This window comes from Canis lupus, chromosome 5 (assembly GCF_003254725.2).
Source record: "Canis lupus dingo isolate Sandy chromosome 5, ASM325472v2, whole genome shotgun sequence".
NCBI lineage: Eukaryota > Metazoa > Chordata > Mammalia > Carnivora > Canidae > Canis > Canis lupus.
In genome coordinates, this window is record NC_064247.1 from 30,691,567 (window position 1) to 30,799,745 (window position 108,179).

The 108,179-nt window shown below is 56.8% G+C and overlaps 4 protein-coding genes and 2 long non-coding RNA genes across 24 annotated transcripts; 4 read left to right on the forward strand and 2 right to left on the reverse strand.

Moving 5' to 3' along the window:
* The first annotated feature begins 15,481 nt into the window (after positions 1 to 15,481).
* On the forward strand, positions 15,482 to 29,590 carry TEKT1 (tektin 1). 4 transcript variants are annotated; one of them, XM_049110074.1, is made up of 8 exons: positions 15,482 to 15,595; positions 17,529 to 17,735; positions 20,569 to 20,734; positions 21,622 to 21,819; positions 22,129 to 22,272; positions 23,158 to 23,380; positions 28,825 to 29,021; positions 29,343 to 29,590. In XM_049110074.1, exons 2-8 carry the CDS (start codon positions 17,546 to 17,548, stop codon positions 29,548 to 29,550), a joined length of 1,326 nt encoding a protein of 441 aa, XP_048966031.1. In that variant the 5' UTR covers positions 15,482 to 15,595; positions 17,529 to 17,545; the 3' UTR covers positions 29,551 to 29,590. The 4 variants fall into 4 exon arrangements, with proteins under 4 accessions (XP_048966031.1, XP_048966030.1, XP_048966028.1 ...); XM_049110073.1 differs by lacking the exon at positions 15,482 to 15,595 and adding an exon at positions 15,857 to 16,042; XM_049110071.1 differs by lacking the exon at positions 15,482 to 15,595 and adding an exon at positions 15,888 to 15,909.
* A 3,934-nt stretch (positions 29,591 to 33,524) lies between these two features.
* FBXO39 (F-box protein 39) lies at positions 33,525 to 39,809 on the reverse strand. Of its 2 annotated transcripts, none has more exons than XM_025461981.3 (4): positions 39,684 to 39,809; positions 36,149 to 37,253; positions 35,184 to 35,360; positions 33,525 to 34,981 (listed from the first exon to the last, which is right to left on the reverse strand). In XM_025461981.3, exons 2-4 carry the CDS (start codon positions 37,172 to 37,174, stop codon positions 34,853 to 34,855), a joined length of 1,332 nt encoding a protein of 443 aa, XP_025317766.1. In that variant the 5' UTR covers positions 37,175 to 37,253; positions 39,684 to 39,809; the 3' UTR covers positions 33,525 to 34,852. The 2 variants fall into 2 exon arrangements, with proteins under 2 accessions (XP_025317766.1, XP_048966032.1); XM_049110075.1 differs by lacking the exon at positions 39,684 to 39,809 and adding an exon at positions 38,880 to 39,303.
* Positions 39,810 to 39,818: 9 nt separating this feature from the next.
* LOC112669122 (uncharacterized) lies at positions 39,819 to 44,768 on the forward strand. Of its 4 annotated transcripts, XR_007410711.1 has the most exons (5): positions 39,844 to 39,923; positions 40,781 to 41,151; positions 41,353 to 41,695; positions 42,113 to 43,156; positions 44,406 to 44,768. It is a non-coding gene; the product is annotated as an uncharacterized LOC112669122 (long non-coding RNA). The 4 variants fall into 4 exon arrangements; XR_007410712.1 differs by lacking the exon at positions 40,781 to 41,151 and having other exon boundaries at positions 39,819 to 39,923; XR_007410710.1 differs by lacking the exon at positions 39,844 to 39,923 and having other exon boundaries at positions 40,574 to 41,151; positions 42,105 to 43,156.
* XAF1 (XIAP associated factor 1) lies at positions 41,543 to 51,646 on the reverse strand. 6 transcript variants are annotated; one of them, XM_025461985.3, is made up of 6 exons: positions 51,512 to 51,646; positions 50,903 to 51,040; positions 49,879 to 50,053; positions 48,987 to 49,072; positions 42,794 to 43,144; positions 41,544 to 41,683 (listed from the first exon to the last, which is right to left on the reverse strand). In XM_025461985.3, the coding sequence occupies exons 2-6, from the start codon at positions 50,927 to 50,929 to the stop codon at positions 41,627 to 41,629; spliced, it is 696 nt and encodes a 231-aa protein (XP_025317770.3). In that variant the 5' UTR covers positions 50,930 to 51,040; positions 51,512 to 51,646; the 3' UTR covers positions 41,544 to 41,626. The 6 variants fall into 6 exon arrangements, with proteins under 6 accessions (XP_025317771.1, XP_025317770.3, XP_048966033.1 ...); XM_049110076.1 differs by having other exon boundaries at positions 51,519 to 51,604; XM_035716278.2 differs by having other exon boundaries at positions 41,546 to 41,683; positions 42,996 to 43,144.
* Positions 50,395 to 60,056, forward strand: LOC112669123 (uncharacterized). 3 transcript variants are annotated; one of them, XR_004815801.1, is made up of 6 exons: positions 50,395 to 50,577; positions 51,180 to 51,227; positions 51,462 to 51,587; positions 52,464 to 52,612; positions 57,552 to 57,762; positions 59,791 to 60,056. It is a non-coding gene; the product is annotated as an uncharacterized LOC112669123 (long non-coding RNA). The 3 variants fall into 3 exon arrangements; XR_007410713.1 differs by lacking the exon at positions 57,552 to 57,762 and having other exon boundaries at positions 51,462 to 52,121; XR_003142080.2 differs by lacking the exon at positions 57,552 to 57,762.
* A 10,019-nt stretch (positions 60,057 to 70,075) lies between these two features.
* SLC13A5 (solute carrier family 13 member 5) lies at positions 70,076 to 103,735 on the forward strand. 5 transcript variants are annotated; one of them, XM_025461989.3, is made up of 13 exons: positions 70,076 to 70,226; positions 70,669 to 70,774; positions 75,784 to 75,912; positions 76,093 to 76,229; positions 77,773 to 77,960; positions 78,522 to 78,690; positions 79,678 to 79,800; positions 80,716 to 80,931; positions 81,545 to 81,645; positions 82,647 to 82,765; positions 85,066 to 85,227; positions 87,498 to 87,635; positions 88,365 to 92,379. In XM_025461989.3, exons 2-13 carry the CDS (start codon positions 70,673 to 70,675, stop codon positions 88,494 to 88,496), a joined length of 1,716 nt encoding a protein of 571 aa, XP_025317774.1. In that variant the 5' UTR covers positions 70,076 to 70,226; positions 70,669 to 70,672; the 3' UTR covers positions 88,497 to 92,379. The 5 variants fall into 5 exon arrangements, 4 of the variants coding, with proteins under 4 accessions (XP_025317774.1, XP_025317773.1, XP_048966035.1 ...); XR_003142081.3 differs by lacking the exon at positions 88,365 to 92,379 and adding an exon at positions 85,875 to 86,041 and having other exon boundaries at positions 75,784 to 76,229; positions 87,498 to 87,632; XM_025461988.3 differs by having other exon boundaries at positions 75,784 to 76,229.
* The last annotated feature ends 4,444 nt before the right edge of the window (positions 103,736 to 108,179 follow it).

Below are 108,179 nucleotides of genomic sequence, written 5' to 3' on the forward strand. Positions count from 1 at the left end.
AATGCCCAGAAGGGAAGGAGTGAGGATACTGGGCTCTCCCAGCCACCGCCCCCCACCCCCCCACCCCCCCCCCACCCCGCCTCAGCAGCCTTGCGGGGAGGAGGATGTGGGATCAGGTGCAAGAAAGAGCTAGAAAGCGGCCCCCAACCTGTGGGGCAGGTGGTGGTCCTGGAGGTAGGCAGAGAGATGCCCTCTGGCCCTTGGGTCACCCCCCACCCCTCGCGGACCCGGTGTTCACACACTGGCTGGGGTACAGGCTTGTTTTCACAAAACCCATGTTTTAATCACGCACCAACGCCCTCAGCACCTTTGGTGTCTCGGTGGTGCCAGCGGTGCTGGCGTCCAGCAGGACCCCCACCCCCCTGGCTGTTTCGGTCCCTGGCTTGGTCTCCTTTCCTGGATCCGCCCCCTGCGTCAGGGGTTCAGGACACGGGGCTGGTGTGGACTTCAGGAGGCCAGGGTGGTCCGTTGGGACAGGGTGCTTCACCTCCGCAGCCTCCTCCGCGATGAGCTCCTTTTCCAGTGTTTGCGACCTCAGCAGATGCAGTGAGATCTTCGTGTGTGGCCCACCCAGGACATCGGGAAGTCTTGCCGCACCTGGGCAGGTGGCCAGGCGACCAGAGCGGCCCACAGGCTTCCTACCATGCGTGCATGTGGGCCAGTGTGGGCGCGGAACCGTGCTGGCAGAGGCTGGAATCCCCTTCTACACAGTGTCCCGCAGCATCAGAGCTACCCTGTGGTTCCACTTAGGAAAGTCTCCAGTTTGGAGAAGGGTTGGAGGAGGATGTCCAGGGACACACGTCTTCCCTCATGTGTTGCCAACGCGCTGCCACGTGCACATTCCCCTTACTCCGGTTTGCTGAGGACTCAGTGAAAAGTGCAGAGGTCACAACACCCAGCCCTGAATCCTTAGACGCCTGCAACAGTGTCAACCTGGTCCCCCGCTCGTGGCCTGTTAGTGTGGGGGCAGACGTACCTTCATCCACGTGCAGGCTGTGGCCAAGTTTCTCTAACTGTCCCCATGGGGTTCCAAGGCTGCTTAAAACATTCAGAGACCCAGAGGCTCCCATCAGAGTGCTCGCATTAGGTGGGGTTGCTGTGTCTCTTCCAGGTCTTCATCAAGAACCCCCCCTCCACCCACTCCACTTTTCATTTAGTGTCTATTTTCTCTTTGATTCTTCGGAGGAGCCCAGGCAGGTGCCCCCAGGCCGTGCCCCTTCCTGACTAGACCCAGGGGAGGCCAGGTTGGTGCAGGGGTGCCCCATGCGGGAGGGCCGGTTGCACCAAACACCTGCGGGATCATGGATGGATGACTTTTGCCTGAATCTGTAATTATATGGGGCGTTGAAAATGGTGATTGCCATATTCCCTCGAACTCATGGATTCTAGGTGGTTTTCTCTGTCTTGTAACGGTGTTGTAGCCTTCGATGCCATGCCGGCATCATCCTAGGTCTGCCCACTGGCTCTGGGGTCCTCCTGCCCCTGTGTCCCACCAGTCCTGGGGGGGGGAGGCGCCACCTACCCTGCTCTGGAATCAAAACGGCTTCTGGGCTAACCTTTGACCCAAACGTAGAATCAGCATCACCCAGGGATTTCCAGCGTCTCCAGTGGGTGCTTGTACTCATCCATGGAGGATCAGGTGCGGGTGCTCTACTCTGAGGCCCCCTAGGTGCTTGTGGCTAAGATGGGCCGAGGTGCCTCCAATCCAGGTCCTAGAGCATGGAGCTCATCTGCATCTTGCATCTTGCACTTACGTTCCCCGTTCTGCTCTGGGCCCCGATGGTTCCCAGTAGGCCCATGTCCCTCCTACCAGACACAGGGTCACAGTCTGATGCCACTGCCACGGCCAGTGGGGCAGGTGGCCTCAGCGTGGCCTCTACTGCACTAGTCTCATGAGTGAACATGGCGTGTGCCTTTGTCCAAGGCCCCTGGTGCATCTTGTCCCATGATCTCCCTCCTCTCATGTCGTCTTGGTCCGTTTTTCTTTTGTTCCTCCTGATTTTTAAGCCCTTCACATGTGGGGAGGGTCCTGTGCTCTGCATCCCTGTCTCCCCATCCTCTCTGCCCTGGAAGCACGTCTAGCTCCTCTTGTGTCTCATTTGGGTTACAGGCATCACCTCCTGAACCTGGCCTCCCACCCTGACGCCTGGCCAGCCGTGCCCTGTGCAGCCCGCGGGACATGTCCCCACGTCACCTGCCCTGAATGGATGCCCATGACTGTGCACAGTGATTCCTTGCCAGGGCACTGACAGCCACTGTGAGTCCAGCCTCAACTTGCCCCTGTGCCCCGTCCTCCCTGTCCACCTGAGTCTCAGTGTACACACCACGTGCCTGGGGAGGCCTTCACGGGCGGACGCCCAGAGCTCCACGAGCTGGCTCGGCCCTGTCACGCAGGTGCCACTTCTTTGGTCTGAAGCCCGTGAGCCGTGCCTGGTTCCCCTGGGGTCTCTGTGGCCTGAAAATGCCTGGCATGTGGGTGGATCCTCTGCTGGTTGCTCAGGGCCAGGACAGTTCAGGAGCAAGTGGCTACAGTGGCTCAGGCCCACGTTTCTGAACGTGGCCTTTCCTTGTAGGGGGACATCCTCAAGATTGCTTCAGTGCCGGCCTGCAGAGACTCCCGAACGGCCAGGTCACAGGGCTCCGCGGTCATGGCTGTGCTCCAGTTGCTCTACATCTATGGATTCAGCAGGTGCTAATACATGAAGCCAAAGTAACAAGCTGTGACTTAGCCTCTGCGGGCGCTACTGGGGCATCCGTGGGGGAAAGGGCTCTTGTTTCAGCCCCCAGAGCGCCCACCAGTTACCACCTTGGAGAAAGGAAGAGTTGGCTGTGTCCCAGGGTGACCAAGGTGTCCTCCCCTTGGCTCATCGCCTGAGACTGGAAAGTGAGAAAATTGAGTCGGGTGGAGCAGAGACCCCACTGCTGAGGGGACAGCAGACCCAGGCCCTCCACCCACCCTGGCACCCACAGGATGGTCCCTGGTGGGAGCATGGCCCCTGCAGAGTGCGTGGTCGGACCCTGTCCTGGTGGCATTGGCCTCTGGTCATCCTCCTTGCATGCTGCTGCCATTGTGGGAGGCAGAGGCTTCCAGAACCATGGAGGGGGAGGAGGCATCCACGGGGCACAAACCTGGGCCCAGAGCAGGTGGCATGAGCCCTCTGACCTGGTCTGCTCACTTGTGGATGCTGCTCCACCCTCACGGCCACCACTGCCCTGCCTGCTGGTGAACTTGATGGCACCCTGTGCCACGTTACCACCTTAGTAAAGGCTTTGGCAAAACACCAGAGCAGGTTCTTCCAGAACTAAGTACGGATCGGGGGTCGTTGGTTGTGGTCTGCAGAGGGTTCATGACGGGCAGTGACCTTGTCTCACCGCTGCCAGGCAGGGCTGAGCTCTAGGTGCCACCCCCCCCCACCATCCCCCAGGGACTGATGCTCCAGAGACAACCCCAGGGTCCTGCCCCATGCGTGCCCCCTGTCCCGCTGTAGGTTTCCTTCCGGCCAAGGAATTTCAGTCCAGGGCGGATCTGTGTGTTGCTTTGTTACTCTATCCAGAGGCTTCTCCAGCCCTGAGCACAGTGACTCAGGGGGAATGGGGTATTTTCAGCCAGGGGCCATCGCAGCTGCTGTATCAAGTGTCCCTGGGCCAGTGGACTTCGTGACAGGTGTGTCTTTATTCAAGAAAAATAATGCACTTAATTTAGAGGAAGGACTTCCCCCTCCAAGTAACTCGAGGTGAGGGTGACCACCATGTTCCCCCGGGGCAGAGGCGCCCATTAAGCAGAGCTCCTGCGGCTGTTCCCACCTCCCAAGTGGGTCCCGGGGTTGCCCTGTGAGCCTGGAGGGCTGGGGGCTCAGTGAGGCTGCCCTGGATGGATGCTGGGGTCCTCGTGGGACTTAGGCATGAGCACAGACCACCGTGGACACGGCTGTGCCACGTGGATTTTTTTTCCTACACGCTTTTAAAATCGATTTTACTGGGGCACCCTGGGGGCTCCGTCAGCTGAGTGTCTGCCCTCAGCTCAGGGTGTGATCCCGGGGTCCTGGGGTTGAGTCCCACGTCGGGCTCCCTGCTCCACAGCGAGTCCTCTTGTCCCTCTCTGTCTGCCGCTCCCCCTGCTTGCTCTCTGTCTCTCGAACAAAGACAATCTTTTTAAAAAGCAAAAAAAAAAAAAAAAAAAAAAAAGGCAGCTTTGGTGGCTCAGCGGTTTAGTGCCACCTTCAGCCCAGGGCGTGATCCTGGAGACCCAGGATCGAGTCCCACGTCAGGCTCCCTGCATGGGGCCTGCTTCTCCCTCTGCCTGTGTCTCTGCCTCTCTCTCCCTCTTTCTCTGTGTCTCTCATGAATAAATAAAATCTTAAAAAAAAAAAAGCAAAATAAAGTCAAATTTATGGAGACAAAATCAACACCCTCTTAAAAACTAATTATTTTGGGGACATGATACATGTGCACAGAGTAAAAGGTGAGATGTGCTGCAGGTTGCATCCCCCACCCCGCCCAGGAGACTCCCGCCTGGCCCTCCCTCTGCGGAGTGTTTCCCCGTAGTCCTGGTTGGTTGACGCTGTTTTACTCCTCATTCTTGGTTGTCCCTGTGGATCTGTGGATATGTCGGCGGATTTCCCACCACGGGGGTGGGGGTGGGGGGTGGGAGCTGGGCTGCAGGCATCCAGTTACTGTTGGGTCTGCTTTATTTCGGCTCTGGAGAGAAATGTTCCCGGCTGGACTCCTCTCCTTCCCAGACCTGCTGTGGCTTCAAGACAGGGTCACTAACTGCGATTCTGGTTCCATTGGGAGGGGAAACCGATCCCCACCCTACTGGGACACGGCGGCTCGATTGTAGGGGATGGTCCTGTGGGAGCTGGGTCACCCCTGGCTTCCTCTCCCACCACAGCCGTCAAGGCTCCCAAGCTGGGGAGACAACACACAGGTACTGGGGGAGGGTCCAAGACCCCCGTCCTGGAATCCTCTGGGGACCCCAGCCCCAACCAGCATGTGAGGTACATGGCACTGGGCACTGTCAACTGCTATAACTACAAGAACCAATAACAATAACAACAATGATAGTAATAATAACAATAATCATAATAATAGGGATCCCTGGGTGGTGCAGCAGTTTGGCGCCTGCCTTTGGCCCAGGGCGCGATCCTGGAGACCCGGGATCGAATCCCACGTCGGACTCCCAGTGCATGGGGCCTGCTTCTCCCTCTGCCTGTGTCTCTACCTCTCTCTCTCTCTCTGTGACTATCATAAAAAAAAAAAATCATAATAATAGTGTGCTATTTTGTGTGCTACGTCCAGGTCAGTTCCTCAGTAGTTACTGGGAGCGTCCCTGCGTCCCCCCGGCCATTGAGGACATCCTTCCGTTGCTCAGACCCAGGCCTGGGAGCCGTTTCTGACTCCTTCTTATGTCACAGCCTGTGCGTTAGAGACACATTGGCTTGGTCTTCAGAGTCCACGTGAACCCACCTTGCAGGGCCTCTGGGGCTGCCTGGGTCTAAGCCCTGCGGTGTGCTGCCCTGGGGCACAGCGGCAGCCTCGCCCTCCTGCGTTATCGCCCAAGGGTAAGTCGGGACACGCCACCCTCCACACAAGCCCCTGCAGCGCCCTGGCCCCTCAGACCCTCTGGACGAGCTCTTATCGGTGTGCGGGAACCCATCAGCACTGTGCCGCGTCCCTGCTCACTGAGGGCGTGGGCGGAGGCATCTGGGCCCTTTCCACCGGCGCTCAGAGCCCCGCAGCCACCCCAGTCCCCCCTGCACCTGTCCCCACCACGCGCCGCACTCGGGCTGCCCGCGACCTTGCAAGGATGGATCTCGGCAGGAGTCTTTCTCGGGTGTGGGGCCAAGCGGATCCTTCCAGCCCGGAGCCGCCAGAGCTGGGAGCCCTCCCCGCAGGGCGGCTGAGCCCCAGCCCCCGGCGCAGGCGGTGGGGCAGCAGGCCTGGGGCGGCCCGCACGCGGTCAGGAGCCCGGAGGGGGGCAGCCCCGCGCCTGCGCCGTGGACCTGGGTTGGAGACCTGGACCCACGCGCGCCGCCCCTCCGCCTGCCCGCCCGGCCGCCGCGGCTCCGGGACCCTGCCACTCGCTCTTCCCTGCGGGCGCAGCGGCTGCTGGACTCGGGGGCAGCCTCGGCGTGGCTGGAGCAGAGCGCGGCTGAGGCCAGTGGCCATGTGTGGCCCGGCCCTCTCGTCCCCTGTGGCCACGGCGCCCCTGCGGAGGTGCGAGGTGCGAGGCCGCAGGACAAGGCCGGTGCGTCTTGGAGCCTGTGTCCCACGGATGAGGATCAGTGAGGGGTGCCCTGGACACCGGGCCCCCAGGCGGGAGGCAGGCTTCCGGGGCTTCTGCTAGGACGTGTGCCCGTCGTGGGGCTTGGGCTCGGGACTGGGAGGCGGGGGTGTCCCTCGGGCCTCGGCGACTGTGGCACCGCATACCCCTGGTGCATGCAGGGCACCCAGCTCAGCCTGGAGCGTTCTCTCTCCCTGGCACGTGCCCGTCCCTGCGGGTGGGCATTCTGTGCCCCCGTCGGCCCCGTTCTAGAGTTTTCTTCTGTCCATTCCTGCTCATGCACTTGTTTTTTAACACTGAAGTCTGGACCTAGACCCGGCAAGTCCAGGTGTGAACCCCAGCCCTGCGCAGTCTGACCACGTCTCCCGGGCAGGTGCTCAGCCCCCACAGGCCTGCCCACCCCCTCTGTCGCCCGCAGACACACCTCGGCGCCTCACTCGGGCTGCCGTGGGGCCGGGACAGGTGGCGGTGGGCCGGACCCGCCAGGCTGGCCTTTGCCGACCCCCAGCTGCCACCTGGGCCGTCCTCCCCACTGCAAACCATCAGGCAGACCCGGTTCCCCAGCCACACGCGCAGGGGAGACCGCCCAGGCGGGAGGCTGTTGAAAGGGCTGAGGCAGAGGAAATGCGATCCTGCTGACTTTGTTTGTCGCTTCCCGGCCTCCTAGCAACCGGCATCACCACTGGGCCTGGCCACGAGTGACAGTGGCAGCCAGTCACATTTCAAACAGTGTCACTCAGGCTTGAAACGCCCTAGGGTTCCAGTTCTGTGGTTCGCACGCCCCATGGGGACCATGGTCTCTGCTCTGGCCTGTACTCCTGGCGGGTCCCCTGCCTCCCCACCCGTGCCTGGGAGCTCACAGCCCCCGCCACCGCATGTCCCCACGGTGCCCTCTTGCGGAGCTTCGGCGTCCTGCCCATAGGGCGTCCTTGTTTATGGCTCCCTTCCCCTGGGGATACAGCTTCTCCCCGTATTTCGTAAGACACTACAAATAATGACTCATTGTTTCATTTCCAGTCCTCCGAACCATTAGTTCCGTTTTCACCCTAAGGTTTCTCCCCGCTGGCTCCTGCCTACAGTACCTCAGAGTTCAGAGGGCCTCTCTCGGGGGCAGCAGCTAGGACACCAGCCCGTGTCCACCTGCCCCCAGCCGGGTGCACTGACCATGCCAGTGGTGATCAGGAAATGGCACCAAGGTTTGCCACTTTAGCATAAGGATTATTATTTTTTTTTTTTGAAGATTTTACTTACTTATTCATGAGAGACAGAGATAGGCAGAGCCACAGGCAGAGGGAGAAGCAGGCTCCCTGCAGGGAACCCGATGTGGGAATTGATCCCAGGACCCCGAGGTCATGCCCTGAGCTGAAGGCAGATGCTCAACCACTGAACCTTCCAGGTGCCCCAGGACCTGTTATTTATAAGCTCTGTGAAATGTAAAATTTATGTGTGCAAAAAAAGCGCTTCAAGAAATAAAAAAAAAAAAAAGCCCCCAGACTTTACTTTTCCTGGAAGATTCTGGCTTTATCATTCAAAAATACTATCGGGTAGCATCGTATATTTTGTAATGTTTTGGGAACTCATTTATTTAAGCAAGAAGATCACTGAGTGGTTATTTTCTTCAAGAGGCTCTTTCTTCTCAGGATTAGCTAAACTTCATCTTGAAAGCAATTTGCAGTGAGCATGATACACGCTGATTATGCATCACGTCTTTCCTGTGACCACAGCCTGAGATGAAATAACATCACAGAGGACGATTGTCTTGGGCGTCATGTTGGCAGAAGTCCTGCTTCCTTCTCCCCCGTGCTTTCCGCCAACTCAGAGAGCAGAAGGTTTTATCCCCGCCGCTGGGCGCGGGCAGGGCATTGTTTCCACGACCCCAGGACCAGTGGCACAAGGGTCTTCCCATCATGGGCACTGCCTGTGATGGTTCTGGGACTCCTGGGAGGTCCTGGTCTGCAGGTTCCTTAATGAGGCACCGGGAAGGGATTTTTTTTTTTAAACATCCGATAAAATAATATGCAACGGTCAGCGTGTTTTGGTGTATTTGCACCAGATAGCTTAGTGGACTACATTGCTGTTTTCATTTACATTACATGCTTGCTCCAGTTTTTAAGTGAAATACTTTTTTTAGTAAAGACTGAGATGCAAAACTGCTTGCAAGACGAATAAAAGGATTTTAAGAGATTCTAGTAACTTTTTTCTCCTGTGACAATCCCTGGGTCTGATTCTTCAGTCTCTAGAGAAACAGGGAATTTGAGAATTCAGTAGAAGTGGGAACAGTTTTAGGGTGTGCGTGTGGTTAAGGGGAAATAGTTCATGGGGTGAGGGCTGAATCATAATGAATGAACAAATAGGAAATTCCACCAGAGAAATGGAAATTGTTTAAAAAAATAAACAAGTGATTGAGTCCTTATTTATTTATTTGAAAGAAAGAGAAGTAGAGCGAGCACGAGTGGGGGCAGAAAGAGAGGGAGAAGCAACTGGGGACTTGATCCTGTTGTGGGACTTGATCCCAGGACCCGGAGATCATGACCCGAGCTGAAGGCAGACCCTTCACTGACAGAGCTCCCCTCTGCCCCAGGTGCCCGAAGTGATCAAATCCTGGTATTCGAAATATAAAGACTGATACTGGAAATATAAAGTCACTGGATGGGCTTGTAGCAGAATGGAAATGACAAAAGGAGGACAGAAGAGTCTGGGCAAACACAAGACGTGCCTTTAGGGAAATGAACTCCTGTGTGAGGGGTCCCGGGCGAGTGGTGGTGGGAGGAGGCTCTGCTGCTCAGCACACACCGTTCTGGGGCCACTTAGGTATATTTTGTTTAAAGTTAATAACTGGAAGCTTGAAAGTCTCGGCTGTGCAGAAGGTTTTGGTCATACCCACGCATCTTGTTTAAGCAGGAACAAGTGCGTGGCACTTGTCAACCCCAGCTCTGCCCCCGGTTCTGGCAGAGCAGGCCCAGGATGAGCATGTAGAAAGGGTTTTGGGTGGAGGCTGATTCGAACCACTGCTACCAGATGCTGCCTGGCCAATGATGTTCCTCTGATCCCAAGCACTCCACACAAAAGGACTGAAGGTACTTCTTGACCATCTACCCCATGGAGCCCCTCGCATACATTTCCTTTTGTGCATACATTGCCATACGAGGTGGATGTCATCGTGTCCGTTGTTCACAAACGAGCTCTGTGCAGAGAAGCAGGTGTCCAGGGTCAACCGGCTGCTGTGAGCCTGACCTGGATTTCTCTTTTTTAAGATTTTATTTATTTATTTATGAGAGACACAGAGAGAGGGGCAGAGACACAGGCAGAGGGAGGAGCAGACTTTCTGCAGGGAGTCCAATGTGGAACTCGATCCCAGGACCCTGGGATCCTGACCTGAGCCGAAGGCAGACACTCAACCACTGAGCCCCCAGGCATCCTGGGTATTTGTCTTTCTTTGTCTTACTTTGTTTAGCATAATACTCTTACAATCCTTCCATGTTGTCACAAATGGCACATCTCATCCTTTTTTATGGCTACATGATATCCCGCGTGCATGTGCACACTCATGTCATCTTCCTTATCTGCTCCTCCATCCATGGACACTTGGACTGCATCCGTATCTCGGCTATTGGAGGCAATGCAATAAACATGGGGGTGCACATATCTTTTTGAATTAGTGTTTTTGTTTTCTTTGGGTAATACTCAGAAGTGGAATTACTGGATTGAATGGTCATTCTACTTCTAATTTTAACAAAATATTTATTAGAGAGAGGGAGAGAACATGAGTGAGTCGGGGGGAGGGATGGATGGAGGGGGAGATGCAGGCTCCCTACAGAGCACCAAGCCTAAGGTGGGGCTTGACCCCATGACCCTGACCTGAGCCGAAACCAAGAGTCAGAGGCTCACCCACCTGAGCCGCCCAGGCACTTCACTATTTTTAATTTTTTAAAAAATATTTTATTTTATTTACTCATGAGAGATACAGAGCGAGAGAGAAAGAGGCAGAGACACACGGAGAGGGAGAAGCAGGCTGCATACAGGGAACCTGACATAGGCCTCGATCCCGGGTCTCCAGGATCACGCCCTGGGCTGCAGGTGGCGCTAAACGGCTGAGCCACCGGAGCTGCTCTATTTTTAATTTTTTGAGGAGCCTCCATACTGTTCTCCACAGTGGCTGCACCTGTTTGTGTCCCCACCAGCCACGGGTGAGGGTTCCTTTCTCTCCGTGTCCTCGCCAATGCTGGTTACCTCTTGTTTTTTTTTATGTTAGCCATTCTGACAGGTGCGAGGAGCGATCTCATGGTGGGTTTGACTGACATTACCCCAATGATTAGAGGTTGAACTGGATTCAAACTCGGATCCGATTGGCATCACTGACCCTGCGTGGCCCATCTGGAAGTGCCTCGAATAGCGCTACGCAGCCAGCCGAGTGCAAAAAGGGATTTGTTACATGGGAATAACGTAAAAATTTTTCGGAAACAGAGGCAGGTCACTACTTTTTTTTTAATAAATTTATTTTTTATTGGTGTTCAATTTGTCAACATACAGAATAACACCCAGTGCTCATCCCGTCAAGGGCCCCTTCAGTGCCCGCCACCCAGTCACCCCCACCCCCCGTCCTCCTCCCCTTCCACCACTCCTAGTTCGCTTGGCAGGTCACTACTAATTAGATATTTGGGGAAGCTACAAAACTTCTATCCATCATTATGCCAGGGTCACTTCTGGGACTGAGTAACAACAATAAAAAAGAAAAAAAGCAATTATTAGGAACTGAAATTTTTAAAAAAGATTATTTATTGATTTATTCATGAGAGACCCAGAGAGAGAGGCAGAGACACAGGCAGAGGGAGAAGCAGGCTCCCTGCAGGGAACCCAATGTGGGACTCGATCCCAGGACCCCGGGGTCACGACCTGAGCAAAGGCAGACACTCTACGGCTGAGCCATCCCGGCATCCTGGAACTGGAATTCCAAGGGAAAGCATACAACTGCAGGTTATGTAATGGCTTCCTCAAAGTGGAGATTTTTTATTTCCACTCTCTTCACAGTAAATGACCAAATGCAGTGACTCTTCTTACTGGGTTGGTCCTGGCTGGTTTGTCATCGATCCTCATAACCCACATCTCTGGTTCCTAGTCCCATGGGTTCTGGGATTATCAGCCTCGCTCCTACTGTTTTACGGTCAGCTTGATTAAAAAATTTAATTATTTTTGCAAAGGCAATAGGCCCACATGGTTCAAACTCTAAAAAAACCAAAAAGGGTATCGCGTGAAGGGTCTCCCTTCAACAGCGCACACAGCGCTTACTGTCACTAGCAGCTCGCGCATCCTGTGGGGGTGGCCATGCACGCACATGGGGGAAGCACACAGATGTTTCTGTTTTAGGAGAAGAGCAGTCTTTCCCCCTGTGGGTCTGTCTCTCTCTCACCTGACTACCAGTAGGGCCTTCCCCACGGCAAACAATTCCGCAGCACCAACTCCGTGCCTTTGATTTAACCTGGTTCCGAGCCTGTCTCCCCAGTGACAGCCCCCGATCCCACAGGGAAGGGGTGCACCCCACAGGTCTGCCTCACTTCACATACCCATCGAGGTCGCCTGCTGACAAGCTCCTGTCTGACCTGGCTAAAAGCCAGAGGTTCCCGTGACCTCTTTTTCCCCTTGGATACGATGATTTGTGGGAAAAGCTCACAGAACGCAGGGAAACGCTTGCTCACATTCAGCAGCTCATGAGAGGACACGATGAAGGCCACAGGTGGGCAGCAGAGGAGATGCACAGGGCAAGGCTTGGGAGGGTCCCGAGCACAGGGGCTTCTGTCCCCATGGGGTTGGGGTGCATCACCCCCGACCCCCCACCCCACCCTGGGGTGGATGTGTCCACCAGCCCTCAGAACCTTGACTATTGTGGTTTCACGGAGGCGACCCCACATGGGCGTGATGGATTATTAACTGTCCCCAGCCCCCTCCCCTCTCTGAGAGACAGGGGTTCAGGGCTGGAAACTCTAAGCCTCCAGTCCTGGCTCCGTCTTTCTGCCGCTCGGACCCCAGCCAGGAGCCAGGCCAGGAGCCCACCCGGAGTCACCCCCCAGAGTCACTTTGAGGGGATGGAGGAGGCTCCCAGGAGTTCACGAGGGTTTCAGGAGCTCCATGTGCTGGGAATGGGGATGAAAACTAAATGTAACTTTCTTACTATAAATCACAAGATCGCAGCACCCTCCTCCCTCTTTTGTACATGATAGCATTTGATGCCAGCATTCCTGCACATTGATCCTGTCGTGGCTTGTTTACTCGTTGAACATTAACCCTCACGGACGATTTCCTTTGCTTACAGAAGGACCCTCCCCGTTCTTTCATAGCTTCAATTTTATATGACATAAGGATGTCCCACATTTTTTTTTTTTTTTTTAATGAGTGCGCTCTAGATCATCGGATGTCGTGTGGTCTTCCTGGTCTTTTACTATTGTTACTATAAGGCTCAGGGGTGGAGTGTCTGCCCTTGGCTCAGGGCGTGACCCCGGGGTCCTGGGATCAAGTCCCATATCGGGCTCCCCACATGGAGCCTGCTTCTCCCTCTGCCTGTGTCTCTGCCTCTCTCTGTGTCTCTCATGAATAAATAAATAAAATCTAAAAAAAAAAAAAAAAGGCCAGGCCATAGTTATTTTGATGACCTCTGGCCTTATTTTTGGAGCATCTGGTGGAGCCCAGAATATTTAACACATTTCACCTTTGGTCAGGAGCAGGTGTTCTGACTCTGATCAAACAGACACACGTACTCTGTCTCAAAAAAAAAAAAAAAAAATCCCTTAAAGACCAGAAACAAGAGACGTTTCACAAAAGTCAATCCAGAAGTTTTGGAGATGAGAGACCACTTGTCAGCATCAAAGTCCAACTGCCCAAGCACCACCGAGATTCGGCTGTGACCCAGGAGGCCAGGCAGCCTGCCTGGACGTGGTGGCTGCTGGAAACTGCTTACAGGACGGCTCCCCAAATGGATGGGGGCTCTCATGGGGTCACTCACATAGCCCGCTCTTCTTTAAGGAGGCCAGGACAGCGCATGGTGAAGGACTTCATACGCCCACCCAGCTCAGGTTCCAGAAGGCAAATGTGGGCTAGATGTCTCACCAGGTTCAGAAAAGGTCTGTCAAGCTCCTGGCATTCTACTTTGAGCAGGCCACCGGGCTCCGCTCGAGCATGTGAGTGAGTGCAGGGCTCAGACAGTGGGCTTGGTGGCCAGGGTTACAGGTGCCAGCACCATGTCCTTAAAAAAAATCCCAGTGTTGGGTCAGGTTGGCTCAGCTAATAAGAAGTGGTGCTGGGACTACAGTCACAGAACTGCGCCAGCCTCAAGATCTATTACTTCTCTTTTATGTAACACATTTAGCTGCATAATGACAAGAAAATCCTGCAGGTCAGTTGTAGCAAATGATGTTTATTTTCCAGACTTAACGCACTCCACGTATTCTCCAGCCAAAGACTAATTCTAAAGCTTGTTAGAGGAAATGTTTGGTTTCAGGAATAGATGTACTTACAATATCTTGCGTTCCTTTTTTTGGGGGGGGGGAAGATTTTCTTTATTCATGAAAGACACAGAGGCAGAGACACAGGCAGAAGGAGAAGCAGGCTCCCTGTGGGGAGCCCGATGTGGGGACTCCATCCCAGGACCAGGGGTCACGCTCTGAGCCAAAGGCAGACACTCAATCACTGAGCCCCCCAGGCCTCCTTGTGTTCCTTGTCATACTTGTGAATGCCTGGCAGATAACACCATGCAGGTGATCTGTTCCAGAGCTAGAGTCGGCTGTGCTGTGATGGCAGGACGTGTGCAGGGCGTGAGCTGCATCACAGCAATGGGATGCCCCCAGCAGGTGGCCTGAGCCCCGGTCTGGCACTGAGTGACTATGTCTCACTAGGTCAGTTTGATATGAATAGACACACCCCAGCCTGGGTTTTATTTTATTTTTTTAAAGATTATTTATTTGTTCATGAGAGACACAAAGAGAGAAAGAGGCAGAGACATAGGCAGAGGGGGCCCATATGCAGGGAGTCTGATGTGGGACTCAATACCGGGACTCCAGGATCACAACTTGGGCTGAAGGCAGGCGCTAAACCACTGAGCCACCCAGGCATCCCCCAGCCTGGGTTTTAAAAAGCTCTGCTCAATGAACACTTCTTAATGAAAGACTATTTTAGACGTAGTTCTGGGCTTCTGGGGTCCCAGGGTGCCCTCCTTCTCAGGTTAAAAATGAGGACAGTGGCCAGAGAGGGGAAGTGACATGTTTGAGGGTCACCGGCAGAACCAGGAGGAGAGGTGGTGGGATGGACGCTTAGGAATGCGTCCTGAAGAAGGGTTGAAGGAGCCTGGAGGGTCAGCCTGGAGAAAAAGAAAGATGTTTTGGGCATCCCAAGTGGCTCAGCAGTTTGGTGCCACCTTCAGCCCAGGGCGTGATCCCAGAGTCCCGGGATCGAGTCCCAGGTCGGGCTCTCTGCATGGAGCCTGCTTCTCCCTCTGCCTGTGTCTCTGTGCCTCTCTCTCTCTCTCTCTCTATCTCTGTGTCTCTCATGAATAAATAAATAAAATCTTAAAAAAAGAAAGATGTTTTATTTTATTTTTTATTTTTTTTAAGAAAGATGTTTTAAAATAAGTAAAGGTAGCTCATGCAAAGAAAAAACAAACAAACAAACAAACAGATTTATTCTGTATGGCCCAGGACGTAAAGCAGTATTCACATATGGAAACTACCGAAGGGCTTTTCCAGCACAGCAGCCCCCAGAGAGGCTGCCTTGGGAGGGGATGAGCTCCCCGTCCCTGGGCGTGTTCAAGCACTGGGCAACCATTTGGCATGGATGCTGCAGAGGATATTCCTATCAGACTGGACCAGATGCTCCTTCAAGTTTCTTGCAATTCCAGGAATCAGATCCTCTTCAAAGGTGTCTCAAAAATGCCAGTCAACCCATAGATTAAAAAAAAACCACAGTTGTCGCTGCGTCGGGGTGCAGCGGTAAGCCTCCCCCACTCCTGAGTGGATCCCTGGGACCACTGTGGTTCTGGGGGCGGGGTTATGAAAATAAGCCACCATCTCCCCTGCACGCCATTGGACAGGCGGTTGCTTAATATTCATGAGGCTCCGCGGGATTCCGGTTGTTCCAAGGCCTCGCGAAACGTAGGGGGCGGGCCTCACGGGGCCAGGCGTCCTCTGATTGGCTGTCCTTACAGAGAGGTGGCCTTCGATTGCCTGGTGTAGAGGCGACGCAGACGTCACCGGGGCGGGACATTTGAAGGCCCATTCTCTAGGTTTCGGGTCGTGAGGACCGGGCCGGCGCGCACTCGTCCCCCGCGGGGTCAGTCCGTGACTTTTTCCCTGTTAGTGCGTCACCAGCACTACAGCCTTAGAGCACCCGTCCCGAGCGCTGTCCTGTCATGGCAGAGCCGGGCTCGTTACTCCCGACCCCCGCCCGCAGGCTGGGGCTGTGGCCGCTGTGCCCGCCCGAGGTCCAGCGCGGGCGCTGGGGGTGGGGACCGCAGGGAGCCCTCAGGTCTGCGCCTGCGCAGAGCCGTCCGGCCGCGGCCCGCCCCCTTCGCCGGGGTGACGCGTCCCCGGTTGCCACGGAGACGCGCGGTTTACCCGCCGGGTCTGCGGGGGCCGCAGCTGCAGGTGGGGTGCGAACCTGTGTTCAGCGGTTCCCGAAGGCGCCACGGCTAGTGCAGGCGGCCCACTCTCTGACCCCCTGCCTGGAACCCCGGCCAGCCCCCGCCGGCCTCCTCTCCACCTCCCCTGGGCTGCTCGGGTGCGTTTTGAGTCCGCACCCGGACGGACTCGGGGAGCCATGGGATGCTGGGAGGCCCGGGTCCTGAGGGGCGTGGGCGGGAAGCTATGTGTGTGTGGGGAAGGAGTGGTGCTGTGTGCGGAGCAGGTGCGGAGGTGGTGGGAGCAGGTGCGGAGGTGGTGGGAGCAGGTGCGGAGGTGGTGCGGAGCAGGTGCGGAGGTGGTGGGAGCAGGTGCGGAGGTGGTGGGAGCAGGTGCGGAGGTGGTGCGGAGCAGGTGCGGAGGTGGTGGGGAGCAGGTGCGGAGGTGGTGGGGAGCAGGTGCGGAGGTGGTGGGAGCAGGTGCGGAGGTGGTGGGAGCAGGTGCGGAGGTGGTGAGAGCAGGTGCGGAGGTGGTGGGAGCAGGTGCGGAGGTGGTGCGGAGCAGGTGCGGAGGTGGTGGGAGCAGGTGCGGAGGTGGTGGGAGCAGGTGCGGAGGTGGTGCGGAGCAGGTGCGGAGGTGGTGCGGAGCAGGTGCGGAGGTGGTGAGAGCAGGTGCGGAGGTGGTGAGAGCAGGTGCGGAGGTGGTGGGAGCAGGTGCGGAGGTGGTGGGGAGCAGGTGCGGAGGTGGTGGGAGCAGGTGCGGAGGTGGTGGGAGCAGGTGCGGAGGTGGTGGGGAGCAGGTGCGGAGGTGGTGAGAGCAGGTGAGGAGGTGGTGGGGAGCAGGTGCGGTGGTCGGGAGAGGAGGTGTGGCGGTGGTCAGGAGCAGGTGCGGAGCAAGGTGCCGGGATGGGAGCAGGTGCGGTGGTGGGGAGAGCAGGTGTTCTCCCCCACTTGCGGCCACCTTCTGGCTTTCCTTTGTCCTGCGGAGGGTTCAGAGGTTTTGTATCACCTGCTGAGTAGGCTCCACACCCAGCTCTCGGTGTACAGATGGCCGTAGGTATTCATTTGTTCAGGAAACATCGCTGGGTTCCTCAGTCCACAGAATCTCCTAAAAGTGAACACTGCCTAGGACCCAGCCATTCCGATGAATGGGTGCCTGTGGTCAGCGAAAGACGTGTGAGAACATCCTAGCATTCTCACAACAGCCCCATGCTGGAACCCCCTATACTCATACACAGTAGGAGAGACAGGTGGGTGTGGTGTACTGGCGGCGTACTGCCCAGGAGCAGAACCCACAGGCTACATACAGCTCTGTGGACAACGGGATGAATCTTACCACCGTAATGTCAGGTGAGGGAGGTCAGATATAAGAGTACACGCTGGGTGATTCCATTTACGTGAAAACCCAAACACCAAAACTAATTTCTAGTGTTAAGAATGGGAACAGTGGTCACATTGTGGGGACGTGGGTGGAGGGTGGTGACCAGGAGGGAGCTGACGTGCTGGCTGCCCCAATGTGTTCATTGTGTGTACAGATGATGATGATGTATGCACTTCTTTGGTACGTATATCACACTTGAACAAACACATAAAAAAAGGACATACTGCTCTGGGTGAAACTAAATGAATGTCTGCCTTTGTGACCAGGACTTTGGAAAGCAGAAATGGCCAAACTCCTCCAACCTCCACCCAAGTTCTTGCCTGAAGAGTGGCACATCGCTAACAAGAACCAGTACCACAGAGCAGAGGCCCAAAGGTCCCGGTCCGAACGCCTGGTGGCAGAAAGCCAGAGGCTTGTGGATGAGATTGAAAAGACCACAAGAAAGTCTCAGAGCGATGTAAACAAGAAACTAGGTAAGACCCACGCCTGGATGTGATGGTGAGGCGGAGCTGTGCCGACGTTTGCAGTCCATGTTCGGGCGTGGCAATGTAGTGGCATACAGGGGGGACACGTGTGTATTGCTCAGGTTCTGTGTTTAACTTCACTGCCTTGAGACAGATGCGTCGTAACCCATCCTGCTTTCCAGCCCTCCATCATTCCTTTTTTTATGGATAAAAAAAAGGTTTTATTTACTTATTTGACAAAGAAGAGAGAGAGAGAGAATAAGCAGGAGGAGTAGCAGGCAGAGGGAGGGGGAGAAGCAGACCTCCCACTGAGCAGGGAGCACAGTATGCGACTCGATCCCAGGATGGGGACACATTTCTGGAGCTAGAAAGCAGAAGGCCTGGTGGCTACACACGTAGGGACTGCAGAGATCCTGCGTGGGTGGGGACCAGAGATGCTGGCCACTGCCTGCCACACATTCACACTGCAGACACCTGGAGATGCTCAAAATCAGAAGCATCAGGTTACCTCTGAAGCTGGAAGCTGAGGGAAGGGACTGGAGACCAGACTGGCTGGAAGCCTATGAAGAGCCCACTCCTGGCCCCTCCTCCCCCCAGTGGAAGGCTCAAGGCCAAGGATGTGATGAACCTCCTCACTTTGCACTAATTCCTCTGCCCCCTGCTTCCTGGGACACTGGTAGCTGGGCTTCTGTGCTCGGTTGGGAGATTGGCAGATGTGTTTGTGGGGAAACCACGAGGGGGTCTATGTACCATAATCCCCTGGGGATTATTCAATGAGACACTCAGGCTGACTGGTTACTCTGGACATCCAAGTGCTGTGGCATGCAAGCCCTGACCCTGCATAGAGAGGTTCCAGTTAGCACGCTAGCATCGTCATCTCAAGTACACTCAGGTAGGGTTAGAGACACTGAGGAGAGCCTCTAGCAGGACACTCAGACACAGCAGAAGAAAAAATATGCCATAAAATATTCAGGAAATTTGGAGAAGGCATTGCATCCATGAAACAAGAGAGTCTTAACAAAGAACGTTCAGGGAATAAGAACGCATCCTTGGGAATTAAAAATACGAGAGCACATTTGTGAAAATCAGAAGAGGGTTTGAAAGAGAAAGTTAGGGATCCCTGGGTGGCGCAGCGGTTTGGCGCCTGCCTTTGGCCCAGGGCGCGATCCTGGAGACCCGGGATCGAGTCCCACATCAGGCTCCCGGTGCATGGAGCCTGCTTCTCCCTCTGCCTGTGTCTCTGCCTCTCTCTCTCTCTCTGTGACTATCATAAGTAAATAAAAAAAAAATTAAAAAAAAAAGAAAGAGAAAGTTGAAGAATCTCCAGGAAATAAGGGAAAAAAGGACAAAGGGATGGATGGATGGATAATAGAGAGGAAGGGTGAGAATCGGGACCCACAGGGAGGCTCCTTATCCAACAGAGATTCCAGAATGGGCGCAGAGAGGAGGAAGAGAGGAAACTGTCTGCAGAGGAATCCTAGGAAACCCCCTAGAGCTGGGGGTCTGTTTCTGGCATCTGGCTTCATGATGGAGTAAGGCTGACACCAGGAAAATAGAGAGGAGACCCCTGGAAGGCTTGCAGGTCGCATGCAGAGGATCAGGACTCAGAACGGCATCAGCCCTCTCCGCAGGAGCTCTGGAGACGAGGAAATGAAGCCCCGTCATCAAAATTCTTGGTGAAAATCACCTTTATCCTGGGAATCCACACATAGTCAAAGCCAAACGATGAAGGTGGAATGAAGGCATTTTCAGGCCAGCATGCTTTCAAAAATTTCTGAGGAGGGCGTCCTTCGGCGGGTGGATGGGGCATGAGCAGGAGCAGATGACAGCTGGGCAGGGGACGGCGGCAGGTGCGAGGCTGAGAATGTTCTAGAACAGGCAGCCAGTGGGCTGCGTGGGCAGGAGGAGAAAGTGCTCCTGGGCAGAGGTCCTGGGAGGAAGCAAAGCCGGTGGGTTTCTTGGTGGGCTGGAGTGTTGTAATGAGCATCTGGAGAATGAAACAAAAAGCACAGCTTCCAGCCCCTCCAAACACAAACAGAAAATTGTGCGGGAGATGATGTGGATGGTAGCACAGTGTGTGGCTCGGGTGTGAATAGCAGTTACGTGTTTGCTGTGTATAAACAGTGTGAAGCTCTTCTGTAACAGGATGTGCAAGGCAGCCGCACCAGGAGCCTGTGGCTCAAGAGCAAATGCTGGTCTTTCAGTCACAGGAGATTGGTGGACGCCACTAAAACTGATCAGAATAAATAGTGCTGTGAGCAAATGCCCGAAGGAATTCCGAAAGCATTTTCTTAAGCTTCTTAGCGATTGCTCCTGGGACGCCTGGGAGCAGGTGCAGTTAGCTAATCGCCTGAGTCTTGATCTCAGCTTAGGTCATGATCTCAGGTCCCGGGATGGAGCCTGGGCCACGTGCTCAGCCGAGAGTTTGCTGGAGATCCGCTCTCTCCCTCCACCCCTCCAACCCTTGCCTCTAAAATCATCAATCAGTCTTTAAAAAAAATGCAGTTGCTCCCAGAAAGTGGGAGTTGGGGGTGGACAGGTCCAAGAGCTGTGACACTCTCACTGTTCCTACGACTCAGACGACGTACATCTGTATCTTTGACAAAATCAAGTTCTTCAAAATAGCCGGCATTGAAGAATTAGAGTCATGTGCGTGGATGATGTTTGCATTAAATTAGATGCTGACTTGGTACAGCAGGGGCCCCTCCCTCCCTCTGCCGCCCCCACCCCACACACCCCTAACCAGCACTCCCTGGACAGGGGCCCCTGCGTGGTTTGAGGATGGCCCTGTGGTGTCTCACCCTGGAGCTGGTGGCACCCTATGCTTCTTTGTGTGCCACAGAACAGAGACTCGAGGAAGTCAGGTTCTGGAAGAAGGAGCTGGATGACAAGCTGGAGCAGCTAGTGTGCACCACAGAGGACCTGCTCACTTATCAGACTAGGCTGCAGAACGCCCTGGAGAGCCTGAAGGAGCCCCTGCACATCACCCAGATGTGCCTGGAATACAGGTGGGGGGTCCTCCAGAGTCACTGCCTGGGGTGGGGGATAGGGGGCCACGGGGACAGGTGTGGCGGGGGGTGTGGTGGATGGTGCGGAATCCATGCCTGGCAGCTGAAAGAGCTCTTCACTACCTTAACTTAAATATAAGGTTTGGCTGCAGGGACTCAGGGGACTGAAGTAACACTGAATTTAAATCAGGCAGTTCGTCCTCTCTCAGAGTTAGGGGGCCTGGAGGTGGTCGCTGCAGGGCTGGCACAGTGCTAGGGTTCCAGGCCTCTGGGTCTCACTACTCCGCCACATGGGTTCACTTCCCGTGTGACCTCGTGACTCCAGACGGCTGCCAGAGCTCTAGCCGTTCCTTCCCATGTCCAGCAAGGAGGAATAATTAGGTATTCCCTGTGTGCCTCCCGTTGACGGGAGGTTGGTCACCAGGCCACACCAGCAGAACCTGGGAGCCTGATGTCTTTATTCTGGATAGGCAGAGTGGGTGGGTTCCTGGAGGACGAGTTTGGTCTCATCCGCAGAGCTGCAGGCCCTATACTCCAAGGGGAAGTTAGGATATTTGCATGAAACGGCCACAGGGCGTTGGGGACGTGCAGTGAACACCCTGGGTGGGCGTGGGCATCGCAGTCCTGTTGCCAGCACAGGGCGCCTTTCTGGGCTCAGATTCTCAGAACCGTGAGGACCGGGTCTTGTTTCCAGGAAGGGGGCACATGTCTGGCGATTTGAGGTCACAGGAGCCTTTTCTGATGAGCGGGTTAGAAGGAGGAGTCTGGGGAGTGGACCTAGTGTAGTTGTGACCGGGGTCGCTGACCCACAGACGCTGCTCCCGCTCCAGAGGGTGAGGGGGATGTCACAGATGCCGACTCGCGTCCGGGTCCTCCTCCGTCCCAAGGTTGGGACAGCGTCACGTGGACAGGCCCCCCGCGCACCTGGCTGCTGACCGGCCCCCTCCTCTGGGCAGGGACAAGCGCATTGGCATCGACCTGGTGCATGATGAGGTGGAACAGGAGCTGCTGAAGGAGGCTGAGGTCATCCACGGGGTCATGGCCCTGCTGACCCGCACCTTGGATGAGGTGACTGAGCAGATCAGGTGCGGCTGTGAGGCCCCAGTGTGGGGGTGGCTGGGCTCACCCCGTGGCACCCCAGGGGCCGTTTCCTGCCCTGGCTCTGGCCCCTCCCATCAGCACCGGGCAGCGAGCTCTCGGCTGGCAGAGGAACATTAAGATCCGGGCTGGGTTCTTGAACTGGGGCCCCGGGGTCGGGATGGGGGGACCCGGCAGAGGGGAGCAGGGATTGCGCCTATGCCAGACTGGCTTCGGCCGGCTTCCCAGTCTCCCATCCCTGCCCCTGGATCCTGTGGGCACTGCGGAGGGAGACGCACCTCTGCCCTCCTCCCCAGGCTGAACCGCTCCGCCAAGTACAACCTAGAGAAGGATTTGAAGGACAAGTTTGTGGCCTTGACCATCGACGATGTTTGCTTCTCCCTCAACAACAACTCCCCAGGCATCTACTACTCGGACAGTGTTGTGAGAGTTGAGCCACAGTGAGTGGGTCCCGTTCCTGTCCCTGTGTCCCGTCCCCGCACACCCCCCAGCAGGTCCGCTCAGCCAGGCTGCAGGCCATCTGAGGCTCCTGGACCCGCGACCATGCGGATTCCTCGTGAGGCAGCCTTGCCAGAGCCTCTCCTCCAGCACAGTGGGTGCTGGCGTTGGCCTGGGGTGGCAAGTGCATGGTGCGCCCAGGCCCTGTTCATGGATCCCAGCCGTGGCCTTGCTGGCGTGTGTGGGCCAAGTGCAGCGGGTAGGTAGGCGGCCCACGGTCCCCAGAGCCCAGCACAGGAGCCATCCACACAGGCTGACCTCTGGGCTGGTTCTGCCCCGACAGCTGCTGCCTGCCCTCCGTGTCCTCCTCCCCTGACCTTATGCTGAGACTCTCCTGTTGCTGCAGAAGCGATTCCTGGTCAAACTAGCCATTTACTCATTCACTCATTCATTCACTCACTCACTCGTTCTGTCAGGAAAGATAGGATCCCATTCCAGTCACTGGGCCGTAATCCATGGTCGTTAGTGTTGGGCCGTCACGTTGTCCCTACCCGTGCTCCCTGCCCAGGTGATGCAGGCTTCCAGTCTCAGTTTCCCTCCTCTGTGACATGGGGGCCATAGGGCGGCTTGCGAAGTCTCGTGGGGATGAGGGGCGATGCTGTGTGTGCAGGGTGGGCCCAGAGCCTGACCCCAGGCAGGGTGGTTTCCCCAGAGTGATGGCCACTATGGGCTGTGCCTAGAGACGGAGACACGTTCTGGGTGCTCCCGGCCATGGCGGGGGGATGGGGGTGCAGGCTGAGCCCCTGTGCATTTTGGCCCTGTGTCCTCTGCATGCAGTCTTCTGCCACCCAGATGCGCCCTGAGGGAACATGTGGGTCCCCTTTCAGCTCCGTGAGTCTGGAGGACTGGCTGGACTTCTCCAACACCAATGTGGAGAAGGCGAACAGGCAGAGAAACAACTCCCTGGCGCTGAAGGCCCTGGTGGACCGGATCCTGTCCCAGACAGCTGACGACCTGCGCAGGCAGTGTGACATGGTGGACACGGCATTCCAGATGGGGCTGAAGGAGACCAAGGCCGCCAGGGACCAGCTGGCTGCCCACCTGGCCAAGGTGAGCTCCCCACACAGCCAGGCCAGGTGTGTGCTCCCGGGTCCCTGGGGCGTGGGGCTTGTCGACATGTCTGCCTCTTAATGACAGGGCTTGGGCCTTGGGGGATGGAGGGGCCTTTGCCCCACCTTGGACCTCAGGTCGTCCCATGTGAGATGTCTCCCTGGGCTGTACAGGGCTGACACCTGATGTTCCCTGAGCACAGTGACTGCGAACCCCACCGCGGGGCCGGGATTCTGGCTCCTCCTGTTCCTCCCCGGGTGTGCCACTGGATGGGCTTCAGAACCAAGTCCTGATGTTTAGCATGTGTGGACTGCTGTGTAAATGCTTCCACCAGGCTCAGTTTCAAGCTGCCTATTGAGCAGTGAGTGGGCAGGCTTCCTGGGTATTCGGCGATAGGGCCATGGGGCCAGCACCGGGGCTCCTCTCACCCGATGCAGAGCATAGGTGGTGGGTTTGGAAGAAAGTACAGGGGCGCAGATCCAGGCATGGGGAAGGCTCTTGGCCTCCTGCCTCGCCAGGGACTCGGAGATGGAAGTAGCTACCTGGCGTGGGTCTCGTAGGCCCCCTGCATTCTACTAACTGGGAGGGGATCAGGGTGGCAGGTGACAACCGGTGGCCTCAGTAGTTCCTGGAGCCTGCCTGAGTGGTAAAGAAGGCAGAGGAGTTGTGCCCTCAGAGCCCTGGACAGTCAGCCTGCCCTCATGGTCAGCCCGCTGGGCCCATGGATGGTGCCAAGCTCTGACTGGCCCAGGGACAGGCAGGCTCTTGCGCCTGGCAGTATTTCTATGGTGTCAAAATGTCATAATATACAGGAAATTAGAAATATATGCGATACATTTAAGCTCCATTCTCTATTTACCTCATTGGCGAAGTAGGGGCAGCAGTACTCACCAGTTGGGGTGGGTTGGAGTTAAATCAGACTGCTCGGGTCACAAATCCAGAATCACGCAGTCACATATGAACGGCACACAGATTCGCACACACATGTGTGTGATTCACGTGATCTGTCGTCAGTACAAATCAGCAGCCAGTGATGATGATGATGATGATAATGTCCACAGAAGAGCTACAGGGCTTGCCAGTGGGGTAGGAACGTGTCTGGGCCTTGAGGGGCAAGTCTGAGGCTGGAAGGCAAGCAGAGGCCAGTCCTGGGTCCCACAGATTCCAGGACCTGCAGGGCTGAGGGTGCGCAAGGAACCCACTGGGTGGTCGGGACAGGCCGTGGCGATGCCCTGGGTCATGCTGGGTGGGATGAACCAGACAGGAGTGGTCCATGCTGTGGCCTCGTGTGTGGGAGGGACGGGCAGGACGACTGGGTAGCCCTGCCCCAGAAGAGGACTCAGATGCAGTCCTGTGTGCCATTCGCCTCACAAATTGTGGAAGGAAACAGGTTTGTCTGACCCAACACATGGAAAATACCACTTCAGTGTGTTAGCAGCGTACACGATTAACGATGTATTTTACAGTCTTTTCTGTAAAGTGATGTCTTTGAAAGCAGACGCGTGTCTTGCACTTCAGCCGGTCTGGTTGGGGTGAGGTTTGTGGGTGCTGGCGCAGCCCTGGGGATGGGACGCCCTCCCCCAAAGCCCACAAGTCACATGCAGTCACACTGACACTCAGAGGAGTCGTGGCCCAAGGGATAAAGGCAGGATCCCAAGGCGAAGGCAGGGGATGTACCACGGGGTCGCCGATCGCTGCCCCAGTGGGTGAGTGGCCTTGCTCCATGAGCGGCAGGGTCAGGGACCCAGTTCTATATCCCCCGGTTAACCTGCAGCCAGAAGACATAGGCCGAGAAGACCGTCCCCTGAGGGGACAGTGGGCTGACCTTGTTTTGTGCCTGGAGACACATCTGTTTCCTCACTGGGTGTACTTTAGCCTCAGCGAGATGGAGAAGTAGGAAAAAGAACGTTGACTATAACCCAGGGTTAAGTCATCTCGAGGGGATGGCAAACCACCTCTGTGAAGGGTCAGAGAAAAGCCTTCCTAGGCTTGGTGGGTGGAGAGGTGACAATCAGGGAATTCTGTAGGGATTTATAATGTGAGAAAGAAAACAGATGTCTACATATGGTCGTTGCCAACACCGATGATCAAGCAGTAACGCTTGAGTCTGGGTTTTCGGAGTACAGGTTAACAGACCACAGGTGGTAGTTCTCTAGAGTTAGTGTTTTCTGTCGTAATCTGGAGGCTGGTCCATCAGGACGCTCACTCGTAACAAGACTTTTACACCTTTCATCCTTGAAAATGTCTTTTTGTCGGGATCGGCTCTTGCCCCAGAAGAGCAACCTGTGGGTGTGGGTTCTTCACGGAGCCTCTTTCCCTTGTTTTGGGAAACAGATGTGCTGCACACTACTGTGGGAGTGGAGATCTAGCTCCTTGTTTTAATTTCCCACAGCACGGGGTGCAAAAAGCTGTGAGACCCACACTGCTCGGGATTCCAACCTGGGAAGTTGCTGAAATGGCTTTACACAAGTGCAAGCTTTGCACGTGATTATAGGCTGGATTCATTAAGGAATAATCCTAGGGATGCCTGGGTGACTGCTCGGGTAAGGACCTGCCTTCAGCTCAGGGCGTGACCCTTGGGTCCCGGGATCAAGTCCCACATCGGGGTCCCCGCAGGGAGCCTGCTTCTCCCTCTGCCTGTGTCTCTGCTTCTCTCTCTGGGTCTCTCATGAATAAATAAAATCTTAAAAAAATATTTCATTAAGAAATACTAAGCTGCAGCAAAAGCTGATTTCGACAGCCATTCCATGTTTGATGGTAGTGGTTGAGGATGGTTCTTGGTCAGAAGCACTTCCGTCTCGGCCCCGAGTGGGAGTAAATCAGAGGGAAACCTCATCTCTGCGAAAACCCTCAGGTGCTGAGTCATTGGGGAGGATGGGTTCCACCCCTGACCACAAGGCACCCGTGCATGGTAGGCGAACCCAGGAGCTCAGGATGAGGACACTGGCACCCCTGGTTCAGTGGCACCCGACCCCGCAAGTGTTGCCTGCAAAGTGCTCTATGACGGTTAACACGGCAGACGTGCCCCGCAGGCTCTGTTCACACCAGTTCCTGCTCAGCGCTTCCGGTCATACTGAGTCCGTGTTGTCTCATGTTCGGGAAAACACCTCCACTTGTGGCTTTCGCTCGGCTACTCACGGAGGCTGTGCCTGTCACTGCTGCAAGCAGTGTGGACGCCGCGCACCCACCACAATCGAGGGCATCAGGGCGCCTGGCCGTGCGTGGAGAGCCCGGGAGGACCATCCGAAGTCATGTACCTCGATTCTTGTGGACTGCCGACGCAGGTTCACGCCCTCAGCTCCTCCGAGCGGCTGTCGCCCTGCATACCCCCCTCCCGCCCCATCCTCAGCCGCCGCGGTCAAAGGCGAGGTGCTGAGCTCATGGGCAGCAGGTGGCCATCCTGCGTGGTGGGCGGATGGTCTTACTAGGGTGGCGCCTTGTTTCCATGTTTTGTGAAGGGATCCTGCCGGGAGGGGATATCTGTGTTAAACGTCCCCCGTTTCCGGTCACCACCTTCCATGCACTTGGGGAATCTGGTGAAAGGTGGCTGGTGTGGGGCAGCTGGGGTGCTGCGCTCTCAGCCCCGCGGTGCCATTGTGTGAGAGACGTGAGGCTTTGCAGTGTCACTGGTTAACAAGGCCGCCCCTCCCTGTGTCTCAGCCCGCTCTTCCTGCCTCGGCCTAATGAACGCGCTGTCCCCATGTGGCGGCAGGGCCAGCCCTGGGTAGCCATCGAGTTGTGACCGGGTCTGTGGGGATGCCTCAAACTCTCAGGGTGTCACTGTACCACCAGCCCTGCGCTGGGCGCACCTGCTGTGACAAACACTCTGCACCAACCCCGAGTGTTGGTAACAGTCAAACTGCATTTGGGACTCGATCCCAGGACCGCGGGGTCATGTCCTGAGCTGAAGGCAGATGCTCAACCACTGAGTCACCCAGGTGTCCAAGTGTGAAGGAGTTTAACTAAATTGGAAGCGGGAGCATCTGGACGCTGAGCTTAGGGCAGGGGTGCCTGAGTGTCTGCGTCGGTTGAGTGTCTGACTCTTGACTCTGGCTCAGGTTGTGATCTCGGAGTCCTGGGTTCGAGGCCTGCATCCCGCCTGGGGCTCAACGGGGACTCTGCTTCTCCCTCTGCCCCTCCCCCTGCCCATGCTCTCTCAAATAAATCTTAAAAAAAAATAAAAGGAGGGGGACCCCTGAGTGTGGCTCAGCAGTTTAGCACCTGCCTTCGGCCCAGGGCATGATCCTGGAGTCCCAGGATCGAGTCCCACATTGGGCTCCCTGGATGGAGCCTGCTTCTCCCTCTGCCTATGTTTCTGCCTCTCTCTCTGTCTCTCATGAATAATTAAATCTTTAAAAAAATAAAATAAAAGGAAAGCATAGGAAAAGTTCAGAAAACCAAATGCAACATGTAGGTCTCATTTGGGTTCTAATTCGAACAAACCAACTCTTAAAATATGGGACAATGAGAGAAACTTGAATACCGTATGTATTACATGATACTAAAAAATTTTGGGGGGCATAATAAAGATATTGTCGTTTTGCTAAAGGAAAAAAGAGAACCTTACATTTTAAAGACACGTGCTCAACAATTCAAGACTAACGTGACATAATGCCTGGGCTTTGTTAACGATGACTGAGCTGATGGGCAGGGTTGGGACGGGAGAGAATGGCTGTGTGTTGGTTGTCACCGACGCTGATGACGGGCTCGTGAGGTCATTATCCTGTCAACTGCGTGTGTCTTGGAATCTCCAGGATGCAAAGTGAAAAATTAAAAAATGCTTAAAGAAGAAATAAATTTTGGGGGCACCCGGCGGTGCTCAGTGGTTGATCATCTCCCTTTGGCCCAGGGTGTGACCCCGGGGTCCTGGGATCGAGTCCCATGTTGGGCTCCCCGCAGGGAGCCTGCTTCTCCCTCTGCCTGTGTCTCTGCCTCTCTCTGTGTCTCTTGTGAATAAATAAATAAAATCTTTAAAAAATAAGATTTTAAACTAGTTAAACATTAATCTAAATACCCAAGTAATTTCTGAGCAGTGTCTTCCTGTGCACAAAGCCACCAGAAAGAATAGCGGGAACCAGTTGTGTGGGGAGCCACCCAGGCCTCCAGAGGGACCGCGTGCCAACGTGCAGATGTGCAGGGAAGTGGGCTCAGGTCCACCGGCAGCTTCCCAGTCCTTCCCCGTCCCCCCCACCCCCCACCCAGGGGGGATGAGGCAACAATGGCCGGTCATGTCCATTCCGTCCCCGGGGTTCCGAGGGCGGGCGAGGCCCCTGGCCACCAGCAGTCACTGCTGCGTGGAGGGGTGGTCAGGCGCATTGCAGGGCCCAGCTGGGCGCATCTCAGGTCCCCTGTCACTGTCTGACGTGACCACACAGCCCTCAGCGTGTCTGCTGCGGCGTCTGAGAAGCACGGCCCACCTTCACGTCCTCGTGCCCTTCCGTCAGGTCATGGAAGAGATCGCATGCCAGGAGAAGAACATGACGGTTCTGGAGAAGGCCATCCTTGATCAAGAGGGGCCTGCCAAGGTGGCTCACACGCGCCTGGAGACCCGAACACGCAGGCCCAACGTAGAGCTGTGCCGCGATGTCGCACAGTACCGGCTGGTCAAGGAAGTCGGCGAGATTGCCCAGAATGTCGGAAGGTAGGTGGACGGCCCCGGCGAGGCAGCCAGGGGGCGCGGGGGTGGCTCTGGGGTCCAGGACTCCCGTTCTCCACTAAACACAGAAAACGGGTCCCGGAGTTTAAATCTGTCTGGAGCCCAAATCCTGAAGTTTCAGTAATGACCCACAGTTTTCCACGTGGGCCCTTGTTGGGGTTTCCCTCCTGAGGGCTGGTGGTGGCCTCAGATCTGAAATCTCTGTGAGGAGATGGGGTGGCCGGGTGTCCACTGGCTTGGTCCTGAGCTCAGGGACTCACCCTGAGGGAAGGGTGGACCGAACGGGCCCTACTGTCCCTCCCTCAGGCTGAAGGAGGCCCTGGCACAGGCGCAGGTGGAGCTGAAGGGCCTGAACCGCCGGCAACTGGCGCTGCAGGAGGAAGTCCAGGTCAAGGAGAACACCATCTACATCGACGAGGTGCTCTGCACCCACATGAGGAAGTCCATCCCCCTGCGGGATGGGGGCGACCAAGGCCAGTGGGCCAGGGGCCTGCGCCCCGACACCATCTGCTGAGGATGGCACTTCACACACTGATTAAACCCTGGTCACCGTCCCTGGACCAACCTCACTCTCATTTGGGGGAGTGGGCCTGCAGGAGGGGCCCCAAGGCTTGGGTGGGGCCTGGAGGCTGAGGCCCGGGGGGCTGGTGGGGCAGCGCTGGCCCGAGTTAGGTCCCCATGTGCCCACATCCCACAGGCCGTTCTTAGGCCCTGGGGAGCCGTCCAGGGCCCAGGAGGCTTCGTTCAAGTTGGGGGCAGTGGAGTGCAGGTCTGCATCCCTGACTCAGCTCCCCATCTTGTCCTGCTTGTGACACAAGCCCTGCACCCCTGGCCCTGGAGCCCCCAAATGTCTGGGTCCCTCTGGGTCTGGGAGAAGGGAAGAGGACGCACAGGGCCCTCCAGTTCCTGGGACGTCAATGGGTGGCTCCTGTCGGGGGGGGTGCGTAGGGTCGTGGGTGGGGGGCTACTCTGGGGGCCGCCGCAGTGTCAGGACTGTGGGCAAGAGGGGGGCAGGGGGGATAGGGAGATGCCCCCTCCAGCTCCAGGGCTGGGCTGTCTGGGATCTTCCCTCCTGAGTGTAAACACGTATGTTTGCTGTTGGTCTCCAGACCAGTCAATAATCATTGGGAGCATTTTTCTTTTTTTTCATTCTCAAGTAACTGTAAAACCAGAAAAAACATCCTCCGTTCCTGCCACAGATTCAGTTCAGCGGCTAGGAGTGTAGGCTGTGGAGACAAAGCGGGGTCGAGGGTCCTTGGCGCCCACCCCATGGGGCTCTGTGTGGCCCAGGAGCTGCTGGTAACAGCCCCTGCCTCTGCCTGTCCACTCAGTCCTGACATCCAGGGTCACCTTCCTGGTGTGGGGCACTTGTCCATGTGCCTTCCTGCAGAGCCACCATGCTTGGGGGGCACCTGCCCTGGAGCCAGCCAAGCCCCTCCCATGCCTAGGGTCACCTTCGAAGTGACTGTTGGCCAGATGGCCCAGAGCCCTTCCCATCCTTGGTGTCCCCGAATTGGCTGGCCCGCTGCACACGTGGTGTCTTGACATGTAGACCGTGTCACAGTCTAGGTGCTCCTTGATCCAGAGAGTCTCAGCGGCCAGCGAGGGGCATCTCTAACCCGGGAGAGAGAGGCCCTCTATGAGGCTGAGCTGCCCACCAGGGGCCGAGCATCACCTCCCAAGTGACGATGAGCAGACATGAGGCCCTCCTGGTCCTGGGGACATTGGGGGCGCTTTCTGCTCTGGCTGGAAGGTCAAGTGCCCCTCCCAGCTTATGGGGAAGGTCAGAGTTCAGGCCGACCCAGCAGGATTAGGGGCTGCCCCAGAGGATGTGGACACGAGGTGTGGGGACTCTGGGGGGACACCTTCCCTTGTGGAAACAGCTCTGAGGGCCTCTCCCTGGTTCAGGTCAGCCCCAGTCGCTCTCCTTGGTTTGGGTTTGCCCCGGTCACTCTACCTGGTTCATGTGAGCCCCGGTCACGTACCTGGGGCGAGGCCTGGAAAGGTGCCCCGTGGGTACAAGGAAACGAGTAAAGCCTGATGAGTGGCCTCCGTCTATGGGGAAGCCCACCGAGCCGCGGTGCATCAATTGCCCGTAGCGTCCACGTTGTGGGCACAGTATCCTGCTGCTGGTGACCAAGGCCCCGTCTTCCTTCTCTGGAGACGGGTGAGAATGAAACATTACCTGGAAAATAACTGGGTGCTGCCAACAGAGGTGAGATCGCAGGTCAAAAGGGTCTTTGCCTGACGGAGAGCGAGTGAGTGGGATTGTGGCCAGGCCCTGTCTCCTGGAGCCTGTCCTGGGCTGATGGGAAGGGATGGGGTCATGTTCATCATCCCGCAGCACCGGGAGCAGAACCGGAGTCGGCGGATCCAGTTCTGGAAGCAGGAGCATCTGCGAGGCCCTCTCTGGGGTGGCGTCAGGACCCCGAGAGGGGTGTTTTGTGTTGATAAATGATTGCTTCCCTTGGTTACAGTGGGCGACATTTTTCCCAGAATGATGACCTCCATTGTCCCAACAACATCATGAAGCTGTATTCGTATCTACTTAGCTTGAAAAACCTTCCCGAGCCCCCTCCTGCAGTGGCATTTCCAGGCTACACGTACTCAAACTGGGGTCTTCGTGGATCTTCCACACGCCCTTGTGCTTCCTGCATTTGCAGTGTCGACTCCCAATCCTGCCACGGGAGGCGGTCAGTGGTAATTAAGAGTACAGCTTTGTCGTGCGCGCTCGCCACGCTTCCTGGGCATCGGACCTTGAACGGGTTCTTCTTCCTTAGCTCCGTTTTCTCAGCTCTGAATGCGGGATGATGGCCTCCGCCTGCCACAGCTGTTATGAGGGTTCAGGGAAGCGGGGACCATCTCCTTGCACGACTTCTGGGGACCCTCCCAGGTCCAGCTGGGATGGTAGGGAGAACCCAGCGGGCTGACCCGGGACGGGTGTGGGCTCTGTTAGCCACCCATGTGACTCCCGACTAGCCGCCTCCTGTTCCGAGCCTGTTTTCTCTTTAACGACACTAAAGCCAAGGTCACAGCAGACTCCACAGGCGCGCGGTCATGTTCCCATGTGCAACATGGAAGCTGGCAGCCAGGGAGGCGGGTTCATGCCCAAGTGACCAAGTAGCCATTGACCCTTCGGTTCAGTGTGTGGGGCCTCATCCCAGCTTTGTGCGTGAGGGACATGGTGTCCAGCCACCAGGGGCCCAAGTGGGCCCAAGTGGACCCAGGGCTGCGGGGTGGGGACGTTAGCCCAGATGGTCAAAGGCCTTTCCCCAGAAGTCTTTCCAAAGGCAGACCCTGCCCTGTGGTTGTGACCTTGCCCGGGGGTCAGGGGTCCCACCTTCCTTTCCCGGCTGGAAGGTCTCCCCGTCTCTGTCACTGGGCTACCCACGCACCCCCAGTAGTTGAGAGCAGCCACCAGGGCATCAGAACCCAGACAGGGTCGCACCCGCGTGTTTCCGCGCAGAACCAACCAGGTACTCTCAGCAGACCCACAGCTGTGCGGGGCTTCTGCGCCCCAGCTGGAAGACGATGGCACAGATGAGTGGGACACATGGAAGTCACAAGTCTGTGGCTGTGTAAGTGTACACAGGTCTGTGGTTGCACAGACCTCGCGCGGGCTGCATCCTCCCAGGGCGGCTCCCCTGTGCCGGGTGCTGCCTCCGTTCCTCATGAGGAGGCACAGAGAGAGGCAGAGACACAGGCAGAGGGAGAAGCAGACTCCATGCAGGGAGCCCGATGTGGGACTTGATCCCGGAACTCAGCATCCCCATGTCCTTAACACCTGCCGTCAGGGCTCTAGGGGCCAGACTATTCTGACCACAATACTGAGACATTACGTGGGTTTTCACTCCTTCTCTGGAGTCTTCTGGGGACCGCGCTGCGGCGTGCGACATCACAACGGACCGCAGAAGCAGGGAGGTCAGCCATCAAGCCAGATGTGATGTTCTCAAACCTGCAAACCCAACCCACTCGTTGACAGAAAGCGTGACCATAAAACGTGAACGTGGTCTCTGTGCGGGAGCTCACTACGCTCCGATTCTGCATCTGGAGTTGAAGCTGACCAGAACCAGTGCATGTGGAGAAGAAACCACACCAGTGAGTCAATCAATGAATCAATCAGTCAATCAATCATCAGTCAACGAAGCAGCCTCCCAGGCGGTCTGCGTTCCAGCTGAGCCTCCCCCTCACCTGAGCGGGCCATGCTTCTCCTGTTCCCAAGGCCCTTACCCCGTCCGCACATGACTGGGGAGCTCCCACGGGGGGACCCCTTCCCCTAGCCTGTGTTGGTCTGTCCTGAATGCTGGTGAGGCAGGGGCCCACCGACCCCACGGCGCTGCGGGGTGATCTGCCCATGCCGTGACTGGGCAGTGCTGGGAACTGGGGAGCCCGCATGAGCAGAAGCCCTGACAGAAGCCCACGGGCTGGCACAAACGCCGACACAGCAAACCAGAGGCCACACAAACCACGTGGCATGAGATGCTTGGCAAAGGTGTTGTGAAATTTTATTATTTTAGGTCCTATTGGAAAAGAAAAACCTATATACAAATATACGCACAAAAATCTCAAAAGCCCAGCAGCAGTACAGCTCTGGGACCTGGGCTCAAGAATTTATAATTTCCTATTGAAAACACACGTGATTCCCTCCCTCCCTGTTATAAAAACTAACACACAGTCCTTGTAAAAACTTGAGAAATAGGATAAAGCTTAAAAAGGAAAATAAAAACCACCTACAATCCCACCACCCGGCAACACCTATTAATGTTTTTGGGGTAGCTCTTCTGCGCTTTCACCCGACCTGGTGACCGTGTTGTGCAGGGCTCATATCCTGCTGCAGACTCAGTTGTGCGTCCTGCTTTTTTCATGGAATGCCACACGAGGACCTTGTTCCCAGGACATTAAGATCCTTCGTAGGGGATCCTGGTGCCTGCCTTTGGCCCGGGGCGTGATCCTGGGGACCCAGGATCGAGTCCCACATCGGGCTCCCAGTGCATGGAGCCTGCTTCTCCCTCTGCGTGTGTCTCTGCCTCTCTCTCTCTCTCTCTTTCTGTCTTTCACAAATGAATAAATTTAAAAAAAAATCTCAAAAAAAAAAAAAAAAAGATCCTTCGTAAATAGGAGCAGGTGCTCACAGCCGGCCTGGTGCAGCCCTGCAGGGATGGGGCGTAGAGGGGATGGGGAGAAGCAGGTACCCCGTGTGGTAGTCAGGGGGCGGGTTCCTCCTGCAGGAGCGACTGCCAGCTCCCAGCACGCTGCCCTTATTAAGATTTTATTTATTCATGAGAGACACACAGAGAGAGGCAGAGACACAGGCAGAGGGAGAAGCAGGCTCCATGCAGGGAACCCAATGTGGGACTTGATCTCGGAATTCCAGGGTCACGCCCTGAGCCACCCAGGTGCCCCAGGGGCTGCATTTAAAAGAAGGAATTTCCCCTCTCTTGGAGGATGTGCAGGTGCATCTCCATTGCGGAGTGGAGCAGGTTGGGGTGGGCTCCCGTGGGTCACCAGGGACACCGGGCATTTGCCCCCAACCCCCCACCCCCACGACGTGTTAGGAGTCAGGATGGGGTGGGGTCCTGTGTGGCCCTGGACTCCCAGCTCTGTGCCTGCACCCTGGGACGGGTTCAAGCAGCAAAGCCCCATGACAAAGGAGAGGCCAGCCCCGGGTGGTTGGTAAAGATAGCCTTTAAAGTCCCATCGCCCGCGCCCCGGCCTGGGTTGGGGCTGGCGTCAGAGGGGAGGAACGGCAGAGACCCGCAGGAGGAAAGGGGCGGGGCGGGGCCGGGGACCGGGAGGGGGCTCCCAGAGAGCACTGGCTACATCATGGGGTACGCGATGACGAAGTAGTTGAGCTCCGCATCGATGAGCTTTCGGTACTTCCTGTGGATCTCGCGCAGCGTCCTGTCCTCGTCATTTGTCTCGTATCGGTTTGTGTAAATTCTCACCTGCGCGGGCAGAGACACGCGCACACTGCCCGGCCCTCTCGCGCTCCGCTGCGTGCAACCTGGCAGGCCCTGCCCCCGTCGCCGAGGAGGGGCGCTCCGGGTCCTCTCCCCGTGGATCTGAACCCCGGACCCAGGGACACATGCGGGGGACGTGCTGCCCCACTGCCTGCTACGCGCCTGAGCACGGGGCCCCGCGCCCTACCTTGAGAGTGCGCAGGGAGCACTGCCCTTCCTCCTGACTCTTCAGGATCCGCTCCACAAACTTGACGTCAAGAAAAGCCCAGATCTTGAAGTAGAACAGCTTTCGACAGGACAAGACCAGGAGGTGCAGCTCCTCGTCCAGCGACTCGTGGTTGTTATTGAACTCAAATGTTAGTTTCTGGAAAAGAAGATGAGGGCGGAAGGAGGAGGCGGGCAGGGGTGCAGGGGTGGCAGAGTCGCTCCACTGCAGACCTCTGGCCCCACAGAGGGCCCAACAGCGGTGGAGGTGGGGGGCACCGCAGGGAGGGGATGGGGACTCGGCAGGGAGCTCGTCCAAGTGCGAACACTTGGAGTTCAGAGGCTGCGTGCATGTCCCATGTCCCCCCTACTCCTATCCCCCTTCTCTCCCCACCCCCCACCGCCCAACTGGAGCGGGAAGGACAGTAGTGGCCCGGTGGAGCGGGGGCTGAGCTGTGAGCACGTGGCCGTTGGTACCAGGAGACATGAACTACCCCGGCCTTGGGTGCAAGTGCAGGAGGGACAGAGCGATCCTGATTTTATGGATGCGGAAGCTGCTGGGTCTCAGAAGAGCCTGCACCTGCTGGTTCCTCGGGGATTGGTCTGCTTCCCACAGGACCCCCTTCTCAGGGTGGGGTGGAGTGGGGGCGGGTGTTGCCTTCCGGCTCTGCTTCCCACAGGACCCCCTTCTCGGGGTGGGGTGGAGTGGGGGCGGGTGTTGCCTTCCGGCTCAGACCGGGTTGGGAGCCCACCAGGAGGCCTCGTGTCCACGTGTAGATGTGAGCTACTGTCATGTGCGGTGCCCCTGGGGGCCCAGGGACCCTCTAGTAGTTGGCTAGCATTTCCTAGAAGCCTCATTTGCGATCAGTGGGTGCCAGCCCCGGGTGGCAGCCGGCCCAAGTGGCCTTCCCCCACTGTGGAAGCCGGGACCTTGCGTGGTGGCTCTACCTGCAGAGTGTTCCGGAAGGTGGGCAGGAGATCTGTCAGCGTGGGCCTCATGGACCAGTCTGGGTCGCTAAAGTAGCAGCTCCTCAGACTGATGCTCCGGATGGGGATCTCCTGCAAGAGGATCCGTGCCAGGCGCTCATACTTCATGACTCGCTCGAAGAAGAAGTTGACCTTGAGGTTGGAGGCGTGCCTGGCCAGCTTGGCCCAGGACATGCCCCAGATGACCTGCCCATGGGGGTCGTGGATGTGGCACTTGATGTTCATGGTCCAGAGGGTGCCAGCATTGTTCTCACACAGGTTCTCCAGCAGCTCGTCGGAGATGCAGTTGTAGTTGAGCGTGAGGGACACCAGGCTGCGGAAGGTGGTCATGGTCTTGTTGAACTGTGGGCTGCTGTAGACAGCGAGGTGGTGGCTGAAGAAGTCTTCGATGTTGAGCTGTGACACCACGCTCTCGCTCCGCAAGTAGCTCAGTGAGGTGAGCACCACGCAGCCCTGCTCCACGGTCAGCCTGGCCCCCTTGAGGTTGAGGTAATCCAGGTGTTTGCCCACCTTCTTTAAGAAGAAGCCCAGGCTTTTGATGAAGGAGCTCCGGATACTGTTCCTCCAGACAAGGCGGTCCAGCTCCAGGTGCTGGATGGACAGGGACTTGAGCCGGTTGTTACTCTTGCCCAGACACGACAGGAGGCCCCGCATGGTGACCTGGAACTTCTTGGTCAACACAGCATTGTAGGGGTTCAGAAATTTGATCTCAAGGTGTTCCAGATAACGACCAAATTTCTTGACATACCAAAGAGCTGACTCGAATTCAGAAGCATGCACCCTGGAAGGTCTCCCGCTGAACGTGATGGTCCTATAACGCCACAGGTCCGCCGAGTACATAATCTGGTTCCACTTCCTGCAGACCAGGGCAGCTCTGGACCGGTCCCTGTCTCCCAGCCACCAGAAGACACGGCGCAGGCACACATCGGGCAGATTGGCCCAGCAGCTCTGGTCTGGGGGCTGCACCGGCGGGCTCTCTTCGTCCATCGAGGAACCGGGTGTCCAGAGCAGCTGTGTGGTAGGCAGGGCTTCCAAAAATGAGGAAAGAAAACCAATCACTCGTTTTCTGTGGGGAGTAAAGAGGAAGAGCCATTACTTGCCAAACAGAAATCAGGCCGGGCCGAGTGAACTTGCGTTCCCACCCGGTGTGCAGACATGGTCGGTCCACGATCTCTCGGGGACACACGCCAGGGGACCCAGTGATGGCCCAGCAGGAGAAGCGAGGAGGCTCAGGTGGGTCTGCAGTGCAGGGTGGCACACACCTGGGGCGGTTGGAGTCCATGGGGCAGCTCAAAAGAGGTGGCACCTGTGTGGGCTTTGCAGGGTGGGTAGGAGTTGGGAGGCAGACCAGCTTGGCCTGGGGGCTTGTGGTGGAGGGCAGAGCTGGGACCGGATGGAAGGTGTGCAAAGGCGGGAAACGAAAAGCTGTTTGGAGCTTGACCTGCAGGTGGTGGGGAGCAGGGCGGGGGGTGGGTGTGGGGTCAAGGAGCCCGAGCAATGTGATAGAGACTGTGCCCTCGGACCAGGGGATCCCCGAGACAGGCCAGGCCCCTTCCCTGGATGGGAATCACCAGCTGGCAGGGGGCGCTGTGTTGCGGATGGCTGCATTTGCGTTCAAGGGTGGCCGTACACAAAGGGTCACGCCACTGGAGTCAGCCAGGGTCACAAAGGCTCAAGGTCCAGAAGCAGAAGTGAGGTGGTCAGCCAGAGGTGTCCAAAGGGAAGAGGAGGGACGACGGCCCAGAGCAGAGTTCAGGCTCCGACCTGGGGCCAGGGCAGTGTGACTTGTGGGAACGGGCGGGTCTGCAGGATGCCTTGCGGTAACTGATGACAGTGGCGGGAGCGCGGGAGGGCCCTGACCCGGTGGCTGGATGGCATGTGTGCCTGTACCGGGCTGGGGAGGCCGGGTCACGCCGGGTCGCAAGCTCCTGCTTCGGTGTTTCCCAAGAAGTCGTGCTTGCGAAGCCACGGCGCGAGTCCCACCTCCGTGTAAGCCCTGGTGCTCCTAGACCATTTTAGCCCGTGGAAGGGCACGGCTGGACGGGCTCCCGGAATTCTCTCTACACGTGGATGCGGAGGCCTGCACACAGCCTGCCACCCACGGGCCTCGGAGCCGCGGGCCGCGTTAATCTACGATCTCGGGTCTAAGATCTAAGACTACCTAAGATCACACGACTGTGCGAGAGCACCCTTCCATTCCGTTCCCTGGGCGGACGTGTGGATGTGTGGACGCATGCCCTGTGTCTGATGTGCATCTGTGGGTGTGCTTTGCCAGATGTGGGCTTGTGAACATCATCCTGTGGCTGTCTACACCCCCCACCACAGGGGTGCCCCCACTGCTCCCTTAGCTGTTCTCTTGGTGGGTGTTGGACCCCCAGGTACCCCCGACCGCTCCCACCACCACCACAGTGACCATGCATGCCCCCAGGCCAGCTCCTGTGTGGTGTGTGTGTGTGTGGGTGCTTTGGGGGCTTCACTAGCACCCTGTCCCCACCGTTCCCTCATTCCCCTCCACCCCACAGCAGTCACCAGCCCCAGTGGCTCTCCCTTCTCCAGGGCCACAAGAGGTCCCCATGGGGTGTGGCAGCAGCCTGTCCCCATCCACGGGTGCCCAGAATCACAGCCTGCTGCCTCCTGGTTCCCCGTCCCCCGTGTCTATTTCTCAGGTTAACCTTCGTCCCACCTGCATCACCTTTGACCCTGGGGACAGCCTCATTCTCCTTCTGAGCAGCACTTGCACACTTAACAAAGGAAGAGGTTGGCGTATCTTCATTTACAGAGGCTGCTCGCAGCCCTGTCAGGTCAACCCCGGCACTTAGTGGGGAGCCAGGTGCTCAGGAAAAAACTAAACCAGTTCCCGAGCTAAAGGAAGCCTTTGCTCCAGGCAGTTAGGGGTCAGAGCGTTGAGCAGGGGGCAGTGTCCCCAGGGTGGTTCCATGGGCGGTGTCCAGAGAGTGCATCTGGGCGACTGGGAAAGCCGTGGAGTCCTTGCAGGGACCGTCTCCCCTCCCCTCAAACCTCCCTGCGGGCCTGCCCCTGGGGCTCCACTGCTGGACCCCGGTATGTCAGCTGCCACGCAGGACCTTCGTTTTCTTCCAGCCCCACTTCTGCAAACCGGGGTTAAGAATGGCGTCTCTCCCCGTGCTAGGAGCTTAAATGAGCTCACGGGTGGAAGGGGTTGGAAGGGGGTGGAAGGTGCTGGAAGGGCGGGGGGGGGGGAGGGGAGAGAGGCGCACAGCCGAAGCTCTCCGAGGGTTTGCTGCCCTAGCGAGCGGACGCCAGGCATTCCTGGGGCTCCCGCGGGGAGGGGTGAGCACACCCCGCTGACGACGGAGCGGAGAGTTGAGGAAGGCTCCCAGTGCGGCCCCCTAACCATGGGGAGGTGGGATTCCAACCCACTCCGGACCGGGGCGCGTGCACCTGCCCCAGCTGCCAACCCGGGAGGAAAGGGTAGGGTGCCCCGGACGGCTTCCAGGAGGAGGCGTAGGGCCGTTACCCGCTCGCCGCGCCCCGCCCGCTGTGCCCCGTTCGGGCTGCGGAGACCGCGAGCCGCTGCCTGCCCCGCCCGCGCCGCCTGCGCTCCGACGACTCCCCGACGGGCGCCCGCGCCCTCGGGGGTGGGGGTGCTGGGAGCCAGGGCCGCCGCCTTTGTGACGCGCCGCCGGGCTCTGCTCCGGCGGGGCCCAGACCTGGGGGCGTCAGAGGGCAGGACCCACCGCACCGAGGGTCCGGGAAGGTGCGCCCTCCAGGGCCAGGCGGAGGAGCGGCGGGGGGGGGGGGGGTGCCTGGTGCGGGGGCCCTAGGACTGGGGGCGGCAGGGGGCCGCGGGGGGCGAGGGTAGCCGGGAGGGAGGGGGGACCACATGTGTGTGTACCTGAGCGCGTTGGGGTGGGGGAGGGGAAGCTCGGGCACCGCCAGATGTGGGGGGTGGGGAGGGGGCCCAGGGTCCGGGAGTCCGTGGAGGGGGCGCTGGGGATGAGGAGGGGGAGGTTTGGGCACGGGGAGGGCCCCCGATGACTGGGCAGGGGAAGCTGGGGAGGCAGCGGGAGGGGGTCGGGAGGGGGTTTCCTGGAGGGCCTGGAGGTTTGGAGTGGCAGAAGCAAGGGTGCTGGGGGGCCTGGTGCTGGGGTACTGTGGTTCCATAGGCAGGGATGCCTGGGGGCAGGGGCAGGGGTGTCCAGGAATGGGAGGAGGTTTGGGCAGAGTGGGGCACTGGGGGGCTGAGGGTCCAGGGGTCTGTGGAGGGGCTGGGGAGGGGTAGGGGGTTCAGGGGCAGGGGTCTCCAGGAATCCAGAGATAGGTTGGGGCACCAGGGGGATGGGGTGCTGGGGACCTGGAGTCGGTGGGGGAAGAAAGCGACCAGGGTCTAGGGTCCAGTGAACCAGAAGATTTGGGGCCCGGGGCCAAGGGTGGGCCACAGGGGCCTAGGAGACTGGAGCCAGGGCCTGGAGTCTGGGGTCTGGCCCCCCCCCCCGCCCCGGAGGTGCAGCAGGGGGTTGGGTCAGGGGGGTGGGGTGGGATGGGGTGATCCCTGTGCTGACCCAGCTCTGGGGCCTGGGGAGCCCTCTCTGCTCCAGCTCCCACTTCCTGCAGCTCCAGCGAAGGCCTCCCAGGACGGCCTGTGCCCACCTGAAGATGAGGATGAGGCTTGAGAAGAGCCCCATCTCCCTCCCAGCTTCCAGAGGGTGGAACGCATCCAACTCACATGGGCCCGCATCCACCTCCCCCGCAGCCCTAGCGGGTCTCCCCAGAGGCCAGGCAGAAAGGCAGCAGTGCTGATTGCATTGCCCTGCGGGAAGGCTGCATCCGTGGCCTCTGGCTGTAGCCCCAGGGCTCCCCCTGGGTCCACCCCCCTTCCATGGCCCCTTTCCCTGTGCCCTGCCTCATGCTATGTCCCACCTGCTGTCTCTGACCGGGAAACACCCATGAGGAGTCCCAGGGAAGATGGACAGCTTCCAGGGAGGGTACTTTTATTTCCCAGGGACAAGCCTGGTTTCACCCAGGACAGGGCGGGGTGGAGTGGGGAGGGAGGGCAGATGTCTGATCCAGGTGCCCGCCACCTGGGATTCTCCCGTGGCTTCCAGCAAACCATCTCTGTTCAAAAGAAGGAAACAACCTTGTCTTCTTTTTTTTTTTTTTTTAAGATTTTATTTATTTATTCATAGAGATGCAGAGAGAGAGAGAGAGAGGCAGAGACACAGGCAGAGGGAGAAGCAGGCTCCATGCAGAGAACCCAACGTGGGACTCGATCGCGGGACTCCAGGATCAGGCCCTGGGCTGCAGGCGGCACTAAACCACTGCGCCACCGGGGTTGCCCATAACCTTGTCTTCTATACGGAAGAACCCAAAGCAGAAACCCAGTGTCTTCTCTCAAGGAAAGATGGCCCGGAGAGCCTGCAGGCAGACGGTGAGGAGCGCAGGCTTCTGTCCTGGCCCAGGTCAGCCGGAGCCGGTCCTGTGCGTTCCTCTGGACGATGCTAGCCACCAGCATCTCTCCTAGGGAAACGGGTATGAAATGGTTTGCTGTGTTGAAAGAGCAGAGGCTAGTTCCTGCCTATTACTGTCCCCAGAGCAGAGTGTCTGGGCTGCGGGTCTTGAGAACCTATCCTTCTCTGGGGCCGTGGAGGGGTGGGGGGCGGGGAACGACACCGTGCCCTCTTGTGCAGCTGTTAAAGGGCCACACCATTTGGCGCAAAGACTTTGGCGTATTTTGGGATCAGAGCAATAAGGTACAAAGAAATGCGTATGATCAGACTCCCAACGTGTATGTCTGTGTTTATATAATAGGGTGGCCTTGCCCTTCTATTTCCTTGCATGGTATTATGTCAACTGGTTACAACAAAATCTAGTACTTTTATATTTTGAAAACAACAAATAATGAAAGTTTGTGGGTTTTTTGTTTGTTTTTTTGAATGAGGCATGCAGCATGAAGCTGAAGAGATGAGCTCTGGAATGACATCCAGGTGGCATCCCTGCTGGATTCTGCGACCCTCCCATTGTGTCGCCCTGGGGCAGCTCCTTCTCTCTAGTTTCCTCATCTCAACAGGAATAAGATGCCTGCTCGTTGTTCATGATGAAGAATAACCATTTGTAAAGAGCTTCCTGTTCTCGCTGATGGATGATGGTTAAGTACCTCTAATGCCAGTTGTTCTTGTTACTAGAAAATAATTTAGGATGTAAAAATAATTAGGATATTGAGGGAAATGGCTATAAACCCTGGTGTGTGGGAGGCGAGCCACCAACTCAGGATCTCAATAAGACTCATCTGATCTCCGGGCCTCAGTTGCTCTATGTACCATGAGGGAGCTATGCTGGATGCCCTGTGCTGCCTCTGGCCTGGGAGCTGGAGACACAGATAGATCCAGCTCTGCCTTCAAAGGTGGCCCAGAAAAAAAAAAAAAAAAAAAAAAGGTGGCTCAGGCTCTGGGAAAGTATGCAGAGAAGCTGAGCGGCTAGTGCTCTGAGAGCGTTCACCTGGGCCCATGGACAAGAGGGAGACGGAGAGAAGGGCCTGGTGGCAGCATCTGCAGGTGCCTGTGAGTCTCAGGTTTCTGGACACGCTGTCCAGAAGGCTGATGGGGAAGCAGAGGACAGAGGGCTGGGTACCTGGTGTTGACTTAGGATGGGCTGGGGGAGCAGGATGCCACAGCAAGAACACCCTCCCAGAGTGCTATAGGCCTCCTCGTCTTCTGCGGGGAAGGTGAGCCTGGGGTCGTGGTGCCCCAACCTCAGAGGCAAAGGCAGGGTCGTGGTTCTGTTTGCACCTCTTGCTGCTTGCTTTGTTGAATTTTGAGAAGGAAGAGGACACCTGTTTCTCTTTTTGATTTTCGGACGGACATCCTTTTCTGCCTTGGAGGTCTGCTCTTGAGCGGTGTGACTGGGGAGGGGAGCAGGAGGTATTCCTGGCTTCCCAACTGGAAAGCATTTCTCAAGCTCTGGGACCAGATGACGCTTATCCTGCAATTAATTGTGAGTAATGTAGCAAATTAAAAAGTTTTTTAAAAAATGACTTTGGCTTTAATAGTTGGACAACATAACAAACTAGAAGACTTGAAAGCTCCCACTACAAACACTAAGAAATGCTGGATAAAATGTGACAAACATTCATTTAAGTTGACAGTTGACTTTGTAGGAAAGAAACCGTATGACTCCACGTTCTTGGAACGAAGGCCTACGCTCTAAAGCACACGTACTTGCTGACACTTTGAGGGGAGACGTGGGGTCGGTTTGGTAACAGGGCTTGGATAAGAGATAAGCCCGTCCACACAAAGTGGGGAAGGGGTGTTGGAAGTAAGCTTCCCCTCTCTCTGTGTAGAGCTCAGAACCTGTAGGTAAACTGATGGCCAATAGGAAAGCACCAGCTCACCTGAAAAGGAAAGGGACAAGCCAGCTTGTCTACCCTGGGATCTGAGCACAGGGAATAAAAACTCCGTTTCCTGAAAACTCAAAATCACAGGCCCCTGCCGTTCTTGTATTTGGGGTTCAGGTTTACATTAGACTCATGATCTGAAACTACCCAGTCCTTACAAATTAACGTGAAAACTGGGAAGTCTGGCAGAAGCAATCACGAAATCCCTCTGGAGGACACACAGCCTCAAACTGGGTCATGCTCACAGGTGGCGGCCAAATGGAGACCTAGGCCTACACCCAAAGAAGCAGTCACCCTTGAGTCAGAGGCATGAGCACGAGCAATAGTAGGAAAGCCAGTCTCCAGAAACTTCAGAAAAACAGAACTATGGCAGAGATGCTGTAAACTAAGCTAATCGGGAAGGATGTAAATGAGAGAAAAGAATAAGATCCTGTGAAGAGAATAGGCAAATCTGAAAGAAAGGTAAGTGGAACTTCTAGAAGTGAAAAATACAGACGTTGAGCCTTGCCAGATGGGCCAAACCCAGTAGGATGGATTTGGGTAAGAAAGAGCAAACTTGAAGATTTGAAGAGATTACTCAGAAGAGGAGAGGAAAGTAGAAAATGTGAAAGACGTGAACTAGAAAGGCTTAGATCACATCCCACAAGTTCCATAGAAGAGTCTGGAGAATGTGTGAGAGGGAGGGAGGGAGGATTAGGTATTTAAGGAGATTATATATGATAATTTCCTAGAACTTTGATTAAAGACATACAACTTTAGATTTGGGCAGAAATCTGAGAGAGAGATTTCAGTTCATTATTCTGAGTGGGATGAGTGAAACATAAATCATTTAGTGACATGTAACTACAGATCAAAGACGAAGAGGATCCTGAAATCAAAGAAAAAGAACGTCTACACAGGGTGTCAGTTATGCAGAGAGAGGACTGGTCAGCAGCGACGGCAGAGGAGGGAGATGAGCGGCAGCCTTCCACATGCCCAGAGGGAATAAGTTAACCCAACGGCCGCTCAAGATTGCAGGAAAGAGGAGCGCCTGGGTAGCTGTCAGTTACACATCTGGCTCTTGATTTCAGCTGAGGTCATGATCTCAGGGTAATGACATTGAGCCCTGTGTCAGGCTCCATGCTCAGTGGGGTGTCTGCTTCAGATTCTCTCTCCGTCTCCCTCTGCCCCTCCTTCCCTCCCTCTCTCTCAAATAAATCTTTTTAAAAATTGCCCTCTGTGCTTTCTTTCTTAAACTATTTGAGGATATGCTCTCCCAAAGAAGGGGTAGAACAAGAAAGAGATGACCTAAACCTGGAATTTGGGAAGAGAACCCCAACACTGGAGAGAGTAGAGGTAAATCCCAGAATGACAGCTATTTATCAGATCTAGGGAGCATCATGCCCTCAAACTGAAATGGATACTACTGTGCTTGATTATACCAAGGGGAAATTTTTCAGGTCCAGTAGAAAATTTTAGGAATGACTTACTGACAGGTACCTAGAAAGTGAAGCAAATGAAAAACTGAAGCAATAACTAACTCCAGGGAAAAATCAAAAGTTATAGAAGAAAGTACATGTAATCATGATTTGTGTGGCACATTTACAATATTTACATGATCCTAATAACGTAATGTTGAATATGGTTTTAACCACAATGGGCGGGTAGAGAGAAGGAGGTGTGTATAGGATAGCAGGTATGCATAGGATAGCTGGTGTAAGAAAGAGAAATCCATATCCCTGAATCCTCTTGGATTAATAGATCATATCTAAAATTGGAAAAGAAAATAACAGTGTAAGAAGGTGCTCGAGAAATAGAAGATAAATACCAGAAGAAACAGGTAATAGGATGAGAAAGTAGCTTGAAGGGAGTAGTGGAATTTGTTTAACTGGGCCACAATATGTAAGTAAATTACATAATATGTTAGAAGTTGATGGAGCACCTGGGGGGCTCAATCAGTTAAGCATTTGGCTTCAGCTCAGGTCATGATCCTGGGATCCTGGGGTTGAGCCCCACATTGGGCTCCCTGCTCAGCAGAGAGCCTGCTTCTCCCTCTCCCTCTGCCTGCTGCTCCCCTACTTGTGCTCTCTCTCTGTCAAATAAATAAAATCTTGAAAAAAAAAAGTTGATAAATGCCCTAGAAAACAGTAGAGAAAGGTAAGGGGGTTGGTGCACGTGGGGGTGGGGATTCAATATGTTGTCAAGAGACATCTCCACAAGAAGGTGCCTTTTGAACAAAGACTTGAAGGAGGCAAGCGTTAACTTTGGGAACGTGGTGGTGGTGGTGGTTGAGCAGCTTCCAGGCAGACAGAACAGTCAGTGAAAGGGACCCAGGGCACGATGTGCTCGAGGAACCACCTGCAGGCATGGAGTTGAAGTGGCCGAGGAGGTCAGAATGGTGACAGCGAGGAGGGGAGACCATTGTAAGGATCCTGACTCTGTGTGACATGGGCCGGGAACCCAGGCAGAACTGTGAACAGAGCCACAGAACGGTCTGACCCGCATTTTTTAAAGGATCGTGTTGACAGCTGTGGTTTGAACAGAGGTTAGAGGCAGGGGAACCCATTTGGAGGCTGCAGGGATGGGGACTGGAGGAGACGGCATTGGCATAAGTGTGAACAGCGGAGGCAGGAAAGAGTATTTTCTAGTGGACTGGATGTAGGGTTTGAGGGAGAGAGGAGTCAGCACAAGCCTGAAGTTTTGTCCTGAATGACTGAAAGGATGGAGTTGCTGTCAGCTGAGCTGGGAAAAGCTATGGCAGAGGGAATCTCATGTTGTTACGTTTAAGAGACAGGAGACAATGCCGCGTAAGCAGAGATACACGAGGCTGGAGTTTGGGAGAAGAGTCCAGGATGAGCTAAATTTGGGACTGTCTGCCTACACAAGGCATTTATCTTTTAAAGATTTTATTTATTCATGAGAGACACAGGCAGAGGGAGAAGCAGGCTCCCTGCAGGGAGCCCCACGTGAGACTCGTTCCCAGGACCAGGAGTCATGCCTTGAGCCAAAGGCAGATGCTCAACCACTGAGCCACCCAGGTGCCCCATATATAAGGCATTTTAAAAATATTTATTTATTTGTGATAGACACAGAGAGAGAGAGAGAGGCAGAGACACAGGCGGAGGGAGAGGCAGGCTCCATGCCGGGAGCCCGATGCAGGACTCGATCTCGGGACTCCAGGATCGTGCCCTGGGCCAAAGGCAGGTGCCAAACTGTTGAGTATAAGGCATTTTTAAAAATAAGAGTGGATGAAATTGTTGAGACAAGTGTCCCCAAAATTTAGAGGGTGGGGAGCCAGTGAGGGAGAGATCAGTGGGGAAACTGATAACCAGGAAGAGTATGGAATTCTGGAGGCCAAGAGAGAACATGGAGGAAGGGAGGTGACAAGCAGTGGCCTTGGATGCTCCACACAATGAGGGCTGAGAACTGGCCGTTGAGTTTAGCAGTGGGAAGATCATTGATTTTGGGAAGGGCGGTTGGCAGGGCGCAAAGGCCAGACGGGGGTGAGTCAGAGGGTGGGACGAGGAGTGAACGGCAGACACTGGGCTCAAACCCTGGCACCAGCAGGGCAGGGAAACGAGATGGCGGCTGGCAGGACAGGAGATCAAGAGAAATAATTTCGGCTTCTCTGTTCCCGAGAAACGTTAAGGTAAAGCAGGAGATCAGGACCCGTGCAACCATGTGGTATAAAGGATTTCAGTCAATTTGCAAACTAAAAAAAAATGGCGACAGGAGGCCGCTGTGGGGCAACGCAAGAGCTGGGTTATTATCATCCCTTTGAAAACTTGGCAAATGCTGGGACCCAGTGGAGTGAAGTTGGGGACCGTCTCACCTCTGCCTGCTGTGGGGCGGAAAGGGGAGAGTTGATGGGGCAAGGGGGGCAGGAGCCAGGGGCGCTGGGTGGGAGCCGGATTTTGGAGCACAGGACCCTTCCCCCAGCCCGCGTGCACACGGATGCTGGTGCTGCGGGCTCACAGGTGTTCTTTCCCCAGGGAAGACCAGACAGATTGGTCCTCGTTATCCCTCAAAGGAGGGGAGAGGCTCAGGAGGTGCTGCAGCCTGTAAGCGGCAGAGCAACCCTGCAATCATGGGATGCCCCATTGGCTAGAGTCCCCCCGCCCCCCCCCCGCCACCCAGTAAGCAAGTGCTGTCTTTGTTGACTGCATGGACATCCTGACCTCAAGGTCAGGACCTCAGCTGGGGTCCTATTTTCACACTCGCCACGCCTCTCCTGGCTCCTACGCAAGACCACAGGCAGGATGGGAGGAGGCATCGGTAGGCCAGACACACAGGGTAATGCATGAGCCTCCAAGCTCCCAGCCGAGACCCACTACCTGAGACCTGAGACCCGCGGGGCTGGGGCAATGCTTCCCAAGGGTGAGAGTCTAGGGATCCCGTGGACCTGCAGGGTCTCAAGTAGCCTTTCTGTGGGTGGGGTGGAGAAGATCCTGCATTTCCGACAAATTCCCAAGTGACCCTGATGGTGCTTGCCCTCCCCCCCCACCTCCCGGTGGACTGTGCCTTTAAACACCAGCACTAGACGGTGGAAGCAGCCCTTATGCCCCTTGGCAGCCGAGCGTGCAGATGAAGTGTGTCAGGCCCGTAGGAAGCCACACAAGGGATCAAGTCCCAGCAGGGGCTGCGAGGTGGGTGAACCCTGGAGGCCTCTGCTCCACAGAAGCCAGTGGCCTAAGACCACATGACCTAGTAGTCCATCTGTAGGGAATGTCGGCAACAGGCAAATCCATGGAGGATTTGGGGATGGGAGGTGTCCCACCAATGTGGGGCTCCTTTCTAGGGTGATGAAGATGCTCTGGAGCGGAGACTGGGGGTGGCTGCACTGACGGTGGATTGTGTGCATATTTTACCACCACAAGGGAAGACCCAGACTGTCCTAGGGTCTTGGTAAGCCTCAGCTCTCTGAGTGGAAGGTTAGGACAGGGTCACACTCTTCACACAAGAGAGGAGGAGCCTTAGCGAGTTTCCCCAGAGGAAAGGTGAACATCCAGTAGAGGCACGAATAGGTGCTCAGGGCCCAGAGGGAGGATCTGTGAGTGTCCTCCCTCCCCCCGGCCTGGTCAGTCCCATAGGGAACCTCGACCAAGCCCCCTTTTTTGGTACCCAGCCCTGATGCAGGCTACCCTGTGCAAAGATGGAGAAAGTTGCTCACTCCTGCCGGAGCTCACATCCAACCGAGACCATTCGCATCAAGAGCAGAACAGAGCAAGGCAGGTCCTACCGGGGGTCAAACCACCAAGTCCAGGCGCTGGGGGCCAAGGAGGTGCGCAAGTGTTGGGTCACCAGAGTGAGCCACCCACCTCCCTCCCTAAGCACGGCAACAAGTATGGGAACCTGTAGTAGCCCTGCTGTGTAGGGTCAGGCCCAAACCCTACCTGCCAACATCACGTGTTTGGAGTAGGGATGAGCAGAAAGTGACAAATTGCTACTCACCATCCGGCCGAAGTCCTTATTTCCTGGGATCGCCTGGTTGCAATAACGACAGTAGAAGTCATGTTCAGGAGGTGAAATTCTCGTCCCTGAATAAGCACAGAAACAGTGCCATAAATGACGGCCCTCGGCAGTGGCTAGGCCAGCTCCCCCGTAGCCCCGTCCATGGCCTTTGTCCCTGGCGGTCCTGAGCACCAGCTGTCCCCAGGCCTGCCTAGCTGCGAGTGTCCCGCACTGCCCGTGTCACCGGCCAGATCATCCATGAGATGCCCTGCATGGCCACGGACGGCGGTGGTTCCTGGGGCAGCGTGGGAACCCCGATGACGAGGTGGTTTACTGGAGCAGGACTGGTTTAGGAGGAGGCCACGGCGCCAGTGACCCAGAGGCTCTGGCAGCAAGCTGGTGTCTGTGTGCATGTCTGCGTGTTGGGTGTGTGGAAGCCGTGTCATATTGATGACACCGTGTGCAAGCCCAGCCACGCTGAGATGCAGGAAATGGTGCGAGTCTCAAGGATCCCAGTTTTTCATGTGCTGATTTTGACCTCGGCTGGATTGTCTTGCAGGAGACATGTCTTGTGACCGCCTGCAAGCTCTGCGTACCCGCAGAAGGGTGCAGGTGGATCTCTCCCAGGTTGGGAGCATCCTGTGGGAGTTCAAGCGAAGCCTCCCGTTGTGTGGGGGTCCCTGGACTCTGTCCCCAGCCTCTTGGTCCCCCTAGACCAGTCCCCAGAGGACTACAGTGGATGACACCGGAGGCTGTTCAGGTCCGAGGTCCAGAACTCCAACAGCCAGGCGGATGGGAGATGCGCACAGCTATTGCCTGTCCTGCTGAGACCCCCGTCCCTGTGTCCACCCTTACCCGGGAGCCCCCCTGCCCTCTCCAGCCTGGCCCTCACCTGTGCTGAGCCGGGCCTGTTCTCTCCGACACACCCGGAGCCCAATGGGCTGGCCGCAGTCTGGGCACAGCTCCCTGCAGCTGGCACCGTGGGGCTCATGTAGGCCCAGGGCGCTGAGGTGCCCAGCCAGCTCGTGGAATCCATGCTCCATGGGGCGCTCCAAGTATTCCGTGGCCTACAGGGAGGCAGGGAGGACAGGCAAGGTCACCAGACCCCAGGCACGGCAGCCCTGGGGGGACAGGAGCCGATCTGCCTGGGGCACTGGAGTGCATGAGGAGCAGACAGGAGGGCCCAAGAGGGACTCCCCCTGGGGAGCAGCGGCCGTCTTGGGTGCAGGGGCCACAGGAGGCTCTTCTACCAGCCTCTGGGGAACGGGGGCCCTGTGTCCCTATGGTGAGCTCCTTCTTCCTTGCCCCTCACACCTACCTTGGAGAGAAGACAGTGGTGTCTCTGCACCCCACCCCCTATGCCCCCCTCCTGCCTGCTTGTTTGTTAGGAAACCATGCTGGACCCTGACCCCCTGGAAGATGACTCTGCACAGCTGTGACCCACTGACATCGGACTACACACAGAAGCCAGGGTCCCAGCCATACCCGCAGCCTCCCTCTGTGTCTGCCTAGGCTACCGTCTGGGGGCTCCTGGGAGCAGGGGCCAGGGTGGCTGCCTGTCCCTCTGCAGCACCAGCCCCATGCTCAGGAAGTGAGTGTGGGACCCATCTGCCCAGACCTGAGTGTCAGGGGGGAGGGAGGGGGCTGCAGGGGACCTGAGGGTTGGGGGATGGGGGAGCTGCTGGGGGACCTGCGGGTCAGGCGGGAGGGGCTGCAGGGGGCACCCATGTGAAGAAGCAGGAAAGGAAGCTGGCCTTGGCCTGGCTATTTTTTAGAACTTTCCTGGCCTGCGTCCCCTCCTCTCAGGACATCCAGCCTTTCCTGAAACAGGGACCACTTGCCCGGTCCTTGAGGACATGGTGGGGGAGGGGCCACCATGTCAGCCGCACTGGACCCCCGCACCTCTGCCTCCGCACCTGCTGGTGGGGCTCATGGTCGTCCATCTTCACCTGTGGGACGGGCTCCCTGCCTCGGGCTGGGGATGGATCAGCAGGCAGTGGGTCTCACAGACTGACGGATGGACGGCCAGGTGGGCAGCGGCCACGCTTTTCTTGCTGCGGATCAAGGGGAGAGAAAAATGGGCCATTGGGTGGTGCGATAGTACAGCTGTAGTCCTCACCCAGGGCCGGGGAGGAGGTCTCAGGCCTCAAGCACAAGCGAGACGGTGAGATCACCCATGTCCCCTCCCGGCAGGGCAAAGCAGGGTCACAACATCCACAGGAGGTCTGCCTGCAAGAAGCGGTGGGTGAGGCTGCAAGGGGCCAGGTGGGGACGGCCCTGGAGGTGTCGCGGGGGGGCTGTCTCCCTCACATCAGAACCCTGCTCTAGGAGCAGCCCACTGGGGACAACTGGCCTCAGGCTTTGGGGCTGCCACAGGTTGTCTCACTGTCCCCGGGGTGGGTAGCGCCTGACCCCTGTCCCCCGTCCTCTGGGCTCCACTGAGTTTAACCCTTCCTGCCCCTTCCTGCCCTGGAGGCCTCCTGTGGCTCCGATCCCCCCCTCCCCCGCCAGGAGCTGCATCTCACCGGTCACCTCTGGGATGAGCCTCTCCTGCTCCGCCTCAGCCCCCCAGCCTCTCCTCCTGTGAGTTTCGGGCTCCCGGTGAGTTTCGTTTCTTGCAGACAAAGAAACAAAACTGAAAGTGCCGGCTGTGAACAGACTGTGCTGGGGCGGGGAGCGATTTCCCCAAACCTCAGCCCAGGGGCTGCAAGTCCCTCGGCTTTGACCCAGGCGGGCCCGCGCCTGAGACCGACCCCTGCTCCCAGGGGCCACACATCCCCTTCCTTCCGGACACCTCTGTCCTCCCTCCTGCTCTGCAGGGGGCTTCTTGCACCTGCACCATCCCCGGGTCCCTGGCACTCGGAGGACTGGGTGGGGAGTCGGGGGTGCAGGTGCTGTGTGCCAAGATGCCAGGTTCAGGCGTAGGTCACTGAGCAGCTTGGTGATGAAGGACGATGGGCAGGCCACCCCGGGGGGTGCTCTCCTCGCCTGTGAATCTGCACAGGGCACCTCGCCGCACCTCGCAGGGACTGTGCGTTTCACGAAGTGAGGGTCTCGGCCACCCTACGTCCCGCATGGCTGCCCGCACCGCGTCTCCGACAGCGTTTGCTCATGTCCTGCTCTGGGTCACATTTGGTAATTGTCACAGTACTTTAAACTTTTCTTTTTAATTTTAAAAAACTATTTTACTTATTTATCCATGAGAGACACACAGAGAGAGGCAGAGGCACAGGCAGAGGGAGAAGCAGGCTCCCTGCGGGGAACCCGATGTGGGACTCGATCCCAGGACCCCGGGATCACGCCCTGAGCCGAAGCCAGGCACTCACCTGCTAGGCCCCCGGGCGTCCCTCAAACTTTTCAGGTTTGTTTTTGAAGTGATGGGACCTGTGATCAGTGGTCAGGACTCACTAAAAGCTCAGGAAGGCTGGCATTTTTGAGCAATGTATTTTTAGATTAAGCTGGTACATTGTTTTATAGACGACAGTATGGCGTGAACCTAACTCGTATATTCATGGGGAAGCCAGAGGAATCCCGTGACCCTCTTCGCAGCGATGCTTGCCTTGCTGGGCTGGCCCTGAGAGCAGCCTGTGGCCCTGAGGTACAAATGCTGCAGTCGTGCTCACCGGGTAAGAGGCATCAAGGAAGGTTCTATTTCATCATCCTGGCTTCAGATAAAGAAACTGAGGTACAGCAGGGGCAGCACAACGGGGTAGCAAATACATGTCCTGCCACCCCCAGGCTCTCCCCCGGTCAGACTCTGAACCCAGGAAAAGTGGCCCCCACTGATAGTCAGAGGGCACGGAGGGCTGAGTTTGGATCCTGGGAGCACACTCGGCTGCTAGGTGATCACCTCACCTGGTTTGGCTCCTGTCTCCTTGTTGCTCTGGACTCAACTGGGGGCCTAGAGGGGACATAAGGCCAGGTGCCCCCAGAACTTGTGTGCGAGGTTGCCTCCCTGTGAGTGTACAAAAGGCACCTTTTCCCTTTTTTGCTGGAGTCCACATCCTGTTACTAATGACATGACCGAGTGACCCAAAGATTTGAGGAACCAGGTCCCGGTAAAGGCAACTTGTCCCAAATCACTGGTGCGTCAGTGAATCAGGTGAATAAAAAAACACTTGTTTCCACAGGGAGATGCAGGGTGCATTGGTCAGACAAGAAAAATGATGCAGATAATTGCACCTCCATTAGGACACATTTAGATATGATACACTTCGTGTCGATTTATTTAGAGCATTTTACACGTGTTTCTGTTTCCCCGAATTTTGTCCATAAAACAATTTAGTCTGTCGGCAATTAGCGTCACTACTTATATTTACCTTTATGGTTTGTAAGTGTAATGAAGACACTACTGTGTAGTTGGAGGACTTTATTTTTAAGATTTTATTTATTCATGAGAGACACACAGGGAGAGAGGCAGAGACACAGGCAGAGGGAGAAGCAAGCTCCCTAAGAGGAGCCTGATGTGGGACTCGATCCCAGGACCCCGGGGTCACCCCCTGAGAGCCAAAGGTAGATGCTCACCTGCTGAGCCCCTCAGGCGTCCCCATCAGAGGATTTTGAATGTGGCCACATGTCCGTCTACACCTTTTAACCCGTTTCACCGTGAGCAGGCCCGCTGTATATGTGACTTTACAACAGCAGCTTTTTGCTAGAACCTGTGGCTTGTCCCGATGTCAGGAGTCGGACAGGGATCTGGGGCAAGGGTGGGTTCTGGGGGCTTAAAGCACGTGGGCTCTGGGTCACCCCCGAGCTTGTCCACATGCTGGGATCCTTGGGGAACCTGCAGGAACCTCTGGTGCTGCCCGCCCATGGCCCCCATCTCCCTCACAACCCTTGGGGACCTCCCAGAGTCTCCACAGTCCCCCAGCCACGTGTCCCTCCAGGGATATCACCCTCGCAGGGGCGGGCAGCACCAGAGGTGAGGGGAGATGTCAGCCCCTCTGCCCCTCTGTACCCTGGGTGTCTAGGCCGTGTCTGTACTGGTGGTAACAAAAAAACAGCTTTCACAGTGTCAGGGGCTCCAGCCGGGACCCCCTGAGCAGAGGGGCGGCCAGGATGTAGACGAGGGGGATGCCGTGAGGCCTCCGGACCACCACGGTTGGTGAAGGGGGCGCTGCCCTGGGAGTGACCCGAGCTCTCCCATCTGTATCCTCACTTTCTCCAGGATGTTCCCTCTTTGCAGAAGCCCCTCCGGGACTGACTCCTGTGTGACGATGGGGAAGGGACCCATGTCCATTGTCCCTGTGTTCACTGAGCACCGTCTGTCTGCCTGGGTGACTGCAGACTCTGCCCCTTCCATCCGGTGCCTGGAGGCCATGGGGGGGTGGTGCGGGCCAAGGGGGTGTGTGCTCTCTCCGGGGTAATTAGAGCAGAAGTTAGATACCCCCTCCTCCTGCCCTGGGGCCTGAGGGCAAAGCAGCAGGCGCCTCGCCCCTTCAATGCTAAACAAAACTGGTGTCTCTATTGCTGAGGCGCACACATGCTTTCACTTAAAAAAAATTCAGGATACAACAGACGAGGCCAAATCTCCTTTCTGACCACTGTACCCGCTCCTGAGCCATCGCTGGCACGCTGCGCCTAGCACGAGAGCCTGTCCCCATTCCCACTGCGAGGAGAGCCAGAGCTGTGGGTTCGCATGATGTCACCGTTCTGCTGCCGCGCTTGGCTGGTCACCAGCAGGGGCCCCAGACCCGCTCCATGCGGTCCTGCACGGGAAGTGCACACAAGAGCTCCAGGGCCCTCTCCAGGGCCCTCTCCAGGCCGTGCAGCTCCCCTGCGCTTTGCTGGGGGTACGGGAAGGGGGTGCGGCGCAAACCCTGGGCCAGATGGAAGTGGGAGCCACACACACGCCCTGGTGCAGGGTTCAGGGTAATAGGAGTCCAAGGTCATGGGTGGGCGGCGGGAGGGGCGCCACAAGGACAGGATCCCGGAGGCGGCAGGCGGCTGTCTTGGCGAAGGAGGCATGGTCCTCTCCAGGGGCCGGTGATGTCACGGCAGAGGTATTTCACTTCCCAGACGGAAATTACACGGTGCAATCGTGCATAGTTCTCGTGGTGCCTCTGGGAGGGTCCTGTGGTCAGAGTGGAACCGAGTCCCGGGAGATGCGATCACGGAGATTTTGCTGTCTCCCCGAGAGCACCGTGTTTGCGTGGGAGTGTGCTGTTCCGACCACACGCAATTGCATCCGATGAGCAGTCTCTGGACTGGATTCAAGGCCTGGAACGCCTGGTGTTTGTGCCTGGGGCTGATGTGGGCGGGCAGGCGGCACCGTTGGGGGATCCCCCCCACCTTCCTGACTCCTGCTCGGTGGGCAGGCGAAGGATGGAAGCTGGTCATTAAGCTCACAGGCATCCTGCCTGCCTGGGGTCCCCAGTGCCATGCACTCCCCACCCTGCTGTCTCAGGCCCATTCTCACTCTCTCATCAGAGCACCTGCTGCCTCCACCCTCGCCCCTGGCCGATCAGCAATCACCACTCCGCCCCGCCCCCAAACGGACACCTTCCTGGAGCCCTGAAGGGGCATCTCAGGGTCAGCGTTCGGGGGCCTCTGGCCTCCGGCTGCCAGTGGCCGCCTTGACTGTGTCATGAGGCACAAGGACCGATGACCATGCACTTCAACTCTTTTGTTGTCACTGGTTTGGGGGGAAGAAGAGAAAAAAATGCATGCCCCAGGCATCTCTTAATGACCCAAAATAGGGTGCACCTCGCTTGGGTGAGCAAATGGCAGAGTCGGGCAGGCGGACAGCAGGCCAGGCACCAGGCCCAGCGGGCGGGGTATTATTTCACAAAGGGTGCAGTCGGGGGTGAGCTGCTCATCCCAGTTGGTGTGATGAGATACGCTGGATAGGGGATAGGCCGCTGCCTTTTCCACGTCATGGGGTAACTTATTTGACACTGGGGTGGCCCATACACACCTGCTTCGGGGTTATAGTCCCAAAGAACATCACGTGTCTGCCCTCAGTGCACATGGGCCCCAGGAGTGGAGCCCAAGGGAAGGGATGCACTAGAACTTTGCAAAAACCAAGTTGTAATGTCACTGTAGAGGTGACCGGAGCTGTGGTGGTGGTCAGGTTGGGGTGCCTTTGTGGAGCGGTGAGGCCTGAGGGTGCGTGTGCATGCGTGCGCGTGCTCGTGCTCGTGGGAGGGGAGTCGGGCAGGACACGGGGGGAGACCCCCACCTACCCGGCTGGAGAACGCTGTGGATGAGTGAGGCTCCACAGCCGTGGGCACCTTGCAGGTCAGGTTAAGGGCTGGGAGAGGGGAGCTGGTCCCAGGTGCCGGAGAGGGCCCCCACAGATGCTCCCAGCTGTTCTTTGATGAGACAGGCAGAGGAGGAGACAGGCACATGGTGACCAAGGACAGAGATCCAAAGGTGTCACTGCTGGTGCTGGGAGCAGCCCTGGGGATACGCCAAGCTGCGGCCAGCTCGAGGTGGGGACAGGGGCCCCTAGAGCCCCAGGGAGCAGCTCTGCTCACATTGCTTTGGGGCTCCTTCTTCTTCTTTTTTAAGATTTTATTTATTTATTCATGAGGGACACACAAAGAGAGGCAGAGACACAGGCAGAGGGAGAAGCAGGCTCCATGCAGGGAGTCTGATATGGGACTTGATCCCGGAACTTCGGGGTCACACCCTGAGCCGAAGGCAGATGCTCACCTGCTGAGCCACCCAGATGTCCCCACATTGGGGTCATCTTGGCGCTGGGCTCTGCTGACCATGCTTCTGACTGAGAGGGGGCCCCCACCTGCCAGTTCATACCCGGTGTGGAGCCACTTGGGATTGAACCTCGGGCATCGTGACTGTTATGTGTAGATTCCGGATTCTGTGATAGTGTCTGAAAAGCACCATGTCAGGTTTTGGGGTTTTCTTGCTGTTGTTGTTTTAAGCAGGCAATTAACTGACTGGATACAGATGCAGACTTTGGATCTCAAATCCCAGTTCCCATTTTCATGTGCAGCCGAAGAGTTTATGCACAGAACCAAAGACTCCATTCTGCACGTTGTCATCACTCGGAGACTCCCCGTCACTCTGGTCACCGTGGTTGTTCTCTGGTCCTTGGGGCCAGAAGGACCAGATGTCTTGCGTGTTAAGGTGGCATGCCTGTCCTGAGCACCCTGAAAACAGAAATCGCTCCGGGCTTCTCCTCCCAGAAGTGAAGTGACTTGGGGCTTTATCTGTGGGTTGGGTAGTGCTAGGGCTCCTGTTTTCCCTCCAGTGTCGTTTTGTTCCTTTTTTGTTTTTTTAATCATTTAATTAATTTATTATTATTATTTTTTGGTTTATTTTTATTGATGTAGACTTGCACACAATGTCACCTCAGCGTCAGGGGTCCAGCATTGCAGTTCCACAGGGCCACCTGCCACCACTGACTGTACTCCCTGCACTGTCCCTTTGGCCCCCGCGGCTTAGTGGATCCGTAACAGGGAGCCTGGGCCTCCTCCCCTCCCCTGCACCCATTTTACCACCCCCTCCTCTCCTCCTTTCTGGCATTGGTTTGTTCTCTGTATTTATGGCTCTGTTTCTGTTTTTTTGTTTGTTTGTTCATTTGTTTTTGATTCCACATAGGAGTGAAGTCATGGCATTTGTCTTTCTCTGATTTATTTCACTTGGCATCATACCCTCATGATCCACCTGTGTTGTTGCAAATGGCAAGACCCCATTCCTTTCTATGGTCGAGTTGCATCCCATCCGTCACATCTTCTTTATCCACGAATCTAGCGGTGGACTTTTGGGTCACCTCCATATCTTGCCTGTTGCAGACAAAGCAGCAGTAAACGTAAGGGTGCATCTATTTTTCCAGATTCGTGTTTTCCCTTTCTTTGGGTAAATGCCCAGTAGTGGGATGGCAGGATCACATAGAACTTCTATTTTTAACTTTTTAAAATAAGATTTTATTTATTTATTCATGAGACACACATAGAGAGGCGGAGACACAGGCAGAGGGAGAAGCAGGCTCCCTGTGGGGAGTCGGATGTGGGACTCAATCCCAGGATCCCAGGGTCATGCCCTGGGCCAAAGGGAGACACTCAACCGCTGAACCCCCCAGGCGACCCTATTTTTAGCTTTTGAGGCACCTCTGTGGTATTTTCTGCAGCGGCTGCCCCTGTCTACATTCCCAGCAGCCATGCACAAGGGCTCCTTTCTCCCCGAGTCCCCATCTAAGCATTGTCTTTCTTTGGTGTCCAGGTGTCCAGTCCTCACACCCGTCTGGCCACACTGGCCTCCTTGCTGTTCCATAAACTATGTATTCATGCTTCCCCAACCACAGGCCACTCACTCTGCCTGGAAGCCTCTCACCCGGAATCCACGAGGCCAGCTCCTGCACTTCCCTCAGTGGGGGCTATGTGGGCAGCCCCACAAAGCGTCTCTGCTTTGTCCTGGGATACTTCCTATTCCCCTTCCATCTGGTTTTCCCCTCATTGTGTCATATTTGCTTTTGCCTGTCTTCCATCAAGCAGGCTGTAGCTCTGCAAGGGACGGAAGGGATTTTTGTCTGCTGTTCCCTTCTTCATCCCCAGCCATCAGGGCGTTGCTTCACGTGCGTCAGGCTCCCAGCAGAAGCGTGCAGAGTAAACACTTGCTCTCATCCGCACCCCACACGCAGGCACGTCTGTTTGTGCCCAGTCAGCCCCTTCTCTTCCGTCATTCAAAGCCAGTTTATTTTCTCTTCTCCTCTGCGGTTGGGACTTGTGAGTTCATATTATTATTATTATTATTTTTACCTTATTTCTATCATTTTGTTTTTTTTTTTTTAAATTTTTTTTTTATTATTATTTATTTATGATAGTCACACACAGAGAGAGAGAGAGAGAGAGGCAGAGACACAGGCAGAGGGAGAAGCAGGCTCCATGCACCGGGAGCCCGACGTGGGATTCGATCCCGGGTCTCCAGGATCGCGCCCTGGGCCAAAGGCAGGCGCTAAACCGCTGCGCCACCCAGGGATCCCCTATTTCTATCATTTTGATAGGAGTTGAGGAAGGTACAGAATTAAACACCTGTGAGGGATGCCTGGGTGGCTCAGCAGTTGAGCATCTGCCTTCGGCTCAGGTCGTGACCCCGGGGTCCTGGGATCGAGTCCCACATTGGGCTCCCTGCTAAGCGGAGAGCCTGCTTCCCCCTCTCCGTTCCCTCTGTTTGCGCTCTCTCTCAAATACATAAATAAAGTCTTTTAAAAAAAGAAAAAAAAGAAATACAGAGGTCAGTGCTGGAGGAAAGTGCAGGACGAGACTTATTTTCACCTGGACCGAAGCCTTGGTGATGGGAAGAAATACCAGATGTTCAGAGTGACGGAGAAACCCTGGCCGTGCGGGTCACATGCAACGAGCCCCGCTGTCCTGCTGTCTCTCTGTCCATCCCCACTCCCGGGGTGTCTGCATCATTCCTGGGGCAGCCAGAAAGAGCCTCCCATCCACCTCCAAGTCAGGTCCGTACATCCGCCCAGGGGTTGGCGTGCTAGGAAAGCTGCCCCCTGCACATTCCACCTCCCTTTACAATCCCTTCTTGATTGTTTATTGTATGGTTATGTTCAGGGCACTGTCCCTTTTTGTTAAAAATAAGCAAAACTAGATTATTTATTTACTCACATCCTATAAATGACAAAATGGCAACTGGAGTTCTGTTGATACTTCTCTGCTATCCTTGTATTTTATTATTTTATCTTATTTTATTATTTTATTTTATCTATTTAATTTTAATTTATTTTATTTATTTTTTATTTATTTATTTATTTTTGCTAACTTTTCTAAGCAGAGATGTGACCTTCTGGGTTACCTTTCTATTTTAAATAAAATTTCATCTTTTCTAGGAGGGGCCTGGCCGACTCAGTTGGTGGAACATGTGACTCTTGATCTCAAGGTGATGAGTTCAAGCCCCACGTTAGGCGAAGAGCCTACAAAAAAAGAATATTTGTCCCTCCTGTAAACTTCAAGTTGTTTTTGATTTAATCTCCTCACTTCATATAAATGTAAAAATTATGAATATTTAAAAATGCCAAACAGAAAATCTGTTTACTCACTCCTCAGCTTTAGAATGAAAATATTTTTTTAAAAAAGAAAATATTAGAAACAATAATTGAAGTCTCCTGTTTCCTTGCTCCTCATGTGTTACCTGAATATAACTAGTCTTCTGGACTTATTTATTTTTATTATTATTTTAAAAATATTTAATTTATTTATTCATGAGAGACAGAGAAAGAGAGAGAGAGAGAGAGGCAGAGACACAGGCAGGGAGAGAAGAAGGCTCTGATGTGGAACTTGATCCCAGGACTCCTGAATCACACCCCGGGCCAAAGGCAGGCACCCAACCGCTGAGCCACCCAGGTGTCCCTAGTCTTCTAGATTTAGAGTTTATTATTCCCTTGCATGGCCTTTAGATATGTACTTCATATGCATGGACCCAGAAACTATAATGTATAATGCTATTTTTGCATGTTGCTAATTCTTGCATAAATGAGGTTAGGAATGTATATATTTCTACTGGTTATTTCCCGTTTATCCACATTCACGCAGGCCACCCTGGTTCACTCAGTTTAATTGCCAAAAGACAGCTACTTGTGTGGCTATGTCTCATGCTGTTAATTCATTCTCCTGGGAATTTGGATTTGGGACTTCCCATTATTTTGCACCTGTGGGGGAAACAGTGTCACAATGCAAAGTTTCCAAAAGAATGAGATTTTTGCAAAGACGCTTTATGAAACAAGGAGGGAACGCTATGCAAAAGGCTATTCTGAGAACAAAAACGCATTCTTGGAAATTAAATATGCGACAGCAGAAATAAAATCGACTCAGTAAAAGCCTCGGAAGGTAGAGTTGAGGAAAATGGAAAGGAAGAAACAACCAGAGAAGTGACTTGACTAGAATTTCCTGAATGAAAGAGTGTCAGTTTGCCAAGCTTCCAAGTGCTCCACATGCACACACACATGCAGAGTATGGACCAGAGGACGTCGGATATGACATTTCAGAGCATCAGGGACAACGAGAAGCTCCTGTTGGTTTCCGGAGGGAAACATATGGCAGATTTCCCCAAAATAATCAAGAGCAAGAATGGATGTAGGCTTTCTAATAAAGTTTGATTTTGAAAAGCCTTGGAAATTGAAAAGACAGGAGAAAATTCTTTTACGTTTCTGCAGGAGAGCAGTTTCCGGCACAGAATTCTCCGCTCAGCCGAACTGCTGACTAAGGAGGGGCCTGACACCGAGGCATTTTTGGGGCTTTGCTGGATGGGATTTGGCATCGAGCTATCCAGGGCGTGTGTGCATCCCCCTGGGCGCTGGGCATCTGCCCTTCCTTCTGGACCCGGTGCTGGAGTCAGGCCCACCTCCTGTGTTTTCAGCAGCGACGCCTATGAGATTGGGCTCACGCCTTCATCCCACGTTGGCATGTGTTGGGGAACACGCAGGATGGGTGATGGGCCAACACCCACCTGCGGTGTCTGAGGTCAGAGCGGCCGCCACCTCAGGGGGCAGAGGCTCACCCTCCCCGGAGGGGCCCTAGCCCAGCAGATGACACTGCGACCCAGCAGTCACCCAAGCCAGAAAGCTGGAGTCACATTGGCTGAGGCGTGGAGAGCTCGGTTGACAACGTGGGGGGTGATGGTGGACGGGGCAGCCAGGGCTCTGCTGGAGCTCACCTTCCAATCCAGGAGCTGGGCATCGAAACTAAAGGGGCCGTACCCTGTCTGTTGGGAAGGGTTGTGAAAATAAACGAAGCTCGGCAGGGGGTTGCCAACGGTGCCTGGAGATGCTATCTGAAGGGGGTGCAGGGAGAGGCTGTCCTATCCCGGGGCCTGGAGGAAGTGAGGGAGCCACTCCCGTAAACATGCGCCCGAGAAAGTTTTCCAGGACGAAGGAGCCTGCATTTGCCAAGTGCTGGGGTGGGAGCAGGTGCGCTCTATTGGAGGGACAGCAAGGGGGGGCAGCCAGGGAGCGAGTGAGGCAGAGCAGGGTCAGGGATGGGCCAGAGGAGCCGAGAGCGTTCCCAGGCACGGACGTCCCGGTGAGCAGGGAAGGGTGTTCATCAGAGACGGTCCCTGGGACCATGCGGAGGGTGCCCCCCAAGGAGGGAGGGATGCTGCAGAGTGTGGGGAACACACCCAGGGCTGGGGGCAGGGATGGGCCATGTGGACAGTAAAGCCCGAGGATGCCACCCACGAAGACAGGGACACCTGGAAGGAGTTCAGGGGTCATCTCCATTCATGTGTGGAGTCCCTGAGAGGAGGCCTGGAGGGCTGCTAGGCACCGCTGTGCAGGTGAGTGTGGGGCCAGGAGGAGGGCTGGCTGGTGGTGGGAGGATGGAGAGCCATCAGGTGACCCAGGGCCCAGAGCCCAAGACGTCAGGAGCAACTCAGCCTGTGGCTCCTCACGCTCCCAGCTTCCAAAGAATGATTGGCAGAGCCCAAGGATGAGCCACCAGGGAGGGGGGAGGAGGGCTGGGGAGGGGTGTCCTAGGGGTCCTGTGGGGCAGGGAGCTCAGTACTGGGAGTCCTCAGGGTGCTGTAGGGAAGGGAGCTCAGTACTGGGGGTCCTGGGGATGCTGTAGGGCAGAGCTCAGTAGTGTTAGGTGCTCAGCAGGCCCCCACCCCCCCAGGGCCAAGGACCGGCCTCCAGGACCCATGAGGTAGCTCACTGTCACCCTGTCAGCCTAGTTGTGGTGGTGGTGGGGCTGCACTGGTGTAGGATCGGGAGCAGCAGGGGCAGCTTGGGTGGCGAGTGTAGATGACAGGGCCTGGTGCTGTGTTCCCTGGACACAGGCATGTAGTGTCTGTGTGGGAGGTGGGGACTCGCGGTGACAGGAGAGATGGATCTGCAGACACGGGGGCAGTAAGCACACACGGGACCCCCACAGAGAGGGGCAGGTGTCAGGGCCGAGGTCACAGAGGTCACCACTTGGCGTCCCTCCATCCCGTGCAGAGGCCTCACTGGGGATCCTGAGCACCTGGGAAGAAAGAGAGAGAGTGAGAAACAGCAAGCCCTGTGTGGCATCCTCAGCAATGAAATGCAAGGTGTGATAAAAAACACTCACACTTGGGGCACCTGGGGGGTTCAGCAGGTGAGCATGTGCCTTCGGCTCAGGGCGTGATCCCAGGGTCCTGGGATCGCATCGGGCTCCCCACAGGGAGCCTGCTTCTCCCTCTGCCTGTGTCTCTGCCTCTCTCTGTGTGTCTCTCATGAATCAATAAATACAATCTTTTTTTTTTAATAAATAAAATCTTTCAAAAAAGAGAAATTCCACATTTTCCTGGTGAAAGGCTCTCCCCGCCCCCCGCCCTCCCACCATGTTCCCCGTTGCCAGGCAGCCGTATCTGAGCCAGAGGAAGGAGAAGTTGAAGGAAAAGAATTGCGGGCCGTTCAGCAAGAAGGGAATGGGAAATTATAGCAAAGGGGCACTGTGATCCCTGCAGCCTGGCGGCCAAGGCAGCATCACTATTCCCGGACACAGGACTTTGGACGCAGCACGAGCGTGGAGGACAGATCAGAGTTCACATTTGAACACAGGCGTTGGTGGTGTACACAGCGCAGAAGATAAGCACTGCTGGTCTTGGCTCAGACACACAGCAGGGCTTCTCGGCCCAGTAGGCCCCACGCCCCGACCCAGCCACCCTGGGGTGGGACTTCAGGGCACCAGTGAGATGGTGGCCATCCCAACCTTGTCAGAAATACCACTCCCTTCACCTCCCCGGGAGCCTGGCTCCTGTTTCCCCGTGTACGTGCGCCTGCGGCCCCTTTGGGAAACATCATAAGCATGTATTTTGCCACATTTAAGATATGGGAATGAGGGCAAAGGATGACGTGACTCCGGGACCCAGTGACATCATACCCACCCCTGCCACCTTCCCACCCGTTAATTTTTTCAAAGATTTTATTTATTTATTCATGAGAGACATATATATATATATATGTATATATATATATATATACATATATATATATTTTTTTTAAACGTCCTCTTGCGCGTATGGGGAAGAGAAGGTGCTTTTCTAGGGCAGCGGGCTCTTGACTTCCTGGCTCCTATAGTCCCCAAGATATTCTTGGAAAAATCACGTTTCTCTTCCCACATTGTTAACACCCAGATCTTTTTTGTTTTTTTAAGATTTTATTTATTTATTAATGAGAGAGACAGAGAGAGAGAAAGAGAGAGAGAGAGAGAGAGACAGGCCAAGGGAGAAGCAGGCTCCATGCAGGGAGCCTGATGTGGGACTTGATCCCGAAACTCCGGGGTCACGCCCTGAGCCGAAGGCAGATGCTCACCCGCTGAGCCACCCGGACTGCCCAGCACCCAGATCTAAAACTTCTCTATCATAAGCGTCAATGTCGGCTTGAGTCACATGAATTTGCCACATTTGTCTGTTGGAGCCAAATGGTTGAATATTAGTGACTTCATAAGACTTAAGCTCAGTGTCACAAAGGATGTTTCATCTGGTTTATTGTAAATATCATTTAAAAATAAAAGTGCTGCCTCATTTCCACGTTTCCAGATATACCCAGTGAGCTCCAAATATAGTGATTTAATATTTGCTATGATCCAGTTTAAAAATGCTCCAATAAGGGGCACCTAGGGGGCTCAGAGGTTGAGTATCTGCTTTCCACTCAGGGCATGACCCCGGGGTCCTGGGATCGAGTCCCACATCGAGGAGCCTGGGTCTCCCCTGCTTGAGCTCACTGTCTCTCTCATCCTCAAATAAATAAAATCTTAAAAAATAAAAAACTAAGTGTAATCCCCTGGGCTTGATAGTCTTTGTGCCATGTGCACTATTCACACTGCCGCCCTGCGCTGGACCCGGGGTTCATTTCCCACCCCCCAACTTCAGGCTTTGCTGGGCCTGTCTCTGGCACTCGGCCCTTGGGGGTCAGCGGTGTGAGGCTGGTTCCTGCGGAGGTGAAGCCCCCTGGGTTGTGCCCTGTGGCCCAGAGCAGCATGTCCCCGGTGGTGTGTAAGTCCTCAGCCCAGCCTCAGGGTGGGGGGAGCGTGTGGGGCAGACCCCCAGCCAGGCGCACCGTGGTGAGGCCACACACCGCCTGCGGTATGCGGCGCTGGAATTAATATTTGTCGTTGCAGGACTGACCTATGGGGAGGGGACCACACTGTATTTTAAGCGGCCACGCCCTGTGGGGCTGACCGGGCTTTTTAGCAACCAAAGCCCAAAGCACGCTCACAAACAAAGCAGTGTCCCTGAGGGACCACGTGGAAACAAGGGACACCCATTCTGTGACCCGGCGTGGGAGACGCCCTCCCAGGAGGAAGGTCACGATCCATGCCCGTTGTGTGCAAGCAGGCTCAAGAGGAAATACCCAAAGCCTAAGAAACGCTGCTCCTAGCTCCTTTCCCATCTCACCAGCAGCGCTGGTTCTTTGCTGTAGTGTCAGCCATGCGGCAGGAACGGGGACAGAGTGGATGTGTCCATCCCTAAAGTGTGTTTTTTGTTCACCGCAATTTTTAAAGGATTTTTAAAATGTTGAAAGAGCCTGATTCGTAAGGAGGACTTGCAAAAATAGTCCAGAGGCTTCCCCAACACTGTCCCCCAGACGGGTGCTGCTGAATGTCCTGGGAGCAGGTGTCGCCCTCACGGAGCTTGACGGGCACTGGCTGGCTCGTTCAGCGCCATCGACTTGTGTCTGGCGACCCTGACGCCAGCGTCCGAGGCTGCCGTGACTCTGGGAAACGCACGTCTCCGTTCCCTCTTCGGTTCCTGCAAAGTTGTTTTGACTTTATTAGTGTCACCTCCCAATGTTCCTTTGTGGATTCTCATGATTTACAGTCACCAGGTCAGCCTCGGAAGGTTCTCGGTGACACACGTATGTTTTGGTTATTGATTGTTCCTCTGGGCCGCGAATACCACCCCTTCTCTCCTCTGCCTGTTGGATCTATCACTTGTTCTGGTTTCACACGACCCGCCTGGACTCCCATAGGGTAGGGGAAGCCCTGGCACCAAGGACGGCCTGGTGCTGCCCTGAGATCGCAGCTGTGCTCAGACTTTTCCGCGTGATTTCATAGTGTTTTCTCCAATGGCTTCACGTCAAATTCCCACAGCTCCCTTTCCTTTTGTGTGAGACTCATTGATATTGTAAGATGTTGCTAATTGTACCCAATGATGTCAGTGCAGCCACTGTGCTGTATGCGTCCGACACTGAGATCGCCTAGTTTCAAAAATTTTAAACTTTATTTGATCCATTTGGATTCGGGACAGAGTGGCTGCCATTGGGCCTCCGAGGAAACCCCCTTGTGGTCCCACAGGAGCCATGAGGGTTTGTTTCCTGCTGTAGAATCCGTTTCCCACCCCGGTTGTAAACAGCGTAGACACTGATGGATAGAGTGAGCAAGCTCTGGAGATCTGTATCTGGCTTGGAAGTCCCGTGTATTACATTTCAGGCCACAGGGTACTGATATTGTAAACTCCGAAGTGAGCAGGAGAGGCTTGATGAACAGAGCTTCCCGTCTCCTTGGGGTAGAAATCTGTGGTTTGAGATAGATGCCACATGTATACCACCACCATACAGAGTGCATTAGATGCTACACTTTTTTAAAAAAGATTTTATTTATTTATTAATGAGAGACACAGAGAGAGGCAGAGACACAGGCAGAGGGAGAAGCAGGATCCCTGTGGGGAGCCCGATGCGGGACTCAATCCCGGTCACGACCTCACCCGCTGAGCCCCCCAGGTACCTCCACACACTATATTTCTGACGTGTCGTCTGTACACCTTATGAGGCATCCATGTTGTTTAAAAGTCAGGACATAGAGTCCACACATCTCTTGCTCAGTTTCTTTTTTTTTTTAAGTTTTTATTTATTTATTTATGATAGTCACACAGAGAGATAGAGAGAGGCAGAGATACAGGCAGAGAGAGAAGCAGGCTCCATGCACCGGGAGCCCGACGTGGGATCCGATCCCGGGTCTCCAGGATCACGCCCTGGGCCAAAGGCAGGCGCCAAACCGCTGCGCCACCCAGGGATCCCTCTTGCTCAGTTTCTAATTGACTGATAAGGGATTAAACAGTGTAAGTCGAGAGTGTCGGAAATAATCAATTTCTGGCCTATTTATATCTAAATAAATTAAATAAATGCCAATTCTGTGTATTTAACAGCTGCCCTTCTACAAAATGTCAGCTCACAAAGTACATCAGGAACTAAATACAGGTTATTTTCATGGTCCAGCGCTGCGCTCGGTTCAGTAAGGTAAGTTGGTGCCGCCGGCAGACTCGCTGGCCGTGTACACACTGGGCCGCGATGCCAAGGGCCAGCGAGTCATTCAGGCCAGTCTTCGCCGTCCAGGTCGGAGTCCGAGAGGCGAGGCTGTGCAGGATCCTCGTCGGCCCCCGTGGGGAGTGAAGGGGCAGCTCCACTGCGGCATCAGCTTCCCCAGGAATCCAGCTCCGGCGGTGATGGGGGCTTTCCCTGGGAGCAGGAGGTGCCGACAGCGGAGGGCGGGGGCAGGCGCCGGGAACCTGGTGGTGGCCCGGGGGGCACGCAGCGATGCCACCGAAGACAGAGCTGGGCTTGCACCAGAGCGGGGCCTCCCACTTAGGGGGGCTGGAGGGTTGCTCATGCCGAAGCTGTCGGGAGAGCATCTGTAGCAGATTCCGGCTGTTTGCTGGGGCCTCGGCTTGTGTGGCTGAGTCAAGGTGCCAGCGCCTCTTCCTGGAGGACACCCCAGCCAGCGGGCCCGACCCAGACTTCACTCTACCCCCACGGCCTGCACTCTATCCCCCAGCCTCGTCCGCCAGGGCCTCTCCAGCCCTACCTGAGTGGCCTCGTGGCTCAGTGTGTTTTATTTTAGTCGTCCTAGCAGGTGTGCAAATAACGGCCGCTTTGACAAAATTTGCTAATCAGTGACATCTGCCTCTTCCGCCCTGAGTAGAGTGCAGCGGTATCTGCCAAGGAGGCAGATTTTTTTTTTTTAATTAGTTTTTTTTTTAATTAGTTTCTTTTTAAATTTAAATTCAGTTTGCCAACATATACTATAACACCCAGGGTTTATCTCATAAGGAGGCAGATTTAGTTGAAAAAAAATGAACTTGGCATCAGCGGTGTACCACTATGAATATTTCTTTTTTTTTTAATTTTTTATTCACGAGACACCCAGAAAGGCAGAAACACAGGCAGAGGGAGACGATTCCTAAGAGCATTTCAGGCTACGTACGGAGTGACACTAGTCTGCACGCATTTTCCAGAGCTCACTGTGATGACCCTGTGAAAACGTTGAGCTTGCTTCACATTCTTATTAACATTCTCACTCTTCCTCATAAAAAATTTAACAGGTGTACTTTCAGAAGCTGACTGCTTTGCAAACTGCTTTTGCTCAACAGATGGTTTTGTGAATCAACAACTTTGCTCAAGAGGTAGCGCAGAGGACCCAGTAGGGCACCCGTTTTGCTGTGGTTGTGCCTGGGTTTTGTGGGATTGAAAAACTGTTCCTATAGTTGTATAGTTTCTGGAGTCTGCCTTTATGAGAAATTGCATTGGTGGCCTTAGTGTACCTAACAGAATTCTCACCTCTAGTCTCATCAACATCCCCATTTCAGTTTATTAGAAATTCGCCCATAGGTTGGTGAATTTTCAAAAACTTAAATTGCATACGATACTAATTAACTATGGTCCATAATTCTGTAATGCAACTTTCATCCCCATGTGAATAATTTAATAGAATTTCAATCTTAAAACTGAGGTAGTAGAAGTCTACCTATTGGTATAAAAATTTTTTGATTAGGTGTGTTTCATCAATTTCATCTCAGTTCCAATTTGCAGTTGTTTTTTTCTGATCAGAATTATGACAAAATAGTCCAAGATGATTTTAATTATAATTAAGAACAATTCCAAAATAATTTTAATTTTGTGTATATCAGTAGCATATTTTATTTTAGTAACAACATGTTTTTAGGTAGGGAACTATTTATTGAAGAACTGAACATAAATTCAAGAAATATAATCTAAGGTTTGATTTTGTATTTTGAGGAACATGATTCAAAAGAAAAAAAAAACAAGAAAAAAATACAGAACACATTCTGATGACTGATACTACAAGCAGCCACATCCCAATACAATGTTTGACACCTAATATAATTAATTTTTTGATAAGTTATCAATAAAAGATATAAATTGATACGCTTTTTTCATTACTTTATTTGTTACCATGCAATGTAAGAGGCCAAAAGTACATTACATTCTTTGTAAATGAAAATTTGATAAAAAATATAGAATGTTCTTTTGGTATATATGTTTGCATTCAAAAATCAAACCTTTAGGGGCACCTGGGTGGCTCAGCTGGTGAAGTGTCTGCCTTTGGCTCAGGTCACGATCACAGGGTCTGCATCGGGCTCCCTGCTCAGGGAGGAGTCTGCTTCTCCATCTCCCTCTGCCCCCCCTGCCCTGCTTGTGCTCTCTCTCTGTCTCTCAAACAAATAAATAAAATATTTAAAAATTGAAACTTTATGTTTAGTTTTGGGGAATAAATAAAACTCATGAATAAACAATAAATTTCATTAGTTAGATATTATCATCAAACTGTTCTTATGTATTAACCATATTTTGGGAAGGAAACCTCTCTCCACTGCTAAAAACTACTAGGGTTTAGGCTCTGAGTGGACCAGGCACGGAGGGGGCTACGGCTAGATGAGTCAGGCAGACAGTAGGTAAGAACCACACCAATACATATACGGCTACTGTTGTGCTGAGGTGGGGGAGGGACACGGTGCAGTGGGGAGGAAGGGGCCAGGGGACCTCCTGGGGTCACAGGGAAAGTCATTCAGTTGTTTGGGTCCCCGCAGCACATTCAGGCTGGGAGAGCTGCGGCTCTAGCAGCAGGGCCACCTGGAGACAGGCCGGTCACCACTAAGGGGCAGGCTGGGGTTCACTTACGGCTGGGCAGACTCTCCAAGGGACAGACCCGGCTGAGAACAAGTGCCCAGTACCTGCATGCGACACACCCGGCGCAGCCTGGGGCAGGTCCCTTCCTCTCTGGACGCCCGTTTCCCTCTGCAGGGCGGCCACGGAGCCCAAAGGCGCTTGGGCGGCCCGAGGACCTTGGGCTTGCCCTCCCTCTGCGATGGCTGGAGAGCGCGCGGGGCGCGCGGGGCGGGGGAGGGCGCGCGGGGCGCGCGGGGCGCGCGGGGCGGTTGTTGGGGGGATGCTGGGCCCAGAGCAGCGCCGGGTGACCGACCGGGTGACCGGCAGGAGTAGGGCCTGCGGCGCGGAGGACGCGGGCGCCGTCATCGTCTCTGCCGGACACCCTCCGGGACACGGGAGCGGAGGTAGGGGCGGGAGACACGGCGGGAAGAGAGGGAGAGGCCGGGATTCGTTCTGAGGGACCCAGGGGCCGGCGGAGGGGTCCCGAATGGCCACCGCTGAGCCCAGAGGGCGGCAGGTGCGGACGCGGACGGGGGCGCACGCCAGTGGAGCCCCGCTGACCCGCAGCCCCCGGCGCGCCTCGGTCTAGGTGGAGACTCTGGGAGGTGCCAGGGCCCAGGGCGCGCCCCGAGCGCCTCCCGCAGGCGGATGCCCGGTGGCGGGTGGAGTTGGGGGCAGGCGCGCCCCCCTGACCCCGGGGGTGGCCCCGCCCCGTGGCCGCGGGGAGGCCTCGGCGCGGGGGGCGGAGTTGGCACGGTCCCCCAATCCGCGATGGCTGCGGCCCCGTCTTAAGCCCGCGGAGCTGCGGGCCCCCCTCACTCGCCTGTCCCGCTGGCCTCCCTCCAGCGCTATGGCCTCGGCGCTCAGCTATGTCTCCAAGTTCAAGTCCTTCGTGATCTTGTTCATCACCCCGCTACTGCTGCTGCCACTCGTCATTCTGATGCCCGCCAAGGTCAGTAGGAGCTCCGCGGACCCCGCGCGCCCTATGCCAGCAGCGGCCCCGGCCCCGGCGCGCAGAGGTGGAGCGCTGAGCTGGGCGCACACCGGGAGGTTGGCTGCCAGACGGGAGGTGCCGGCACAGACTTTGGAGGGGCGCGGAGACCCGGGGGTGCACCCCACTGGGGCACACAGATCCCAGGGCACAGGACCCGGAAGGTGGCATCGATCTTGGCCACGCAGCTGTTCGCAGGCTCAGCCCCATCTCAGAATCTCCCGGAAGTGAAGCATCGCATCCCTGACCATCACCCCCAATGTCTCCTGGTGCCCATGGGGAGCCTGGGCACCTGGCTTTCCCTCTGTCTCTCCCTTTAGCAAATGGAGACTTGGCAGCCATGGGTAGCTTCCCAGGCCAGCCGGGGTCCCAAACGGAAAGATCTCCCCCTGAGTGGATCTGGAGTGCTGTCTTTCCACCCCCCACCCTGCCCCCCTCGGGTCTGGTTCCCTATCCAGGATCTGCTTCTTCCCTGCTCCAAAGCCTTGGAGGCCACAGCCCAGCCCAGAGCCTCTCCGGCTGAAAGGAGGTCGGAGTTGGCTGCTGGGCCGAGGTCGGCAGCGGCTGGGTAGGAGGCGGACGAGTTCCCAGGCTCACGCCTTGGGTGGCACGACCCAGGGCTGCAGGGGAAGCCGCATCCGTCGCCTGCGCCCAGCGCTCCCAGGAGGGAGGGAGGCCCGGGATGAATGGCCTTGGCCGCCGGGCGGGGGTGGGCCAGGAGCCCTGGCCGGGGCTGGCTGCGCTGGGCTTCCTGGCTGTGCTGGCTGGTGGAAGCTCCGTTGGCAGAGGCCCGAGCCCTTTGAAGCCTTTTGTGGCTGCTGGCTGCTCCGGCCTCCTTCCCTCTTTCAGCGCCTTCTCTCTGCGCCCGGACAGGAAACCTCCGCTGCCACCCCCACCTCCCACCCCCGGCCAGGTTTGGGGAACAGAGGAGCTCTTCAGGGGATGCTCTGTGGGTAGTCCTGAGGCGGGGCGGTGGGGGGGTGGAGGGTGTCGAGGGCCCACCTGCATGAGGACTGCACTCCCACCACTCACACGTCCCCGTGGATTTAGCCACGACCTTGTCCTTTCTCCACCTTGGTGTGCTCATCTGTACAATGGGTTTGGTTCTGACACTTTTGACTCTGGGTGCCATAAGTCCTAGGGTGGGGGAAGGAGGACCCTTGGGCGGGCTGAGCATGACCCTGGTGGGGCCGAGGACAGCACCTGCCCCCTTGCCCCGTACCGGGGCCGCCCCTTATTTCCATAGACACAGAGGGAGTGAGGTTCCCTGGAGTAATAGTGTCGGCTCCGGCTCCATGGACCTTCTGGCTCACAGAGACCATGACCTAGAGCCCATTCCCGCCCCGACACATGCACACCCATGCACACATGCATGCAGGAGGATCCGTGCTGGGACCCTCAACTCAGGCTGTGTCTGCCGCTCCGCCGCATGCCCTGGGAGTGAAGGTCAGGCCAGGCAGGCCTGGCAGGTCAGGCCACCCTCTGGGAGGATCAGTGATTGGGCGCTGGAGCCCCGTGGTCTTATGTTGGGGTCGCCCCTCCCGAGCTCCCTGCCCCCACAGCTGTGCCGCTGTGTAAGGGAACCCGGGGCTACCGGCAGCGTGGGGGGAACCCGGGGTACCCGCGGCATGAGGCAGAGCCTCTGGGAAGCCAGTAGCACCTGGCAGTGTGGGCGACGGGCTGAGTGGGGCGCAGCAGCTCCTGCGTGGCCATCCTCCACAGCTATGGGGGCCTCCTCCCTGGCTTTCCTCCCATTCCACCTGGTCCCCTCCTGGATTCAGTCCTTTCTCTGGGTCCTTTCTTCAAAAGATGGCTCTTTAACAGACCAAGATGGCTCATGGTATCGGTGGTTTTATTAAAACTACTTGATAGTTCTTATTTCCCTGAAGCAGGAAGGAGAAACGAGAAAGCCCTCAAATACCGTGCTCGGACCCCCACACGGCTGCGCTCCGCTGCCTGCATTTTCCCATTACGCGCTGTGTCCTGGACACCCTTGCCTGTGAATAATTAGATAAATAGAGAGCCATGGGTTGTATTCGGTTGTGCCTTTAACATATAGTTGTTGAGTCATCGCGGGTGCTGGGGGTTGAGTGCTGGGTGCTGCCCTGTCCACCCACTGCCCGCCTGTCTCTGCATTAAGCGCCCTTCCAGACATACTCCTAGCTGGTTACGTTTGGTGCCTCCAGGGACCGTGCTGCCAAGCACTTCCAGTGCCCAGGATGTTAACTCTTGAGGGAGCAGGGCAAGGGAGGACTGGGGCTGCGCGTGGGGCGAGTATTTTGTGGGTGACGTTGTTGGGAATAGCAACAGCACGATGATGATAAAGAGGATTTGTGGACAGTGTTGCTGGGTTTTTTAAAAAATTTATTTATTGGAGACAGAGAGAGAGAGAGGAAGGGGCAGATGGAGAAGGAGACGCAGATGCCCTGCGGAGCAGGGAGCCTGACGTGGACTCGACCCCAGGATCCTGGGATCATGACCCAAGCTGAAGGCAGACGTTTAACCCACTGAGCCACCCAGGTGCCCCTGTTGTTAAATTCTCTGTAAGCCCCCCCCCCTTATTGGCTGTCCCTGGAGGGGATCATTTCTACTTCCCTCCGCCCCCAGCACCAAGGTCCAGGGGCACCTGGGATGCTGAAGATGCAATGGCAGGCAGTGGACATGGGTCAGGTCTGTCTGGTGCCAAAGCCGGGGCTGGTAGCTGCACTGCTGTCCTGCCCGGAGGCCATGGGTCCCACGGGTATGGACACTTGCAGGCCCTGAGCCCTGTGACCTTGGAAAGCCTGGGGGTACTCTGTACGGTTGCAACCAGAGAGGGTTCTCCAGGCGTCCAGTAGGGCAGAGGCCCCATAGGCTGCGCCCTACCCAGTTCCCGCCTGCCCCCCCGCCCCCATGCAGAACCATTGGGGCCAAAATGTCAGGTTTGGACAGTAGGGAGCCGCCCCGGGGTGCCCCTGGGAGGCCCAAGGGAGGTTTCTGCTTTATGACTGATAACAAGTACCGACGAAGAACTTCCAGGGCTTTGTGCAGTGTTCCGTGCACACAGTAGGTGCCCTTCTGAGTGATGGGAGAGTGAGGGGTGCAGGTGCATTGGCTTTCAGGCAAACATCTTGGTACTGCTGGCCCATCCCCCTCATGCACACGTGAGCAGTGTCTGCTGAGCGTCCGGCCCGTGCCAGGACTCCCAGGTTGCTCACTGTTTGGGTGTGTGCTGGGGTAGGGTCAGATGGGGGCAACCCAAGGCGGGAGCTGCCAGGGGCACAGGTGGGTGGAGGGGCACAGGGCTGGGCTTTGGGGAGCTGGGCGTCCAGTGAAGAGAAGAGCCCAGGCTCTGCCACAGCTGGTGGGGTGCGGGGGCTCGGGGTGCCTGTTGGCAGGGAGGGGACAGCACAGGCCTGCAGGACCCGCTCCTCCCAGAGGTTCCCCGAAGCCATACTGAGGCCTCTTGGCTTTGTCCTCAAGGCGGCAGACACAGGGAAATGCCCCCAACAGATTTGTAGGTGGGAAGACGGAGCCCCGTGGTGCTGGACGGGGAGATCAGACTGGGAGGGTCCGGGTGGAAGGTGGACGGGGAGGCCAGATTGGGAAGGTCCAGGTGGGAGGGTGGAAGGGAGGTCAGGTTGGGAGGGTCCAGGTAGAGGGTGGACGGGGTGGAGATGCACAGGGATGGTGCTGGGGAGTGAGAGGAAGGAGCTGCCGGTATTGGTGGCAGATTTGTGGCGGGGCTGGGAGCCAGGAGAGGCCGGACAGGCAGGTGCTAGTGCTGCCTTTGAAAACGCTGGGGACGCACAGAACAGCCCAGGGAGGTGGCCAACATTACCCACACCTCCAGAGGTTCCCAACTCAGGACGAAGACCTCGCATCAGGAACCCAAAGCCCGCCAAGCTAGGAAGCGTCCAGGCATGGGCTTGCACAGGAACCAGGTCGGTCTCCTGGCAAAGCCAAGGTCCCGGGGCTCCTGGTGAAAGGGTGCAGGAGGTGGTTCACCGAGATTAAACACAGGGAACGAAGGTCCAGGCCTGAGTGAATGGAGATGTAAATGAGAACACTGAGTGCCATCTTCCCTGTCCGCCCGTCCTCCCTGTCCCCTCTGTCCCCTCCATCATCGTCATCATCATCGTTGCCGTAAAACCGCTGCTGATGCTCGGGAGCAGCACTTTCTGAATGAGCAGGTTTGTGGCTGCACGTCTGGGAGTGGGATTCCAGGCCGTGTCTGAGCGGCTCAGAGTAGTGAGTGGAGCAGGTGGGGTGACCCAGGGCAGACACAGCACATCCCCCCAGGAGGCCGCGGCAGTGGGGAACCTGTCTATGGAATCAGTGGAGCACATGCTGCTCTAAGAGTGACCCACGTGGGACTAAGAACGGCACAAGTCCTCCTGGATGCCACGGGGGCTGTGTCCCTGTCAACTCACCGCATGTTAACGTATCTAGGCAGAAAATGCACGCAGCATGCGTGCCCTGGGGCGCCTCCCAGACACTCAGGTCATCCTGCAGTGATGCGTCTGCACGAAGGCTATTTGACAGTCAAGCGTCTCCTGTGACTGCTGGAGTCCTGACCCAGGTGGAGGTCAACAAATGGAAGGGCGGGGTGGGTGCTCTTTGCCTGGAGAGCGTGCCGCTGCCCAGCACCATGAGGCCAGCGCACCGCGCAGAGAGCCCGGGGAAAGATCCACACTCAGGATGCCCAGGTGGCTCCTGCTGCACGCAAACCGCTTTGGCGCCACCGGAGGGCGGAAGAACCGCCAAGGGGAGCCTTCAACGTGGGGGCTTCTGTGTTCAAGTCCTCCCGGTCCCCGTGCACACTCTCCTCTCCTCAGGGCTGCACTGGAAGTCGAGGGTCCCTAGTGGGCAGGTCCTGGGCCGCAATGCTGTGCTGACAGGGGCGGGGAGGCGACGGCGCTCCCTCCAACGCTGCGGCCCCTGTGGTGGACACGCCGCCAGCACGCGAGGTCTCAGGGCTGGCTCCTCAGTTTGTCAGGTGCGCCTACGTCATCATCCTCATGGCCATTTACTGGTGCACAGAAGTCATCCCTCTGGCAGTCACCTCCCTCCTGCCCGCCGTGCTCTTCCCGCTCCTGAAGATCCTGGACTCCAAGCAGGTGAGCATCCCCCGCCCCAGCCCCTCTCAGAGCCACCTAGGCCCCAGGGGGGAGACACAGACCACCTGCCTGACCGTCCGTCTCTGCGCTGAGGGGCCCCCATGGGCGACATGTGGTCTTCTCACCTATCCTGTGGTGGGGTGGCCGAGGTGGGCCTCACAGGCCCCATGCTGTCCCCAGGTATGTGTCCAGTACATGAAGGACACCAACATGCTGTTCCTGGGTGGCCTCATCATGGCCGCGGCCGTGGAGCATTGGAATCTGCACAAGAGGATAGCGCTGCGCACGCTCCTCTGGGTGGGAGCCAAGCCTGCACAGTGAGCGCTGTCCTATGTCTCTGTCTCTGTCTCTCTCTCCGTGGGGCCCCAGGGACACAGGCAAGGGCGGGAGACCCCTGGGTGAGCAGTGGTGGGTTCTCTCTGAACGCTGGGGAGGTGGGACAGTGAAGACTGCCCCCACCGGCTCCTTCAGAAGATAGGTTCCCCAGGAAACAGGGTGGACGGAGGCTGGATCAAGCCCTGCCTGACACCCCTGGGGGTTTTGTGGGGAGAGCACAGGGAGTGGCCCAACAAGCCAGCTCAGGGGACACAGGGAGGTCACCCCTCCAAAGCTGCATACCTACCCCCCCACACCCCCATCCCGCTCAAAGGAGCCGCGGCCTCGTCTTCCCCCACGTGGCTCAGCCCGGCCCTGACGTGAGCAAACGCCCTGGTGTGCTGAGCACCCGCGTGCCTGGGTGCTGAGCAAGATGGGGCCGGATGACGTGCTGACGGCTCACAGGCCTGAACCTCTCCCCCCACTGGGTTCTCGGGCTGCTCCTCTCTGGGGGGGTACAGCGAGCTCGCTCAGCGATGGGCCCTGCGCACCTGGACCCCCGTGGACCCCAGATGAAGGGCTCGTGAGTCCTCCTGTGTCGGGGCCCAGATGCTTCACAGGGTCGAGGGCAGAGCCACTGTGCGTCCTGGGACCTCAAGGCCTCAGCAACGTCCTGCCGGGGTCCTGGGAGGGTCTCCGTCCTCTCTGCCACCAGGTCGGCCTCCTTCTGGGGTGTGAGTCCAGGGAGGTCACACACACTCCTCCACTCCCTGTGCCCCGGCTCCTCCTGGGACCCTGCCTGTGGCCGTCCATGGCACTGCCCATCTGGGGCCGGGGGTCTTTACCTGTGCCTTGCGGAGCCCAAATGTGTGTGTCACTCAGTCCTGCGGACCCTGGCTGAGTCCTGGTCTCTGTTCTGACAGGTCCCTGCAGGCCACCCACCCAGGCAGCAGGCTGGCCCCCAGTTCAGCCCTGGGCTCCCCTGCCCCAGGCTGACCAGTGACCCTGAGTGGGTCCCACAAGCACCTTGTGCTCCTGGCCCTGAGCCATGGAGAAGAGTCAGACCCTGCCCCTACCGGGGACACAGCTCCTCTGGATCCAGCCGGGGACAAGTGTCCATCCCAGGGAGGATGGACGGTGGAGGGTGGACGGTGGAGGGTAGACAGTTCAGGGGATGCTCCGCCCTAGCTACCAGGGGCTGGGAGGGAGGCCGTTGGACAGGGAGTAGGTCGGGCGGGTGACAGAGGTGGGCCCTGGGGCCGACTGCCCAGCCCTGGACGGCACTGGGGCCAGCTGTCCCCACCGGGCCGGCACCTTTGGGTTGCTATGTGGTCCTGCCTGGTGGGAGCCCCTGATGGCCATGACTGTGTGGCATCAGGAACATTTGGAGGGGAGAGGCACAGGGGCAGCCCTGCATGGCTTCCCTCCATGACGTCGGGGCAGAACGGGCCCCGGTGCCTGGCATCCCCGCAGGGCCACAGAGTCCACCCCCACTGTTGCTCCCTGCGGGACTCTCTGGCCTCCCTGCCCACCCCTCCTCTGCAGGCTGATGCTGGGCTTCATGGGCGTCACGGCCTTTCTCTCCATGTGGATCAGCAACACGGCCACCACGGCCATGATGGTGCCCATCGTGGAGGCCATGCTGCAGCAGATGCAGGCCACCAGCCCAGCCACAGAGGCCGGCCTGGGGGCCCTGGAGCTGTCGGACAAGAACAAGGCTGGAGAGCTGCCAGGTGAGCCCAGGGGCGCGACCACGAGCCCCCCTCCTCTCTGCAGCCCGAAGCTCTGTGCCTGGAGCCTCCTGAAAACAGGCGTTCAGATAAATGCTCAGAAAGCGCTGTTTCTGTAAGTTGTAGGAACATGACTGTTGCAGAAAAGTTAGATCCTGCAGTAGAGCTTGCGGCGAGGTCCCACGCTCGAGTCCCAGGGTCCTGCCAGCCACAGAAATCGGTGCCTGAGCACCAGATTCCCCACTTGGACCTGCTAGGTGTGCCTCCCGCCGTCCACGCCGCTCCCATTTGGGGGGCCAGCGGCTCTCCGCTTCCGCGGGTGGTGGGGTGGTGTCCCCACCTTGGCTCCCCGACGAGGCCCTGAGCTCAGGGACGGCAGAGAGCAGTCCCTGGGCCGGGTTCCTGCCACAGAGCTGCCGTGGACAGACAGACGGGGACCGTGCAGCCCAGGGGAGCAGTGGTGGGCTGGCCCGTCCCCCAGCAGGGCAGGGCAGGGCAGGGCAGGGTCGGGAGCTGCGGCTGGCGGCCCGCCCCAGCTCAGCCCATGACGTGCTGCCCCCACAGGGAGCCAAGTGACCTTTGAAGGCCCCTCTGAGGTGCAGCAGGCCGACTGCGACAGGAGGCGCATATGCAAGGCCATGACTCTGTGCGTGTGCTACGCGGCCAGCATCGGGGGCACTGCCACGCTGACTGGGACGGGACCCAACATGGTGCTTCTGGGCCAGATGCACGAGTGAGTGGTGGGTGAGCCTTCTGGGGATGGGAGGGGCCCCCGGGGGAAGGGGGCCTGCAGCAAAGCAACTGTCCAGGACCCCGCAGGGGTGGGAGCTGCTGTGCACGGACCTGGACACTTCTGCCATGGGGCACGTCCAGCCCTTCTTCCCTGGCTCTTGCTCAGACTGGGACCCTATACCCATCACAGAGCTCAGGTCGTGGGAAAGCCTGTGGGGCTGGACGCTGGTCCCGGGTCACTGCTTGCAGAAAACAAACGTCCCTACAGCTGGCTCACTGCCCTTGATAACGGTAGTGCCCCGTGGTGGCCGCTTACTCTCGGTGGACCCTGGCCGGAGCCTCGGGGTGGTCTGCACCCTCCTGCCGGGACCACACAGGGTCACAGGCCTTGGGGGGCGGCTGGGATCATGGGGAGCCACCCCGCCATGGGGCAGCCCTTGCAGAGTCCCTGGTTGAAGGCGGAGGAGCCGGGGCACAGCGGGTGGGGCAGCTGGGGGTGGGCAGGAGCCCAGTCCGCAGACACTTGAGGCCCAACATGCTGGCGGTTTTGATCTTGAGAGGACTCTCCATAATGATAGCCTGCGGTTTTCCCTGACGCTGGCTGGGGCGGTGTGGGGACGGATGTGCCCACATCCACACCCAGGGCTGGGCTGGGCTGTAGCACGAGGGCTGCTCGACCAGCACCAGTGGGGGTCCCCGTCCACCCTGGGGACCTCCACAGGGTCTCTTTCCTGTGACCCCCCAGGTCCCTGGGGTGCGGGCTCTGAAGTGTCTAGGCATCCAGCTCCCGTGTGTAGGAAGGCGTGTTCCTCTGGAGGGAGGGGCCTTGACTTTTGCAAGGCCCTTGGTGGGGTCTGGACCCGTAGGCAGGGTGATTGGCCGCCCCCCAGGCTCGTGGTGTGTGTGTGGGGAGGTCTCTGGGCCGGGCTGCCACTGGGCATCCCCTAGGGGCCGGGCAGGGGAGTCGGACCAGCATCTCCCTCTCTAGGCTATTTCCTGCCAGCAAGGACGTGGTGAACTTTGCCTCATGGTTCAGCTTTGCCTTCCCCAACATGGTGGCAATGCTGCTGCTGGCGTGGCTATGGCTTCAGTGTGTCTACATGAGGTCCAGGTGAGCACTGCCACTGCGCCGCTACCACCCGTCACCCCCGCAGGAGAGCCTCTAGCCCGCCCACTGCTGCCCTTCCCACAGGGGAGTAGGTGTGGGCCAGTGGGTCAGAGCAGCTCAGAGGAAGCCCTGTGCACACATCTCTGCAGGACAGACTTCCACATGGCTGCTGTGCCCGTTGGTCCCCTCAGATCTCCAGCCTCCTGACCTCATATGAACCTAATTACTCTCAAAGGTCCCACTCCTCATGCCAGCACTTGGGGGGGGTTAGGGCATCAGCGGGTGGATGTGGGGGACACAGTCCTATCTTGGGGGGCCCAAGGTGCAGCCAGGGGTCAGGGGCACCAGGTGTGGCCTCTGCTCAGGTGGGCGGCTTCCCCGAAGCCCTGAGGCCCCTGAGCTCCCTGCAGAGCGAGCAGGGGGCGCTGGGCTGGCCCCAAGGTCACAGGGGTCTCACTGTCAGGACCCCCAGCCGTGGCCGCCCAGCCCATGGCCGCTCAGCCCATGGCCATGTTCAGGGCTGCTGTTCACTGATGCTGCCCATCAGGTGCTCCAGCTCAGGGGCCCAGCCAACCCAATGTGGAGCATGGGGGGGGGGGTGGGGTAGCCTGGAACAGTGGGGGTGGCCAGGTGTCCTCCGACCCAGATCCTGCCTGCTATGTCCGGGGCCCCAGTAGGTGCTGCCCCTAGGTCTTGTGGATGCCCTCACCGGGGCCAGGGAGGTCATCCTCACTTGGGTCCCTTGTCTGGGCGGTCGTGGAAGCAACGTCAGGGTGGAAAGTACCCTCCTGAGTTCATGGGTGGCCTTGGAGGCCATGTCCGGCCATGGGATCCAGGACCAATGGGACGTCGCTGCTGGCTCACACCTGGCTTTGCTGACCAGCCTGCCCCATTGGCCTCTCACTTGGTCCCCCCTAGTTTTAGGAAGTTCTGGGGCTGCGGGCTGCAGAGCAGGAACCACGAGAAGGTAGCCTATGAGGTGCTGCGGGAGGAGTACCGGAAGCTGGGGTCCTTCTCCTTCGCCGAGGCCAACGTCCTGCTCTGCTTCCTCCTGATGGTCGGCCTGTGGTTCTCCCGGGACCCTGGCTTCATGCCCGGCTGGGTGTCCCTGGCCTGGGAGGACGGCAAGACCAAGTAAGTCGGGGGTGCATCTGTGCTGCCTGAGTCCTGCAGCTCTTTGTCATCTCCCTGTCCCCACAATAAGCCCGTGGACATGTCCCTGCTGGGCAGGCAGGGTGGCTGGGTGGGGATCGGGAGTCAGGAGCTAAGCTGGGAGCCCTGGCTTCCAAACCTCCGTGCTGCCGTCCATCCCCTCCGAAGGCAGACGCCGGGACCCACAGCCTGTGCAGAGACCCGCGGAGAGGCCGCTTCTCGGCAGGTTGGCCACTCTGTGGTCAGAGGGAACGAGGCCCCTCGCCAGGCAGGCGATGCAGGGGTGGGAGGTACCACCCGTTATACCTGTTGCCTTTGATGCACTGCGGGGGTTAGGACCCTGGGGAAGCAGGACCCTGGACAGTCTGATGAGAAGAGGTCAGGACATGCCTATGGAGCCACACAGACCTACGGGGAGGCTGGCGGGTCAGGGTCACCCCGCTGGGGGCAGAGCTGGGCCAGTGAGTGGCTGTCCTGGTGTTGGCTCTCGAGATCCCAGTCCTTGCGCTCTGCCCCACCTGCGGACACAGAGCAGGTGTGTAGACTGGTGGCCCCCAAGCCCAGCTGGGCACGTCCTGCGTGCTGTCCCCTGTAGGTACGCAACTGACGCCACCGTGGCTGCCTTTGTGGCCACCCTACTGTTCATCATGCCTTCCCAGAGGCCCCAGTTCAACTTCCGCAGCCAGACGGAGGAGGGTAAGGTTGGGGGCTGGCCCGGCGCATGTCAGGATGGGACCCCAAGGGAGAGAGCCCCCAGCCTGGGTGGAGAAGCCTGGCTAGGCTGTCAGGTCGGGGCAGGGGTGTCCCTCAGTCCTGGCCTGGGGACTATCTAGAGCCAACCCTCCTCTCCTGTGCTCTGCACACATTGGGAAACTTACCAGTCCTACAACAAGCACAGCAATGCCATCAGTATTTGGTGTCTCTCTTCCCGTTTTTATTTTTTTTGAAAGACTTTATTTATTTATTCATGAGAGACACACAGAGAGAGGCAGAGACACAGGCAGAGGGAGAAGCAGGCTCCATGCAGGGAGCCCGATGTGGGACTCAATCCCGGGACTCCAGCATCACACCCTGGGCCGAAGGCAGGCACTAAACTACTGAGCCACCCAGGGAGCCCCTGTCTTCCTGTCTTTGCAAGGATGCATGTGCGTGTGTGTGTGCATGTGCATGCGTGTGTGACTGACACCCACAGAGCTCAGATTCCTTGTGGGTTTTTGTGTTTTTAGGCTGTGTACCTGTCAAAGACACAGCCTCCAACTCTTATTTTCTCATAAGAGCCTCTTGTCGCATCAACTGGCTGTGCTGTTCTCTTATGGAACATTCTGGCTCTTTTGGATTTTTCATGTTTATAAACGCGTGTTTTCATGAGCACGCTTCTCTGAGAGTGTTTCTTTAGGGTGAGTTTCCAGGAGCAGGGCTGTTGTGTGAGTGTATATGTCTCGACGACTCTCAGATGTGATGTGTTGCCAGATTGCTTCTCAAAGAGATGCTGCTGATGTCTCTGCTACTGGGAGCATGTGTGGGTTTTACCACGTCTTCACCGCAGTGGGGGCAGTGATTGCTTTGAGTTTTGGCTGATTTATGGACGTGAGAGGGGCGCCTGTCGTCCTCACGGCTTTCGTTCCCCCTGATTAGATCTCTCTTGCGTCCTGGTACTGCCCTGGGTTGTGCATGTGCATTCTATGGTTTCTTCTCAGAACGTAAAGCTCCGTTTTATCCTCCTGCACTGCTGACCTGGAAGGTGACCCAGGAGAAGGTGCCCTGGGGCATTGTGCTGCTGCTGGGAGGCGGCTTCGCACTGGCCAAAGGATGTGAGGTAAGACCCCCTCCCCACCGCCTGCTGCAGGCTGCCGGGCCCCTTTTACAGTAGAGGGCATCACAGAGCTGCTTCGTGCCACGCCCCCCTGCCCCCCCCCCCCCCCACCCCGGGCCTGTGTGTTGTGGCTCTGTGTCTGTCTGCTCCAGATAGCTGCCGGTGTCCTGAGGGCAGGGACTCTTGTCACCAAGGAGGAGATGGACGGGTGGATGGACCTGGAATGTAGAAAGTGCTCCTTGAGTGGTTGCAGCAAAGAGTGAATAAGAGACCAAGAGGCTAAGTTAGCCCAGAGATGCAGAGGACGCTGTGAGGTCTCCTCTTGGGTTTGGCGGCAATGATCCCTGCTTTGATTTGTTCTGGGAGGTCTCTTTCTCTACTAGATCTTGTTCTTCTATTTGCTGGACTCTTTGTTGATACAGTTGACATTTAACATTTTTTTCTCTATCTAAAAATATATTTCTAGAGAAAAATATTTCTCTAGGTATATGGCAGCGCAGGAGGAGAGGAACAGCTTTGGGGAAAAACACCCAAAAATGTAACCTTCTTACTCCAGCCCCCCCTTCCTCAATAGCAAAGAAATGAGGCAGAGAGAGGGATGAGCCCACTGGTGCTACGATCCTCCATCCATCCATCTGTCCATCCATCTGTCCATCTACCCATCCTTTCATCCATCCATCCATCCATCCATCCATCCATCTGTCCATCTATCCATCCATCCATCCATCCATCCATCCATCCATCCATTGATCCATCCATTGATCCATCCTTCCATCCATCCACCCATTGATCCATCCATCTGTCCATCCATCCATCCATCCATTGATCCATCCATCCATTGATCCATCCATCCATTGATCCATCCATCTGTCCATCCATCCATCCATCCATCCACCATCCATCCATCCATTGATCCATCTGTCCATCTACCCATCCTTTCATCCGTCCATCCATCTATCCATCCATCCACCATCCATCCATCCTTCCATCCATCTGTCCATCTACCCATCCTTTCATCCATCCATCCATCCATCCATCCATCCATCCATTGATTCATCCATCTGTCCATCTACCCATCCTTTCATCCATCCATCCATCCATCCATCCATCCATCCATCCATCCATCCGTCTACCCATCCGACTTTCCATCATCCATCATCCATCCACCCATCATTCTGTCTGTTGATCCATCCATCCATCCATCCATCCATCCATCCATCCATCTGTCCATCCATTCATCATTCCATCCTTTTGGTCCCTCATTCCATCCACCCATCCATCTATCCATCCATTTTTTCATCCCTTCATCCCTCCATCCAGGAGTAGAATGTCATAGACAGACTTGGTCTATCTTGTTTCTGCTGTTCCTTCTGCATCTAGAATGGAGCCTGATGTATCACAGGGACATGAATATCTTTTGGATGAACAAATTCATCCATCTGGCCACCTCTCCATTCAGTCATTCATCCATCATCTCTCATTCTTTCATTCATGAAATGTTCCTATGTTAGATCAGGCCTGGGAGTTACAGAAGAGGTTGAGAATGTTCCTGCACTTGAGGCCTTTGCAGACTGGAGAGGGGGTCATATCTGGAAGAGTGTCAGCAAGAAGTGACTTCCTTGTGATGGAATAATCGTGCAGTGTCAGGCTCAGGAGCAGAAGATGAAGCTGGTGTGGCTCGAAGAAGCCACTTCACTGAGAGTCAAGATGGGGGCATGGACTTTATTCCAGGGGCAACCACTGGAGGGTTGAGGCCAGATCTGCACTTGGGGAAACACCCTGATGTGTGGAGTAGAGATCCGGGTGGCAGGGGAGGGCTGAGAGAGTCCTGGGGTGCTCTGTACCTTCATCTAACTGAGTCTTAGCATGAGGCTCCGCGAGCCACGCTCTCCTTCCTCAGACTCCCTCTTCCTCTGAATCCTCCATTTCTGGCTCAGATCCCTCTCCTGAGCATCAAGAGCTTCAGGGGGCTGAGAGGAGATGGCGGCAAGGCTCTTGGGGTGCCTCGGTGGCTGAGTGGGCATACAGGCACACAGGGTGACACCCAGGTCCCAGGTTGGAAGGCAAATGGATGGGGAGCCCCAGGAAGCAGGTTCTGGGCCAAAATTCTGTCACTAGACCATCCAGGCTGGAAACAGATCAAGGAAACAGCAGGGTAAGGATGGAGCTTGAGTCTGGGATGTGGCAGAGAGAGGGTCATGGGTACAGGAGGGGCTGAGTTCCCTGGAGAAGGACCAGGGCCGTCTCCCGCCCCGGAGATGCAGGCCCGCCACCCTTGGTGACTGCCCTCCTGTGCTTCCCAGGCCTCGGGGCTATCAGAATGGATGGGGAAGCAGATGGAGCCCTTGCACTCTGTGCCCCCCGCAGCCATCACCCTGATCCTGTCCCTGCTCGTCGCTGCGTTCACCGAGTGCACAAGCAACGTGGCCACCACCACCTTGTTCCTGCCCATCTTTGCCTCCATGGTAAGTGACCTGCCAGCGAGATAACCCCTAGCCATCAGGTCACAGGAAGCGGTCAACCTGTGACCCTATCCCATGGTCCCCTGGAGGGACCATGAGTTGGGGGCCAGAGCCTGACCACTCTTCTGAGGTCCTTCTTTGTACCCCGCTTGCTCCCCAAGGTCCAGGCAAGAACCGGGCACTTAGCATTCACTTTTAAAGGTGGCTGATTATTTCTCGAGCCAAGCAGACGGGATTCGCAGTGAGGAGGGGTGGGCCAGCACCGTGGGGGTGATAGAGGGCCTGGAGTGCATGGGGTGCAAGGCACGATGGCCGGAGCCCACCCGGAGGCGTACTGGGGAGCCAGGTCTCCAGGGTGGTGAGAGGCGGAGATGTCCAGGGGATGGAGCCGCCCAGGGCTCCGGGTGGTGGTGGTGGAGTGGTTGGCACTGGGGGCCAGGCTGGCATGTATCTGAGGTGGAACAGAGCCGAGAGCGGCTTTAGCAGAGGAGCAGCTGTGACCTTTCCTTGCACTTGCTTCCATCACTCGCTGTGGGGTGTTCCGACCTCGGGGGGGGGGTGCAGCCAGAGCTCTGGGCGGGGGGTCAGAGGACCTGAGTGTGAGCTGTGGGGTCCTCGAACATGTCGCCTCGGTTCTCACTTGTCCTCAGGGTCCAGTGAGGGACAAGGGGCCGTGGAAATCCCCATGAGCGACAGCACGGGCCTGGGAGGGAGCCCGACGCACAGTGGTCTTGGCTCAGGGTTCAAGTTGCCAGATTTCTGTGCAGCTGCCCCACGTTCATGCATGTGGACGTAAAACCTTCTGTTCTCGGTGAAGGTAAAAGCATTGGCTCCCTCCGTCCTAAGCAGCCCCCGCCCACCCCACCCCCCAGAGCCACACAGATGGGGCTTCACCTGAGGCTGTGGCCAGGCCCTTTGAAAGCAGACTTTTCTAGAAGTAGACCTCACAGTTACTGCCCCGGCCCCCCTGGAGCCCCTGCCCCAGCGTCCGCCTGCGGGAGGGGACGGGAGCCAGCTGCCTGGCTGGGTCACAGAGGTACACAGGGCATGCTCACTGGGCACACCCCGGACCAGGGCAAATGGGGTGGGCAGGAAGCAGACGGAGACCCTGCCTGGGCCTCTCCACTGCTGCCAGACGGCATGCGTTTGGGAGCAGCCTTTCCAGAGGGTGGTCATAACCCGGAGCCGCTCATGCTCGCCCACCCGGACTCAGCAGTTTCATGTCTGGGGATGTACCTCAGGAAGCTGGTCGGCGGTGCTCACAGGCATATATTATAGGATTGGTGGTTGTGGACTTGCATTCACAGCTGCGGGTGTGGGCGGGAGGGGACACAGTCATACGCTGCAGTAGTATCAAGGGTTGAGGGCAACACAGGTTTTTTAAAAAATATTTTATTTATTTATTCACGAGAGACACAGAGAGAGGCAGAGACACAGGCAGAGGGAAAGGCAGGCTCCCTGCGGGGAGCCCGATGCGGGACTCGATCCCAGGACCCCAGGGTCATGCCCTAAACCAAAGGCAGATGCTTAACCACTGAGCCCCCCAGGTGTCCACATGTTCTTTATCAACAGTGTCATTCTGTGGTCCTGCTCTGCACCTGAGTGTCATTCTCCTTGAAGTGTCTGTTGTGCTAGCACATAGGACACCGCTGTTTGTACACGCGTGTCTCACCTGACCGCCTGCCTCCGTAGTGGTTGCTACACTGAGGAATCTGTCCCCGGGGGTCTTGCTGCTGTAATGTCACACGGGCATCTGTCCTCACATGTGCAAAACCGCACGGCGGGCTGTTGATTCCGACAGAGACGGGAACGCATTGCGAATCACATCGCTCGCTCACTGAATGAATGCGTCGTGCATGTCTGGTCTGCACCCGGCGCTGCTGGGTGTGGCTGGAGGGTAGAAAGGTTAGGCACCGCATTCCCCAGGGCGTGGATGCACCCATACAGGCAGGGGTAAGTGGGCTCTGGAGGCCTGTGGCAGGGCGGGCAGGCGTGAGCACATGGTGGCTGTGGGAACAGGTCCGGTGTGGTCCCAGCACAGCGTGGTCTGTGGCACATGGCTAGCAGCTGAGTGAACAGGGCGTTCGGAAGTGCCTCCCCAGGGAGGTGGCTCTGAGGTTCAGCCCTGGGAGGCTGGCATGGTTATTGTTCAGACCCAGAGCGGAGAGTCCAGGGGCCTGTGGGGCAAAGGCATGGGGCCGGGATGCACGCAGGGCACAGGGGAGTGTCTGCCTGTGGTGCCTGTGACCTCGCAGCCCTGTGTGTCTCCCCAGTCACGGTCCATCGGCCTCAACCCGCTGTACGTTATGCTGCCCTGCACTCTGAGCGCATCCTTTGCCTTCATGCTGCCCGTGGCCACCCCACCCAACGCCATTGTCTTCACCTACGGACACCTCAAGGTTTCTGACATGGTAAATGCAGCCCCTCCGCCTGCGCTGGGGCTGGATGGCCGTTTACTACGGACGTGGGATGTTGGGTCCCGTGCTCTCGATGGGCATCTATGCACAGCTTCACTTCTCTGTTGATGCTGTCTCAAGATCTGCAGATGGTGGCGTCTCCCAGAGCTGAGAGGCGGGCTCTGGAGGCTGTCACCTTGGGGAGCCCTTGATGAGCCCCCGGGAAGGCATGAGGGCAGGGGGCCCCTGGGGGCTGGGATGGGTGTTGCAAACTAACGAGGACCCATGAGACGGGTCCAGGGCAGGTAATGGCGGAGACGCAGGAGCAGGGATAGGGACAGGGGCCCTGCTGGGAGCAAGGGATGTCTTAGAACAGATGCAGACAGAGGAAGACCCACCCCCTCCTGCTGTGGCTCCATCACCTGTCACCACCAGTCACCACCTGTCACCGGAGGGGGAGGGGGAGGGAGGAGGGGGGCATGTTTGGGGATCCCAGGGGCTCTGGGGGTTGTCTCACCCCACCTCCTGTGGGCTGTTAGCGGTGCTCATGGGGGCTCAGGGGACCCACCTGTGCTGCCCATTTCCCAGGGGCGCTGGTGGCACCTGCTCTGCCTGGGGGTAGGGTGAACACGAAGCCAGCCAGGCCCAGGACGGGCTCCCTTCCCTGAGGGCAGCGGCTCCCCATCCCATTCCGACAGCCCGGCTGCCCAGGGGGTCCTGACGCTGACCCTGGTTCTTCCCCAGATGAAGACAGGACTCATCATGAACGTAATCGGAGTCTTCTGTGCCTTTCTGGCCATCAACACCTGGGGACGGGTCATATTTGACCTGGACCGTTTCCCTGCCTGGGCCAACGTGACGAATATCGAGACCTAGGGAAGAGCCCTGTGACCGCCGAGTATAGCGCCCCCGCCCTCCAAGGAGCCCCACACCTTCCCGCACACCTTGCAGCAGAGTCTTGGGGTCCACTCCCCAGAGTGGCCCAGTGATGCCCACACCCCCACGGAGACTGAACCCAATGGGCCGCCTCCTCCTGCAGGCCCATGCCCAGCATGGGGAGTGGGGGATGGGCGGCGGCCGGGTGGAAGAGCAGGGAGCCCCTTGGGATGCTGGGGGGATGTCTGCTTTTCCCCAGGGTTGGGAGGGGGGCTCCTGCCAGCCCCAAGCTGGGCTCTGCTGTCCACCCACCGAGGCCCACAGTCGTCGGTGGAGTGGGGGTTGGATCCCAGCTCAGGAAGCAAGAGAACAGCGGCCACCCAGAGCCTGTGCCTCCCCCAGCTCTCTGTGGCCCCATCCCATCTCTCTCATTACTTGACAGGGGACACCCCCCCAAGGGGCAGGCTGTCTGGTCCCAGGCAGCTTCCCACTGCTGGGGTCCGAGCCTCCTGGAGCCGCAGGGAGCACAGTGCTACCCTCGAAGGCTGACACTGGGGCTGCTGACTTCTGGATGCTGCGGCCCACAGCTCCACGCCGGCTGACATGCTCTGTTGTGAGGGACGACATGTACCCCTCCACTGTCGGGGCCATCGGGTGGTGGGTCCCCCTGCCTGGGGCCCTCCAGCGCCCTTACTTCCCCCAAGTGGCTGGGCTGGGGTCACATTCCTTGTGTGGGCAGTGATGGCTGCTCTGGGGCCCCCCAGCGGCAGGTGCAGAGTGGACACAGCTGTGCATGGCAGAGCCAGAGCGGGGCCGCCAGAGCTGGTCGTGCTGGGGCTCGGGCTCCCCTCATTGCCAGGCTTTGGCAGCCATGCCTGGCGGTAACATGGCTTCGCCGAGAACGAGCCGCGCTCGGCGGCCCCCGGGCAGTGTGGCTGCGGGGACGCCCGCCCCTGCCTACCAATGCCTTACCTGTCCTCCTGGGGCTGCTCTGAAGGCCACGCAGGAGCAGGAACACATCAGGTTCATTGGTGGCACTTGTCAGGGCCGGAGGACATCGGGGCTCAAGGAAAGGCCCCCCGAGGACTAGGGTGGGATGGTTCCCCTGGCCCATGGGACACACTGGGCCTGGCTCTCTGCCGTGCAGCAGGCAGTGGCAGGTGCCTGAGCGAACACGTGCTCAGGGCCCACCTCCTATCCATGCTGCTCCCCCTGGTCCTCACAGCAGCCCCATGATGTGGGCTCATGCTCTGAGGACACAGAGGCCCCAACAGGCTGAGCTGTTACAGGATCGTTGTTGCCCTCACACCCATGGGTTTTGGTCGCGGCCATCTGGGAGTGAAAACGTGGGGAGGGGAGGGGAGTGGGCAGCAGGGCAGGCATCCTGGGTGATGACACGAGGCCCCTGGGGATGGAGGGAACCTGAGCACGTGGCCCCCTCGGCATTCAGGGTTTTAGAAGCTCCTTTGAGGAGCTGTCTGGGGCCGTCCAAGAGTGGGCCCCGTGGATCAGCCACTGAGTGTGCTCGTTGGGCCCCTGATCACACTCCTATGTCCCCAGCGGGGGCCTCTCCGTGTGCAGATGGCCTCTGGGCCAACCTCTGGACACTGACCCCTCCATTCCTAACACTGACCCTCACATCACAGCTCGTTGTTTAGCTTCAGGGACGTCTTGGCAAAGTTGCTCCCGCAGAGGCCATGAGATGGGATGCTGCTGTGGTGTCGTCTGCACCGTCCAGTTCCCTGTGTCCTCGGGGGGACCCTGGCCCTGGTGACCCGTGTGTCCTTTTAACACCTAACCAAGTCATGTGTCCAGACTTGTACATTAAGTGAGTGGCTGTGACAACTCCAAGTAGACTTTCCACCCTCGCACCCGCTGCTCCTTGTGTACCCACCAAGGGCCTTGTGCACAGGCTGGCGAGGGGCCATGATCCCACCTACCCCAAGGCCTGTGTGCTCAGGGAGGAGCCCCTGCAGATGTGGGCTCGGGGACTGTGGGCATCTGGCCCTCCCCTCGGAGGAGCCGGCCCGCTCCCGCTGTGGATGTCTGTCAGTGCCCGAGGACCCGTGCTGCCTACCTCTCTGGGGCGGGGACGCCAGCTAACCCCGAGTGGCCCACAGCGGGTGTGCAGGGAACAGGACTGAGCCATCACTGTGGTCGTGAGTGAGGTCATGATGGCCACCATCCAGGGTGCTGGCAGAGGGTGGGGGGGTCCGGAGAGCAGACTGCCAGCCCAAGGACTCGGACCACAGGCTCTTTCCAAACAGCTTCTCCTAAAGCCACTGCTGCTCTGACCGTTATGGCAGATGGGGACGGTGTGTGGCTGCAGGTGATGGCGGTGCGAGCGTCTGGGTGTTCACGGTCAGCGGGACAGGGAGTCTGAGGTCCGCAGGGTCCTGAGGGCACTGAGCTCGAGCTGTGTGCACATGCAGATCTACACCAGAGGCAGCCGGAAGGGTTCCCTCCTTTCAGGACAGCAAACGCCTTCTCTGGAGGCCAACTGTCTGCCCTGTGTGTGTATCTGGCCAGTACTTTGTCCTTAGCCACTGGCTGGCTGGTGGTGCGCAAGAGGTGATCCCAGCACTATTGCCACGGGCCCATCAGGATGCATCTCCTGGGCTCGGCGAGTTGGCCTGTCTGTTGAAACCAGGAAACATTCTACCCCCAAACCTAGAGAAATGTGGGGGTGCTGCTGGGTGGGCAATGTGCAAGGCACGGGCTCCTGGCGGGGCCTCAGCTTCTATCAGGAAGGGTCCCCAGGCTGGCCTGGTGTGGAGTCAGTTCCCTGGCCTCTATCTGGGCTCAGTTGTTTGCCGGAAGCCCTCCCACACCTTCTCCCCCGTTGATGTTGTGCCTCTAATGTCTTGGAAGGAGGTTGTGCCCAAGACCCCGTCCTCTCCTCTGAGCACCTGGCTCAGGTGGCTGAGGTCAGCTAGGGTCGTGATCCTGTGACCAGGACTACTCTCCAAGCTGCGCTGCCAGTGATAGAGGAACCCCACCAGGGTCACAAGTGATGCCAGAAATCCTCATCCTCGGCCCTGGAACTGGGTGTCTCGCTGACGTTCTGAGCCCAGACCCTCCTTAGGGGAGGATCCAGGTTCTTGCTTCCCTGGCCAGCCTGCCCAGATGGCCACGTCCACCCCGGAGACACAGGCTGCCCCCGGCTGCCTGCCACCCGCCAGCGCTGACGGCCCAGGGCAGACGAACATCGGGACTCAGCTTCTGAGACATGGCGAGTTTTTATATTTAAAAAGTGAACACTGTTAACCCAGCATGAGAAATTCCATGGGCACAAAGCCACTTCAAGAGGCCCCCAGCGGTTCCAGAATGGGATTTGCTGGCAGCATCTTTCTTGTCCTTCCAGAAACAGCCCGTCTGCACGAGCTTCTCCTGTAGACATGCATCCTCTCCATCACACAGGGGCTGCGTCCTGCACGAAGCACCCATCCATGTTTCCGCCCCTCCCCTTAATTTATTTGGAGAATGTTCCATTTCAGGACATGTGAATTTTGACTCTTTTCTCATCCAATAGCCTGTTTTATTTTTAAATTGAGGTAACGTGAAAATCCAGCCAACTGCGCGGGTTGTGAGCACACTGTTCCATGCATCGCTCACAACTGTGTGCAGCTTGTGAGCGACACCCACCCCCGCCTGTCCCCAGTCCCCATCTCCTCCTCCCTCCCTGTGCTCCCCCCCCCCTCTGGCCACCACTGTTCCCCTAAACCTCTGCATCTGCTGAACAAAATGCTTGTGATGTTTGTTCCTTCGCAATTGTTGCTAAGCGGCTCCTAGGGCACGGCCGCGGTCTGGCCGCTCCCCCTGGGTGGCCTTGAGGGGTGTTCCGGTCTGGGGCTGGCCTGAATAAAGCTGTGTTCTCTCTGCAGGAATGTGTTCGTGAGCTCGTGCTTGCGTTTCTCCGGGTGAGGGCACCCCCAGGGTTAGAGGCCCCAGGTAGTTTGAAAGCTACATCGTATTCCAGGGAGAGCGCAACCCGGCAAAGACACAAGCCCTGGGGACGGGCAGCCGGTCAGTGCTGGCCACGCCAGGCTTCTGCTAACACTGCAGTGACTGAGTCGATGAGTCTCCCTGAACCCGTGTGAGGAGAGTGCTTTCCAGAATGGCAGGCTGGATGATGGGGTGTGTGCATTTAAACCTGGGGCAGGAGCACCTGGGGAGTCAGCAGCATCTGCCTTTGTCTTAGGGCGTGACCCTGGGGTCCCGGGGTCAACTCCTGCATCGGGCTCCCCACAGGGAGTCTGCTTCTTCCTCTGCCTGTGTCTCTGCCTCTCTCTCTGTGTCCCATGAACAAATAAAATCTTAAAAAATAATAATAATTAAAAAATAAGCCTGGGTCAGATACTGACCCTCTGCTACCCAAGGGAGTGGTGCCACCATTTATTATCAAAAACTGCACACAATGCCTTATTCTTGCACATCTTAGCAACATTGTGTACCATCAAACTTCTCAATCTTAACTTGAAAAATACTAAGTAGTTGAAAAATATTATCTCATGATTTTCATTCCATTTATTTAAATTACGTGGAACAAGAAGCATCAAAAAATTTTTTTTCAGATATTTATAATTTGTTTGTGTCTCTTTTTGGTGAACTCCGTTTTCTCCATTTTTCCTCCCCCAGAGGTCTTTTCTTACTCATTTGTAAGAACTCTTTATATATTAAGGAAACTAGTCAGTGAGCAGAGGACTAGTGAGAGTGTCTATTAAGATCTGGTGAAGATGGTTACTCTCTGTTTATTGTTTATAACCTATCCTCCCCCCTGGCAATTCTCACAAACTTTTCATAAGAATTTCTGAATCAGCTTCTCCAGTTCCAAAAACAACGTGGTCAGCATGCACCTCTCGGGCCATCTCTCCTACGCCTCTCCCTCCCTCTGTAGGGTTTCCTGGCCTCTGCGCTGGGGGTGTCTGGGGCCAGGATCATTCTTTCTGTGGGGAGCTGTACTGTGCGCTGTGGGATGTCCAGCAGCGTCTTGACCTCTATTCACCAGATGCCAAGAGCAGCCTCCATCCGCACCCCCTGGCTGCGATGATTAATACTCATTGCCAAGTGTCTGGGAACCATGGACTCAGCCTGACCTGGCAGCACGGGACAACTTGCTGCTCCCAGCGCCTATGGGGGGTGCTGTCCCACCTCTACCAGCCCCAAGCTGCCCTAACCAGCCTCGAGATGCTGTAACCGGCCCGAGCTCCCCTAACCAACCCTGGGCTCCCCTAACCTGCCCCAAGCTCCCCTAATCAGCCCTGAGCTCCCTGTACCAGCCCTGAGCTCTCCTAACCCGCCCTGAGCTCCCCTAACTTGCCTCGTGCTCCCCTAACCCACCCCGTGCTCTCCTAACCCACTCCGTTCTCTCCCAACCGGCCCCGAGCTCCCCTAACCCACCTGGAGCTCCCCTAACATGCCCCAAGCTTCCCTAACCCACCCTGAGCTCCCCTAACTTGCCCTGTGCTCCTCTAACCCACTTCGTGCTCTCCTAACCCACCCTGTTCTCCCCTAACCGGCCCCTAGCTCCCCTAACCCACCTGGAGCTCCCTAACCTGCCTCGTGCTCCCCTAACCCACCCAGTGCTCTCCTAACCTACCCTGTTCTTCCCTAACTGGCCCCAAGCTCCCCTAACCCACCCGGAGCTCCCCTAACCTGCCCCAAGCTCCCCTAACTTGCTCTGTGCTCCCCTAACCTGTCCCGTGCTCCTCTAACTGGCCCTGAGCTCTCCTAACTTTCCCTGTGCTCCCTTAACCTGCCCTGAATTCCCCTAACTTGCCCCGTGCTCCCCTAACCCACCCCGAGCTTCCCTAACCACTCTTCCTTTCTCCCTGTGGCTCTGTCCACCATCCAGCTAGGACATAATTTACTCCCGACATCCTTCCTCTGTCTCTCCCCCGCCTTCAAGAGTGGAAGGTCTTACTCCCACGTCCTCTGCACCTAGAGCACACCTGGTACATACATAGTATAGGCTGACTCTTTGGGTTTTTCCCATTTAATAGTTTTGTCTTTAAATTGGATAAATGAGGGATCCCTGGGTGGTGCAGTGGTTTAGCGCCTGCCTTTGGCCCAGGGCGCAATCCTGGAGACCCGGGATCGAATCCCACGTCGGGCTCCCAGTGCATGGAGCCTGCTTCTCCCTCTGCCTGTATCTCTGCCTCTCTCTCTCTCTCTCTCTCTGTGTGTGTGTGTGTGTGACTATCATAAATAAATTAAAAAAAATAAATTGGATAAATGAGGCTCACCTGCATGGCTCAGTGGATGAGTATCTGCCCTCAGCTCAGGTCATGATCCCGGGGTCCTAAGATCGAGTCCTGTGCCAGGCTCCCTGCTCAGCAGGGAGCCTGCCTCTCCCTGCCCCTCTGTGCTCTCTTGCTCTCAAATAAATTAAATCTTTAGACATTTGGATAAATGAATAGATCAGAGCAGGCTCATAGATTAGGTTAGATGAGAAATGACTACTGATTCATTCTGCACGAAAAGATGGTATTTTCCCTCATATTAAAGTGTCCTCTTCTGCCCTCCTGCAAAGTGGGCAGTCCATTGTAAATAAGAAATACTGAATGATTTTTATAGTAAATGTCTTGTCCAGCCTGTTTTTTTTTTTTTTAATTTCCCCTAAAATTTCCCCTATTCCCTATTTCCCCTTCCCCTTGGGAAGCTTGGGAAGCACCGTCTCCTCATGGGCTGTGGGGCCAGGCCTCAGCGATGTCCCGAGCCCTGACCCTGGACCTGGCGTCATGTGTCTGGAAGCTCTAGCTGTGTCTCTCCCCAGCTCTCCCTCAAGTCTGGGGGGGTGGGGCACGTGTGTCCACCGTCCTCCCTGAGGGCCTCCAGCCGACGGCCATGCTCAGGCCCCCATGTGGCTTCTCCAGAGAACTGGGGCTCATCTCTGAGCTCCCTGGGGGGCAGGTGACAGACCGGAGAGTGATCTTTGCTTTCTTGGTCAGTTCCCGAGCCTAATGGCAGGGGCTTGTGCCAGGGACAGACTGTCGGGGGTCAGGGTATTACAGGAGGGCAGGGCCCTGCCTCCCATCTCTCTGTTTTCCCCACACCTTCTGGACAGGCCTGTCCCCCACCTGATCTGCAGGGTGGGAGTGGGGGGAGGCCGGGCACGGCCACTGCAGAGCTCTGGCTCTCCTTCCGTCATCACTGCCTCTGCTGGGGCCTCCTGTTCGGCTGCTCCTGGGAGGATGCCTGTCAGGGCCACATGGGCCCCGGGTCCACCCGAGGTCACCCTGAGTGTGCACGAGGTGGCCTCCAGATGGGTCTGAAGCTGTTACCTGGCACCACTCCGGGCAAAGAGAAGGCCCACAGAAGCACAAAGCTCCAGAAATATTACATAAAACAAGCTGATACTTGGTGGGGGTGGGGTGGGGGGTGGGGAGCTGCAGGGGGGCTGCTGGGCAGAGGCCCTGACCATGGGCACACCGAGTGCCCGCCAGCGTACTGTCCATCCTGCCCCCAGCCGGGCTTTACCCAGGCCCTCCCTCCAGGGCCCCAGCAGCCTGGACAGAGCCCAAGCTGGGAGGCCGGCTTCCAAAGGCGGGGGGCTCCTGCCCACGGTGGGCTCTGCGGTGTCCGTGGTTGGCCACTTGACATTTATAGCTCCAGTGCTTCTCAGCTTACTGTCCCTGCGGTGGGGTCTGGCTCTCGGGACAGCACCGCTGCGGTGAGCCTGCTGCTGGCCCCAGCCCAAGCCTGAGCTGGGAGGGAGGCCTGGTTCCTGCCGCTGGTTGCCCGGGGCCCTTTCCAGAACCTGGCTGGCTGCTGGAAAGCTGCCGGGATGCTGAGGGGCCCCTGGGACCCCTGGCCCAACAGGATCTCCCCCTGGCCTGTGTGGCACTCTGGACCAAGGCATGCTAGTACAGGGGTGAAGGAGCAGGAAGACCAAAGAAGGGCTTGGGGCAGGGCTGGATGGCCAGGGGCAGGGGTCTCTGTTGGGGGCAGGGGTCTCCGTTGGGGGCAGGGGACTCGAGGAGCACACAGGAAGCCCCCGTGTGTGTGCCACTCCCCACTTGCAGGGTGGCCTACACAGCCCTTCGGGCAGCCAGGACACTCTCCCTGCTGCCTAGTGTGACCCTCTCTCACGCGAGGGAGGGCTTCTCCGTCCAGGGGTCTGAGCTAGGAGGGACTGAGGAGGTGGGCCGGGTGTCCCCAAACGCTGCAGCCCCAGTGCAGCCAACCCGGAAGGGATGCTGACTCCAAAGGCCCACACTTCACTGTGCCATGTGGATTGGGGGTGTCTGAGGAGGGAAGGGGTGGGTGCTGCTGCCCCACAGAGACCCGGGAGGGGCCGGGCCTGGCTCCTGGCACCCATTGTCCACTCTGCTCTGCTATGACTCAGGGAAGGGGCCACCGTGTCACAGACCAACTCCCTGCCCTCCTGTCCCCCCACCCCCTCCCCCAAACCCAAGGCCTGACTCTGGCCTGCTCTCTGTGACCTCTGGGATTGGAAGATCACGTTGTGGAGGGAGGGAGGGAGGGAATGAAGGAGGGAGGGAGAGAGGGTCAGGCACGAGACAGGCCTCGGGTGTCTGGAACTCACACCCTACAATCCAGGGAAACCCCAAAGAGCAATCAGGGCAGAGGATGGGGGCAGGTGAGCCCTGATTATGGGGTGGGGTGTGGAGGGGGCTGTGGGAGGGCAGGGCCCGTCTTGGGGAGGTGAGGACAGCTACCTAAAAATGGAGCTGATTTTCATATAAATAGAACACCTTTTGGGCGTGTTTCTTTTTTAAAGTCAGGATTTATTTCAGTGCCCCCGTCCTAGCAAATACCCCGTGATGGGCCAGCCCGCGGTGGTTTCAGCCTGATGACATGGATAGCTTCTTCCTGGGCTGCCCTCAAGGATAAGCCGGTTCTGTCCCACAGTGAGGGCTCAATGCCTGGTGCAGGCTGAGAGATGGGTCACGGGGGTGGGCTCCAGTCAGTCCTCCAGAGCGCATGAACCCGAGGAGACAACCTGTGGCAGCTTGTGTGGACTGGCTCCTTCACTTAGGGTGTGTGAACCCACAAAGCTTCCGCCACTGATTTGAAGCAGTTATGAAAGATGAATAATTTTGCAGGTTCTCCTTCCTTCTTTCTGTTTTTTTTTTTTTTTAAGATTTTATTTATTTATTCATGAGAGACACAGAGAGAGGCAAAGACACAGATAGAGGGAGAAGCAGGCTCCCTGCGGGGAGCCCGATGTGGAACTCGATCCCAGGACCCGGGGATGACACCCTGAGCCGGAGGCTCAACCACTGAGCCCCTTGGATGTCCCTTCTTTCTTTTTTTTCTTTAACACACAGTAAGCACTTGCTAAGAGACGAAGAGATAGACACTGATCCTGCCCGTAGAATTCCTCCAGCAGAGTCAGGAGCATGTGCAAGAGGAGACTGGCCAAAGGTGGGGCGGGGGGCATCCAGGCCACAGGGGGCTGGTCCTGGGGCTTGGCTGAGGGAGGGGAGCTGTGTACGGCTGGACAGGTGTGCAGAGGAGCAGGTACTGGTGTCAGGCTCAGGCCCAAGTGCTGGTGAGGAGGCCCAGCTATGGGACCCCCGAGTGGCAGCCGGGGGTGGGGGTGGGGAGGGCGGGGAGGGCTGGTGGTTTCAGGCCAGCTGCCTGTGGGGTGGGGGTGGGGAAGGCTGGGGCAACCTACAGGAAGCCTGGGGGCCTGTCTGGGCTGCGAGGATTATGTCTGAAGTGGGAATCACAATAACACAAGTTCCCACCAGGCGGGGTGATGTGACTGAGCCGGGTATGCACACCAAGGGCCAGTCCTTTCGTGTCTGGCAAGGCTACGGGTCACAGGACGGTGTGGGGGGCCTTGGGGAGGAAGCAGCAGTGCAGCTGCAGGTTGGCCAGCAGAGGCCCAATCTCTTGTTCGTTCCCTCGGGCAGGGGAGTATCCGTGGGGCTGACAAGTGCTCTCCCCTAGTGGGTCTGGGGACAGAGAGGGACCTAGGGGCCGTGTGTGTTAACTTGGCCCCTTTAGCCCAGCTTGTCTGTTGACGATGGTCCCTAGAGGCCAGCACTTGACCTGACTCCAGGACCCCGCTCAGGGCCAGAGGTAGTGCAGCACTCGGGAACCTTCTGGAAGGCAAAGGCTGAGATCACCCCGACCAAGGGCAGCTCGCCTGCTCCACAGACAGGGCTCCCATCAGCTGTCCAGGCTCCTGGCTCGGGCCCCAGGCTGAAGCCCATTGGCTCCTAGGAGCCAGTGGTCTCCACTGAAGCCGGTGCTGACTTGGCTTCGAACGGGCTGCCTGGGAGGAGCTCCAGCAAGCCTGGCCCTGCGAAAAGGCCCGTTACCTGCCAGAGCTTGGCGTTCAAAATAGAATCTTGAGGAGCAGCAAACCCTTTAATTCAATGTGTCCCAACAGTGGGTCGGTGTGGGGATAACTATGATCCAGCCAGGCCCAGGCTATAATCACGGAGTCAGAATGAAAAATTATAGGCATTGTGTGGGCTTGTTTTAAATATAACGTAATCCATACTGCCCTCCCTCTTATTTGCTGGATTTGAAGTGGACTCCTTGGCAGTTGGCACAGATTTTGCCTGACGTGTAGCACATAAAAATGGCCCTTGCGCAGTGAAAGGGGCGTGGCAGGAGGCCTCCCCAGCCCCACGATGGTCCCTCCTGCCTGAGGCTCACGGCCCGTGGCCACCTGCATGGTCAGTGCAGGCACAGGCTCGGACCCCATGCTCCCACGGCTACCAAGCCATGTATGAGCCCCGGCAGGTCACAGGTGTGTGGGTGGTCACCAGGAGGAGGCCACACGTCCCAGGGCCACCCCGATGTGCCCCTTGCCCTCAGCTGACCCTGTACGAGGAAGCCGAGGACAGACAGCGTTTCACACCCAACCAAGGTTCCCCGACGTTCTGTGCCTCGGCGCTGCTGTGCGTGGTGAGGCCGTATGTCGGTCCTGCCTTTCTGGAAAGCCAAATAATACATATCCCTCCGGTGGGAACCTAACCTAAGGGAGGGATCACATCGTGGACAAAAGTTGGTACTTAAAATATGTTGACTTTGGTGTGTTCTTCTACTCTTGGGAGGCAGTGAGATTTCGCAGTGTGTCCCACGGAGCCATTTCACACAGTCACTGAAGGTGTTAACGAAGGAAAATGCTCGCTAGAGAGTGGACACGGCGGACACAGAGCCGTGTGAGCCGCAGGCTTGAGAGGAGAACATAGAAGAGGGGCACGTGAGGACAGGTCACAGTGATGATAGCTGTTGCACTTATAGGATCCCATTTCATTTCTGGAGTCTCCCACAGTTTCCAAATATCTCATATTGAGCATGACTTTAACCTCCAAAGAGCTGAGCATGGAGAGTGTTAAATATGATGAGAGGGTGGGCCTTGCTGTCTCGGCTCCTGTCTGGGTTAGCGGCCATCCGCAGGGTCTGCAAGGTGACCACAGGGATTTGCTGACCGGAGGGCTCTGCCGAAGGCATCCGGGAAGGTGAGCTTTCTGAAATCTTTCCATGAGCCCCGGCATGGGCATGGCTGCCAGCCCTGCTCTGGCCCAGCCACCCCATGAGGGCCCATGACCCCCTGCCCAGCTGGGGCCAAGTGGGCTCTCTGTGGGCAAGGAGCTCATCAGAGCAGGAAGACAGGCTAATAGCCCCTCTGCTGTCCCCATGTCTGGGCTCTGGGGACCCCATTCATGGGCCCTGTTAGATCACACACCCCCAGCTGCTGGACACTGTCGGGTGAGGGTGGGGAGCCTGCAGAGCCTTGCTGGCAAGGGTCACGGAGGGATAGCCTGGTCTCTCCCAGCCGGTTCTCAGGAGGTCAACCCAGCTAAGGCCACCTGCAGAGATGAGATGGGGAGGGAGGCCGTAGAGGCCAGTGGCCAGCGTCCAGGTCTAGCGGGCAGCTGGTCAGGGCTTGTGCAGGACTTCCATGAACCAGCCACGTGCCTGCCCCATTAGCCACTGCGGGAAGACGGGACTCAGGAACTGAAAGGCTGGACAGATGGACGCAGTGCTTGTGAGATGGAAGATGCCTCTGCCAGGGGACACGGGGGGGCTAATTCAGCTCAGGTCTTAACCCCAGGGTCCTGGGATGGAGTTCCACATCGGGCTCCCCGCAGGGAGCCTGCTTCTCCCTCTGCCTGCGTCTCTGCCTCTCTCTCTTGTCTCATGAATAAATAAGTAAAATTGTTAAAAAAAAAAAAAAAAAAAGGCAGCCCCTGCCAAGAGTGGGTGACAGCATGTAGGCCGGCAGTGGACGTGCTAACTCATCCTGGCTGTAACAGGGAACTACTTGGGCGAGCCTCCCACTGTGCCATTTTGCACCTCCCCAATTAGCACACGCTGAGGAAATTAGAACATTTCAGAGGCGTGGTAAAACCCTTCGACACCCCACCAGGAGGGAGCTCTGTCAATCAGCTCAGCCTTTTAGGGAAGAAACAGGGCAACACGGCTCTGGCTCCAGAGCTCCTAAAATGTTCATGCCACCCTTAGGCGGTCATTGCACCTCTGGGGACCTGGTGGATGGAAGTCACTAGCACAACGGAGATGCCACAGGTTTGTCTGTAAAAGACAACTCATGCTGTGTGATCCCTTATGTCCAAGGCACTGTGGCGTGGCTGCCGTGGAGACTTAAAAACAGGGACTCTGAGAACGACAGTATGTGCAAACAGGCAGAAAATGAAACCACCTACATAAGAAAATTAATAAGTACGCACAACAGCTGCCTGAATGTGTGGACGGCTCCACCCGTGCTGGCGAACCGTGGCCCTGACGCCCTGCTGGGCACACAGACGTTCCTGTCTCCCCCGGCATCTGCCCTGCCGCTCCCTGTCTGCGGTGCCCCGACCCTGAAGCCTGAGCCACAGACCTCAGCCTGGTGGGGACGCGGTCCCGGCCGAGCCTGCCCACCTGGCCAGCCTGGGTGAGGCCTGCTGACTCATGCTACAGTCACACCTCAAGCAGCGGAGCCAGAACAGATAGGGCGGAGCTGGGAGTCGGGCTGAAAAGAGGGATGCAGTGATCGTGAAGGCCCCGGAGAGGCTGGCTGTGTGCGAGCGCAGCAATCTGTGCAAGCCCGCTGATGCCTGCCCTCCCTGGCGGAGTGTCATGGGGCTGGGGGCTGGTCAGGTATTGCAGGCTAGACTGCCCCTCCCAATCCGAGTCCCCATCTCATGGCCCTGGCTTCCCCAGTTCCTGGTGACCAACTGTCATGGAAGCCAGTGCTGCATGGGGACTCGGTAGGTGCTGGAGAGCCGGGCAGGGAGGAGAGAGCATGCGGCATGTGAATGAACACGTGGCCTCAAACAGTTCTGTCTTTATTCAGGGTCTGTCTATTCTTCCCAAGAGTGCACGTCCTGGTGCTGGGGAGATGCTGCACCCCTGCATGCCCTACTGCACAGGGCCAAGACGCTGGGTGACTGCGCCTGTGTCCAGACAAACTGGACCTTGTTCATGGTCCCTTTTGGCCTTCTGGACACAAAAGGGCTTTATGATGATCCCTGCCCTTCATGAGCTTTTGGTCTCACGGGAGACACGGCAGCCGACAATGAAGCATCGTCTGAGGGCGGTCACGCAGGTGTCATCAGAGGTGGCAGTGGGGCATGGGAACACCCAGGAGGTGGGCTGGGGGTCAAGTGAGGCCGGCGCCAGACACGGAGCGGGGCCCTGGGGACAGGCTGCAGGTCACCTGGTAGAAGGCGCATCGGGGCCCCAGGGTCCACGGAGGCCTCCCTACCCCTATCCCCAGGGAGCAGCAGACACTTATGGGGACGTGGCACAGAGGTTGCTGCCCTCCACAATGCCAGACCCTGCGGTTTCACTGAGCCCCGTGCCCCTGTGTCCTTCCCTGGAGGAACCATGGGTCACCAGAGGGTGCATGGCGGCCAGGAGTGAGTGCAGTGCCCGGCGGGACCTGATGGCGGAAAGCTGCAGGCCAGGCTAGATATCCTGCAGAAGGCAGGAGGAGGGGGAACAAGAGCGTGAACTGCTTTAGAAACACAGCCTGGGGGTTCCTGGGGGGCTCAGAGGTGGAGCATCTGCCTTTGGCTCAGGGATGACCCCAGAGTCTGGGGATCGAGTTCTGCATCGGGCGCCCTGCAGGGAGCCTACTTCTCCCTCTGCCTGTGTCTCTGCCTCTCTGTCTCTGTGTCTGTCATGAATAAATGAATAAAATCTTTAAGGAAAGAAGAAAAGAAACAGCCCAAGCGGGGAGGGTACCTCTGCACCAGGGCAGCTGCTGGGCTGGCCAGATGCAGGGATGGGCGCACTTGCATGAGGTGCTCAATGTGGGGAGGAAGTCAGGTGACAGGGATGCAGCAGGACCAGCAGGTGGAGGAGTGTAGGAAACAGACCCGAGGTGATGGTGGGAAGTCGAGGGGCAGGGGGACCAGTTCTGTTGGAAAGAAGTCGTGGATCTAGGCTACCAAGGACAGTAAGTCCTGGCGCTCGGGAGGGTCCAGGTGGAGGGTGGTCAAGCCAGGCGGCAGTGAGGGCCAGCGGTAGAGCGTGCAAATGAGGAAGGAGTTCTGGGGACCTGAAGTCTGGGGTAGAGGAGGGACAGGACACAGAGACCAGAGGAGGGATATCTGTGGGGGCGCATGGCCCTCAGGGTCAGATGCTACGCACAGGTCAGGGAGGGTGGGCTGTAGGCCTGGCAGGGGGCAGCAGGGAGAGCTCTGGGAGGAGCAGCCAGGCCCTTGGGTCGGGCAGCTCTGCAGCAAGCGCACGCAGCTCTGGCTTAGGGTGGGGCAGGTGCGAACCGGACAGATGGACAGACGGGACATCTTTATGGATCTGAGGGAAGGAGCAGGAGGAGAGGGACCAGGCCCCACACACTTGTTGTCTCCTCGCCCTCAAGCCTTGGGCCCTCCTGGCCAGCAGGACTCTCTTCCCCAGGGCTGGTCCAGCCTCACATCCGTCAGTCCTTCTGTCTGTCAGTCCGTGATCCGCGAGGAGGAGCTCACGGCCGGCACAAGTAGGCAGCCTAGCCCATCGCGGACGGCCCAGCAGTGTGGGGATTTCAGTGGAGCCGTCTTCTGTTTGTCTGTAGATTTTTTTTTAAGATTTTATTATTTATGTATTTATTTATTTAACTTTTTAAAAAGATTTTATTTATTTATTCATGATAGACAGAGAGAGAGAGGCAGAGGGAGAAGCAGGCTCCATGCCGGGAGCCCGATGCGGGACTCTATCCTGGAACTCCAGGATCGCGCCCTGGACCAAAGGCAGGCACCAAACCGCTGAGCCACCCAGGGATCCCCTAAAGATTTCATTTAAAGAAATAAAATGTATTTGCTTCCCCGGGGAAGTCACCTCACCTCTCAGCACCGTGTCCTGACCTCCCTGGTTCGTGGTAGGGGCGGGCAGTGCTCTGACCGTGGACGGGGGAGGGAGTGCTCGGCGCATGTCCAGTCCCATTGGGATACACGTGGCTCCTTCTGGGAGAGAATGGGGAGCAGGGTCGTTTCCCCCACCCAATCGTGCGGGCATGACGTGAAAAGATGCTCTGATTTTCCAAGATGAATATGGCGGCAGTGGCGGTGGCAGTGGCGAGGGCCCCAACCTACATCTGGGGACCTCGGCCCGAGTGCAACTAGACCAGGGTGTCTTGGGTCCCGAGACAAGAGTCCAGCGTGGGGTGGACAGCTGGGAGTGGCTGTGCCTCACTGCAGGGGGACTGGTGCCTTGGAGGTCGTGGGGTCCCCGGGGAGGAGTCGCTCAAAGGCAGTTGGCCAGGATCACGGGCAGGCCTGGCCAGCCCAGGCTTCCCCAGCTGAGGATGGGCCTCACCGCTGCGCAGGGATCCACTGACCTCTGCTGTCCACTGCCCGTCATGGCACTTCCCCAGGGCACCGCAGCGGGAGGGGGCAGACCGCAGACGCCCACTTCCTCCACAGTGACTCCCCCTCAGAACATATTTGACGCTGTGACAGCTCATGAAGTTTTGCGTGCACACTCAGGTCCATTCCACATTTCTCTGTGTTTATTCCGTTAGTAAGAAAAAGGCTGGTTTACAATCCACAGCATGCATGTCACAGTCCCAAGATTTTCTTCTGATGTTCAGAAAACACTCACTGAGTGTGCTTTCTTGTTTAAATCAATTCACCAGAATGTGTTTATTTTTATTTTATTCATTTATTTATTTTTAAAGATTTTATTTATTCATGAGAGACACACAGAGAGAGAGGCAGAGACACAGGCAGAGGGAAAAGCAGGCTCCCAGTGGGGAGCCCGATGTGGGACTAGATGCCAGGACCCCGGGATCGCTCAACCGCTGAGCCCCTCAGGCATCCCAACAATGGGCCAACTTAGCAAGAAGACACCGTGAGGCTTCTGTCCCTAAGAACACCTTTGAAACCATAATGAGACATTTCCCGAGTCCCGGGAATGTTATTCCTGTCTTTCTTTTCTGTTTTTTATTCTTGTCCACGGTGTTCCCCATAAGTGAAACGTAGGGACCCCGTTGCTCACCTTGACTTAGTGACCAAGAGTTCTGGAGGTTCTGGGAGGCCGTGAGCAGCGGTTGCAAGAACCTCTGCTCCTTGCCAAACGGTGTTTGGCTGCCTCAGACTGCAGTTTTTCCATCTGTGCCATGAAGATCAACTGTGATGGGATATTTGAGGGCGGGGGAGAGACAGAGACTCTCCAGCAGGGTCCATGCCCAGCGTCTAGCTGGTGGTGCAGGGCTCCACCTCACAACCCTGAGACCACTACCCAAGCTGGAGTCAAGACGCAGATGCCTAACTGACCAAGCTACCCAGGCGCCTCCCTCCTCTTCCCCTCAAAAGTGACATCTTTGTCCAGGCTACCGTGCGTGGAAGCCCCTAGAAGCTGGATCAAGTGTCCGGAGCAGGTACTTGTTGGGCTGCCCTGGGATGGCAGGGGCAGCAGCAGCAGAGTGCTAGGAATCTGGGGCATGTACGTGATGGCCAGAGCTGGATCCTCGGTGGTTCTTCCCATGGCTTGCAGGATCGGAGGTGCTCTTCCACTTCTAGTACTTTCAGCACACATGCTGAATTTTGAAAGCTGTTCTCTGCTTGCACATAAATAGATGGATCATGAGGATGACAAGTGCTGACCTTAGCGCCACACTAACCGGGTTGGCAAGCACTGAAGGCAAGTCCTGGCTCTTCGCAGGCTCGGGGGTTCTGAGGGATGAGTCCATGGAGCCATTAATTGAGTCGCTGGCAGGGGCCACTCTGCACTTTGCTTTCTGGAGGCCATGATGGGCTTGGCCTTGGACACCACATCACAGGTACAGAAGCCCCCGGGCTCCTTTGGAGCTTCCAAAGCACCTGCACAGGCTGCTGCAGGTACATCACAAGTCACGGCAGAGAGAAACTTCCCTAACACGCAGGGTCACGTGAGCGGAGGCTGTGGAATCTGACATGCAACACAGTGTAGGTGACAAATATCTCGTGACACCCTTTTCCTTCCTGACGCTTGTCTTTTTTTTTTTTTTTTTTTTTGGATACTTTCTTGCTCTGTGTGGATTTCAGCTTTGAAACAGATAAATGAACTTGGAAGGGACAAACCTACACAAAACCATTCATATGGAATATGTGTAACAAAACAGAAGGAAGGTGCCAGAAGCCTCTATCCTTTCAAGAGAATCGGTCAAAAAAAAAAAGGGGGGGGGTGGATCCCTGGGTGGCGCAGCGGTTTGGTGCCTGCCTTTGGCCCAGGGCGTGATCCTGGAGACCCGGGATCGAATCCCACGTCAGGCTCCCAGTGCATGGAGCCTGATTCTCCCTCTGCCTGTGTCTCTGCCCCTCTCTCTCTCTGTGTGTGACTATCATTAATAAATAAAAATTAAAAAAAAAAAGAGAGAGAGAGAGAATCGATGGTCTAGCAAGCCAGCTTTTGGCTTTTCCACAGTGACCTTCCAGCCAGTCTTCCAGAGCCTACTAGAAAGGGCGAGAGAAGCAGTGAATGCAGAAAGGTCTGGAAGGGTATTACTATCAGCACCAGGCTGATATTAATGAATTAATGAAATAATTAACCTCAGCACCAGGCTGCTGACACTAATTATCCCCATGGGATTGCAATGGAAAGGAATGATGACAAATTAATAAATTTCCCTTTACATATTTTTCAATAATTTCATGTTACATTGAATGCATATCACCTTTGTGATGAAAGCATTAAGTAGAAACCCTGTGAGAGAAAACCAACTATTTCGTTCATCAAAAAAACAAACACAATTAAGAGAAGGTCTGTATGTAATGCACGTGGTCTGTCATGTTAAAACAATGAGTAAGCTCACCAAAGCCTAATGATTAGTTTATAGCACAAGTTTTCTGAGTCAGAAGACTTAACAGTGGCCTTTGGGGTTTTATAGCACCCCTTGGCCTGAGACGCTATTCCACTGGCAGCCCAGGGCACTGCCTGGTCACTAAATGAAGTTGCGTGAGGGGTGCATGGGTGAAGTTGCATGGGTGGCTCAGTAGTTGAGCATCTGCGTCTGGCTCAGGGTGTGACCTTGGGGTCCTGGGATCGAGTCCCACATCGGGCTCCCCACAGGGAGCCTGCTTCTCCCTGCCTCTCTCTGTGTGTCTTTCAGGAATAAATAAATATAAAATCTTAAAAAAATAAAAGTTGCATGAGCAATGACTTAGCACTGTGTCTGGCTGTAGCAGGTGCTCCCCCTGGCAACGAGGTCCTGCAGAATCAAGGTCACTAACACCCTAAGCTAGGGACCACCTGTCTTTCCTCAGGGACAAATATCACAGAAGTCATTGGCAGCAGGGAGGTAAGGTCTCCTTGAAACCAACATCTCCTTCTTGAGAGTCCCTGTCTTGACCTTTGACAGAGGTCACTACCTCTAATTCTCTCCCTCAGCAAATCCTGCTACAAAGTGGGGTGCTTTCCCCTCACAGCTGGAGGACTATGCTCTAGTCCTCTACAGCTGCTAGAATCTTCACAATTTTCAACCTTGGTACTGCTGATATTTGGGGCTGAGTGATCCTTTGTTGTCGGGGGTGGGGTGGGAGGGAGACCTTCACATTGTAGGAGGTTTAGGGCATCCCTGGGCTCCACTACATTAGGCACCAGGAGTCACCACCACCCCTCAATTTGCCACAAAAATGCCTCCAGAGAGAGCCAGATGTCTCCCTGGGGGGCACAATCACCCCTGGTCAAGAGCCCCGATCCTACATCCTCCACACAGAAGCCAAGATATTTCTAAAAATGGGATTGCATCACGCAACTCCCCTGCTGAAAACACTGCGGTGTCTTCCCATTGACCTCAGAATAAAACCCAAGCCCCTTTCTATGGCTTCCAAGACCCTTTGTGAACTTGCTGCTGCTTCTTTCGCTAACGTCCTCTCTCCTGTACCACGCTTGTCCCTCGCATAGCTCCAACAACGCTGGTCTTCTTTCTGTTCCAGAACATTCCAAGATTGCTCCCGTCCAGCCCTTGCGTTGCTGTCCCAGACCCCTGCACGGCTCACTGTCCACCCACACAAGCCTCAGATCCAAGTCCCCTAACCAAGGCCTTCCCTGACACTTCTGAGTGAGGAACCCCTCCCATTACCTGTTTCCTTCAGTTACTCATTGCGATAGAAAATGGTCTTTTCATCATTTGCCGTGTGCCCCTTCACCAGTGTGAGCTCCTGAGAGCCTGGGTCCTGCCTACCTTGTCCAAGTGCCCACAGAGGAGAGGCTCCATAAATAGTACTGCCCTCCCCGCCCTCTGCGAGACCCGGGCCGGGTTCCCTTCCG

What these genes read in the sequence shown, in the direction of transcription:
- TEKT1 (XM_049110074.1), top strand. Translation starts at nt 17,546, where the DNA reads ATGGCCAAACTCCTCCAACCTCCACCCAAGTTCTTGCCTGAAGAGTGG. An exon ending in GTTGTGAGAGTTGAGCCACA is followed by an intron (nt 22,273 to 23,157) that starts GTGAGTGGGTCC and finishes GTCCCCTTTCAG; the next exon opens with CTCCGTGAGTCTGGAGGACT. An exon ending in TGGCTGCCCACCTGGCCAAG is followed by an intron (nt 23,381 to 28,824) that starts GTGAGCTCCCCA and finishes CCCTTCCGTCAG; the next exon opens with GTCATGGAAGAGATCGCATG.
- FBXO39 (XM_025461981.3), bottom strand. Translation starts at nt 37,174, where the DNA reads ATGGACGAAGAGAGCCCGCCGGTGCAGCCCCCAGACCAGAGCTGCTGG. An exon ending in CCTTCCGGAACACTCTGCAG is followed by an intron (nt 35,361 to 36,148) that starts GTAGAGCCACCA and finishes CTTCTTTTCCAG; the next exon opens with AAACTAACATTTGAGTTCAA. An exon ending in GCTCCCTGCGCACTCTCAAG is followed by an intron (nt 34,982 to 35,183) that starts GTAGGGCGCGGG and finishes CTGCCCGCGCAG; the next exon opens with GTGAGAATTTACACAAACCG.
- XAF1 (XM_025461983.3), bottom strand. Translation starts at nt 50,929, where the DNA reads ATGGACGACCATGAGCCCCACCAGCAG. An exon ending in ACCATGAGCCCCACCAGCAG is followed by an intron (nt 50,054 to 50,902) that starts GTGCGGAGGCAG and finishes GCCTCCCTGTAG; the next exon opens with GCCACGGAATACTTGGAGCG. An exon ending in ATAAGGACTTCGGCCGGATG is followed by an intron (nt 43,145 to 48,986) that starts GTGAGTAGCAAT and finishes AATTAATTGCAG; the next exon opens with GATAAGCGTCATCTGGTCCC.
- SLC13A5 (XM_025461988.3), top strand. Translation starts at nt 70,673, where the DNA reads ATGGCCTCGGCGCTCAGCTATGTCTCCAAGTTCAAGTCCTTCGTGATC. An exon ending in TGCCCATCTTTGCCTCCATG is followed by an intron (nt 85,228 to 87,497) that starts GTAAGTGACCTG and finishes GTGTCTCCCCAG; the next exon opens with TCACGGTCCATCGGCCTCAA. An exon ending in ACCTCAAGGTTTCTGACATG is followed by an intron (nt 87,636 to 88,364) that starts GTAAATGCAGCC and finishes GTTCTTCCCCAG; the next exon opens with ATGAAGACAGGACTCATCAT.